Below are 144,179 nucleotides of genomic sequence, written 5' to 3'. Positions count from 1 at the left end.
TAAAAAAAAACCTGCGAAGTAAGTACATTTTACAGATGTGGAAACTGAGGTTGAATAAGTTGCCCAGCCGAGGTCACGCAAGTGGTAAGTGGTAGACATGGGATTCTAACCCAGGGCTCTTTGACTCCCGTGTCAGGCTTCTTCCCCCAGCCCACCCAACCCCCACCCCCTCCCACTCCCCACCCCCTACCCACCCACCCCCATGTCAGGCTTCTTAACTGCTACACTGACCTGCCTCATGTAGGCTACTGGATACAATAGATAATAAATCGCTGCATGAAAGTGACAGCTATATTACTGAAAATTAGCCTGCTTTAGGGTTATCCTGACTGAAAGCCTTTTCTAACCAAATTCCAGAACTGTTGTTGTACTTTATCATGGCATCATTTTGTGTTCTAGAAATGGCATGTAATTGCTCCTTTGTTTAGTAATTGACATAAATTAGTGCCAGTGAGTTTGACTTTCTGCGACTGTTTGTCTCTAAAGAGAAGGACTCTGTGTGTGTGTGTGTGTGTGTGTGTGAGAGAGAGAGAGAGAAAGAGAGAGAGAGAGAAAGGTTGGCACTTAGTGATGCTAGAGAAGAGTGTCTCTGTTCCTCAAACAGCGACTGCCTTCCTGGACTATGTTATGATTGGGGAGACCATCTATCCCAATGACTTTTAAAGGCAAGCATGGTCTTTTCTGAGAGATTGACTGAGGAAGAGATAGACTCCAAATAACAATGTGTGGGACATTTAGATAGTAAACTTATGGATGTTTCTAACTAAGAACAGACTAAACAAAAGCGGGAAATCACCATGACAACTGAGGAGAGAAGCAACTGGATTCCAGATTTTCCAGCAGCTCTCTCCAAAACTCGGTGAAAAGTCTGAGAAAGCCTTTAAATGGACAACAGGTCATGTGAATTCCAGCGAATGAACCCCTGAAAGACAGGAAATGATGCAGGTGATTGGAATATGCGCGATCTTAGCTAAGTGAGCACCTAAGTGTAATATGAGACTTCAAAGGACGCAGACGGCGTTTTTCAACGTATTTCCTCTCCTACTCCACACTTCAATACTCCTTTCAAATTTCGTGTTCCTCGGTCAGCCCAGTTTCTTTCCTTCCCACCACAGCAAATTTTATGCTAGGAAGTACAGTCCTCTCCCCAAGGGGTGTGTGGAGGCATTTGCTCTGCAGTCTAGCAAAGCAACTAATATTTGTTCTATATCCTGTCCTTTTAAATAGGAAATCTTACTTTAGTACCTATTCTTAAATAATCAGTCATTTATTAAGTAGCAGTCCTGTGCTTAAATACTGCAGGAGATTAAAGGAAAAATGTAATACTTTGCCTATGTTCAGGGGAAAACAAAACCTACCCCGAAGAAAATAATGGCAGCATCAGCAAATGCTACATTAGCTGATGCCAGGAGGAAGAGTGACTTCTTTCCTCAAAAGAGGAAGAAATCCGTAGAGAGGCCACCCTCGGGGTGGAGGAAATAGAAAGCTGAGCCTGAATGAAGCCACAGGATTTAGGCACTAGGGAGAAGGGGCAAGATCCAGCAGAGGCTCAGCTCTTACAAAGATAAGAAAGTGCTAGACCCGAGCCAGTGACAGCAATTGGCAAGGGAAAGTTTGGTTTAATGGAGTTGGCACGGCTCAGTGATTAAAGGTAAAGAGACCGAGGTCCAATTCTGCCTCTACTGAAATGCGTGATGTACGATGTCAGGCAAGTCACTTAACTGCCCTAAACCCCGGTTTCCTCAGGCTTAAATGGGAAAATCGCCCCTACTTCACAGGGCTGTTGTGAGGATTAAATGAAATAATGCAGGCAAAGCACTTAGCATGCAGTAAGCACTTCCAAAATGGTGGCTGTAGTAACTGTTCTTTACTGAAGTTGAATAGGGAGAGAATGTGATGAATCGGCCCTGGAAAGTCATTGTAATTCTTGAGCAGGCTATTGGCTTTAATTAATGTGGGTTGGGGGAAGATTAATCTGGCCAGAGTTTGGAGGATTGATGAAGGGAAGAATCTGAAGACGGGGTGATGTCAGGAGGCTGTAAGAGTGATCTTGGCTCGATTTTCTGAGGCACTGAATTAGGCAGGTGGCAGTGAAAACTGAGGAGGAAGGAGAGTGGCAGATGGAGGAAAGAATCTACAGAATTCAGTGGCTTGGTCAAGGGGTAAGAAGACAAATGGAATTAGTCAAAGATAATCCCCAAACTCTCAGTTGTAGAAACTGGGTAAGCCAGTGACAGAAGGGGTTACACAAGCCATGCTGACATGCGTCCCTCTGACAGAGGAAAGCTGAGGTATCAGGGCAAGAGCTACCAGAAGGCGAGCCCCAGGAGGGCAGGGACCTTGGCGGTGCTACTGACCTGATACCCCCAGCAACGAGGACAGTGCCTCACATCCGGCAGAGGCCCCAGAGGTATTTTTTAATGAATGGATGGGTGGATGGTGAGAACATGGTGCACCCACAAGTAAGTAAGCTGAACAGCGATGTGAAGTAGCTGGTTTTTATATTATGAACAATAGAGCAGGCTCAGCCTTCAGCGTGGGTTAAATAAAAGTCCATATTTAATCTAGAAAGAAAAATGTTGCTCAAGGAAACATGAAAAACTGTCCATCCAATAGAAAGTATAAACTCTTGCAACTTGAACATTGATACAAAGGGAATTTTCTAATTCAGAGAACATAAAATAAACATACTTAAAATAGGGAGGAAAAAAAAACTTGTTCTTGTACGTATTGTTTTATCCTTTCTATCCTGGGTATAGGATAAAAGAAACCCCTTACTTGCTTGTTAGAAGAAGAAAGCTCTCACTTGAAGTTCCTACTTGGCAGATGTCAGTTGAAAGCTCTGCTTATGGAATATGTTGCAGTGTCAAACTCTGTTGGATAATTGTAGATGAATGTGTCATGTGTGACATGGAACCATGGCATGCTGTACATTACTGATTTCCCAAGTGTTTGGAGCAGGTAGTAATGTGCTGGGAAAGTGCTCTTTATCTATCCACACAGTGTACTTGTAGAGCAATGGGGAAATGCTTTTGGTGGAAATTACTTTAGTCAGAAAAAGAATCCATTTACAATATGCGCCTTCTAACATCTTTCAGACAATGCATTGTATTAAAGAGGCATTTTTTGATTAATGTTTTATAAACATTTTTCAGCATGACAGCTTAAAGCCCCTGTAAAATTGTAAATGCGTGCATCGTGTTCACTTCCATAAAGTCAAATGCCATCTCATAAAGTCTAGTTGGATCCTGTCAACCATGGTGACACAGAATCAGTACCTGGGAGCATTAAAATTAATTTGCTTCATTTATATTACTGCAGTGATAGCAAGATGAAAAGAGTCCTATATTTAAATTTTACTTTAAAAAGAAAACTCTTTCTAGTAAGTTTGTTTGGTTTTTTTTAAATTATTGCCATTTTTTTCTCCTACTTAAAGAATGTAGTGAAAACGGAGTGATAGCACCTACTCTATGCTCAAAGATGAAGAGACCGCCGGTGGTAGTAAGTGCAGTGAACACTAGGCTGGAGCGTGTTGCAGGTTGGGTAAGCATAGAGTAGAAAGGACCTGATGGCCAGCCTGGGACTTTGAGGATGGCATCCCAGAGGAGGCGACGTAAGAGCTGAGAGCTCGAGGAGTGGGTGAAGCAAGATGTGGGGGATGGGCATTGTAGGCCAAAGGAGCTCCTGTGTAAAGGCCTAGTTGGGGGCGGGGGGGGGGGGGCGATGGGGAGCAGCACGGGCATTCCTCCAGGCTGGAGCACGGAGGCAGGAGAGGGGAGGAGCGTGACATATAGAGACATAGAGGGATGGGGGCCAGGTCAGGAGGGTCCTCGTGCACCGCACTTAGGGGTCTCCCCTGGGTCACAGACTCTTGAGGAGTTTGATAGAATCAGATTTTGTGCTCGTTCTGGCCACAGAGCGGAAAAGAGCTTAGAGAGGACACACCTAAAGTCAGAGAGACTGGTGTGGAGACAGCGTGGGAATGCCATTGAGAGCTGACCGGTCTGAAGGAAGCTTATGGGGAGGAGGTGTGAGTGGTCACAGGGACGCCCAGGAAGTCACTTCGTGCAGGGTTAGGTCACATTCCGCTCGTGGCATGCCTCGCCCTTTCACAGAGCAGTTCATCTGACTGAAGGAATGAATGATCGAGTGAGTTGTTCAACAAGTGAGTGAAGAGGATGAGGGGGGCACGTGACATAGGCTTCTGGAATAAGAGCTACCGCTGGTGTTCTGACTTGACTTGAAGATCACATTTTGCCCAATTCATGACCAAGTGGCAGAAATCACTGTGTGGTGAGTGCAGGGGCTCCTACAGGTTCCTAACCTCGCTCTATTGAATTTTGCGTCATCATCCTGATAGTGATGGCAACGTGGCAAAGATGCCCTAGAACTGACGTATTGAACTCACTGCCTCCGAGTGATGGCCACCAGAGCATGGAACGTTCGAACGTCGAAAAGTTAACTCTCACTCAGCTTCTCCCAACTTCTTTCTACACTGACCTTCGAGGACATGAAAATGCAGACTGGAAGCTCTCTCCTGGGGGGCGGGGGGGGGGAGGACTGAAAGGAAAGCAGGGAAAAAGAAAGATGGAAAGATACAGATAAATAGGAGATTGAAAAGAAACCCTAATAATTGGGAAGGAAAGTAGAAATCAAATGATTGAAAAGTAAGGTGGATTTTAAGACTGAGGGAAGATAAAGATTCCCGAAACAAATAACATATGACTTGAATCACTGGGGTCCCCCTTCCCTCACCAAGTGATTGAGCTGTGCATCCTCCCCAGGAGAAGAACAAGCAAGGATACATGACAGGGACTTGGGTCCTAATCCCTGGAAGCTAGGCTTTTTTTTCTCTCTGTTATATTATGTTCAATCATATTTTTAACATTAGTCGCTTCGAGTGCTAGTGATAGGAAATTTGATTAACAATTAACGAGGAGGTATTGCAGGCACGTAAAGCGAGAAGGAGAAATCCCTATTTAATTCGTCGAACGTCTGTAGCAGCTGCTAGTCATCACGGATCCCTTCTCTTTGTCAAGCGAGGTGAGTAACTGTAACACAAGGCAAAGGAAGGAAAGCGCCTGTAACCGCCAGGGTCAGTCAGGAAAACTGAGAGCGCTCTTTCAACGTAGGAAAGATTAAACAGTGTCAGAAAACTGAAAGGGGGAAAGGGGGACGGTGAGGGCAAAAAGGAGTAAAGACCGCAGGAAGTAGCAAGAGCTAGGGGAACAAAGGGAAGTTGGGGTTCTCAGAGCCTAGGAGCTTGGAGGAGGAAATGGGGGCTCAGGCCCCTTAGGAGGGGCACAGCGAGCTATCAGCTGGAGCCAACTATTGCTGCCTCTGCCCCCTGAAGGTGCTGTTACTCGTAGGAGCCCCAAGTACCTCCTCCTCCAGCCTTCCTCTAGTGCCCCTGCTGGCAGAAGCATCCAGGGAGTGGGCAGACAAGGAGGGGTGGTGTTCGCAGAGCCCCAGCCCCAGCCCCTTCCCCGAGCAGCATACATACAGAAGAGTGCGTTTGAAGATGAGCCCCAAGAGCCGAAGAACCAGCACAGGGCCAGAAGAGAACATCACACAAATTGGGATGAGGGTCCAAAGAAGGTAGAAGGTCACTTGTACACTGAAAGCTTCTTGAGAGTAGAGACTTGGCTTCATCTTTCTGTCTGTGTGCCCTAGACACTTCTGGGGGTGTCCTAGCAATCACTTAGCTCCTTACGCATATGAAGTCACAGGAACATCCTGGTATGGATGGCCGGGGAGTTCGATGCAGACTTCTGCTTCTGGAAGTGCTTCTGGGAAGCATCCAAGAGGAAGGAGTTCCAAAAGAACCTCTGGACAAGAAAGTTTTTTGCGTACCACAAAGCTGCATTTCTGCTTAATGAAGCTACAATCCCCGTGGCACGTTGAACTGAAGACCTCTGAGACCTTGAACCTTCCTTGGCACAGAGGGCTAGAAATGCAGGTTGTGTGGGTTGCAGTTCAGACCCCACCACCTGGGACAGTTTCCTGACCCTGAGGTCCGTTTCCTCATCAGTAACGTGGTGCGAACACAAGTTTTCACCAGCCTCCCAGGGTTATCGTGAGGCTTCATTCATTCATGGGAGAGCACTTGGGCAGCACGTGACATCTAGTAAGCCCTCATGGCATACTAACGACGATGGGCATCATTATTGCTAGCTTCATGTACCTAATTCCCCACACTAAGGTGAATCTCTGCTGTGGCTTACCTTGAGACACCTTGTCTCTCTTGCAGCCAATTTCTGGTTACTGAGCCCACTTCAGCTTGCTGAGGAATGACAGAGCCCGAGTCTTCACCAAGAAAGGGTAGTTTGAGTGATTTAGCCCAGCAGCCATGGTCCTTGAACGCTGGGTCAGAAACCCCCGCTGTCATCACTTTCAGGGACAAGTATCTCTATATTCCTACCATTTGCTTCCTTCAGCCCCGCTTTTACTCCACCCCCATCCCTGCGCTCCTGAGCATCATCCCTTTGCGCCAAATAACCTCTCCTGGAAACAGGAGAAGGACGCTTAGCTCTTCTTTTCTCATCATGATAACTTCCCAGATTCATAATATCAGATGCTGCTTTTCCACTATCAATTGATTAAGTCTATTATTTTTAAAAAGAAAGCTCTTTTGTTTTTTATATTGGTGAGAAGACAGAAAGTGCAAAAATCTAAACATGTACTTTCCAAGCTTTGAGAGAGAGATTGTTGGGGACGAGTTAAGTGTTTTCAGTTTATGGCAATGATTTGTGAGGCTATGAAAAAGAAAGCGGCTATGAAATACATTTTTGCATAAAGGTTTGAAATTTATTAGAAGGTAAAAATAATTGAAAAAGCAGAGCTTTCCTCAGTGGGTTATAATAAAAAGTTATTTATGTGCCATCAGTGTGCATGTTTAGGAGCTTGGGTCCTTCTCAGAGGCTGTTCTCAAAGAAACAAGAAGGAAGCAAAGCTATTAAAGCTATTCCATTGAAAAAGCTGACATACATACACAGTAATTCTGACAACTGGGCCGTATTAAAACAATTGGTAATAGTAGTCAAATTGCTGGTGTCTGATTTCTCTTATAAAAGCTTAATAGGTACACACTGTAGGCAGCTGTTTGCAAAATCTGCAGACCTTGCCCTTGGTATAATAGAATGGTAGACTCAGGAAGTGTAGTATTCATTTACCTGAGTTCCATTAAGACCTTCACTGTGGGGTTTAAACATTCAGCCCTAACCTTAGAATTCACCTGCCACATAATATCTCATAAAGCGCTTTGAGATCATTGGCCAAAAGAGAAGGCACAAAGCCTCTATTAATGTTCATTTAGCGGAAGTGCCCTCCCACTTATAATGGTATATATCATATATTATCTTACCATATCCTTTCAGTTCTCAAAAGTGAACTTTGGGATGTGAAATGATGCCGGGCAGGCGTCCAGCAGACTGTTTCACGACAAAGCAAGAAAAGATCCATTTTTGAATCTCTGCTTTACTCATATTCTTCAGCCTTCTGAGAAGCAACTCTTCTCTCCTCTTCTTGGTAGACAGCCTGCTAATTTGCAGTGGGAATTATTGGTGCCTTTGAACGCTGACCACCTTGTCAGTTTCATCTGTTCTGGGTAGAGCTTAGAGTTTTAGGTAGTGAAAGGAAGATGGAAAGATTTAATGAGTCTTTTGAGACATTCCCTATGAACACATTCAGGGGGAAAGATGGTAATGACCTAGTCCAGAGTTCCAGTTTTAATGGAGTGTCTTTAGTTTGATGACAGACTGAATTTGCCTCTAGATTTTCTGTCTTCTTTGTTCATCAGGAATTCCAATGCTGAAGATTGTGTTTGCAGGCCACGAGCACCTCTCTCTAATATCTGTGCCCTTGCTCATATACCACCCAGTTCAGATCCTTCTGGGAAGTGTGTTGGTGCCAACAATAAAGTCTTGGATGGTGTCAAGGCAGAAGGTGAGACTCTGGAAAGATCTCATTTGAATCCAAATCAGACTCAAATGCTATTTTTGTTTTTTTGGGTTTTTTTTAAAGATTTATTTATTTATTTGAGAGAGCGAGAATGAGAGAGAGAGAGAGTACATGAGAGGGGGGAGGGTTAGAGGGAGAAGCAGGCTCCTTGCCAAGCAGAGAGCCCGATGCGGGACTCGATCCAGGGACTCCAGGATCATGACCTGAGCTGAAGGCAGTCGCTTAACCAACTGAGCCACCCAGGCGCCCCTCAAATGCTATTTTTGAATCTTAGCTGTTTGTATACTTTAACTTTTGCTAGCATATCCTCATCCTCAAGTCCATATTTTCTTAATCAATCACAATAATAATGACACATTGATCCATATCAATTTGAAAAGGAGGACTGAGGGTTACATGTTTTATATTGTTATGAAAATACAACTATACCTAAAATGCAGTTTTAGAAAGCTTTTAAAAAAAAAAAAATCCACTCACATTGGAGGACATATTGCAATGGGGTAAAGGTGAATATACTCAAAATATCCTACCCCTCCTCTCAGGTATACACCTTCTTTCCCCCACCCCGTCTTCCCTGCGTGTCCTGATTTCACATGCCTTTCTAAATCTGGTAGCACCTGGCTTTATCTAAAATGTCTACTTTATTTTTAATTTTCCAGACACCTAGTAACTTGTTTGCACAGCGAAACTATGTGCTGGAGCATTTAAAAAGTTTAATTAACATAGGAGCCCACACAATGTCAGTTTCACCATGCTTAGCTCAGAATCTTGTAACTTATTCGATATCTATAGATTTGCTTTCCTAAATTATCAGCCAAAATAAAATCCGGGTGATTCATACAGAGTTTCGATGCTGCGTGTACCATCGGAGCGCCCGGCGGGCTGTGGGCTGGCTCCTTCCCAGTGGCTCAGACGTTACAGGACTGCCCCGAGCCTGGGCACAAGGTGGCAGCTGTTACCAGGAGAAGAGTGGGAGAAAGAGACGGCCAGTGGCGGGGGCATGCCCGGTGTGGTGTCCTTAGTGTCCTGAAAATGGAATAGCCATGCTACCACCTGTTGATCTCTGTGTGTGCTAAGCACATCCCCATCTTCCCCTGGTTCGGAGCGTGGGCCCTGAGCCAGCCTGCGAGCTCAGCCACTCCTCTCCGGGTGACCCTGGCCACCTTATTTCACTTCTCTGTGCCTCAGACTCACGATAACATCTGCTCCTCAGAGTTACAGAGGCTCCTCTGGCAGGGGTTTGATGAAAGCTAGCTGCTATAATTATCACTATTGTCGTTGTTGTTCATTACTGTCTACAACACTGTAGCTAGCTCTGCTGTTGCCTCTGGACAGCTTAGGAAGGAGGCTCGGGGAGTGGAGCAACTTGCCCGAGGTTACGTGGGGTGGGTTAGTCAGTTCTAAAGTGAGGACCAGAACCCTGGTCTGTTTGGTCCCCAAAACCTTTCCCTGATACCACAAGGACACTCGAGACAGAAATACAACATTGTTTTTAGAAGGAGTGCCCTAGGTCCCCGGGATCCTACCTGAACAGGTTAGCCTACCCAGCACCTTCATTTATTTTTCCACTTACCAGAATGGTAGCGATTACCATTCCTTACTGGGTACCACTCAGGGCTCCAGTCCACCCACTCAACAGTTGGTAGAGGAGCGGTTTAGTACCTTTTTATTTCTATTACTATTTAGCCCTTTTGAAAACTTCCATTTATATCTGTCGATGTATATATGCACTGTTGGTCAGCATTGATACACATAAATTTTGACAAAGAATGAAGAAAAGTATTTAAAAATCCTAATATTCTGTCAAAAATATGCAGTTGTAGTGAACAACAAATTAAACAGAATGAAATTTGTCTTCTGAATGTTTAAAAGCAGAGTGACAGAAGCATTTCCAAAAGGGAGGCTAAATTGGACAATGCTGTTCATTCTCCTTTTGCACAGAAACCACTCCAAACCCGGGAGGTGTTGGCTGCCTTAGAATAATCCAGAAAGCGTGGAATATTTGCCCATCCCATTTGACCACAAAAATAAATACAAACTGTCAATCATAAGGGTATCCATGAGTATCTCTTCTGCTTTACAAATAGGACTGATTGAGACCCATGGCCACCCTCCAGTGTGCAGCGGGATGGTGTGAGTAGCCAGAGGGGGCTGGAGAAATGACAAAGTCCACTAGCCAGTGAGGTGGGCAGGTGGACCCGTTTGTGTCCAGAGGTTTGGATTGTGGGTTAGGTAATGCTATCGGGGTGGGTGGGCTTCGTCTTCCTTCTAGTAGCATAAATTATCTGGTGTTAATTGATGCTTTCATTTTGTTCATAGATACTGTCCAGCTCTGAACATCATGTTGTCCTTTCTTACAGGGAGTGAAATTGACGAGGCCAACAGTATAAGAAAGGAGGCACTCTTCATGCAGCGATGTATATATGTACAGGATTGTACATACAAACAGTTCTGAGGGCTTGTACTTGGGAATGTTGCTTCGATGCATATTTTATTTTTTTACACAAAAATATGATATAACAGTTTAAGTGCCTTAAAATGTATTTGACAGGAGCGTTATTTCCAAAACCTACTTTGTTGGTTACTGCCAGGGGTGGTACCATATTTTGGAGTGGTTTAATTTTTTTTTTCCAAACACAGGAAACCATGATCGTGACAAAAAGCAAACATGCTTTCCTCGTACCACCTTTGGTGCAATACAGCCCTTCACTAGTTACTGTGCTGTTTGAAATGAGGTCACACCATCAGGAAAATCCCTTCTGATGACAGTGAAAATTTCCAAAGTCTTATTCATGAATACTTTGATTTACTGTGCGATTCTTTGTTTCTACAACTGTGACATGTCTCTTCCTTATCAACTCAGCAGGGGTCATGGATTGCATAGATGCAGAAAGGCATAAGTTATCTGCATTTCTTGACATCATTTTTTAGACATTCCTTCAGATAGTTTCCACACAGAAATTCCTCAGTCCCATTATGAGATTGTGGTGTTATATGTCTTAAATTTATTATAAGCTGCTTCAAAGAAAGAGCCTGATGTTTGAGTTAGAAGTAAGTGAAGTTTTGAGGTAAACTACAGGACTTGTATTCAGGATTTTTAAAATTATGTTTCATTTATTTTCCCTTTTTCTGCCATAATTTCTTTCTTAACTGTTTTCCAGCACACTTGCCAACTCCTAACAGCCAAATGTGAGATGTAAAAATGTTACAGTCAGTTTGAGAACAGCAACAGTTAATGATGGATTATATTCACATTCCACAACTGAGACCAAAATTTTTTCTTGTTACACAGATGTCTGAGCACAAATTGCCCCTTTTAGCCAGAAGCAGCCTGTTTCATCCTTGAATTAAGCACACTTAAAGGCATTTGAGACAAGTTATTAATGAAAATTTCCTTGGCAGATTTGACAAATGTTTGCAACAATTTCTTAAAATTAAATCATATTGTTCTTATGAATAAATAAAAATATAAAGGTCATGGGACACAAACAAATGTTACATATACACATTCTGTCTAGCCAGATGGAAAGAAAAATGGGCACAGAAAATGCAAAACCATTCATTAACCAAAAGATCAAATAAAACAAGTCCCCAGTTGGGCATCAGCTTTCAAAGGAGAATTCAATCTTTTCTTCCACTGTGGCTGGACGAACTTTCACTGGACCCAAATAGAGAAGAAAGCGATATAGAGAATTAAAGGACACTGTTCCTCTGTTTCCTGCCCAGCATTCTGTCACGTCCTCTCTGCATGTCCTCTCTTGATTTGACAGACAGTATCGGCATCCTGGGTCACACTGACGCTGACTCTGTGGTCAGCAACAGAAAAGATCCTTCCTTAGAAACTTACCAGGTTTATCAGTAGCGTAAATTCATATTATCGTCACAACCCGGTCTCATCTCGTGTTCCTTCTGACCATTTCAATATTACTGAACCTCATAAATTTCACAAGAGTTATCCTCAGTGTAAATTTTAAGGCTAGCACCAGACTCTGCAAAAATCTGTGGTGAACAGGCTGTTTGTCAAGAATTTCACTTATATCTAAAACTCCAGTAATTTCGATGCTCACAAATGGAGCACAGGAAGGTTTTCATGTTTTGTTCCTACAAGTTTCTTGGAATTTCAGAGGCAATGGGGTTGTCTGTCTGAGCTATAAAAATCTTTCTCCCTAGCATTAGAATACTGATTTTTTTCTCCCCAACTTATCTACCTCTATTGTCTAACACCTACAGTAGGTGTGATTATGGGATAAGGTTCAACTGAAAATGCTATAACATGCTTTAAAAAACATGTTTTTTTTTCAAATAATCTCTACATAGTGCATTTTGATGGCTTTAGTGATACGTTTATGCCTATTTCTTTTTTTACACAGATACTGTGGTGTATTTTTCCATAAAGAATTAAAAAATAAAATCAAAATGTATTTGTAAGTCATGCTTATTGAGATTTAATTATTCACCTCAAAATATTTTATTATTGTGTTATGCACTGTCAGGCTATCCGTTTATGCATTTTTTTTTTTTTTGTCTAAATGTATTTATGAAGGAAATACATTAGATTATGTTTACTCATTTTTCCACTTGGTTTTTTTTAAGTGGTTGTTACGAAATTTGATTTTTTTAAATGGGTGATAATGTTAATCTTTTCATGTGTTCTTTTCTAAGTTTTAAATTCTGTATTTTTTTAAAATTCCCTATTCTGTTTAAAACTAACACACCTCTGGCTAATGTTCAGTGTTTGTTTATGCTAAATACCAAATTTTTACAAAAGGATTGGTGAAATAATAAAGTGGATTATTTATGATGAATGGAAGATGGAAATAATTCTATGATTAAACAAAGAGATGTTTCAGAAATCACAAGAGAACCTGTGGCTTATTTTTAACCTGGTTTCAGATGCACTAATAATGCCTTCCAAGTCTCTCTCGATTTCTCTTTATTCATTCCGGTACTATTATATCATTTGTGCTTAAAAACACATAAGCTTCATAATCGTCCAGGTATCCATGTCATCAATACCTCCACCATGGCATCACGTTAAAATCCAAAATTCGCCCTTGCTTTTTGGTTAGAGTTGTTTTCTCTGCAACAGGGTTGAGAACCAAAAGAGAAACATACCCAACAGGAGGGGCCAAATTTAAGTGATCTGAATTTCAGGCACCCTCGTCATATTTTCAAGGGATAGAAAAGACAGAGCCTTGGAACACCTTTTCCAAGCACAGTGTTTCTTTACGAGCACCTTACCTTGTGTAGAATTCCATATTTGTGCCTTCTTCTTTGGCTGTCTTCCTGGCTTAGCAATCCTCTTCTCCCTGGCAGGCTGTTGGAAATGCCATCCCCTCAACGAGGCTTTCCTGCCCGCCCCCCCAACCCCAAGCCAGCACCAGACTTGCTCCCTGTGACATACCCTTAGAACTTGTCCTTCAAGTTCTGAAACCTTTGCCTCATCTGATCATGACGTTGCATATGTCTCCTACAGTGTGGCCCCCATTTCTGTTTCTCTGCAGTGCCTAGCACAGTGCCCGGCTCAGAGCAGTAACCAAAAAATGCATGTCAATTTTCTCAATTGTGATCTTAATAAGTAGGACATGAACCTTCGAAATTATGAGAGAGCACTTCCCTACATATAGATCACTACTAATTTACAAGGAAAACTGACTTCTTTACTGCTGTTCCTATCTGAATAAGACTGGAGCTGCATCGTGCTACTCAGAGAAATGCATTACTTCATAGTGGTGTAAATATGAACTCTCCAAGGTGACATTGCAGGTGTGAAAAGCAAACAACTTTCATCTTCTCTGCTCTGACAGCACAGTAAACCCTCAATAATTCAGGCTAAATCAGGTTGGGTCAATCGGAATTAGTGACTACTTTATATGCATAAAAAATAAAGAGTTTCCCTTGTAGAAGTTTTAACATACTACAAAGAGTAGATACAGATTATTATGATTATCATCCTATCATTGGTTTGTATATAGACATAAATGAAAGGTCTTACAAGAGTGTATTCTCTCTAGCAAGCCAACTCATCTTATTTACACTATAGGACAGTTTCTCAAATGTGAGTAAAATAGAACCTCATTCAAAGGGAAAAAAAATTTCTCGTAGACCCTGGGAAACTCATCTACAGAGCCAATTCTGAGAAACTGCATTAAACAGTATATGACCATAACTAACAATCCATCGGGGCCCATGTGCTTGTGGACACAGGCGAGGACGAGACCCATGAAATCACAGCACCGTTCTGAGTCATAGATGGTCCCCTGGATGATTTCAACAACTCAGAAATCCCAGACAGCCCAGGGTTTCTGTGAGACCAGGCCTCAGAGTCCGCTGACAGGAAAAGACAACACACTGAAGAGATCGATCCTGGCCTCAACCATACGCATGGATCATTCCCTCCACTACTCCAGATGTGAAATCCTTACAACATGGTTGATTTGTACTCACTGCTGGAAGCTCTAGAGTCTGACTCTGGGTGTTCATGGAGAGCACTGTTGTCAGTGTGGCGTCCTGGGCTGGTTTTGCCAACGTGCTAAAAGCTCATCCTGTATCTTTTCCACCAATACGTGTTCACCACGACTTCCTACCCTGGGCCCCGCTCCCCTGGCATCTTACGTGTGGTGTGTTCTGACAGTGCCCTCACCCCACAGCCATACCTGAGAAGTCCTATGCGTGTTGAAGATGGAGCAAAATACCATTTTATCGCTCACCTCTCTGCTTACGAAGCCAAAGAGTTGTGTGACATCCTAGATTTGTTACTAGGATCAAATGAGATAATCCCCACAAACAGCTTGTCACAGCACCTGCCACTTGGCAAGAACTCAATTAGCGGCAGCCATTATCATTGCCCAACAACGGATGGGACCTGGGTAAACCACGCTGGATGTGTAGAGTCAGGTGTCAGGCTCAGTTCTGCATGACTTCTAATTATGCAAAAGACCTATTACAAAGTCCATTAAATGTCACTAATCAAGTCAGGAGGTGACCAGGGCATGAGTCTTACTTCATCAGTTAATGAAGATACCTGACTCTGAATTTCAAGATGGTTGCAGCATCTATCCCTGTCTTCCAGCAGGGATGGGAAGGCCCTCCCAGCCCACCATTGCTATCTGGGTCACGCCTTTTTCTGCCTACTCCTAAGAACTCCAAGCAGAAACTTTGCCCAGTTTCCCCCAAAGCCCTGAGTCTGGCTAAGAACCATCTGAAAAAGCAGCTGACAGAGCTGCCCCCATATTGATTCCGATTGACTAATGCCTGCCTGGGATGAGTTCTGATTCGGGGGGCTGCTCCCAGAGCAGGCACTGTGGTCACATCCCTCTCAGAGGGCCCTTCCTTGAGCTCCCTGCAGCCAGGCTGAAACGTTCCCCTTCCGCTCAGTTGAGTGCCACCGTGGTCCTGGCGTGGCTGGCTGTCCATTCCCCACGCCCCCTTTCCACTCACCCCTTTAAGGTTAACGTTCCCAGGAATTCCCGATTTTTCTTCCCATCCCCCACCCCCTGCTTTTCCCAGTGCCTTTCCCACGGCCCCAGCATGAGCCACCTTCTGTAAACCAGCAAGAGCTCCCAGACCAGTAGCCCTGAGTGCACATCTGACTACATTTGGACATTTCCACGTGGGTATCCTCAAGGCACCTCCAACCCCACACCCCTGAAGAAAAGCCAGCCACCTTTTCCTTTCCTTTCCCTACACTCAGCCCTCCCCAAGCCCACCTCCTATGTTGCCACAGCAACCAGGCCTGGTGACCCATCCCCCCAGACCTTCACCTCTCCCTTTTCATCTTCACTAGTCACCAAATTCTCTTGAGCCTATTACAGATCTTCTCCTTAATCTCCACCTTCCTCACCCCACTGCCACTGTCTTAAAATACCTTAAAAATGTTATTTTTTTCCTCCAGTAATACCTTTCTCCAATCCAGGGCACATTTATCAATCGCCTGCCATGTGCCAAGTGCTCTGCTAAATTCTTTACGTGAATTAACCCCACTTAATCCTTAAGACAATTTTGACATTGGTGTGATTATTCCCATTTTACAGATTAGAAAGTGGAGGCTCCAAGAAACTAAGTTCCAGGTGCCACAGCTCATAAGTGGTGCAGCCTGGATTGCCTCCTGGGTTGCTGACACGGCCAGCACCTCTGTGCTAATGACTCCCCATTTTCAGGATCCCACCACAGCCCCCACCGCCGGGAGATACAATCATCGGTTATTACCAATTGCCTACTGCATTTCTTCACTTGCTATGATATCACTTATCAGGTTGTGCCGGACTATCTTTGTCCACATACCTCTCCCCCTCTAAATAATTCACTTCTTCAGTGGAGGACTTTGTTTTGCTTATCTCTATAACCCTGATGACTAGCAGAAAGTTTGCCTGATATTAGGGACCTCAATAAATGTTTATTGAATAATGAGTTAACCTATAAAGCCCTCCAGATTACTTTTCTGATTCTGGAGGGCAGATGTCTTCAGATTATGAAACAATATTTTTGGAGAGTAGCATGTGACTCAATTATCATTCAGTGAATGGAAAGCATCATGTGAATCAATCTACAAATGCTTCTGAAAGGACTCTTTTTTCATGAAAACAATAAAAATAATAATGACAGTTTCAAGGCCAGAGTATCTAGACCTCAGTATCCCTCCCGATGCACATTCCTTGTTTTGCCATCCGCTGTGGGAGCCATCTCTCTGGCTGCTGTATGTGCAAGGGTTCTGAGGTCAAGGTCAGACATCCAGCCTGGAGAAGCATGTAGCTTTTGGCCCCAGGCTCATCAAACAGACCCTGACTCTCTGACCTTCGTCTGCCTTCTGCTTCTCACTCCTCCGGGACACACATGCGTCCCTGCTCACCCTCCTGGGACATTAACCACTCAGCCCCAAATGCTAAGTGAGGATCCAACCAAAACTCAACTGGCGAGGAGAATGCATGGGCAGATGCAAGAGAGAGCACTGGGCCAGGCATAACAAGGCCAGGCAGGCCAGTTATTGTAAAGGGAGCCCTACATCAGGGCCTTTTACCTCTGGGTCACTGGTTCAAATCCAGCCAGGCCTCAGCTGACAGAAAATCATTACCGGCTCTGTGTCAGCTTGCTTGACAGATGGAAAATGAGTTTCTGTCTCCGTCCAGCCGGCAAGTGTCCACATCACACTTGGCACTAAGCAGCTCTCGACTCTGTGGAGACAGAGGAGAAGTCAGGCGACAGTCACCCTGGGGTCAGGCAGGTCCCTGAGGTCAGGCGAGCCTGCCTTTCAGCGTTCTCTGCGTGCGGGTCTGACAGCCTCCTTGTCTCAGCCTTTTCATGAGCGCTTTATTAATCTGCTTGTATTTTTTTTGTCTGAAGACATTGTTTAACAAGTCGTTTGAAGTAATGGAACAGCTGAGAAAATCTGATTCCGCGGCATCGAAAGATGAGCAGCCAAATTATAACAGAATAATATCTAAAAGGACATTTTTTCTCCTTGGTTGGGCTGGGCCAGGCCAGGCTGGGCCGGGAGCCCTGGGCTGCTGAATACGTGCAGCGGAAGGGGTGGGGCTGCTGGGCAGGGTGGGCTGGAACCACAGCCTTCACCCTGAAGCTCCCTAGATAAGGGGCAGCGGGAGACAGTTCCCTCTGGGGCATTTGATTCTCCTCTCTTCTTCCCTCTTAAGAGCATCAAAGCCACCGGTCTAAAGGCATTTCAAGCTTAGAAGAATCCTCCTTCCCTTCCTGTGCAGAGACTAGCTCTGCCAACCCCTCGGAAGGGTGTCTACCATCAGACACCCACACACTGGGCTTTCCTCATCACAGCCACGTAGGAGGAATTCACACCCAGCACCCTGATGGTTCTGAGAAATGCAGAGCATAGTCTGACTCGGCTGCATATTTCCCAACCTCCTCCCCTTCACAGGGGCTGAGAAACCTGTCAGCGCTGTGCCACTCTGGGGCTGTCCTTGGAGAGCTTCACCATCAGAGGTGTTCTTTTTAACTCTTCCTGGGATTGCCGCCAAGTTGCACCCATCCTGGGTCATCCAGGAAGCCCCCAGTCCTCCCAAGACTGACTGAACAGAATGAGCCCATTCAGCTGTTTAGATCCATCCCCAGCGAGTTTGCTGTCTGAGATTCCTTGGCCAGCATGGGGCACATTGCGTGGTCCCCTCTGTTGACGCTCTAGAGTGTGGGAGCAATGGGTCCCACAACTCTAGAGTTCACCTGGCTTGTGGCAACCTGGCCAAGGCATATGGAGGGACCTTCTGAGCCATCTCTGAGAGCAAAGAACCAGGGAACCCACAGCCACATTTCTGTCCCTGGAAAACCCACTTTCCCCTCCTTTCTGTGTCCCTCAAACCCTGCTTGTTAGGACAGGAGCCTGGGGTCCCCAGACCTGAGCTTGGCCTCACCTCACCTCACCTCTTATTTGGTTGATCTGGGGAGGAGAGACAGGAGCACAGAGAAGAGCACAGGGCTCAGGACCACCATGGCACGTGCCTCTCTCACTTCCCCGTCTTCTTATCCTCTCCTCGGAGATTTCTGAAGCAGAAAGAAGCCCCGAAATGCCCAATTTGCATTTTTCATTCTGTTCCCGCTCTCTGTTGGACACACCGGTATTATCAAATAGAGATGACCCCAGTTGTATGTGTTGTTGTTCACATATACCAGCAGTTTTAATATAGATTCCCTGCTGCATCTGAATTTCTGTGAGGGCTCTACCCATATGTGCAGTCACTGTTACAGCATATGGTGTTACTTTCCTTGACAAACCGGACAGAAGCTGGGTTTTAAAGCCCTGTGCATGTGTGTGCACGTGTGTGTGTGTGTGCACCCTTGGTTTTAGTTACGAAGTCATATATACTCATGGAAAAAAAAATCGGAATGGAGTAGAGCGAGAGCGGGGTCTGCAGAGCCCACTTGGGAGACCTCTGCCCCCCAGCCCCTCTGCTCTTCGCTTCGCCGACTCCCTCCACCGCTGCAGCCCCGAGCCCACAGGGCGGCCCTTCTGAGTCGCCTGCAGCCGCCTAGCTTCTCTGCAGAGCCCTCAAGGCTACTTTCAAATGCGGCCCGCGCCCCCTCCACAAAGAGGAGCGGAACATGAGGAAGTCCGCAGCACAAAACCCAGGGACAGAGAGAGGTCTTTTGAGGATTGCTTGTCTGCTCATGTGTGGGAGGGCACAGAGGGGACAGGGTCAGCAGAAGGGAATGGGACAGACACCTGCCTGCCAGACTGGGCCTGAAGCAAGCTGTGGTCTTGGGCCCTTGGACTAGCCCTGATCTTCCAGTACGTGAGACCCCCCAGGGAAGGGCCCTCCCTGCTGCCCCCACCCGAGCTGCGCGAAGCTTCCACCCCGAGACACTCGTGTACACAAAAAGAAGCAGATGCCTTTGTGCTCTCTGGCTTCCTTCTCTAGCTGTGCTTCTGGAAGGATGAGGACGATTTCCAAGTGAAGGCCGAGGGCTTGCCTTGACATTTAGAGAGGCCGTCTTTGCGGAAGGGCGAGACGCAGCATCCGACTGGTCGCCAGCGCTGAGCCAGGCACACGGCAGACGTTCTGTGAAATGTTACGTGGAAGTGAACTGCTTCCACCCCCAGTCCCACCACTGCGCTGTGTCCTTCTTCAAAACACCGCTCCCCCCGAGTCTGGTTTCCTGCTCTGAAATGGGGGTGAGGATGGCACCTCACAGAGCTGTTTCCAGGATGGAACGAGGTCACTCACATAAGGGAATGACGTTAACTCCAAAGGGTGACAGGAATGTCAGAGATGGGAGAGCGGAGTCCTGTGTATCAGATGTGTGCCCAGAATTGAGGTTTTAGGGCTAAAAGCTGCTCTGATGTACCCACTGACGTTCTTCTATTCTCTGGGTAAGAAAATTGTAAGAATAATCCTTCCCCACCCCTCCGCCACCTCCACCAATGGAACTCAACGGAGCGCAGTGGAGCTATTTCCTTTTGGGTGGAAAAAATATTTATTTTTCTAACACGGGCTGTGTGAAAAAGGGTGGGGGGGGGGAAGGCTGCTCACCACCGCCCTGGACAGCCCTGGCTACACAAAATATGCACAGCGTCCTTCCAGCACCGAGACTTGGTCTTATTTACACTTATTTACATATCGAGCGAGATCTCCATGGCTGCCTGCCCGGAAGCCCTATTTTTCATTGTTGGCCACCCAGCTGCCCCCTGACCCTTCCTGGCACTTTTCTGAGGATTTCCGGCCACTGCTAGCCTGTAGGGAAGGGCAGCAGATAGGCTCCTTGGAGGGGAGCTCAGCAAAGGCTGAACTCCCCCAGAGGCCCCGAAATTCAGCATCTCACAGCCCCTTTGGCAAGGCGATTCCCAGTCTGCTGGGGCCGGTCCCCCACGGAGCAGAAGGGGGTTTGGGCTCTGGCTGGTGGGCCAGCTTAGCAGCTTGGCCGGCTGCATCCCATGTGGACAAAAGGACAGGGGAAGGGGGAAGCAGCTGCCGGTTCGCTTCCCAGCTTCCCTCTCTGGCTGCGCTTCTAGGAGAATTAGGAAGAGTTCCAAGTGAAGGCAAAGGCCTGGGTCCAAAATTTAGACAGACTGGGTTTTTTTCCTTCTTCTTTTTAAAACACGGCATTTCCTAGACAGAGCAATAAAATATATATTGATAAATATTTTCCAAGAGTGCCCTCTAGTGGAAATCTAGAGGCAGGAGCACATCTTAGGAATAAGTGACTTGGATCCCAAACTCCCGGAAAAAAATAAAGCTCATTCAAGCGAGACCTCCTTCACACGTGATCTGAAAACATATCACGTTTCTCCCACGAGGCCATAAAATGTCACATGGCCTTAATTGGAAACGAAGGCTGCCTTAAGTCTTTAAAACGAAATCGTGCTCTACTTTTGGAAGTGGAAACCGTCATGTTCTATGGACGGTATTTTGAAACCCCCAAGTGCAGAAAAAGCGTGTGGAACGGGACGACGAAAGAGAGTCACTGGTCGCATTCCTAGGCTGGCACGTGTTGCTGGCTGAGCGCTTTTATTTGGGCTGTGGGGGAAGCCAAGGCGGCAGTAACGTCCAGCCTCAAAGGCCACACACACTGCTGGGTTTTTACCTCGGAGGATGTGGGACAATGAGTCATTTGTGCCTCTTCCTGGTTCTTCCTGGCCAAGGTCAGCTTTCCCACTGGAACCGAGCAGCTTGGCGTGGGGCCCGAGCCGTCTGGAGCCTCTGAATGGTGCAGAGCCCACGGACGGGGGGCGCCCCCACCGCGCTCCTGGGGCGGGCGGCCCAGGTCGGGCTCCCAGGCAGCCCCTGTCCAGTCGCAAAACCTCACTCACCCTGCTCAGTGTAGCAGCAAGGGCCTCCTCGTGGAGGCCAGAGGAAATCATCAGTCCCAAATAAAGGTTCCCCGGGGCCCCATTCTGTGAGAAGGTAACTCGAATGGCTTCTGACCATTCTCATCCTTGCTGGTGAGCTTGGCAAAGATGATTCACTTCTATCCGCTTGGGTGGATTCCGATTCATCTCGTAACCACTGCCACTACCAGTGGTGAGGAAAGAGCTGCCGGTCACTTATTTCTCCATCCAACAAATGTATTTTGAGCACCTCCTCTGTCTCAGCATGTTCTAGACTCTGGCCACCAAGGCAGACAAGGCCCTGATCTCGTGGGAATTACAGTCCAGGGTGGAGATGGATGACCTACAAGATACCGTGTTGAGCCTCTGAAGGGAACTAACAAGAGTTAGTTGAGTGAGTAGCAAAGGACCGAGACGGCACACTGATTATACCTCCGACTGAATGTGTTGCTTCGCTAGCTCTTTCCAGTGGCACAGTCTGGCCTGTGTCCTGAGAGAGGCCGGGGAGATGCTCCTCCAGCAAACCAGCTCAGCTCTCAGCCCACACCCCCAGCGTTCCTCCTGAGCCTCCTTCCTGCGGTGCCTCTCCTCCCGTAGCCCAAGGGACAGGTCTCCGGACTCAGAGAAAAGATTGCCCTCTACTGATGCGAAACGCATCCCTGACCAGACCTCGGGCAGGAACAGGAGGGAAGAAAAGGCCACCAGAAGTGACCACTGACAGTTCCTCGGCTGTGGCCGGGGAAAGATAATAACGCACTCAGCTACAGGCGGATGGCAGTGTGCTGATAGTTCAAGTGCAACGACGGATAAGGGCATATGCCCACCCGGATGGAGTGTGTGGGCAGGCCTCCCTGAGAAGTTTACATTTAAGCATCTATTGTGTCCCAGCTATTTACCGAGTCAGAGATCGGGGATACAAAGATAAAGAAAAGTGCTTCCTGTACCTTCAAAAGGTTCGGAGCCCCGTGGCGAAATAATAATCTCCTAGGATTAAAACAACAGGATTTCAAAATAGCCCTAAGGTCTACCGCTCACAATAAATCTGCCAAGTAATTCATGCCCCATTTTAGAGATGTGGAGATTGAGCTATGGGACATGAAGGACCTTCCAAAGTGGAGCTCATCAGTCACACTGTCAAGTTTGGGCTAAGGCCCTTCCTACCTCCCAAATATTTTATTTTTTTTCTTTCGTACAGCATGTTGCTTGGTAGAAATGGGGATGAACTGTGAGATCCCAACGTCTCTCTCAGCCCAAAGGTTTCATGGGGGCACACTGCACCGTCCCACGTGGGTTAAGAGAACACTGCCCTTTGCCCTTGTCTCCCAGCACCTGGCTGAAGGACTCTTCCTCCATCTAGAGAAATAGGTTTCTTAGAGCAGTTCTGTTCAGCCGAGTTCTCAGCCCCAAGGACTTACGGGAAGTATTTTGAGGAGGAAGGACAGAGGGACAAGCAAAGGAGAGATGATCGAGCTGGACGTCTTTCACTCCAAAGTACCTGTGCTTGGATCCGTCTATGTATGGGGCTTCCATTAAGAGCAGATTCTTTTTGAAAAAGGAATTCTGAAGATTGGGAGAAAGGGAAGGAGGTGGATTGGGGTCAGGGGCTGGGTGTAATAACCTTCATCTTGGTGTTGGGTCTAGGGCCCAGCTTGGAAATCGGACAATATCGCCACCCTGCCATTGGCCACTCCATAGAGGCAGGGACCATGCCTTTCCTCCCTCGGTATCCTGCACCTTTAATACAGATTCTGCCACGTGGCGGGTGTTCAATCAATGTTTACCTAAGTGATCTGAATTAATTAATCTGAATTAATTCAGGCTTCAATTAAGTCTCCAGCTTGGGCGCCCTCCCTTTTTACTCCCTAATGTTCAACCTCTCATCTTCCGAGTCAGTGGCGACCATTCCCAGAAAGGGCTGGAGATACGACAAAAGGCTTTCCTCCAGGATCCAGGGGAAGCCTTCAGGAAGCACGGCCCATGGACCTAGCACAACATGGACCATGCTGCCTCCCCAGGGCTATCCTACAAAAATAATTGCTGGTCCCATGGGTACTTCTGCTTTACACTCAGGAAGAACTGGGAGCATGCTGCATGTCTGCTCGCGCTGGAACAATGAGGAACAAACATGAGCCTGGGAGCATGGTTCTTGGGGGCCTGGGATGTAACTCCCTCCACAGATGCCTTGAATGGCCTCATACAGACAGACTTGTTTCTCTTGCAGAAATGCCTTGTTTCACCCATAACCTGTTCATGCACTGAATCTATATTCAAGTTCTACTATGTGCCAGGCACTGTGCTAGATGCTAGGGGATATAGCAGAAAACGAATACACAAGAATCCCTGCCTTTATGGAGTTCATACTCTTCAGAACCTAAAACAGCAGTTCTCAGCAGTGGCAGCACATTCGAATCACCTGGAAAGCTTTAATAACTATGGACGTCGGCCCCACTCCCAAGAAGTCAGATTTAATTGGCTTGGGATCCCGATGTCAGTATTCATAGCTAAAAGATTTGGGGCTAGATGAGAGGAACTCTAAAGGTCTACGGAGAAGCTTCTAGTCTTTCCAATTATGCAATGAGCCAATCTCCCTCCTTATTACTTATTGAAGTTACTTATTAATATTTACTTATTCAAGTTGGACCTTTCCCCTCGCACCAGGCTGTGGGAGGAAAAGGGGAAACGCACAACTTGCTTTTTGTTTCCTCCAGAATTTCACTACGGCTGTGTCTCTTAGCTTCCTGCATCAGGTGTCTTTTCTTCTGGAAGCCAAGACTACCAGCTCAGGTCCTGAAACCTGACTGTTGGAGATGGGCAACCTGTGTCTTGCCTCTGCCTTCTGTCACCCTGGGCCACTCATCACTGCCCCTGGTTTTTCCTCTTCTCCTGGACTTCCGTTTCTTTGTTGCTTGGTCCCAAGCTCTTTTTGTGTCCACCTCTTAGATCCGGTTGCCTTCAGTGTTCCTGTTGGTTCTGGAAGGTAGCAGTGATGCCTGAGCTGGAGATAAGAGCCTCTCCTCCTCAGTCCCTCCCTCCCTAATCTCATGTAGCGTCTCTCTCTCTCTCTCTCTCTCCAGTCCTCCTCACCATTCCCACCCCCTGAGCGATCCCTTCTCCTGCCCCAGCGCCATGCTCCGCTTAAGCTTCATCTCCACACCTCTGCCACGGGAGCGTGTGACCTGCAGCAGAGAGGGGGCGGCCTGTCATCAAGCACGTGGGGCTGGAAATTGGACCTTGTGATCCTCCTCCATCTCCACCCATGCCGGGCGGCCACCGGGTCTGGAAAGTGCCCCTTACACAAACATTAAAGAGAGAGGAAAACAGGTTTGCTTGTCTGTTTGTTTTTTAATACGCGGAGGAGTTGATTTGCAACCCCAGAGGGTCTGGCCAAGTAGGGGCTGAGCTTAATCAGAGGGCTCGGGCTTACATAATGCCCTGCAAATAATAATAATAATAACATAATAGTACTAATGCTTGTGCTACATTTGGAGCTTGAAATGATCAGTGACATTTCCCCTGATGAGGTTAAACAGCCTGGCTCTCGAGGCCGCACATTTGCATAATAAAGATCAGAAGTCACTGCCTACTACATCTCTCTCAGCACCGGAATGCCTTGTGTCCTTCATTCAGGGACACCGCATCCTAATGTACTTCCATACGCGGTCCTGTGCAGTGATTCTAATCTTTGGCTTGCATGTGAAATGTCAGCCTTTTTTTTTTTTTTTCTTTTCTTTCTTTCTTTTTTTTCTTTTTTCTTTTTTTTGTCTGAGAGAACAACAAATTAGGTTTCTAAATGAGAAGGTACTGGCTGTAATGGATAATATAATCTGAAACTGCAGCATCTGGGACCCGTGGTGCTAACCTAGCAAGCTGTAGTCTATTTTTCCAGCCTATCAGTTGATAGGAAAACTTCCCTTTAGATATAATAATCATTAGTCAAAATGGATATTCCCATTGGTTCCTTGCCTCTCACACAACCTTGCCTAGCCTGACTATAAATCAGGAAAATACATTCTTTAATATCCAATGGAATGTATCTCCAGGCAGCCTCTTTCCTCCATAAAGTAACAAAACACTTTGCAGAAACCGTCCCTCATCAGCTGATGGATGAAGATCCTCCCCACGTGCCATTTGAAGGAAGGAAAAGCAGAGACCAGAGGAAAGAGCACAGTAAGTTCAAGATGGTGGCTGTAAACCAGAGAAACATCTTCTAGTGGTGGCTCTTAGCTGTAACTGGGTAGTGGGACAATGACAGCCAGCACCTTCACCATGCGGGCCCATGGGTTCCTTTTCCCTTTGTCTGTCTTCTCCCCCTAGCCTGGGCTGGGGCCTTGTCCCAGCCCAGCAGGTCAGACCTTGGCCCAACCCACCGTAAGTGACCAGTCCCCACGTCCCATCGTCCTCCTGGTTCTAATGGCAGAGGCAGATTAATCATTCCAGGCATTTTTCTGCTTGATTCCAGGCTCTCTCTGGGTCCATTGAAATATTTACAGCACCCAGCACGCTCCAAGAAAACAAATGATCTGCCAAGTGTGTTGGAGAGAAAAGTGGGTTAGAAGTCAGGATGGAAGGAAGGAGTCCGAGGACGGCCCTAGACTAATTTGTTGTTTCACTGTGAGCTCTCAGCGGCCTTGTTCTTCTCCTCACCTATAAAAAGGAGGTGTTTTTAACGAGTTTTAGCCATGCTTATTGGTTAAATTTCTGGGGCAGTGCCTCAAGGTGAGGGGAAAACGAGAAAGGGGGAGGAAAAGAAGAAGGGAAGATACAACATTAACGAGAGTATCCAGCTTTTATTGTTCTATGTAATTAAGCAAAGTTAAAAGTTCAAAACCACTGAGTCAGATGACCTTTAAAACCATTCCTAATTTTTGAACCCTATGTTTCTCTATCTCGATACTGCCCACTCCATCGCTGAATGTGGAAATGATTTAGGAAAAGGCTGCTTCATCCTTGGGCCTGCAACTGCAACTCTTAGTTACTACACCAGCAGTCCCCAAGTGGAGGCGGTTTGGGCCTCCAGGGGACATTGGACAATGTCTGGGGACACTTCTGGTTGCCTCAACTGGGGAGGAGGGAGCTACTGTCATCTAGTGGCTAGAAGCCCGGGATGCTGCTAACCATCCCACAAAGCACACGGCAACCCCCACAACAAAGGATTATCCAGCCCAAAATGTGGAGAGTGTGGAGGCTGAGAATCCGTGTGCCAGACTATCTAAACTGAGCCAAGTGTGCCCACAGGTGAGCCTCTTAGAAAGACTCTACTCAGCTTTCCTCCTGCCCCAGCTCAGATTGGGAGGGTTAAGTCCATTCTCAGCTTCTCCCTGCCAAGAACTTCCTGAGTCTTGGATCTGAGACACAGGACATTCCCTGCCCTGGAGACCGTGGCCCACAGAGCTCTAGCTCACCTCTAGACAGCAACCTGCATCTCCTGATGCCCATGCGCCCGAGGCCTGCCCAAGGTGCTCCATATTCAACTTCAGCCCACAGTACTGTTCACAGTAACAGAGGGGTTTTATGTCTCATGACTGCAGGTCTATGGACTCCACTGCCCCTGCCAAAGAAGAGTTTCCTCGGAAAGTCTCAGCAAGGCCTGGGGAGGGTAACACGAATCTTGAACTTTTCATTCACTCATTTAGCAAACATTTATTGATTACTTACTATGTATGAAGAACAACTCTAGGTGCCGGGGGAATAGCAATGAGAAAAACAAAGTCTCTGTCCTTATAAAGCATCCTAGTCTGGTGGAGGCAGAAAATAATCACACAAATAAATACCTAAGACGCAGGAGGTGGTAAGTACCATAAGTATTCTAAAGCCGGGAGGGGCATAGAGAGTGAGAAGAGATTGCAATGGCCGGGAGAGCGTCTCTGATAAGGCGACACTGGAACAAAGCTCCGAAGGCTTGTGGATGTCTGAGGGGACGGGGTTCCACAACAAGAACAGCCAGAGCAAGGGAGCTGGGAACCGAGCGGTACCGCGTTCAGGGAGCGCGCAGGGCGGCGCCGCGGAGGCGGGGAGCCAGGAAGAAGGGGGGCGGGGCGGGGCGGGGGCGGGTCTCCCTGTCAGTCAATCAGATGTTCACACTTCACTCTGAGAGCCATGGAAAGCCACTCGACAACTCAAGAGACCCTGCGGCCTAAACGGATTTATGTTTTCAAAGCAAAAAGGCACAAAGAAAACATCCGACTCCAGACCTCAGTGGTCCTGGCAGCTCCAACCCAACTGTCAACGGAACGGGGTCTCAAAATGTTCACATTTCCTTTCTGCATGTAAAGAACAGAATCACAAACGAGACTTCAGACGTCCTTTTATCATAAAGGCCCTCCTGATATTCTAAACCAGAGGCGACTGTTCCTGGTTTTGCAACCACCTAAGGCCCTCCACCTGCAGATGGAGCAAAGTTCTTCTGAAGATGCTCTCAAGTTTAATAAAACAAGGAATGCAAATTCATTTCATTTTGAGTAAAAGAAGTTCCTTGCCACACACCACTTTTAGAAGAAGGGGATAGGTTGGGGTGGAATGAAATCAAATCACAGAGACTGTATTCCAGAAGAGCTGGGATCACTGATAAATGCCCGAAGTCCAAGAATGGGAGAGGGTATATCTGTAATTTATTCATAAATTGCCAGCCATCTCCAGACAACTTTTCAAATAAAACATGACACTTGTTTAAATATTTACTGGTTTGTTGACCCATTTTTTTTTTTTTGTCGTTGTTGTTAATTAGAATTTTTTTTTAAAGGAAACAAACATTGTCACAACAAATTAAAACCAGACAGCCTCAACAGTGGGATAGCTCAGCCAGGCTATAGTCGAGCATTAAGTTGTGAGTTAGCAAAAGTGTTGTACCCAAGGGGAGAAATCAATTAGAAAAATCAGAAAGAGCCTCTCAATGTATAAAGGTTGAGGCTCACCCCTACTCTTGATCTGTGGTTATTAACACAATTGATTTGTTTGAAATATAAAGAGTTTTGAAAATATAAAGACTTTCCAGCAATTGTTCTTCTGTTCTTTTCCCTTAAATATGTATTTAGCCCAAACCCCCTTTCAAAGAAGTGGCTGGCCAAAAAACCCATAGCTGTTCCTACAAAACAAAAAAGCTATGTTAAGATGTTGCATTTGAGTCCTTTGCCTTTTTTTTTTTTTTTTTTTAACTTGTAATGGCTTTGTGCTTTAGTAAATGCCTTCAGGTTAACACTTCCTACTGGCTCCCCTCTGGGGCTTCTCTGAAGCCAGGCTTAGAGGACCTTCAAGTTCACAGTAACAGAGGGGTTTTATGTCTCATGACTGCAGGTCTATGGACTCCACTGCCCCTGCCAAAGAAGAGTTTCCTCGGAAAGTCTCAGCAAAAACGTCTGACCCCCAGCAGGAATTGTAGCCAGTGGCCACGATGACAACTTGCGCCGGGACCACCTCCATTCGCTGGGTGGGAGAGCGGGGCCACAGGGGAGAAGGTGTCCTGAAAAGGGAATAACGTTTTCGGTGGTCACGGAGTCTAAATGGACTAGATTTAAAGATAGTGTTGCAGCTGCAAAGTGACATTAAGTAGTTTGTCATAGCTGGCTAAAGGTTGAACGTGCATTTACTCTGCCTGACAACCGAAAGAGGTAAAGAATTCTGTTTTTCTCTGATGAGGAAGCAGAGACTCAGAGGTCTGGCTGACTCTTCTGCCACACTTCACTATTTTGCCCAGGGAGCCGGAGAAGAGGGAGCACCTGACCCTGAGATTTCTCTCACCCCCTTTGATGCCTTGCAGGGAAGGTGACCCAGGGCTCCTCCTGGAGATGAACACCCCCTCCTTCTACGCTCACAGAAGCCCCTCGGCAGGCCGGCAGTCTAACCAGAGAGGTGAGGTGGTGAATTAAAGATAGCTTCAAATCCTTTGCCACTTCTCCCATCCAAAAGCAAAATTCATTGCCCTTCCCTTTGAAGACAGAGGGCTGGCCCATGACTTCCTGTAACCGCTGGAAAGTGGCAGAAGTGAAACCATGTTACTTACAAGGCTAGGCCTGAAGAGCACCCCCAGCTTCTGGTTTTGTCTGCTCGGAAAACCCCTCTGGGAACGGTGCTATAAGAAGCCATGAAGAGAAGGAACAAATTGCTGCCCACACTCATCGACAGCCCCGGGTGAGCCCCAGCCAGCAGCCGCACCAACTGCCAGCCACGTGAGCAAGTCAGCTTGGATGTTCCAGCCCATTGAGCAGCACATAGAGCAGAAGAACTGCCCAGCTGAGCCCAGGCAGCCCCAAACTGTGAAAGATGACAAACTGAGTTGGGCATAGTTTATTTCACAGACAATTGTGAAACAATTTTTTATTGCTGGCCAGAGGATGATGGCCAGAGGAGAGCTCTCCACTGGCGGGGTTCCTCGTCTACATCTCGGGGAGGATATCCTTGGGGCAGGGGGGATATGTAGAAGGGATATCTCTGGCCACCGGTGGAGTAGAGTACATTCATTTATTTCCACAGTATTCCTAGAACACTTTCAAGTGTGAACACAATTAGCTAGGTCTCCATGTTCCTAATGAGGCTCTTGACTGAAGCCCAGGGGACAGATCTGCCTAGCCCAGAATCCAGGAGGAAACAATCTTGGAATTAGTGCCCTATGAGCTAAAAGAGGCTGGAAAAAACAGCGGGATCTATCTCTTTCCCATATGCCCAGTTTTTAAAAAAATGTTTTTGTTGTTGAATTGAGATGTCATGAATGCCCCCCTCTCTTGGGCAAGTTACTGAACTTATTCTTCATTAAGTTATTGTGAGAGTTAAATGTGAAAATGTACGCAAAGTTCTTAGCACAGTACCTGTGTGATTTAGGTGCTTGATAAATAAACACCCTTTCCAAATTTATAGTGGTTTTTCGTTTCCACATTAAAATGTTTTGTGACTCTGTAACAGGTTTACCTCTGAAAAGGTGGCTAATTTCTATGTGTCATATTAGGTCAGCATATTCAAAAGCTATATTCAAACCTGTTGCCTTGGCCCTACATAACGTCTATGGGACACTTGGCTAAATCAAAGTGATCTTCATAAATCACAAGAGCAGAAAGATGGTCTTTGTCCATGATGCTGTCTTCCTTTTCTCCCTAAAAAGATGAGTAGAGGCTCTTCTTCAAACTGTGTGGTATCATCATTTTTTCCAGCCTGACCTTTGGCAAAAGGCAATATGTTTGCTGGCTGTTAGGTTACATAAGCTTCCCATCAAGTGTAAATGGATGGGAGGTCTCAGATCCATTTGCACCTGATGAAGAGGCTTGCTTACCCCACTCTGGTGTTTATGCGCCACGCACACGGTTCCCCACAGATGTGTTCAATCAAGCTCTCTAAAACTCTCCTCGCTTCAGATCAATTTCTGAGGCAGATTTGCCAGGCTTCTGAGTTTCCAAGAAGACTGAATACCCTTGCACTCACCTAATCAACTGAAGCAGAGCCAGTTTGGAAGGCTAGTTTTGAAAATGAAACTTCTTCTGGGGTGGTTTGGAGAGGTAAAGTGAGGGCTGCAGTTCTGTTTCTTGTAAGAGACACAACCCCAACATTACTTTTTTTCAAAGGATAAGGCTGACATACTGAGGAGGGACAGAATTTCTATTTCTGCAGGTTCCTTAAGGCAACAGAGGAAGCTCGGTGGCCACAGGAGTCTAGTTAATGAGCAAGTTATACAATATTCATTGTGTTGAGTTTAACTCTTCAAACAGAACGTCTAATTGTGAATAGAAAAAAAAGCAGCTAAATTACAGATGTTAAGACAACAAAGGTTGGGAAGAACTCCCTCTGTTGATAAAACTGTCCTTTCACAGCTGCCTCGACTAACTGCTCACTGACGGGGGCCACCGCGAGTCCCTGTCCTCATCAGCTATTCTCATTAGCTCTGTTCTGGCTGAGAAACTGCAGGGTCTGAGGAGGGCTACTCGGAGGCCTAGGACGACGGTCTGCTCAGAGGACTGTTTTCTCATTACCCACAGAGGAAGGGGTCCAGTTGTATTCTGCTTCAACCAAAACAAAACTGTTCTCCCCAATCTTCCTGACACGGACTGTCTTACCACCATCGCTCCTGGCAACAGCATCCCCAGCAGGCTCACTGAAGGACACTTCTGTCCGCTTGTGGCAATACTGGGTGTGTAGACAGCGAAGGCAGGCAGCCAGGGCCATGCCCAAGGTGGCGGAAAGACAAAGCAGGATTCCCAGCTGGGGAGCCCTGAGCTGGATCCCTGAAGGGGCACTGGCTCCCTGTTGCCCAACCTCAGGCCTTGGGTTGGTCTTCCTGGGGTATCCCACTCTGCCCCCTCCATGTTCCTCAAGCACTCTGGCCTCCTTGCGCTTTGACTGAGGTGAGAAGCTGGCAGAAGGCCTCGATGCTTCTGATTGCCCACCAGCAGCAGGTGACCCGGAAGTGGCAGAGGTGTGGAAGACAGGGGTTGGGGTGGCTGCCCCAGCCCCATTCCCAGTGAGTGCTTCAGATGACCAGAGGTGCCGAGGATAGGTAAGATGGGCAGTGGACAGAGGAGGCCTCATCATGGTCCTATTAGAGGACTCCATTTTGTCCTAGAAAAGCAAAGGGGGAAAAAAAAAGTCAAAGGACCTGGTCTTCTTCCAAGCTACCACTGAACTTTACACTTAACCTGTGTTTCTTAAAGAATCCCAGGCAGCAGCTGAAAACCCAGCCTTGTGCCTGCTCCTGCTCCTGCTCCTGCTCAGAGTAAAATGCCCAAGTAGATAGATATGCCCTTGTGATTGATGGGGATGAGGTGGCTAATGGAAACCCCACAAAGAGAGCATGGAGGCCAGTTACAAGAATAAACCTAAGGTCCTTTAAGAGGCTTCCAGACCAAGATGCATGATTATCATCTCCAAGGGCAGAAAGCTTTGAGTGTCTTTTTATGCTAGGACCCATACAAGAGGGCATTTAATCTCACTGTAGGTTCCAATAAATTTGAGTAAGAATATTATACCATGTTTTATTTTGTGTTCCTTTTAAGACTTCAAAGGAATTGTAAATCAGTGGGCATGTATATTTTATATTGCCCATTGATCTAACCTCTGGAACCATACATGGTGTTTTGGGGCCAATGTTATAAAGAGGGGTAGAGAGGTGGGGAGACAGGAATTATTGACTGAGGCTAAGTGGGAAAACAAATCACTAAAACTATCAATTTCTACAATTGTCAATAACTTCAGAGACACTGTGTATAACAGAAAGGCTGGTATTGATTGGTAAAAAGATGCTGCGTGTATATTATACCCTTGCCTCCTGCTCTCAAATTTTGGTTACTAGACTAATAGCTCTGCTTCCCCAGCCTGGAACTTCCCACATTGGGATCAAAATACCAACCCCATCACCCACATACAGCCAGGGTTCTTACCTGTTCATGCCTATCTGAGGATAGGCAGGTTTCCAATGAATCAAAGTTTGGATCATCCTGAGTCCTAAAGGGAAGGATAGAAGGGCGAAGAGAAGACTAAGTATACAGATCAGAAAGCAACATTTCCTACCATTGCTGTGTATACTGACAAAAGCAGAGTTCCTTGGAAAGGAGTTTGGGGTTTGGAGTTAGGAGCTGAAGGGAAAAGGGAGAGAGGGTGGGGAAGAGGCAAGTGAGGATAGCAACAAAGCCTCACTGAATGCTTTTATTTATTTTATATAAAATATGTATTTATATATTATAAACTTACACATCTCTTCTATAAAACATATTTTTTTTTTAAGATTTTTATTTATTTGACAGAGAGAGACACAGCGAGAGAGGGAACACAAGCGGGGGAGTGGGAGAGGGAGAAGCAGGCTCTCCGCTGAGCAGAGAGCCCGATGCGGGGCTTGATCTCAGGACCCTGAGATCATGACCCGAGCCGAAGGCAGATGCTTAACGACTGAGCCACCCAGGCGCCCCTCTATAAAATATATATTTATATCTGATTTTATTTATATCAACATATCAGAGATCTCACCCTATCCAAGAAAGTACAGTTTCCCCAGGTGATTTTCATACCCAGCCCTTTTGGCCAGTAGCCCTTCTACAATCAGGGTTTCTTGTGCACTTAAGAATAAATATGGTGAGATCATTTGCTGTTAGATGCCAAGAAGTTTAGATTCCCTCAGCACCCCAGGGTTTGGCTTATCCCACCACCATACTGAATGGTCTACCCCTGACCCATTACCTGAGGTGGGTTCTAGGGCTGGAAGCAACGCCCTCTGGGAAGAATCTCCTGAGAGCCATGAATCTCTCCAGCCCACGGATATCCAGGGATGGTTCTAGGATTGGGTTGCTGTCCCCTCTGGGCTGCTGGCCATTGCTGACTGCAGTAGCCATGTGTGAAGATGATTGGAACAGAGTCTCTGCATCCCCAGAAAACTCTGTCACCCAAAAACTTGCAGGAAAAGGATCTAAGCTGTTCTTCTCTGCAGCTCCAGTTGGGGCAACAGCAAAGATGTTCACACGCTGCTGGGGAAGAGCGCTGGGGGGACTGGGAGCTAAACGGAGATCCAAAGACACCACAAAAGAGAGTGAGAGCATTTTCCTTGTATTGATTAGCACAAACAACTATGGTAATGGGGTAAATATTAGAGACTTTAATGTGCCTTTAGGACAAACCATTAAGTTTGGGTTACTCAAAAGTATCAACAAAAAGTTGATCTGCCCAGTAAAATAAGCCCCTGACCAAGTGGCAAAGGACTCGATTTCTAACACCTTTGTAAATAGTAAGTCTCTGACCCTCTGGACTTGTGCATTCTTAACAGTCACCACTCAGGGGAGTTTAGAAACCCCTGTGACCACTATGTTTTTTTTCTTACCTCTGCCAAAAACTGCTTCTAGCTAGAAAAACAAAACAAAACAAAATAAAATCAGAATCCCACAAATCAAAGATTTTTGAAAGTCTTAGATCTTTCCTGCCATATTATTAACAGTAAAAGTCTCCCTGGTGATGATAATGACTTGAGCCTCTGCCATGGGCAGAGTCAAGATCACTGCCCTCCACTGCCCTCCACCATCTCATTTTCCATCCGTGACTGGCCAACATGACAGCCCAGAACTTTAGAAATAGAAATTAGAAACAGCGCAGCAAATAAGCAAGCACCAGTTTTGGAGTCAGATGATTGTTTGGGTTCAACTCTCCATTCCGCTAACTCCTGGTTTGGGGCAAGTCCTCCCAGAGCATCAGTTTCTTCTTTTCCAAAATGGGACCAATAATGGTTGCTACAGCCTAGAGCTGCTGAAGGGTGAGATAAAATCACTGATGTAGAAGCATGGAGCACAGCGGCTGGCACAGGTGAACATGCAATGAGGGTTTACCATGATAACCTTAGGATGACAATGATGGTGTTTGCAGAAAAACACATTAGTGGAGGTTTCTCTGACCAGGGCTCTAACTGGGTTGGAATGCATTTCTTTTTCTTTTAGTGCCACTCTTCTCCAAAGCCTTCATCACTCAGAAACATTGAGATTGAAGTGAAAAACAAAGAAGCCTAACGTACACACAGAATGTGGCAAAAGCTCGACAGTCTTAAACTCCCGCCCGAACTCAAAATGCATTCGGACATTCCCCGCAGACTCGTTGTATGATGGGCATTTCTGTGATTGCTGGGGATGCAGAAGGGCTGCGTAGTGGCCGTTTGTTGTTCCTGAACTCAAAATCTAGGAGGAGAGACTCTTAGATGCCCAACCTTACAGATGACAGTGTGATGAGAGCTTTAAATCCAGAACTGAGAAGGCAATTACATTTGCCTCCCAAGAAGTATGGGGGAAAGTCTCACAAAGGAGATATTGGAACCTCCCCTGGAAAGATAAATAGATCATCAGGAGGAACAGCCCACTTTGAGGAAGTGTCAGAAGGCAAAACATGGAGATCACGCCTAATGGGGTTGGGTAGACCCCAACGTGTCTATTGGGAAATAAGTTTGAGAAGTACAATATACTATCTGCCTAATGTGAAAATTCATAATTCATAATTTGCCCACTGCAGTCTTCTTACACTTAAGAAATCTATTTCACTTTGCTAGATGACATCCTCTCCTCCCCTCCCTCCCCCACCCCGCCATCACAATGCATCTGTACACACACACTCCCTTTTTGTTTGAGAAACCCTGGGGTTTGTGCAGAGGAATGGGTAGGAAAACAGGCTGGGCCAGGAGGGCAGGAATGCATACAGCAGCGTCATGAGGAGTTTACCCAGGAGCTGCTCAGACGAGAGTGTGTCACCCCGTGGGGGACAAGGTTCCCAGCAGGGTCCCAAGATAGACTGCAGGGACAACATGATGTCACTTCCTGACACCCCACTTTTAGTCATATTCATATTAAAACAAACATGCTTGGGATTAAAATGCAACATTTGCATGATTAAGAAAATAAAACATGAGACTTGAAACACCATGGGTTTGCAGGGTCTTCTCCAGGCCACACTGTCAGACCCTGAGGTCTTGACTCTGCTTTCAGGAGTAGCTTGGTGGGAAGGTTGGGGGAGTGGTGCTGGGCAGTGGGGAGAAGACAGTTCAGGGCATGGGCAGAGTAGGGAGAGTGGCCCAGGGTAAGCTCTGTGCCTGGGTCTGCTAGACTGAGCCAAGTCGGGCATTAGCATGTTGGCCAAGAGCAAAGCATAGAGTCAAGGAAAGTGGAATTGAAAGGATTAAAGATGGGAGCTTCTGTGCAGGTGGCCTCTATGAGTGCATTCGTTCAGAGCACTTAACTAGAGATCAATAATGGAAATGAGTTCCATATCCCCAGGAATTTTCAGGTGACCACTGTATTCTGTAGCTGTATTCTCACTGTGTTCTCTTATGTTTTGTTGCAGAAGTTCACGGACCAAAGGAGTCTCAGGTTATGTAGTGAACCAGGAAAAACTCCGTTGCCATCAAAACAGCCTCTCATTCCTGATTCCTTTCTCCAACCCAGGCTGCAAAGAGCCATCTACCTACCATGGAAAGTGACAATGAAAGCTGGATGAGTTTTTATATACAAAGAAGAAAAGATCATCTCTTTCTTGTGCTCCGCGTGGAGCTCCAGGGGTCTGAAGAACCCTGCTGAGGCGTTGTGATGATTGGTAAGTGTGGGAGTGGGGGGGGGGGGGTTGCTTTTGTTTGGATTTGTGACAGAATCCAACTCTCCACCACAGGGCCCCCCAGTAATTTGTGAGGTTGAAGCAGACAAACAGCAACGGCAAGCATCCCCTCCTGCCCTTGGCCGTGAGCTGCTGCAGCTGGCCAAAGCAGGTGTTTAGTGCTTGTGTTGCAGGAACTGGAACTGGCTTCTAAGGGAACTTCTAAGGGAAAATAACATTTTTCCCAGTGTAAGTATTCAGAAGGCAGTTATAAAAATGTGATTAATTTAGGGGCTCCTGGGTGGCTCAGTCGGCTAGGCGTCTGCCTTCGGCTCAGGTCATGATCCTGGGGTCCTGGGATCGAGTCCCGCATGGGGCTCCCTGCTCGCAGGAAGCCTGCTTCTCCCTCTCCCTCCCATAATGATGCCAACCAGGCTCTTGAGTCCTACAGCAAGCTATACCTGGGGTGGTTCCCTCCCGCCTCCAGCCAGAGGTTGGCATCGGTGAGCCGGGCTGCTCGCCGCCATCAGCGTGGGCTCCGCGGTGTGTCTGTTGAGACACAACAGATGATTCGATCCTCTCCCAGTAAATGAAATATGACTGGACAACTGACAAACTGTGGAAAAAGAAAGCAAAATGATGCGAGGGTTTGGTTTCCCTTAAATAACACCTGAAGAAGAACAAAAGTCTACATGAACAGAAAGCTGAAGAGATGATCGTATTGCCCTTGGGGTGACTCCACTCTCTTTAGAAACCAAAACTCAACTGTGGCAAATAATTAAAACAGGGAAGGATATGTCTAAATTCCCCTCCTAAATAAATACAGTCATTAGAAAACCTCATTTTGATTAAAAGGTATCTTCTTGAACTGTTCAGTCTCAAAAGTTTCTGTCTTCAACTTTATTATTAGCCATTGCTTGTATATTGTTAACTGAATTACTCTGTTAATTGAAAATTTCATAATTCTGTTGTACAATTGTACAGCTCTGTTGTAATTGTAGATTCCATTGAAAATTAGAGATAAATTGTTCGTACTCTAACTGGTATTTTGAGTACTTAATGGCTTTCTTTAGTAAAAATCCCTTTCACAAACATTATCTCATTTATCCTCCCCCAATTTCACTGAGGTAGGGATTATCAGCTAGAATCATTTTTCCCAGTTTAAATATTCAGAAGGCAGTTATAAAAATGTGATTAATTTAGGGGTTCCTGGGTGGCTCAGTTGGTTAAGTCATCAGCCATCTGATAGACCACAAGCCAAGGCACAGAGACCTCAGGGGCTTTCACTGGGCCCAAGAAGGTGTCTACTTTTCCGTCTGCCTCAGCCTCTGTCTTTCTCAGTTTTCCCTACTCTCCCACGGTCCTTCTTTTTCCTCTGGTCAGAATTTCCTGGAGAGGTTGGTCAAGATGCATCTGTGCCCAGAGAGGAGGGGAAATCATGTACCCCTGAACTGTGGATAATGACAAAGAGGGGAGCTGGGGGCAACTTCTTTTTTGGTTACCCTCTTCATAGACTGTCTAGTTGGGGCAGTCCTTGTGACTCTGTCTTTGTCATGAGGTGGCTGGAGGTAGGGGCTGAAGCATGCAGGAAGGGGGTGGAGAAGCTCCTTCTCTTCAGAGTATAAGGCTCCATTACCAGGAAGCAGCACTGCCCTGGCTCTTACAGGAATGTGATATTCCCCACAGGTTGAGCAGGGGCCTTCCACTCGAAGGACAGGTTTCTCTTCCGGGACTTGTCAGAGTGGGTGACTGTGTCAGCCTCTTGAAAACAAGCCACTGCTTTGGAATGAGGAGGAATGAAAACAAAAGTGCCAGCTATTTGATGATCAGACACTCTTCGAGCCTGAAGTAGAAATCCCATGAAATCTCGAATGCTCCTCACGGTCACTGCAACAGAAAACATCCATTCGAGGTGAGCCCTCTTGATGTGGTTCCATTTGGTGATTTTATATGGGTATTTTCAAAACTAAAAGCTTAGACAAGCACCCAGAAAGTAAAAAATTAATTAGGGGAAAAAAATAGTTGAAGTGCTATTTCACACCCAAAGTAAATTCCATTTAGAGCAAAGTCATGTCAAAATGAAATACAAAAAAAAAAAAAAAAAACTAGGAAAAACATGGTTTTTAAAAAATATGGTAGTTCAGAATGCCTTTCTAAGAAAAACCCAATTGCCTAAAGGAAAGGATGATTTAAAAATATTGTGAATATAGAAGAAATCCAAAGACAAATTATAAACCGAGAAAAATATTTGTAAAGATACAAAACAGACAAATACACAAAGAGTAATGGTGAATCAATAAAAAGGTGACCAACCCAAAATTATCAAAGGACACAAACAGAAAATAAAATAAGGTCAATCATGATTTATTAAGGAGGGCACTTGCGATTAGCACTGAGTGTTATATGTAAGTGATGAATCACTAAATTCTACACCTGAAAGCAATTTTACCATATGTTAACTAACTAGAGTTTAAATAAAAACTTGAAATTAAAAAATCATGATTTAAAAAACAAGTATGAGACAGTATACCTATCATATTAACAAATTTTAAAATGTGAAATTATAACCAGTATTGATAGCCCTGTGGAAAAACTAGGACACTCATTCACTACTGCTAGAACTATAAGCCATGCAACTCTTCGAGGGGGTAACCTAATAATATTTTCCATATTTAAAATGCAGTTACTTCTAATACATGCTACAACATGGAAGGACATAGAAAACATTACAGTAAGTGAAATTAGCTGAATATAAAATGACATATTGCACAATTCCACTTACATGAGATACCTAGAGCAGGTAAGTTATCATAAAGACAGAAAGATTATAGAGATTACCAGGGTCTGGGAGGAGAGAGGGATGGAGATTATTATTTAATGGGTACAGAGCTTCTGCTTGAGATAAAGAAAAAGTTCTGGAAATGGATAATGGTGATGGGGTACCACATTGTGAATGTACTTAATGTCACTGAATTGTCAATTAGAATGGCAAATTTTATGTTATATATATATATATATATTTTTTTTTTTTTTTTTAAATACACACCAAAAAAGCCCAGAAATGCAGTTTCCCTTTGATCTAGCAATTTCACTTGCAGGAATTTTTCTTACAGACATAAATAATATGGCAAACTCATTTGTAATTAAATGAGTAGCTAAAACCAGGGTCATAACTTTATAGGCTTGCTAAATGCAGCTTAGTGTCTGTGATCATTTTATTTTCCATGCATTTGAACTTTCATTAATAAACATTTGTACAAGTATTTAGTTATTATTTCAAACTGGGCATTGTGCTAGGCATTGAGCATACATCCATGAACAGGATAACATGGTCCTTACCTTCAAGGAGCTCACAAATTAGTGATATCCCAGAAAAGAAAAGAAAACTGTGTAATCCCAGCACAATAAAGTAGTAACTGACCCTCACTGAATCCAGGAAGGGCTCCCTCCAGCTCTTTATTATGTATGTTGTCTTTGTTCCAATCACAATCCAATTATGCTTCCTTCAGGTTTTTTATTAGAATTCGGGTGTCACAATATTTTGGGTCATTTTTACAGCTTTTTCTCCCAAATACAGTGCTTTGATTCTTACCATTTTCATTCCCTTAGCCACAGAACACGGGGGTGCTGACATATTGATCCTGTCGTGCCGGGGTGCCTGGGTGCCTACTGTGGTGGTTGGAGCCCCAGAGAAGTTGCCTCCAGCTTTGAGGAGCTCCTTGCATCTGCCCCAGCATGCTCTACACATATTATCATTTCCTCGCTGTATCGTGATGTGACAAAATTTGGGAAGCTCTGTTGGAATAGCCTGAATTTCAGTTTGGGGAGTATATTGCTGTGGGGGCCAATATATACCCACATAGCTTTTCCCCACACTTAACAACAGAACAGAATGATTGGGGAAAATGATACTTACAGAGTAAATTTTATTTGAACTTATCACCTCTAACTGCCATCAAAAGAATTTAGCAAAGTCCAAAGGGGGTCGAGCCAATACCGCTGATGTGGTTGAGTTCATGCATGGCTGCACAGACGCTTTTTGGTCTGTGCTCAGCTACCACCCTTCATACCTAGAGATTTCTTCTCGCTTTTTCTGCTGGGAGCTTGGTCCAAGGTAAGGTAAGCAGGCAGGACTCTAAAATGTGTGTGTGTGTGTGTGTGTGTGTGTGTGTGTGTGTGGTGGGGATGCTCCCCTCCACCCCTAAATGCCCCAGCCCCTCCATCCTCCTGAGAGATGATTCAGAGGCATGTTTCACATGGTTTCTCAGAGGGTCCCCACTGGAATTGAGCCCCAGTTGCCCACAGCAGTGACCTGCCCAATCTCACCCTTCTTATTGGTGTCTCTCTCTTCCCTGTCTCCCTTTCCTCGTCTGTACTTCCTGGAATCACCTCCCAAATAAACTACCTGCCCTCAAGTTCTCTCTCTGCTTTTCCAGGCACCCAAACTAAAATAGCAGGAAATACTCTTCACTCTGCAAATAACTTTAGTTTTAAATAATGAGAAACAAAAGCCTAGTTCATACACACACACACACACACACACACACACACTACATGAAGTTTGTTCAGGATAATTATATTTATATCTTATAAGAAGGACAAATCATTTTTTTTATAATAATGCTATTTGTGCCTTCTTGTAAAAATGAATATCAATATACAGATTAGTTATGTGGTTCTCGTGATACAAATATTTCATGCTTATCTTGGGCGAAATAACTGCTTCTTAGGATTAAGTCGAACTTTAACGGAGGAAACTCCTGCTTGGGACAAACACAGCTTGGAATTTGTCAGGAGGGCCCAGGGGGGTCTTTCAAAGCCTCTCCCATACATACCTGGAACTGTGTCACCCGGTGAGTAGGAAGACCTGCCGGTGTGAATGGTGATGTGGTGGGTCTGTGGGTCCTGAGGCTGGGCTTGAATGTGCTTGGGCCGCATATCCTCACAGGCCCCTGAGCCAGCACCATGGGAAAAGGCAGCTGAGCAGGAAGCCAGGCAGAGGGCCGCACAAGACCAGCCTCCGAGGGCGGCCGAGACCCACATCCTGCCCTTTTCAACAGCTTCAATCCAGATGCTGTTTAAGAAAACGATATGACGTCCTTTTGAATGTGACTGATCTGAATATACAATGCCTTTAAACCTGAGATACTGCTAGTGCTGCCTCCCCAGATTGCAAGGGCTCAAGGTCAAGATCAAAAAGATGTTCCAGACTGTAGGAAGTATTTCAATTTCTAAACACTTTAAAAACAAAACAAAACAAAACAAAAAACCTCTCATCTTATAATTCTCTTGTAAGACCAGACTGCTTCTTTTTAAAGAGGATTTAATTAAGTCAAAGAAATAAGACCAGAAAATATTTGTATCCTGATGTGACTCTTTACAAGCTGTCTGATATCCAAGGGCTGTGTGAGCGATAATACATTATTGGTGAAGTGAGACACCCAGTATTCCAATATGGGCAGGCAGCAAGGCATATGGTGGCTTGGCTTAATGTCTTATTGCTACGATTGCAAAGTAGAGAGTTGAATGATACAAAATTTCTGCCAACTATGAATTAATTACTTAGAAGCAATTGTTAAATTTGCAACACTTTGGTATTTTCTTGTCCTTCTTCTTACTGACTTGTTTAGTTACTTCACTACTTTTTCACAGAGAAGATGAGCAGAGAAAGTTACACCCAAGCCCATCCACTGTGCACCTTGTTAAATTTACTGGTGGGGGGGCGGGGCTCAGGAATAGAATAAAATGATTGGATAAAATAACATTTAGAGACTAAGTGTCACTTTTGTTTGCTAGCTCTAATGTCACGGACAGAAAGAATGAGAAGTTGACTGTGTAAAAGAAGTTCTCAGAGGAGAATAATGTGAGAGACAGCAAATATGACAGGTGAAAGCCCTCTGAATAAACATTTAGGACTGTTAGGCATTTTAAAAAAGGATTTGTTCCTTTTCATATTTTTATATACGTGGAATTTTCAAAAGTTCATCTAATATGTTGATCTAAGGAGCAATGCAAGGCAACCACAACCCTCCTCTCTAATAAGCTAGTTTTAAAATGTAAAAATAAAATACTTTGAATGTAGTGAAAGCAGCTATAAAAGCAGTGGCTAAGGAGATAATCCATACAACCAAATAATCCAATGTCATCTACCCCCATCCTGTCTTCACCCACCACCACCCCGCCTCTTACATTGACCAGATACAAGGAGACAGGACGGTGACCTATAACTCCAATCTTTTGGACCTAAGAGTCCTTCAGACAATAACTCTCTGCTAGGTTTGCTTTCCATGAGGCAAAAAAAAAAAAGTCAAAAACCTCTCCCCACAAGGGACCATTCCTACAGTTTCCCAGGGACATTCAGAGGTAATGAACAATGAACTGTAAAAACACATTCTAAGTTGAGGGGACCCAGGGCTTTTCCATTTTCTTCCAGAAGGACCACAAGGAAATGTCGTTGGAGCCTTTGTTGATGGCAGAAGTTGGTCTCCTCTCCCCAAATCAGATCAAACACAGACACATACAGGGGGGAGGGGTAAGAGCCACGCCCCACAAATCCCACCCTCCCCTCCTTAAATCTTGAGGTTTCTGCTTTCCCACCAGCCCTAGTCTACCAGAACCAGGAAAACATCCACTTACCTTCAGGCTTGATGGACTGGCTTCCCCCCTCAGAGTTGCAGAGACACATCCTTTAAACAAGTCTTTTGTTCTCTCTTCTGTTTCTCCTCTAATGGGCAGGATAGCAGCTGTTACTGCTAATCCTCAGCACCCACAGGAGCTGTAGCTCAAAGTCCAGATCCAGCCTTAATCGCATTGGCTTTCTCTAGGACTGCATGCACATACTCACACATGGTTTCCACACCAACACTGTTCAAGCCTGTGTGAAGAACTAGAGAGAACCGGAACTGGTTTTGCCCATGACTGGCTTTGGAATCCTTCACAAGAGCCAGATGCCTTCATCTTGGTTTCCCTCCCAAGGGGAGAATGACTGAATCAAACAAATCTCAGTGTTCTCTGCTTCTTGAGTCAATGGGAGCTGAAGAAGTCATCCCTGGCTACATGGTGTATGACTCTATTAATATAACATTCTGAAAAAGACAAAAGTATATGAATAGAAACAGGTCAGTGGTTGCCAGAGGCTGGGGTTGTGGGAAGGAGGGACTTCAAAGGGCAGCACGAGGGAATTTGGGGGTGATGCGACTCTTCTGGATCTGTACACTCTTGTTAAGACTCAGACTGCGCGTCGAAACCATACATAAATGAAAACTGTATGTAAGTAAGTAGGTAGAATAAACAAAACTGGAGGTGACAGCTATACCCAAGTAGCTATCAGGCAAGTGATCAGTGGGATATCATAAAGGAGAGTAACTCCAGGAGAGCCCCCAAACCTTCATAGAAGTGACATCTGAACTGTACCTGAAACACTGAGCAGAATTTTTATGGCAATAAAGACTGGAGAACATTCTAGAACAAGAGGAAGGTATTGAATACTTTTAACTCCGTGTCCTGACTACTGTCCCAGTAAAGTCTCCCTGTTCAAAGTGTGGTCCGTGGACCAGCAGCATCAACATCACCCAGGAGCTTGTTAGAGGTCAGTGTAGACTCTCAACCCCCCCCCCCCGCCCCCCCCACCCCCACCCCCGGAGATCCACGGAGTTCATTTCTGCTTCTTGGAAGTACTGCTCTGGAGAATCTACCCAGATCTCAGCCCTTGGAAGAGCCCCTACATGCCATATGACAACCTCCCATCTCACCTGACGAATTAGTCAGTGATGGCCACTTTACCCGAGATGAGGCGATCCATTGACTGGGCAGCAACCAGTCCGCTACCTTGAGAATCTGGACTTTTCAAGGAACACAGATCATTTGAGCCAAAGGGTTCAGAAAAGCTAGGGTTGGAATAAGGCGACAGAGCAAAAACCCAAACTGAATTTGATTCCTCAGAGTTCTCTGTGGCCCTCTCCTTCTTAGAACTCGTTTGAAGGGCTTTTTGTGCGATTTGCTTGTTTTCAGTTTTCCACCTATGAAACTTGACCTTGGAGTCCTGCACAGAGCCTGACGTGTTTGAGGTGGGCCTGGAGAGGGGGCTTCAAGGGAGGAGGAAAGCAGCCAGACTCCGAAGGGATTTGCATGTCAGAGTGAGGAGGTCGAAGCATATCCAGTGGGAAAGAAAGGGGCTCCCGGGGCTGTTTAAGCAGTGGAACAGCAAGACACGCAGCTGGGATTCCGTGAAGGCAGTTCTGGAAACAGCCGGACAGCCAGGGACAGAGACGAGGCGCTGTGGAGGGGGCTGCTGCATTGCAGGCCAGTAAGAAACGGGGGGGTGAGCAGTGATGGTGGGGGGACCAGAGGGATGGACTCAGGAGATCATCTGGAGGTAGCCTCGGTAGGGTTTGGTGACTCACTGAATGTAGGGTACCCAAGAGAGAATTCTAGCATGGACAGTGTGGGGTGAATCAGAGTGGGGGTGGGGGACTCCAGGGAGAGCAATGGTCTGACTGTTAGGTCTAGTCTCCATTCCAGAAATCTTGATGAAGTGAATGACTTAACAAGGAAAGCACTCGTTTAGAGACTACAGTCTGAGTGCTGTAATGTTTGTTTTAGGGCCAATTTGCTTGGCCTATCATGGCAAGTTTACAGGAGGAAGGGTACCCTACGGCCCCCGGAGGAGGTTGAGCTTCCCTGGCCGAGGACTCCAGGATCCTCCATGCAGAGTGGAATCAAACTGATTAAATCTGGCTCCTCTAAGCCTCAGTCCTACCAGGAACAGGAAATCTTGACCTTCTGTTAAGTAATAAGGGAATCTGGGAGGCCTAGGAAATGAGGGTGAGGGCCTTCCATTGCTATTATCCTAATTTTCTAACCTGATGTGGTCACTTGAAAGCTGTTTGTTCAGACGTTTCCAAGCAAAGAAGGGTTCAAGTCTTCAGCCACTGTGTGGCCTCTCCTCTCTGAGGTCCTGCCACCCCCTCCCCTGGGTGTGGCCACAAGTGGGGCACAGATTCCTGTCGCTATGGGGAGCATGGTTAACCTTTCTCCACTCCCCACCTAGTCTCAGGGCCAAAGTCTCCTTGCTCTCCCTCCCCCTCCCTGGTCACCTGGCATAATCTACCCACCACAGGTGGGGGGTAATGTACCAACACTTTTGCTTTGGCTCTGCAGCCCGAACTCCCCTGATCTGGGGGTTCTGAAAAGCCAACTAGCAGGTTAGAGAGGGTAGAGGGTAGAGCAAACATAAATGGGTCCATAATAATCCTGCCACTCACCATGTAATGCTTCTCCTTGGATACCAGGAGGACGGCTTATCCTAGCCATGGCCCCCATTACCCACCACACCCCCTCCCCAGCCTCCACTGAGCCAGCAGCAGGCCCTGCACCAGTCCCTCCACAGAGCTTACTGTCCCAGAGCAGGCCCCTGACCTCGAGCGAGCCTCTCCGCAGGCAGGGCTGAAGCACAGCCTCTCCTGGGACACAGAACACAGACGGTGTCTCTACACCAGCACTGGCCGATAGAAATATAATGCAAGCCACGGAGGTGGTTTAAATTCTTCTCGTTGGCAGATTTTTAAAAAGTAAAGAAACAAGTGCAACTTATTCTGATAACACATTGATCTAACTCCATATATCGCAAATATTACCATTTCACAGGCAATCACACAAAAAAGTGTTATCGAGGTATTTTGCATTCTTTTTGCACAGGAAGTCTTCGATGCCCAGCATGTATGTTACACTTCCGGCGCACCTCAGTCCAGACCAGCCGCATTTCAAGTGCTCAAGGTGCTGAGTTGCTACCATACTGGGCAGTACAGGTTTAAACCAAGGAAGGTAGTTGATCAAAGAGGTCACAAATGTGGGGTCAGGCCACGATGTATCATGTGCAAGATATATAAGAAGAGGCAGCGCGGCTGAGGGGATAAGATAGCAGATACAAATAATAACACATCTAGATGGTCATTGTGCAATACAGGCATCGGTCTCGGAAACCGGTAGGTTAGATACCTCCTTAATACTCACAACAACACTTCATGAGGTCCCTCTTACTATCATCCCATTTTAGAGATGAGAAAACTGAGTCATGGCATTTACATAACTTGCCAAAGATCACACAACTTTCAGGCTGTGACAAATAGGGTTCCTCACCACAGCTTTGCCACCTGCTACCTCTCTAACCTCATCTACAAACCACAGATAACTCTAATTCTTGTACCTGTATCCCAAAGTTCTTCTCAAGTTTCATTGAGGTCATAAATAATAAGCGGTTAGCCCTTAGCATGGGAAGGGCCCAAAACACAGTTCGTTTGGGGACAGAGAAAGCTTGGCTGAGCTGTAGAGATAACAGAGGCTGAGCAGAGAGGAGAGGCCTCTGTGCCACGTGCCCCTGACAGGTGTTAGAGTGTGACCGTGAGGGAACAGGAGGGGAAGCAAGAACCAAAGCAGGAGGGACACCTGGGTGGCTCAGTCGGTTAAGTGTCTGCCTTCAGCTCAGGTCATGATCCCAGGGTCCTGGGATTGAGTCCCGCATCGGGCTCCTTGCCCGGCAGGGAGCCTGCTTCTCCCTCTGCCTGCCTCTGTGTGTCTCTCTGACAAATGAATAAATAAAATCTTAATTAAAAAAAAAAAAAAAGCAGGAGCAAGAGAAAGAACATTCCAGGCCCCTCTGGCATCCAATCCCGTTCCAAGAAGACCAAGCTGTGTGTCCCCAGAAAGTGAGAAAACACTGTGTTTTTGCTTGAATCTACTCGAGTCATTTCACACTCGCAATTTAGCTGGACTGGAGATATTAACATGACTAAATCGTTACATTAACATCCCATGGCCCTGACTAGAATAGTTACATTAGGAAACACAGGACAAGTCTGGTGGTGGGCTTTATGGTTGTAAATCAGAAGTTTTGTGTCCTTCCGGAAATCACTTAACTTCCCTGGGTCGCCTAAGGTATAACATTAAAGGTTTGAATTAAATAATCCCTTAGATTTCTTCCAGCTTGAGAGTTATACATATTTTTAAGTTTTATTTTAGTCATAAAGGTAGAAGGACGAGCTACTCTGAAAACATCTAGAGATGACGTGGATATGGCACATAATTACGGACTGGCATATAAATATTGTGAGCACTGACACCATCCTGAATCACTACTGGCTTCGGAACCAGCTGGCAAAAAAGTTTTTGCAAATGCCCACTGAGTCCTCCGAAAGGAAGGAGCTCACCATGCCAGTCCCGCCTCTGGGACCTGAACTCTCACAGACACGTGGACATTTTCTTCCTGTTCAGTCTCTAAAAATGGCACATGTGCCTTTGGTGACTCATTGACAACTCTTCCCTTTTTCACGCCTTGGTCATGAATGTCCGTTGAAATTGACTAGTGTTGTTGCATAGACATTGGCTATTCTAGTATCCTTATTGTAGTGAGCATTTTAATATTTACCTAGGTAATTTTTTTAAAGCCTATAGATTTCTGGAGTGCTGAGACAATGTGTGTAAGAAAAGAGAAAAATTCTCAGTTGTCTTCAAACTCAACTTTAATTTCCTTAAAAATGGGAAATTGATGGGCATTTCTGTACACTTTGCAAGCTTGGAGACTTTTGCTTCATTCTCCAGGATACAGGGCAATTCTCCCATTTAAAAAAAGGATGATTTAGTGCTCTTTTTCTACCCAATTATCCTCTCCTCCATTCTCCCTGTTAAAGAACAGTACAAAGAGGATGTTAAAACTAATCACTATTTGAATGCTTATTATTTGCAAAGTAATATACCTAAGAGAGTCTGATGATGCAACAAAGTATCAGCAGGATTTCTCCTCTCTAGAAGCTGATGTTTTACTTGGGGTGAGGTAGTAAGATGTAGAAGAAAGAGATCTGAAGTTAGACAGCAAATTAGTTAGTTAGTTAGACAGTTAGTTAGTTAGACAGCAAATTAGTCCTGTGACCTTAGATAAGTTAATTAATGTGGGTGAGCTTCATTTTTCCCATCTGAAAAATGGGGAGGCTATTTATTAGATTCTTCGCAAGAATGTTGTCAAGACTAGATGTGCTAGTGTAGGGATGCACAGCAATAAATGCAAGCTATCATCAGAAAGGAGATAAAGCCAGGCTACCAGGATTTAGAGCAGAGAGGGGTATTTCAACTACAAGCAAGAAAAGATGGTTGATCTTAGGGGTGAGGTTTGGAGAGGGGCAGGGGGTAATAGAAGATTCAAAGTGTCAAGCAGAGCTTGAAGAAAGCCATGAAAGTGGAAGGGGCAGAGGGTGTTTGGGGTGATTATTCAGAAATAAAATAAGGCGCACCTGACATAAGGGTGATGGTGACAGGGCTGTTGATGGCAGTAAATGGAAGTAAAAGGAAGACTCAGTAGGATTTGGAAGGTGGCCAAAGAGAGTTAAAAAAAAAAAAAAAAAAAAAAAAAGATCGGTATTTAGAAAGCCTGAATGAATAATATAATCTACATCCAAAAGAGGGAAGTTGGTGGCGTTCAATTTTAGATATGCCGACAATGCCCTCAGCACTCATTTATGCCTTCAGCCAGCCTCTAAGTAAATGCCTGCCAAGTGCAGGCCATGTGCTCAGGCCTGGGGATATGAAGATGAGTAACACAGAGTGTCATCTCTCCAGGGTTGACAATGGAGACGAATGCATCAGCAGATAATCACAAAACAATGGGATAAATGATTAGGGGAGAGAGGATTACACGTATTATTACGGCAGTATAGAAAATGAGTATCGGGGGTTTAGAGTTTCCTTCCCCCTTTCAAAACACCCAAACATTCACATCTTGCAACTGGATGCCAAAAATTAGTCTCAAAACTCGGTGTTGAAGTAATTCCAGGGATTTCTACATCTATAATGGTCTTGTAGCATCTTTTTAGGATCCTACACCATGTGCACTCTTTATCCTCAGGGGCACTTGGACCTTGTAGTGTTCTCTTCCACATCAGCCTAGCTCTAAATCCCTGGAGGGTTGGAATCATCGTCAAATTGCTTAGCTCCCATGCATAGCACAATACCATGCTCACCATAAGTCATCTGGTAAATAATTTAGCATATCCTTTATTTTAATCATCCTTCTTCCAATTTTTCCAGGGAAGTAGGAATAGCAGCTCCCATTTGTTGAGCTCTTAATGTGTGTCAGGGACACATCTAACACTTGTACAAACTCCTCTAATCCTCACAAGGACCTTATAAGATATGTGCTAATAACCTCCCCACTTTACAGATGAGGAAACTGAGGCATAGAAAGATTTAAATAACCTGCTTGAAGTGACACTGCTAGTAAGTGGAGGAGCTGAGTGGTATACCACTGAGGGGGGTCTGGAGCCTGTGCTCCTAATCCCTGTGCTATCCACCTGCCGTCAGATGTTCAAGAAAACCCGAAGCATATGGAGAGAGTGGCTTGTGCTGGTTCTGGAGAGCAAATGAAGGATGGGGGCAAGACTTCAGTTTCCTACTTCTGGCATCAGGGTTTGGAAGGCCACTCTGGGTAAGTAAGAAACCTAGTTAGAGCTCCTCCCTGAAGACCTCGCATTTTAACCCTGCAACCATAGGAGGCAAACCATCTTCAAGGCATGCAAGAAAAAGCCACTGCAGTGGATCTGGACTTCATGGGTCCACCATATTGAACTCTGCCAGGTGTTTTGCCCTCCTTCCAACTAGAGCAGATTTTCTCCAATTAAGGAATGTTTAGAAATTCTAAGGATAGGGGCACTGGGGTGCCTCAGTCGGTTAAGTGTCCAGCTCTTGGTATTGCCTCAGGTTGGAATCTCAGGGTCCTGGGACGGAGCCCAGCATGGCGCCCCCTGCTCAGCGAGGGGACCTCTCTCTCTCCTCTCTCTCCCTCCCTCCTCCCCCACTCATGGGTATGTACGTGTGTGTGTGTCTTCTCTCTCTCTCTCTCTCTTGCTCACTCTAAAATAAATAAATAAATAAAATCTTTAAAAAAATTTTAAGGATATATTTTTCCCCTTTCCCTCTCTCTTTTTTAAAATAAATAACATTAAAAAAATAAAATAAAATCAAGAGCATAGCATTCTGTCTCAGTACCTAAACACTGTCTTCCATTTTGTCACTCCCCACAATGCCCTTTCATGTCCCATCATGGAAGTAGTCACAACGAACAGAGCTTATTCTCCTTTATAGAAGCCACCCAAACCTCCTATCATTTCTGCACCAAAAAAAAACCCCAAATCATTTGGTTAGCCCCAACTACACCCCCTCTTGTCGATGGAGATACCGAAATCTCCAAATGTGAAAGCCTTCATCAAAATTTTTATTTTTTTCCAACTTTTTAGATATTTTTCAAGGAAGCTACAAAGACCAAACTCCAAAAATGATTCTCCGGCTCACTTTTACAGACCAGGTCTGCAGGACAAATTCCTGTCTTGCTTTATGACCCTCACGTCCCGAGCTGGCTCTGCGTCCCCCCCACACCACCTGTAGTTCTGTCCCATTCTGTTACCACAGCTCTTTGTTCTCCTAAACAGACACCTGAAACTGACAGGCCTCATTCACTGGCTTCCTGGTAAGCAGCCACAGAAGTCAGCCTCTCAGCCGCTCAATACCACACCTCAACTTACTACCTGGGATCTGAGCCGGTACTTGTGAGAGCAATCTGCCCCACGTCATTACCGAGTTATTGAGGTCCTCTGCACATGCTTCCAACATGTGAGGGTGGCCCCCATCTTCATGAGTTTGAGGCATCTCAGAGAAAGGTACTCTTGCCTCCAACCATAGGGCGGTGTAGGAAAAGCAGGACAGAGGAATAGCAGACTTCCCAATTCCTAGACCAGTGCTTCATTCTTCCTTCACATAAAAATGCTGTGGTGAAGTGAGCAAAATCCACATGGCAACAACAGCACCCTTAAAAGTTTAAGGAGGTGTGCCTGGGCGGCCCAGTGGGTTAAGCATCTGACTCTTGATTTCAGCTTGGGTTGTGATCTCAAGGTTGTGAGATTGAGCCCAGCATTGGGCTCCGAGCTGGGTGTGGAACCTGCTTAAGAGTCTCTTTCTCCCTCTCCCTCTGCCCCTCCCCCACCACTGGTGCTCTATCTTTGAAAAAAAAATTTTAATAAAAAAAAATTTAAGGAAAGGTCTACTGTAGGCCAAGCCACCACTTCAACTCCACTGTGTCACTCAACTTCAGGCCGTTGTATTTGCCTACCTCATGATTTGGAGGAATAGCGGTATTTTTGTTAGCATCACTGTTATTCCTGCCACAAAAGCTTCTGTATTTCCCTCCCAAAGCCAGATTCACACGTGTATTACTGAGGGACCTATAGTTAATTAGAAAATATTAATTATTTGAACACAGTTTAAAGTTAAACAAAATTCAAATATGGCAGTCCCTTAATATGTTTTGCTTTTCTATGTCATGTGTATAGAAATAACACAATTTGAAATACACAAGATACAGAACAGTCCTGTGTAGGATTTATTCTATGTAGCCCAATTCTTTAAAATTACATATACCATATAATGTAAACACGTCATTTTAAAAAAGCTTTTCCCACAATTATTATTTTACTTCTATGGATTTTTGACTGTTTTGGACCCACTCAAAATGCATGATTGGCTCAGACTCTGAGCTTCCTAGCAACTAAGTAAAAAAGGTAAATATAATCAGTTGCCTGTTTCTTCTTTACTTTATAGACCATAGGGAGAAAAAAATGGGCTAAAATAATACCAGAACAAGAAGAAGAATTGTAAACTGGCTGAATGACTTCCCCTAAAGGACACTCATTGTCCCCTCCATCATGTCACCTGAACGGGGGTTTCCTGCGGCTCCTCTTTTCCAGGGCCATGGGAGGAAGGTGTAGCAGGTATGCGACTGTGGCCTGTGGGTGACCAGCCCCTGGGAGGAGCATGCAGATGACCGCATGACAAAATAATGATGAAAAACGATCTTGACAGGCTAGGGCAATGAGCTGCCTCTAACAAGATGAAATTAAACAAGGACAAATGTCAAGGGCTCTTCTTAGGTCAGAAAAAAACCAACGGCATAAACTCAAGATGGAGGAGATATGGCTCACCAGTAGGCATTAAAAAACAAAACAAAACAAAAACAAATGAACAAACAAAAACATTTTAGAGCTTTAAGCTGAAAACATTCACTAAAAAACAAAACCACGACAATAATTTTAGTACCATTTTGTCTCCTGAACAAGAGACATAATCGTTCCATTATATTCTGAGATTTTATTCTACATTTGGAATTAGATTCTGGGCACCTTGTTTTACTTTTATGGAAGATGAGTATATCCCAGCATTAAAAATAAGTTTTGAAACAGCAAAATAGTCATCAAGAAGCTCCTGCACCAAACACAGCTATTTTCATTACTTGCATGCCATTTTTCATGTTGCATGCTCACTTTACAATGAGTGTACAGGAGCGGCGCCTGGGTGGCTCAGGCGTTAAGCGTCTGCCTTCGGCTCAGGTCATGGTCCCAGGGTCCTGGGATCGAGCCCCGCCTCGGGCTCCCTGCTCTGCGGGAAGCCTGCTTCTTCTCCCACTCCCCCTGCTTGTGTTTCCTCTCTCGCTGTGTCTCTCTCTGTCAAATAAATAAATAAAATCTTAAAAAAAATAAAAAATAAATAAATAAATAAATAAATAAATAAATAAAATGAGTATACAGGAGAAAATGAAATAAAACAGAATAAACATACACAAACTGGAGTGCATTTGGAAGTGAGTGACCAGAGTGGTTTGTAGACTCTGGACCGTGCGTTTCCAAAGAGTGGCTCCGCAGACAGGGAGCTTCAACTCTAGGGGAGAGGTTCCTGATGACTGTCTTCAGATAGCTGAAAGGTTTCAAGAAGAGAGTAGGCTTGTCCAAGGTGAATTTAAGGGCTACAAGGAAGAATAGCATTTGTAAAATCTTCCGAGTTTTTAAAGGGCCTTCTCTTAAAAAAAATTTTTTTTACCATCATATTGGGTTTGAAAAGTATTATTGCTTTGGTATTAGTAATATTTGCATTTTTATAGATTAGGCTATTTGGGATTAAAAATGTCAAATGATTTGAGCAAGAGCATGTGGACAGTACGTGGCAGGGCTGAGACACAGCCAAGGTGTTCAAGCCACAGTGGGACACACTTAAATTCAATATTACAAGGGAAAAAATCCTCCTATGAGTAATTTCTGTACAAAATATAAATCTCCATATTTCCCCATAGATCGTGTATATTAACGAGGTAATGAGAGAAAGGTATTTAAGAATTGGCCATAGCAGTGGCTTTCAAATTTCTGACCACACTCTATAACAGGAAGTAAATTTTATATCGCCACCAAGGGCACACACAACCAAGAATAAAATGGAAACAAAAGCTAACACAGTAATGCTAATAATTACTCTAAGTGGTGCACTTTGATTTTTTTCTATTTTACTTTTTTAAAATGCTGACCTTTATCCACTAAATTGATTTCATCTCCCATACCATATCATGTGGAACTAGAAACGGGGAACTAGAGATTTAGTGGGACTTCTTAGGTGAGCCAGAAAACCAAGAATTCCTTCCAACAACGAGATTCAATAATTCTGGATCTCCCCAAATTCAAAAACAAAATCCAAAACCCTAAATTGAAGTGCTTTTTGTTTCCAGTTTATTGCCTTTACTCTTATTCCAGCCTCTTGGGTTTTCTCACTCTTGATTCTATTTCTAGTATTATCCACCCCTAACTATACTACATCATCTGAAAAATCTTTTATTCCTTTACCTGAGTAACTGGTGAAAATGTTAAGCCGTATAGAAGCAAGCACAGACTGTAATATATTTTAAATATAGTTGTTCCACACGTCTGTTTTATGTACATTTAAATCCTTTTCATTTTGAGGAATCAGTTACACATCCTCTGATCAGACGAACAACTATTTTATTTTTGTCCACAAGGCTGAGAAGTTTTGTTCAATGTGTTAAGAATAAGAGAGGCCACTACTAGGCCATGGCTTGGTGGGTTCTGAGCATCAGTGAGATGATACATGCTGAGTGCTTTCGACCACACCTGGCACGTGGAAACTGCTCAGTAGTCGTGAGCCCAGCTGACATTGCTGGTGACCATAATGATGTCACAATTACATTCCTGTAGTTGAGTAGTTTAGAAACTCTGCCGATTAAATATCATGTGGTCTTGACATGCCTTGCTCAAGTGAACCCATCCCGCCTTCTAAAGAATCATCTTTTTTTCTAAGCCTTTTTAAATTTTTTTGAGTTTTTCAAGGTTTTAACATCTTCGAGTGTCTATTGTTTCCCTAACCTTTTTTTTCTGTTTATGAAACCAGAGCTCTTGCTCATCTCTCATGTTCTTGAATCTATAGGCTCCCACTGGCACTTCCGCTGTGTCAGCTACAGGCTGTTTTGGTGGCGTGTGTTCGTTGCCACTGGAGACTTGAGTTGACTTAAGAGGAGCTGCGGTCTTCGGTGTTTGTGTGGATTCTGTTTCTCTCCCAGAAATGTTTTCAGTTTGGAGATTACTCCTTTTGAAGAATAAAGAAACGAAATAAGACAGGAGCAGCCTGGTCTCCTAGCCACCTGTTAACGCCTCGGTGTCCTCATCAGCAAGTGGACCGTGCCTTTGTTGTTCGCTTTATTCTGAAAAGCCCCCGTTCATTTGGGGGTTCGGGCTTCTTGACATATTCAGGTGGTGGCTTACAGTCTCCTGAGCCGGTTGATGGGCCTAAGTCCCACCCCTGTCACTTCCTAGCTGGGTGGTATTGAGCAAGTTCCTTTTTGTGCTTCGATTTCCTCATTTGTAGAAGAAATGAGGTCTTTCTCATGGGGTGGTTGTGAAAATTAAATGAGTTGTAAAGAACTTAGGACGGTGGCCAGCACAAAGCAAACCTTGAATACCTGTTAGCTATTCCATATCTTTATACAGAACTCTCTGAAGGCCAACCCAATTTTTTCTCTTTGGAGTTTGTATACAGGAAGAAGCTTTAAAAAGGTTCCTAAACTTCCAGTCTCTTCCCACAGGTGATGTTTTCTCTGAACTTTTTTTTTTTTTTAATTTATTTGAGAGAGAGTGCTAACACGAGCAGGGGGAAGGGACAGAGGGAGAGGGAGAGGGAGAAGCAGACTCCCCGAGCAGGGAGCCTGATGCGGGGCTCGATCCCAGGACCCCGAGATCATGACCTGAGCTGAAGGCAAACACTCAACTGACTGAGCCACCCAGCGCCCCTTCTCTGAACTTCTTGGCATCTGCTTTCATAAAGACCAGGACATATGTCTGACTACATTCAATGTTTATTTTATTGCCTCGTACACATACCAAGGTGACAAAGTCACTGCTGCCCCAGTTTCTCATCACTGCCCTGTTGGGGAGCATTTCCTCCTTATGAGTCCAGTATCAGCCCTCCTTGGTATTTCTCCTGATTTCTAAGCAATGAAACCATCAGCCAGGCAAGCCAAAAATGTGTCAGATGGTCTCCTTGTAGCAGGATGAACTTCCAGCAGATGTTAGAAAATTAAGGTCCCTGTTGCCCCGTAACTTGCCTCCTTGCCAGTGTTTTCAAACTTTCAAGTAATAATAATGGGGCTGACGCTGAGGATGAGAGTATTTCCATCTGGAAGCAAAAACGCTTGCCAAAGACAGAGGTAAATTATTTAAGGGCATCAGGATTGTGTTTCTATGGAGTTAATTGTCAGCAGCAAGACAGAACACCAATGTGCCAGACATCTTCAGGATTGGAGATAAAAAGCCAAAACACAGCCCTACCCTCAGGGAGCTTCTAGTTCACAATGGCTCTCCAATCAACCTGGGTTCCTGTTTCCAATTTAAACTGGAGTACTGTGTCTCTCATTACACAAGACAGATGGGAACTTCTTTCTTGATGTTCTGTTAAATTCCCAAATCACCTGGGTCAGGGATGTTCATCCACCAGCCCTCCAAGGAGTCACTGTCTTCCTGCTTCCTTCATCTCCACACAGGTTTGAGGAAGGGTCAGCTTGTTAGAATAATAAAGAAATTGACATGAACCCAGAATAAGGGCAACTTTGAGAGAAATAATGCCCATATAATTTGGGAGGGGTGGTGTCGGGAACTGGAACTGTGGAGTCTAAAAGCTAGTCTTTCCCACACAACAGAAGAGGAAAGATGGAGGAAGAAGAGAATGTGTTGGGTTTTGGTAAGTTTCATTCATTAAAGGAAAATGAATGACAATGATAAAAGCAAGCATATTAAAAGTCTGCAATGGTTTTTAATAAAAAGTATGGTCTTTAAATTGTCTGGTAGCTTATTTAACCTGGTTTTCCTCTTAGTTAAAAGAATACTTTCATTTCCCTGAACAGGAGAAACAGATTCATCCGGGAATGCAGTTCTAACCGGGGGGAAAGTGGCTATTCTCTTTCAATCTCTATTTTAATATTTCTTAAAATAGATATTTCTCTTTTCTTCTGAAATGTAAACACAATATGACATTTTGATCAAAGCCTACCATATCTCTTGCTATCCTGGACTTGGTCCTCACAGTTCTCAAAGTGATCAGTTTCAATAAAAAAATTATTTTTAAAGTTTCTATAATAAACTGAAAAATGATAAAAACAGCAAAAGTGAAGTCATAAGTAAACATCAAACAAAATGTATTTAACATGAAACATGGGGACGCCTGGGTGGCTCAAGTGGTTAAGCATCTGCCTTCGGCTCAGGTCATGATCCCAGGGGCCTGGGATCGAGTTCCACATCGGGCTCCCTGCTCAGCGGGGAGTCTGCTTCACCCTCTGCTTGCCGCCCCCTCCTGCTTATGCATGCTCTCTCTCTCAAATAAATAAATAAAATTTTTTAAAAAGTTTAACATGAAACACGACATGGCCTAGTTGGATGCTAAGTAAGCATCGCATGTGCCCGGGGTTAGGGTGTAGGTCATGCTTCCAGGAGCGGGGATGGTATGTGTGTGCTAAGCACACTTAGGGAGCGCAAGGGGGTTCAGGGGAGGGTGGTCGAGTGACCTAGCAAGCCTCACTCTAGACACGCCTCCAAATTATTTGCCTTTATTAGACATCTGAGCAAATGAGCCTGGGACAGAGGACCGTGGATCCTGTCAGAGCTGGGCCGGGGAGCTAAAGGCAGCTGAGATTCACATTGATCCTGTCTCCGTTTCTCTCCTGTGTATGGACAGCATCTGATGATGCAGCTTCTAACGGGAAGACACGGCAAAAGGCTGCTGGCAAACAGCCTGTCGTGGAGTCATTAGGAATGGGGACATTCCAGAGGGAAAAAGAAATTCTAAGAGACAGTCCTCTCGAGAGAAGCAAGACTCTGCGAACAGCACCTGCAGCCCCCAGCTGAGGGGCGGGTTTTACGTGGGCCCGGGTGTAAAGGGCCACTGGCTGCCGATTGATCGTCCCTGTCGGACCTGAGCAGAGCGACAACAAATCACCGTCGGCAACCCCATCTCTGAATGTAGAGGACGGCAGTCCCTGTGCACACCTTGGGACCTTCTTATTTAGATGCCTGGGAGGCCGCACACAAGAGAAGATTGATTTATTGATTGCATGCACGCCAGACGGAGCCAGCGGGCGGGAGCTTGGCACTTAAGAGCCTCATCAAACAGCCTTGGGAACTGCTCCCCTAGTCGTAGCGACTCCCCGAGTGACCCGGGGCAAGTCACTTGACTTCTTTGCTTCAGGTTCCCGCACCTGGAAAAGGGGATGGCCTTGTTCCCTGACGGCCAAGGGAGAGTGTGAGGATGAGCTCAGGTGGCTGATGACATCAAGGTGGAGCTTGGCTCCCCTGTGGGTCACCGGCTGCCCTCCCAGCATCTCAGAGATCTGGGTCTGTGCTCCCGGCAGAGGACCTCGACAGAGGGTGAGCCAACTCTACCGCGCTGGAGGACCAGGTCCTATCGACAGGTCATCTTTGACCAAGATGGGCGGCACATTCGCTCCGTCAGGAGAAAGATACATACTTGTAAAGGGTTCCAAATATGCTGAAAAGTGAGCGCCATACAAACCTCACGCCTGAGAAGCGATGAAGTTCAGCGTTAGATGTACTATGTACCCTTGTGCTTTGGAAAGTTTACAGAACATGCTCCAGCTGCATACTGAAGACTCCATGACCATCTCTCCAGTCTGTGGCCTGAGGTCACGCTTACCTGCTCTATGGAAAGGTGGTATTTTTTTTTTTAATTTAGGAATGTATTAACTGGGAATTTCGAAGTTATCCTGCAACAAAACCAAACCAAAGCAATCTTTTCAGACCCAGCTTCCGAAACCAGGGAAAGAACCAATCGCTATTTTTCTTTGGAATCTAATGAAGAGGTAATTAAAGCACGAGGAGCACAAGGTTCCTCAACCCCACTCTTAGCTGATAAAGGATTCTTTGTTCATGAGGAATAAAATCTGAGACTTTGCAGTTTTGGGTTTGGGTATACCTCTTAGTTTCTGTGATTAACCATACTGTGATGGTTAATTTTATGTGTCAAATTGGCTAGGCCATGGCCCCCCGATATCTGGTCAAACATTCTAGATGTTTCTGTGAAGGTATTTTTTAGATGAGATTAACATTTAAGTCAGCAGAGACTTTGAGTAAAGCAGATTACCTTCCATAATGGGAGTGGGCCTCATCCGAACAGTTAAAGACCTTAGTAGAAGAAGAGCAACCCTCCTGGAAGGGGAAATTCTGCCAGCAGACTCTGCCTCTGGACTTGAACTGCAACTCTTCCCTGAGTCTCTGGCCTACCAGCCGACCCTGAAAATGTGGGACTTGCCAGCCCCCACAACCGTGTGAGCCAACTCTCTAAATAAATCTCTCTCTCTACGCATACACATCCTATTAGTTCTGTTTCTCTGGAGAACCCTAATACACATACTGTGGTAAATATTGCCACTGTTCACCAATATTTCTGGTTTTCTCTCCTTCTGGATCCTGGAAACTTGGAACCATGGCCATTCACTTGCTTTGGCTAATAAAATGGAGGGCAAGTGACTGGTGTCTCCCCCGAGCAAAAGCATCTAAGAGCCTGGGCAGGACCGTTTCCGCTCCTCGCCTGCAGCGCCAAGCCTTGAGTCCCAGAGAGATGGCCGAGACACAAGATACTGGCTCCCCCAGCCAGAGCCTGGGGGTGACCACAAGGAGCAGCATCCCACCGACCAGCCCCTGCAGATGCAGAGCATGGGTGAGAGTCATTTGTTGTTTCAAACCTCTGAGATCTGGGGATTGTTTATGATTGATACACCGCTTGGGAAAAAAAGTTGTTCTGATGATTTGTACTTACTGACTGAACCCTTTTCAAGCCCCTGTCAAGAAGTGATAAATTACTGAAGTGTAGCATAAAGTGTTTTCTTTTTGCTATGCCCATAGCAAAACCCTGTGAAATGTTTCTGGCCACCTTTCCTGGGTCATTAAAAAATAATTGTTTCCAATCACTCTGGTCTTTAAAATAAAACAAGACAAAATGCCACAGATCCTTCTCCAGAACCAGCACCACGCCTCTCCTCCCTCCTTCCCCGTCCTGCCCCCACATCCCTCAACCACACCACCGGCTCCCGGAACAGGAGTACTGCTGCGCTTGGGGAGGGAGGAGGAGGGAGGCCGGCACGACGTTCACACAATTGTCTGGTGTTCATTCAATCTTTGTGCCCAGATATAGTTGTTGTTCCTAGAGCCTGCATAAACTGCTCAGAGAAGAAAGCAGGGTTGTGGAAATCTCATTAATAAACTGTGAAAACCCTCTCAGCAGGAGTCACAGAATGCAGAGGGGCCGCCTTGAGCCAGGCAACAGGAAAGCTCAGTGCTCTGCTCCTGGACAACATCTCACTCCAGCGCGGCTCAGATTCGAGAAAGGCTGCCCGAAAGCCCCTCCCTGAGTGGGTGGGGGAGGGGGGGAGGAGAAATTCTCCTCCAATCACAGTTAGGCGACTGGAACCTGAGTAAGTTTACGAAGTCCAGGCTTTGCTTTAATCTAAACGACTGCCAGACAGAGGTAAGTACAGGACTAGTTCCTCCCCTCCTGTGCTTCATAAACATTAGAGAACACTGATGCCAAGGCTCCCAAGAGAGGGCAAGAAAATCGGGCAAGTCTACCTGCGCAGGACGAGGTGCAAAGTGACCGCAGACTGACGTCGCTCTTAGCTAACCGGAATATGGCCAACCTTCAGAGTTCCCTCAACTCCATGCACATTCCCGCTCCCTCTGTGGACAATGCCCCCTTTAGGTCCCCAGCTCTATTTTCTATCCAGGTGACAGGATCAGAGGCTGAACTTCTGACCTCGCAAATCCTTTGCGGCCTCGGACTGAAACCGGATGCTTCTGTAGAACATCTTCCCTCGAGCATTTCATGTGGCAAGCCGAAGAAGATGGGCCCAAGAAGGACATCTCTAAAATGGTTTAATGATCATCATACGCATGCTTTCTTCAGACAAGTGAGTAAAGCAAATCCAATCAAATGACACGGTTTGAGACCTGAATTAAAAATCATGTAGAGAGAAATGGATTTTTTCTTTCTTTTTTTTTTTTTTTATTCTTTTGCGTTCTGCACACTGACATAGCGGGAAAAGAAAATGCCTAGAACTTAAATATGGAGGAAGCTCTTTACAACTACATCCACGATTTTGTGCACTTCTCTCACTCGCATGTCAGTGAAAAATCACCAAGTATTATGAAACAGGACAAGTCAAGTCACAAAAGAACCAAAAAAAAAATCTCATAAAAAATATATCCAAGTATGAAAAGTATTGTCCTCTTGGCGTCTTCACATCCTTCTCTTCTGTGTACTTATATACAACACTGGAAAGAAAAAAAATAAACACACTGAAAAAAAAACACCTGTGCTTAAAAAATCATAATAGCAAGTTTCAAAAGCAAATAGATTTTGGCCTAACAGCTCCGCAAACTGAAAAGGAATTTTCATACAACACAACAAATTCTAGGACTACTGAAAAACTAGATTTGATGAATCTAGACCTGGGTTTGACGTCTTACAGGACTGTGTTCTAGTGTTCACTATGTATTTGACTGTAAATTGTGACCGAGAGGATAAAAAAAAATGGCTGTGTAAACCCCTGGAATGTAAGAATGTTTTATAATTATAATAATTCTGCTTGTAGTAAAGTAAATCAGTAAATTTACCAGGCTGAACCTCAGATTAACAATAAAAAAACATATTTTCATCCACCTCTCCAACATAAACTCTAAACTTGCTGTTTACTATTTTAACTACAACAGGATAAACAAGAGCTGAGGAGTTTGGGGGGTTTTTTGGGGTTGTTTTTAAATACTAAAATCTTTATTCTGCATTCCCTTTTAAAGTATCAACCTTTGGTGTTATCCAAAGTTTTGCTCAGCTATCCTCTTGCGACCACCCAAACTGAACTCTTTAGGACATCAGAATAACACAAAACTTAGTAACTAGGTGACGCTAGTCAGCCTTTCACAGAGGTGTTCCTCCCCTCCCACCCCCAGGCCCCCTCAGACTCTGACCCATCTGTTCAAAGTGAACATGAAGAAGTATCTTGATCAAAGAACATAGCACAAATTAAATAGGATCCTTTTTAAGAGACAAAGATGTGAATTTGGGAGTCTAAGGGTAACTACCACTGATTACATCACGGAAAAAGTTTTCATGAAGGGAAGCAGCAGAAGGACGGTAGAACTGGACCAGCCCAAGAAGCAGTGAGCACGGGACAGGATCCAGCCTGTCACCACTCACAGGTGACTACCGCTCTCAGCTGTCTGGAGATGGGGAACGATCAGAACATTTCTAGTAAATGGGGGGAGTAAAATAAGACTAATAGAAAAAAAATTGAGGAAATCCTACATGTTGGAAGGAATAAAAAGCCAGCAAAATATGTATACAAAGACAGGAGGTGAAGAAATATGGTACTGTAAGAACAGGATACAGAATACCTACAACACAAGTCAGGATATTTAGTTCAGAGCCGAGATCCAACTGTTAAGGGGGATGAAGAAATTACCCAGAACTAAAGAATTCACATCAATAAAAAATCCAAACTCAAGAGCCCCCGAGCTCCATTTGGGGGGATGGGACCAAAAGGGGGGGATGGGGGAATGGGTCAAGGGCTAATTCCCTCAGTTTTGATGTTTTTCCCTTCCCCCTGAGAAATTCAAATACAACTTCTTTGATAGTTTTTTTTTAAGACGAGGTACTTAAGAGTAACCATAATAATCATAGCAACATACTAGCTGTTAAAAAGTGGAGTAACTTTAGAATCATGTTTCCTACTTTGTCATTTTTGCCAAACTAAAGGATATAAACCTCCACAAAAAGCATTTGAACGTTTAAGAGAGAAAGGACAATCAGCTACCTGATTGACACAAGCTACCTGCCAGATACTGCAAACCAAAGATACAGGGGAAATAGTGGCCACTCTTACAGCTCCAACTTCCAATGTGAGAGGCAGCGTCGGGGGAATTTAATAAACTGTATTCGGGGCTCTGGGTCAGTGTCCTAATGCCCCTCAGGTTCTCATTAGTAAAGAGAGGGAAGGTGAGAATGTCTAGTCCAAAATTCTGCGAAGCATCTTAAAAAAAAGAAACTGGTCACAATGAAGATCTGAGATTGAAGAAGTTAAAAATAAACAACGCAAAACTAAAACTAAACTCTTGAATTATGTAGAAAATCTGCTGGGGATCCTGATTATAAACGAAAAAAAAAAAAACTTTTCTTGGATGTTGCACAACCGTACGGCGAGAGAGTATTACCATTGTTTCCACGGATAAATGCATCACCATACTTATTCTTCAGCTGTCCATTTACATATTCTTCCGTCTGCTCCAGGGCTATATTCATGTAGCCGTCCAGGCAAGCCAGGACCCCTGGAGGCAGATTTCGTCAAAGAGAAGATATACAGGGCAAATAAGAGTTGAAAATTACAGGGTATACCTTAGAGCTGACAATCGCGTGATTTGTTAGCTCTTACATGCTTAATATAAAAATTCACACTGTAAGTGAAACACCATCGTTTCTTTCTACGCCGATGTGAGTGACGGCGAAGAAGCATACAGGGCGAACCCAGTCGTGGACCCACCGCCAACAGGGGAAACATTAAACTATCACGTGCTTCCTGGGCCGTGTGGTTAACAACAGCAAGTCCTAAAGCCTTCACAAAAATCACATAACGCGCATATTCCAAATAAAATAGCGTTCTCTGAAAGCTAAAATTGGGAGTGGGCAATTGTGCAGGGACAAATGACCACTGGCCAAGGCTCCTCGCTGCGAGTGGCGCTCCTGACTTTAGCCACTCAGTGAAACATGGGTCTGGCAGATTTACTGCATTCCTTCGCAACATCTACTGCAGCAGATGAATGTACTCCAGGGTTCAGAGGAAGTCTCCACAATCTGTTAAAATAATAGGAGAGGAGACAGCAGTTGCTCCTGAAGGAACATCCGAAAGCTGTGACTCGTGAAGAGCAGCTTGAGAAGACAGGGCACCATATTGCATTGTAACACATCCCTTTCTGTTTTGTTAAGACTTCGAAGAGTTTCAAATCCAGACTAATATAGAAAAATGGCCAAGAACATTCTAAGGAGCTTTTAAGGAAACTGAGTGAATCTTTTTAACTGTGTTGATAGTATAAATTGTGCAAAACTTGCCCTGATAATTTTTCTCAAAAGATGAACACATATAAGCCTCTGAGTCTCTAACTTCACATGGTATTTTCTAGAAAAAAAAGAATCGAGTAAAAACAAATACTACAAGTTTGATTCAATTAGCCAAGTCGATAGCTTCTTTTAGTCTCCACTTCGTTAATATGCTCCTCACTCCCTGCCTCTGCCCCCATTTTCCTCTAAACAAAAACGTTTCTTTTCCAAACTATGTGTGTAATGAGAACACACGACAGTAATCTAACGGAATACTCCTAGAAGCTGTACACTTTCAAAGAATCAGAAGAGATTATGAACAATAACTAACAATTATTTCCCGTCAAAAGAAAGCTTAAGCTATAACTTTCCAGTTTATTTCCTGCTGTATTATTTTACATCTAAACCACAATCCTAAGTGAGCAAGAAACTTCCGAAACATGACATGCAAATCTGTTTGAAAGTTAAGCCAAAGCATTTCAAAATGAAATATTCACTAACAGAAAAATACCTATTCTCCTAGCAAAGGTTGTTTTAAGAAAAAGATTCCAGGAGGTTGTAATGGTAACCCCCTCCCATCTCTAAGGGATAAACTACTATGAATAACAGAAAAAAAAGTTTTCTTCAAACTTAAGAGAAATTGCTACAGAAAGCTGGGGTTTTTTAATTTAATCATGATGGCTACTAGCCATGTGAAAGGCTGTTCAACCTCACTAGTAAACAAAGAAAGAGAAATAAAATGAAACTATTACTTGTTGCCAATTAGAATGGGAACGCTGAAAACAAGGCTAATACAAGGGTTGTTGAGAACACAGAGAAGAATAAGCCCATCTGCCCGGAGGGGAGGGCCATTGGGCATGCTCATTAACACAGAAATCCTAGGCCAGGGAATCTATTCTAAAGAAATACTTGGACAAGTGCTCAAGATACATGTCAAAGGAGCAGAGCTGTTTACTTAAAATAGCAAAAAACTGGTAAACACCTGCAAGCCCATTAATAGGAAAACTGGTTAAAAACAAAAACAAAAACTGTGGCATATCTACACAAGGTACTCCTATGCAGCATGAAACACTCTGTATTGTCAGAGAACTGAATGCATTCTTTTCATGTAAAAAGAAGAAAATCAGGGTGTATGTATAGCTGATCCCATTTATATAAAATTATGCTTATATGGACACAGGTCCAGACTGGTAGGCCTGATTATCTCTGGATGGAAGAATTTGGGGAGACTTTGCTTTCTTCTGTATACTTTTCTTCATTATTTGCTTTGAAATTCTTAAAAAAAAAAAAGAAAGAAAGAAAGAAAAAGAAAAACATGTATGCTACCTTTATAGATAAAAAAAATTTTCCCTAACAAGTGTAGAGAAAAAAAGTCAGGCTAGGCTCGTTGATCTCCTCAATGAAGTGGGTTCTGAGAAGACACTGAACACAATGTTTCCACCCTAACCAACTGCTGAATATGCTCAAATCTCTAGAAGTCTGTTATCTCCTTTGGGCTCATCAAAAGTTCATGGGTGTGAAGTGGTATGTAGAGACTTTATATCTCAGTATTCAGTATAAATCTATTAGTTCCACTATAAAAATTAAACTGGAGATAGGTTATTGATGTCAAGAAACTAAAGCAGTACATAAACAGCAGGGTGATTTCTTAACCAGGCTTTTAGTCAAGCTTGAGTTGGGAGTCCTAGCTCCTCCTTTACTAGTGGGGAGAAACAGATACCTCAAAGGATTTATATGAAGATAAACTGGAAATTGAAATGATTAGCACACACTGGACACATAGTAAGTTCTCAGGAAAATTAAGTTCACATGTGTGGAAAGAGGAAAAAGCTCAAGACTACCATCCTCATTCAGAAAAGAGACCAAGAAAAGGCTTTACTCTGCTAATGAATTAGTAAGCTGCACCCGTGAAATATTCCAGGTCATTAACGTATTTGAATTTTGGAAGATTAGGATTTTAGTAACTAAAAAATGGGATTTGACACCATTCCTCCCACAAAGTTAATTTCAGGAGTGTCACAGCCTCTTTTAAAAAGAGCATTCTCGAAAAGAATGGAAAGGTGTATCTGGATAGCACGTGCACTGTCAGAGTGGGAAGTTCATGTTGTAAAATGACACCGTCTAAACAGCTGCTTGCCAACCTTGAATACTTCGGCAAAACCAAATGCTGTTGTGCTAAGTGTTCTTCGGTTTCCAGTTATTCTTGCTTGAGGTGACTGAGAATCCTGGCTATTACCAGGACGTACGCATCCAGTCGCGAAGCAGAGACAAGGAGACAACAGTCACATAAATCACACCGGAAGTCAGAAGCACACAATCTGCCATGCACCTTGTCTCCAAAGGGAACCATCTCAGAGGTAGAAAAAGAAATGGGCATAAAAACTACTGGTAACCAATGCCTTTTTTTCTATTGGGTATGTTTAAGAGCTTAATAAAAACCAGTTAGGTCATATTTACTCATTTAGTTGCACCAGTGAGGAGAAAGCATGAAAATATTACCTCGATAATCCACCCCAGAATTCAATTTTACCACAACTGGTCGTCCGATGATCTGCTTTAAGAAGTCACTGGGGGTTTGCTTCCGTAGACTCATTTTATAACAATCCTGATCAAAAATCTGAAAAGGAGCAATAAAAGTAAAGACAAAAGTTAATTATTCACCCAAAAAAGCATATTTATAGGAAATCACGTACCAAAGGACCACATATGAAGACTCAACAATATTCACTTTATTCACTCCTATTACAACATGACAGCTAGCATGTTTGCAGTACTTACTATCAGCCAGATGCTAAGCTAATGCATGACCTCATTCAGTTATCCCACAGCAACCCCATGACACGGCTTCATCATGGCTCCCTGTGTTAACAGAGCCCCTGTTCTTAATCACTGGTCACTACTGTCTCCCACACGGGCAGTACCCCCATTACAACCACTGCCACCTCCATCATTTACCGCATGCTCACTCTATGCTGAGATCCTTATAAACACGGTCCCATTTAATCTTCATAGGAACCCTGAGAAGAAAGTCATAATATCCCCATCTTGCTAATGAAAATAAAAGCATAAAAAACTGAAATAATGTGCCCCTAAATGTAATGGAACCAACATTCAAGCTCAACACAGTCATATTTTAAAGTCTGTGTTATATAATGCAGACATATTTACAAACTGATGCCAAGAGAGTGTTTCTAAAAATAATTATAACCATAACTGAGAGCTAATATCTTAGTGTACTGTATGCCAGCACTCACCTAAGCACTTCTCATATAGTAATCCATTTAAACCTATGACGTGATGGGGTAGGTACTGTTTTTAATCTTCATCTTACAGATGAAGAAAGAGTCACAGAGGTCCTGCTCTGGTCACATAGCTAGTAAGTGGATGACCAGCTCGCGCTCTGAATCACAACCTTATACAGCCTCTTGAAAGTTACTAATGCAGCCAGAGCCTTTTATTTACTCTATTAGAGCAGATATACACTCTATATAATTAAGATAAAGTCTTTTCTTTTTTAAGTTTTTATCTTAATTACCCGGTGCTCATCACAGCAAGTGCTTGCCTTCATCTCCATCACCCATTTCACCCATCCCCCCTCCCACCTCCCCTCTGGTGACCATCAGTGTGTTCTCTATAGTTAAGAGTCTGTTTCTTGGTTTACCTCTCTCTTCTTTTCCCTTTGCTTGTTTGCTCTATTTCTTAAATTCTACATATGAGTAAAACCATATGGTATTTGTCTTTCTCTGACTGGCTTATTTCACTTAGCATATTATTCTCTAGCTCCACCCATGCCACTGCAAACGGCAAGATTTCATTTTTTTATGGCTGAGTAATATTCCATTTCTCTCACACACACATGCATGCACACACACACACAAACAAATATACATATATATATATACAACCTCTTCTTTATCCATTCATCAGCTGATGGACCCTTGGGCCGCTTCCATAATTTGGCTATTATAGATAATGCTCTATAAACATCAGGGTGCATGTATCCCTTTGAATTAGTATTTTTGTATTCTTTGGGTAAACACCTAGTAGTGCAATTGCTGGATCATAGGGGTACTTCTATTTTTAACTTTTGAGGAGCCTCCATACTGTTTTCCACAGTGGCTGCACCAGTTTGCATTCTCACCAACAGTGTACAAGGGTTCCTCTTCCTCCACATCCTCCCCAACACCTGTTGTTTCTTGTGTTGTTGATTTTAGCCATTCTGACAGGTGTGAGGAGGTATCTCACTGTAGTTCTGATTTGCATCTCCCTGATGATTAGTGATGGTGAGCATCTTTTCATGTGCCTGTTGGCCATCTGTAGGTCTTCTTTGGAGAAATGTCTGTTCATGTTTTCTGCCCATTTTCTAATTGCATTATTTGGCTTTTGGGTGTTGAGTTTTATAAGTTCTTTATATACTTTGGATACTAACCCTTTACCAGATATGTCATTTGCAAGTGTTTTCTCCCATTCCAGAGATTGCCTTTTAGTACGAAAAAGTCTTAAAATTCAAGAACAGGAGTCTAAAATACAGACAGAGCATTATATACCCAAATCAAACATACACAGTTGCCAATCACTCCTTTCAAAATTCATCTTGTTATATAATAGTTATCTGGGTCAAAGTATTTTGATAAACAAAAGTAACAAAACTGTAGTTACTTAAGCAAAAACTAACAGCAAAAGGACTTTGGAAATTACTATTTCTGTTTCGGTCAAATTCAGCTCACTGTTATTTTGTAGCCATATGGTACTGACACTTAAAAATCAGTATGGAGGGCGCCTGGGTGGCTCAGTCATTAAGTGTCTGCCTTCGGCTCAGGTCATGATCCCAGGGTCCTGGGATCAAGCCTCACATCGGGCTCCCTGCTCCTCGGGAAGCCTGCTTCTCCCTCTCCCACTCCCCCTGCTTGTGTTCCTGCTCTCGCTATCTCTCTCTGTCAAATAAATAAAATCTTTAAAAAAAAAAAAAAATCAGTATGGATACAATATTTTAAGGACTCTCCTCAAGAACTCAAATTGTTTTCAATCCAAATTTTTATAACACTTTCTCCCATAAACATCACTGCTTACTTCAAGTCTATCCACTCCATGATCTGAATATGGGTTCAGGAACATCGTTTAGAGATTTTCTCACAGTGAATCGGCCAGCTCAAGCAGTTTGGTTAAGCCAGAATGCTTGGTTACTGGCTTTTCGTTTCTTGAACAAATACGCATATGTCCGCACACATTTTAGGGAACTTCAAAAACACGGCATTCACACAGGTTCTGACCTTAAAGAACTTAGAATCCAGAAGAATTTAAACTCTTGCTCCAAGAGTGTGAGTAAACAAAAGTGATTATAATTTAAGGAAAATAATTTTCTTTAACCCCAAAAAATCAACATCCTCAGTTAAATAAAGAAAATGCAAATTTCACAAAGTACGCTTGAACTTGGGGCTGTTCTTTGGACCATTCCCCACTCCATCCTCCTGAGGCTTGAAAGACGTTTAAAATGCGATCAGCTAGTGATTTTACTCAGCAAATTTTAATTTAACTTTCCCACTGGATTGCCAGTTTATTTTTTTAGCTACAGTCTCAGTAGATAACTGGAATTACAACTACTATTCAGGACGACCACTATTCATTTGAGACTCAGACCACACAATTTTATTTATGCTGTTTTGAGCACAAGAAAAAAATATTACAAAGTAAATCCTGTAACAGATTCAGTACTCTTGATGAGTTTAGTAAAAACAAACAAATCTTCCCATTCGTCTACAAACTGCCTTATTTATGTCCTGAACACGTGCTGTTTTGTCACTGAACGGGTCTAGAGACTATTAACTCTGAAGGCCTGATGGAGACTCAGCTCATGAGTCAGGTGCATTTCTTATCAGATGTGAAATCCCATGACGGTGCTTTCTATGTACAAGACCGAGACAAAACTAGCCGTTTCCTTTGTGTTAAAAAAAAAAAAAAAAACCCACTAAGATGCATGGTCATGTGAAAATCTAGTTGACAGGAATATTACTAACTACCTCATCCAAAGTTAAAAGTTAATGACAGGGGCGCCTGGGTGGCTCAGTGGTTAAGCGTCTGCCTTCAGCTCAGGTCATGATCTTGGGGTCCTGGGATCGAGCCCCGCATCGGGCTCCCTGCTCCACGGGAAACCTGCTTCTCCCTCTCCCACTCACCCTTCCTTGTGCTCCCTCTCTTGCTGTTTCTCTCTCTCTGTCAAAAAAATTAAATAAAATCTTTTAAAAAATAAATAAATAAATAAAAATAAAAGTTAATGACAGCAAAAAGACCCCAAGCCTAGACAAACTGCTGGTATTGGCTATTTTTTAAAACGTTATTCGTCTTCTTTCTTCACCTTTTTAAAAAGCACAGGTAATACTCTTCTAAGCTCATCAAAGATCACACCTCTGGCATTAAAGCCACATCTTTACTCCAATTAGCATCAATCTCTTCCCGAAGGTGTTCAACACTTGAAACTTCTGTGCAGCACCTGAGTGTCGGATGCACAGGCTCGGGGGGCGGCGGGTAACACTAATAAGATACAGGTAGCCTCGGGCCCTCAGAGTTTACACTCCACAGCTGGCCCAAAAACATGTCATTGGAGAACTTTTTAGAAGTTGTATGTATGTGGATAGGATTATGTGGAGAACAGCACACAGAGAAAGCAGCTCACCCGGCACAGGCTTGGCAGAGCAGAGGATTTCTGGAGGTGACACCCCTGCTGAGTGGGAAGGAAAAGGAGCCCACCGGCAGAAAGGAGAGAAATCTTAGCAAAGACACTGGACGGTGCGTTTGCGTTTGAGGAGAAAATGCTACACAGGCCAAGAGGACAAAATGTAGGCGCAGTAGGGAGCAGGGCCACATTCCTGGCAAGCAGGGCAAGTCAGGCTAAGAGACCTTGGACTTGAGCTGCCAGCTCAGTTTCCCAAACACGAAAGCAACTGGCTCGCTTGTAGATTCTGATTCAGTAGTTCTGGGGCAGAACCCGGGAACTGGTTCGCACACGCCCGGCAGATTTCTCTGACCTGGCAAGTCTGGGGAACACCATGTCAGCGACAGGAAACACGACAGGGTCATGAGCAGAGACCTGCCTGAGCTCGGCTCCCCACGGCGGAGCATAAGTGGGCCACCTCACCTAGTTCTGACATGGCGGCGTTCCCCAAAGGTTGTCCTGGCTACAATCTGTCACTACTCTCTTTGACATTCTCTACCTTTTTTGTACTAGTTTTTCGCCCTCAAAAGATGGGAAGCCATGTGAAAGGCAAGACTACTACCAAGCTTTTCATTTTTTCTCCAGAGCATCTGCATTCTGCTAAATCTCTTGGGGAAAAAAAAATTTCAGAAGTTATTTGAAAAGGAGGTGGTTGCTTCAAACACATTTTATCCATCACTCTAGGAGACCACATCTTCTACATTCATCTTCATTAGGCTTCCTTGGTACTCCCCGTTACTTAATGACTTGCCCATAAATCCACTTTGCATGAGTAAATTGGTCTCAACATCACAATTTTTCCCATCACTTGGCTCACGTAATTTTAAGTGTTCATCTTTTAAATTGGTTAAGGCAGAAGGCACAGTGCTGACCATTTCTGAAGCGAGAGAAAAGCCTCTTGAACCATAAACACAGAAGAGGAAAAAGGCCTCCTTCCTGCAGGGTCACCTTGATAAAACTTCTCCCTTCAAAATTAAAGCCATAATCCCCTCTCTGCCTCTCTCCCTCCCCTGACTCCTACTCAGGCTTGTTTTAAATGACCTATTTTCAGAAATGGCTATTAAGTCAAAGGCAGTATATTTTCTGCCAGAAGCTACTGAGAGGTCTAGTATAAGAACATCAGCAAACTGCCCTGCAGAGATTTTTTTTTAGTAAAAGAATGGGGGAAAAAGAACCAAATTTTATTCATCCAACGATGTGTCAGGCTGCGTTAGATTCACGAGCAATTCACACAGTAACCCTGCGAGGTGGCAAGCACAACTAAGGTGGGGTCCCAAAGCCTAAGCCCTTTCAAAGCTGCCCTTTGGAATATGTCTAGATCCTCCCGTGACAGGTGGGCAACGGCCACAGACATCTATGGAGATGTAGGGGAGATCCAGCTGGAGAGCGGGAGCACTGGCGGAAAAATGCCTAAAGGGACAAAGTGCTGTCAATTAGCCTGCGAAGAAATACAATGGTCAAAGGTTAAGAAATCTATCTAACGTGATTTTGAGTTATGTCACTGAGCAGAAGACACGCAAATCCTTGCTTCTTGGCAATGGTTACCTGTAAACTTTCACCTCCTTGTAGAATATTTACAGTTTAGGGTGAAAAAAAATGTGAAAAGTAAATAATTACAATGAAGCATAACATTACAACCCACGTAAATGCAGCTCGAGACTAATACCTCAGTGTCTGAGAGGGCATCAGACACTGAGACCGGCTCTCTAAATATCTCCCTTCTCAGACAGTTGGGGTACCTAGTCCTTCTGAAGGCTTCATACCAATCCCTCCTCCCCACACGGCAGGGGGCTACCTTCCTCCCCTCCCTCACTCCAGCCCCGAATGCAGCACTCACAGCACCCCTTTCACTTATCACCCCTTTCACTTATCAGGCTGTTGCATAGTTCTCCTGCTGACCAGTCTCCCGTGGTAGGTTCTAAGCTTCTCAGAGACAGGGAAAATGGTATCCCTGGTACCTAAGCTCACTGGCCAACCCTGTGGGAGGCATCTAAGGTCAGTGCCAAGGAAAATCCCTGTCCCTTCCTCCCCCCCCCCCCCCCCCACGAACTATGGGTAGAGTGACTACCACGGTATCATCTGTGCACTTAAATGGCTACAGCATAGTAATATCTCTGTTACTGACCAGCAAATAAAAGAAAGATGAAGAAAACAGACATGTTTCCGTGTTGTACAAGAACCAGCTGCATCCGAGTCAATGGAGATGCTTGTTAAAATGCAGATTCCTGAAGTCTACTCCCCATCAGACTCCCTAGGCAAGGGGCACTATAACTTACATTTTATAAAGTTTCCCAAATGATTCCTATAAGCAAATGCGGACATTGAGAAATGTCCGGAGACATTCTGGATTGTCTTGAATGAGGAGGGAGGTGCTAGTACGTAGAGGCTAGGGGTGTTGCTTAACATTCTACAAAGCATAGATAGGACAGCCCTCCACAACAAAGGATTATCCGGCCCAAAATGTCAACTGAGGTTGAAAAACTGTTATAAACCCTAAATCAAAAAACCATTGTTCTCTGGTCTTAAAGTGACAAGGCATTTTTAAAAACCTTCAAGGTACAACAAATGAGAATGGGAACAGCTCAATTCTAATTAGATGATAGAGTACAAATTATAACTTAGTAGATGTTTTATTCTGACAGAAAGGGAATCTGAAAACAACTGTCAAAAAGTCTTGAAGGGGTTGCCGTTTTAAGTAATGGATTTCTAGTCCCGGTCATGAAAATGGTCAATTTTCCCATTTTTCAGTGTGACACTTCCCTCAAATGACTAAAATCTCTGTTATCTGGTACAATTCTAACAGGACAGAATAATCCAAGTGATGGCAACATTTTTTTAAATTCTCATACAAGTATGCCACAGTTTAGTTGAGAGACCACCCAATGCAGCATAAGGAGTACTCACTTGGGAGACGGAAAACCTGAATTCTAATCCCAGCTCTGCTACTTAATTTAGCTGTATGCCTTGGAGAACTCATCATTTCACCTCTCAAGGCCCAGGTTCCTCATCTGCAAAATAAGGGAGTTATGCTAGATGATCACTTAAGAGATCATCCTGCTCTAACAGTCAGCAGATCCAGTAACTCCAGTAATGCATCTACACACACACACACACACACCAAGATAATCCTCTAGACTCCTGCACAAAATTCAAGCAATTGGAATTGTGAAACACTACCATAAAAAAAAAAATTCCAAAGAGAGGCTGATGTATTAGACATATATTATGAGCTATCATGCATTTGGTGAGAACAGGCACAACCTTACATGAATGATGTAAACTGCCAAAACTTTTCTGGAAAACAACTGGGCAATGGGCATGAAGATCTAAAAAGACCATACTAGAACACAGCATCTATTGTAATAACTTCCTTGCCCAGAATCTAGTCCAAGTAAGTCATCTGTAATACAGTTTTTAAAATAAAGTTAATCAAAGTATTACCTGGGATGCTAAAATGAAAGAAAAATCCACAAACACCCTAAATGCCTCACAGCTGGGAAATGGTTGAATAATTTATGGGGCCTACACAATGACGGAATAGGTAGCCAATCAGAAGATGCAAAATTAGAAATGATATTTAGGAAGAATTTTTAAATGAAAGTGGACAACTATTTATACTGTTAACTGATAAGACAGGTAGTCTTAGCTCAGATAGAAAGTAGCACATACGAGAGTAAAATACAGAAATTATGGATGGGCTTCAGTGAATATTACTTCCTTCACTAAACCGTGTTTTCAATTTTTCAACAGTCCTGTGTTACTAGGGCGTGGGGAAGGGGGGCACACTAACCCACCACCAACCTTATCTGCCATCATCCTAATGCTAAACACCCTAAGCAGAAATACCCCCAAGGAGCAAGCGCACACACCTACGCAACAAACGCCCTGGCGATAGGACCTAATGCCATACAACTGTGGGCGTCCGCAACCTGAGAACTCGGTAAGGTGGGCTAGTCCAAGCTCTTAATTCCTGGGGCTCAGGGGAACCACCCCGATGTAATCAGCGCAGCCCCGGAGCCCTAGGAAGCGAGGCCGGCCCGCGCAGTCGGGGCCCGCTTTCCCGCCCAGCCCGCAGGCTCAGGTCTGGGTTCCTGCGCAGCTTGGACAATCAGGATTGGTCTCGGAAGGCATCTCGGTGGGGCCAGGTCGCTGCCGTTCGTCCCCGCGCGGTCTAGACGCCCCTCCGGAGGGGTTCTCAGAGCCGGGGACCACAGATCTCCTGGCCTTTCCAGGAGCCGAGGAGAGCGCGAGCGCATTCTGCTGGCGCCCGGGGTCCGCGCTCCGCCCCCCGCCCCGGCGCCTTTCAGGGGCTGCCTGGCCCAGATCCCCGCTGCTGCTCCCCGAACCCGCCCCGAGCGAGCCAACACCGGGGCCTCCAACCGCCCGCGCGGTTGCCTGGCTCACCTGGTGGCCGGGATCCAAACCCCCTCTCCAAGTGGCCCACAAGGCCGGCCTCCGCCGAAGATCCGGAGGAAACCGAAAGTGAAACTGCCGAGGCGGGCGGCACTTTCCTGCAGCAACCAAGGATTGCCTTTCCTGACTACGGCAGCCTGCGGGGACCGAAAAGGCCAGACTTCGGCGGCGCGCGCAAAGCCTAGAATCTCGTTTTGCCTAAAGGCAAAGTTGGTGCTTTGGAGGTCAAAGGAGAAAGCGCTGGTGCTTCCTCTTTTAACAGAAACAAACACCCCTAAAATAAAAAAACAAAACAAAACAAACAAACAAAAAAACCAAACTGGAAGTGATCTTTTAGCAGGGATTTCCTTTAGGTAGAAATGCAAGGAAGAGCTTGAAGTCATACTACACTGGAATTTACTGCTAACGTAATGACTATACTCAGACAGATCCCTGAATAAGTTAATGCAAATAAATAAATAAAACAGGCAGCCTCAAATCTTCAAATCCACCTTTGGATTTTGATTTAAGTGTGTGAAGATGAAGTCATTATTAGCAAGAGATTGTTTCCATGGCAACGTTAATTGCCACAAAAAGAATTAAAATCACTAAAGTAACTCTGTATTATAATGGCATAAATTGCGTTACATGACAATCTTTAATTCTAATTGGAAATGGTGTGCAGACATTATTTAAGTGCTGCTATGGGAACTTGGTTTGGAATTTTGCATGAATTCTCAATATTCTTGCTATTAATGGAAAGGGCAAAGAAAAAGAAGAAAACTGTTACACCAACACTTGATTCCATTTTTTCTTCACACACATACCCTCAACTTAAAACTTATACTTTAATTCTATTTGTGATTTGTAACGCTATAAACAAAGAAATAATATCTTTAAACAGATTTTTAACCCCATTAAGTGTTATGGATCTAAGATGCAGAATTTTTTCCTAAGATAAAGATGAGTTTCCCTGCTTGGAAACCTCTCTTAGCTGAAGAAATGAACCCTTGATTGATATGGCGACAGAGAGCAACTGGTGTGATTTGGTGGAAAAAAAAGATTTCTTTATATCCTTCCATAAAAACTTACTTTGGGTAAAAGCCGAGCATTACAGATTTATTGAAAAGGCTGTATTTGAAGTTCTTGCAGTATAAAATATAATGTAAAACAATTAAGTATCATTTAAATAAAATAATTAGCTGCCAAGAACAAACATAATAGGATGTAAAGAAAGCCCTGTCTCTAAAAGCCTTCTTCACAAAAAACCTCAAATTGTACCGCATTCCTCACTGGTTGTTTCAATTATTTAAAAAAAAAAAAAGAATTTTTTAATTCATAGCCCTTTTCCCATTGCCACAGAACCCTGATGGAGTAATTTAGACTGGCGTGGTAGGCAGGGGGCAATGAGGCGTTTTAAGGGCACGGTTCATCTGCAGGGGTAGTTGCAAACTTTTTCAAGGGGCATGGATCTGTAAGGGCCCAACTAGACAAATGGGGTGGGCACCATGAATTACTTCATAAGCCAACAAGTTTATCAAAATGTAGTTGTGCCCAGAATCCCCTCAGCAGCTTATAATTGGCTTTTACTGATTCACAAGGCAATTTTCCATGTTTCACAAGTTTTTCTTCAGCATTTTTTATTATACAAAGGAAACATGTGCAAGACTTTTTCTGAATGTTAGTCCACCAACACTAACTTCAAGTTCTTCAAAACCCTGAACACAAACATTAATTTATGAAGGAGCCCTAAAGTCATAAATATAATTTGACAAGATTTAGTTTAGCTTACACAGTTTAATTTAGCTGAAATGTTACAGTTGATAAACCTATACTGACACATCATTATACCTAACTACCTGTCCATAGTTTATATTAGGGTTCTCTCTTGGTGTTGCACATGCTATGGGTTTTGAGAAACTTATAATGACATGTATCTGCCATCATCGTATCATGCAAAGTATTTTCACTGCTGTAAAAGACGCCTATTCATCCGTCTCTCTCCACTAACCCCTGGCAATCACTGGTCTTTTTAATGTCTCTATGGTTTCACCTTTTCCAGAGTACCAAAAAGTTAGAATCATATAGTACATAGATTGGCTTTTCAGATTGGCTTCTTTCACTTAGAAGTGTGCATTTAAGGGGTGCCTGGGTGGCTCAGTCCTTAAGCGTCTGCCTTCAGCTCAGGTCATGATCCCAGGGTCCTGGGATAGAGCTCCACACCAGGCTCCCTGCTCTGCCGGAAGCCTGTTTCTACCTCTCCCTCTGCCTCTCCCCCTACGTGTGCTCTCTCTCTGTATCTCTGTGTCTCAAATGAATAAATAAAATCTTAAAAAAAAAAAAAAAAGAAATGTGCATTTAAGTTTTCTTCATGTCTTTTTATGGTTTGATAACTCGTTTTTTTAGTGTTGGAGAATATTCCATTTTCTAGATGTACCACAGTTCATTCTCTTACTGATGGACGTCTAGGTTGCTTGCAAGTTTTGGCAATTGAGAATAAAGCTGCTATAAACATCTGTGTGCAGGTTTTTGTGTGGACCTAAGTTTTTAGCTCACTTGGATAAATACCAAGAAGCACATTTGCTGAATCGTCTGATGAGAATATGTTTAGTTTTGTAAGAAACTGTCAAACTGTCTCCCAAAGTGACTGTTCCATTTTGCATTCCTACCAGCAATGTCTGAGTGTCCCTGTGTTCCACATCTACACCAGCATTTGGTGTTGCCAGGGTTTTGGATTTTGGCCATTCTTGGAGGTATCTAGTGGAAGTTCATTGCGGTTTTAATTTGCAATTCCTTATTGACATATGACGTGAGGCATCTTTTCATATGCTTATTTGCCATCTGTATATCTTCTTTGGTGAGGTGTCTTTTGCCCATTTTTAAATCGGATGGTTCTTTTTTATTGTTGAGTTTAAAGAGTTCTTTGTATATTTTGCAAATACAAAGAACAAATATGTTCTTTTGCAAATAGTTTCTCCCAGTCTGTGGCCTGTCTCATTCTCTTGAGGCTATTAGTCTCAAAATAGGCAAATGTTGGTATAAAACACTAAGGTGAACCCTTGCCATTTCACTCTTTGTTCCAAATGTCTATAGTCCTATGCCTTTAAAAAACTATGTTCTTCAGTGTTTCATGTTCATAAGAGAAGGTATCATGTCTAGCTTATTTTATAAAACACCCAACAGCACTGTGAATATGTGGGTAATTGTATTATGTTGATGCTGATATGATAGATATAAATATGGAATTGGATTGGCCAGCAGTTTCCAAAGCACATTTGAGTGCCTAATCAGTGTTATGCTTCTAAGAATACTGGCTGGTCTTGTTCCAGCAATGCATTACCTGGTATGAGGTGCTGGCATGCCCTTGGACCTATCCTGGACATTCGGACTGGACAATAAAAACACCTAACCTATCACATCCTAGTTTGGGGTATTTGGACCACTATTATCTACCTTTTATCATGGGATGTGAACATTATTTGTTAAAGAAGATGAGAAGAAAGACATTTTATAGTTGTTGAATTTCTTCTCTCCCCCCCTTCTTCCCCCTCCTCCTCCTCTCTCTCCTCCTCCTCCTCTTTCTTCTTTTTTACAATGTAGCCTTTCAAACGTGCCACTTTTATGCAGGGTCTCAATTCCAATTCTCTACCTCAAATGGAGCCAATGCCTTGTCTCTTGTGCTCATGGGCATAAAAACTGTCACTCAGGGGCGCCTGGGTGGCTCAGTCGTTAAGCGTCTGCCTTCGGCTCAGGTCATGGTCCCGGGGTCCTGGGATGCAGCCCCGCATCGGGCTCCCTGCTCGGCGGGAGGCCTGCTTCTCCCTCTCTCACCCCTGCTGCTTGTGTTCCTTCTCTCTGTGTCTCTCTCTGTCAAATAAATAAATAAAATCTTTAAAAAAAAACTGTCACTCACTTCCATTCTTCCTTCTAAAACAATTCAAACTTTATCATCTTCTGGGTTTTTGGGACAGCCCTAAACCTGGCCTCATCATTTGGAGCCCAGTCCCATTTTCTTCACCAGGCCAACTCCTAGGTTTGCTTAGGTCTTAGCTCATGCGTCAATTCCTTAAAGAAAGCCTTTGATAATCCCTCAGACTAGATTGGGTTCCTCCTCTTGCTCATGATCATAGTACACTATACTTCTTCTTTGTACCACTTGTAAATGCTGTAATTAAATAACTTTGTGTGTCTCAGTGTGTGTATGTTTGTTTGTTTCCTACCTCACTAAACTGTCTGTTCTATGAGGGTGGGGCCTATGTCTCTATTATTCAGCACTATACTGTTATATCTTCTCAGAAGGAATTGACTGATGGACAGATTTCTCAGGAAAGGCCATGTGCCTCTTATTTGTATCAAAAGATAAGATATATTCTACATCATTGGCACTTGGTTTCAGATGTAATGTTTGAGATGTTTAAATACATGTTCAGACTTCACTGACCATCATTTTGAATTTCATAAGAGATGGGCTTACAGTCTGAATTCCTGCGAGGGGAGTCTTCCAAATGCCCTGATGCTTTATGCTCCACTGTGAACTCTAGAAAACCTCTCTCAGCTGTAAAATTCAGTGAAATCGGTGTGACGCTGCCCTTGTATTTTAATCAAGATGAACTTGAAAGGTGAACATTATAAGTGGGAGAAATTATTTATAATTTGGTAATAAAAGTTTATGTCTAACACTCCAAATTTCATACATCTGCTATGTGCTGGCCCTGAGATATAAAACAATTGAAGTTGCCTTTACATTTGGCCTTATATGAAAGGTCATAAATTAGAATGATAGCATTCGTCCTCTTTTCTAGCTCACAAAATTTCCATATTAACATCTTCACCTCAAACATAAATGGTTACCCAGCTACAAAGAAAAGAGTTGTGTTGGCCTTTATGAATTATAGTTTGTGTTGGGGATCTGTGGTACATAAGGCTGCTATTCATCTTGCCACAGAGTGCATCTACTTTAATGAAGCTAATTCGACCCCAGTGAAACTAATTAAAACTGTATGGCCAGCTCAAATAAATAAAGTACAGTATATAAAAATTTAGGAATATTTTAGATATCAGCAAACAACTTCCAAGGCATGTGGTTCTTTTAACTCTTAAAAATGCATTTTGACATCTTTGAGGCATTTTCTTTTCTAGAATACCTGCTACCAAGCTTATTTAAAATAAATTCAATTTTCAAAATGTTCCTTTCTAATGTGGTTTTCACTGATAATGTGAAAATTTTGATTTTTTTCAACTACAAAAAACCCGCAATCCATTTCTACTATGACATATCATAACTAAATTCATTCCAAAATGTTAATGAATTGGACCAGTGCTTTATGTTTAGACTTTCAAAAAAATGTTTACAGCAAAAAAAACTCAGATGTCCTTGATTTTCCAGGGTGGGTTATCAAATCCATATGCTTTTTCGGTGTGACTGCTTCTTTCACCAGCACTGTGGTATAGTTAAAATGCAGCATATTATAAACTAGTAGGGTCAAGTTCAAGAACAACTCCGGAATCTCGGGCCTTCGTCCAGGGAGAATGCAAAAATTTAAGACCAAATGCTACTTCCCTGTAACTTTTAGCACTAAAAGATGGATGCTTTCCCCCCAAATTCTGGATTAGTAAACATAAGGTATCTGAAAATGACCAATGCGCTAGCCTAAGTTCCTTCACCTCAATTTTGTTTTTCTTAAGTAGTTGGCTTTCTCACTTTCTCTAACAGCAGAAGAGATGGATGCCTCTGCAGTCACTGAAGTCGTCGCCATAAGAGACACATCTGTTGTTACCTAAAACTCCCGAGAGCAAAGACTGCAGTTGTTTCTCTTCTGACAAAAAGTGCACCAATGCCTGGATGCATTTCTAGAAGGTCACCACACATAGAGCGTGCTCAAATGTCTCAAAAATACAACATTCTCGGGCGCCTGGGTGGCTCAGTTGGTTAAGCAACTGCCTTCGGCTCAGGTCATGATCCTGGAGTCCCTGGATCGAGTCCCGCATCGGGCTCCCTGCTCGGCAGGGAGTCTGCTTCTCCGACTCTGACCCTCCCCCCTCTCATGTGCTCTCTCTCATTCTCTCTCTCTCAAATAAATAAATAAAATCTTTAAAAAAAAAAAAATACAACATTCTCCTCTTTTCACATGAATCACAAAAAGAACTGAGGGAATTGACAGTCATCTTCATGAATTGTAACTAGAAAAAAAAAAATATCCTCTTACCTTGAGGATCTTCACTACAAACTCAGTTGAGAAGAATCCAGACTGCTTTTATTAGAAGAATAAGCAAGGCCTTCTGATTGAAGCTGAAGAACAGTGACACGCAGGTTGCAGAGGACATAAAACATGGGGAGGACAGACACAGCTTCCAAGGTAGTCAAAAGCAGGACAGATGTTACAATTTCTGTCTGATTGACTCTGATCACACTGGGTGGGTGAGGTCCTGAATAAGTAGGCATTTGCTAGATTAGGATCCATCCTAATGCCATGTCCAAATGACAACTTGTTCCTTTTTTAAGTTTTGTGCATTTTGTTCAGCACCTGGCAAAGAAAAGATGTTCCTAACCGTAAATGGATGAATAAATGCCTAAATTGGTGAATCCTCAGTTGGTCCCAGGAGAAGACCCTCTGCATACCATTACTTGAATACATATTAAATAAAACATGAAAGAAGATGAAGTTCCCTGGTTTGGACTCTACAGGAAATCAGAATCTCAGCACTTCTTGAGCCTTGTTCCCCCACCCTCAACCACACAATTAATTAATCAACATTTGTTCATCAATGATTAAATGCTGGAAACTGGTGATTGCTGTCCAGGTCTGATTTTTTGCATCCATTCCTATTCAGAGGCAGCAGAGATCTCAGAACCTTCACTGAAACTTGCTTTTCCCTTTCCTAACTAGACAAAGAACACACTAGTTCTACCTTCATCATATAAATTACTTCCTAATTACACATTAAGGAAAAGTAAAGTCTTCTAAATCCTGGCTCCTCCACCCCCAAATAACTTAAAGAAGGTTTTCTAGTATAATTTATTGTGAGTAAAATTCAGTAGTACATTCATAAAAATTCAAAAACCAAGAGAAAAAGAGATTCTGGAGGAATTCTATTCTAGAGGAAATTGATTGCTCTTTCAAAACATAAATGAAGACGACTTTTGTATTCTTGGGGTGTGTGTATGTGTTTTAAAGAATAATATTTTGTTAGTCACCACTAGCTGGGGCAGAGGAAGCCTTGGCTAAGCTCTGTGCGTGGCTTCTTTCCATCTTTGAAGTTCCTTCATTCCTAAACCACAGGCAACTTTCTGTTGGCCCAAGAGCACTCGCCTAACTTGGAGGTATTATTTGACAAAGCGTGAGGCCATGAATTTCCCACAAACCTGCACAAAGTGCTATATTAGAAAGAGTGAAACTTTTCGCCTGAGAGCAGCTGCTGAACAAAACTGGGACAGGGATGATTTTCCTCCTCAGATCATTTGTAGGACCAACGCCAGTACTAAAGCTGAATGTATGCATCCAACAGGGATTTGCAAGGATCGGTAAGGCCGGCAATCCTTAAGTAGGCCACCAGAGCTCACTCAGCCCTCAGTCTGAGAAGGACGTGGCAAGGGACAACAACACAGAATAAGAACGGCCACTGGAAGACACACTAGAAGCAAAGTTGTTGTCGAGAAAGGGGATAAGGAGGGAGTAAGCCTTGCCTCCTGTTAGGGGAAAGTAGGCTCTAGGACAGTGGCATCAGCCTCCCATGGGGTTAGAGAGTGCTGGCCGATAGAGGTGAGCCATCTGAAGAAAGCCATTGTCTTCAATGCCTTACCAAAGATTCCTTGCCATGGCGTATCTCCTTCCCTGATGTCCCAAGCCATCCCCTGACATCACTGAATTCTCACTAGGGCGTTCCTCTCAAGGGTCCCCATCGAACTGGCTCTGGGCTCTGCGCTTCTGTCCTCTACACGTTCCCCAAGATAATTCATGTGCTCTTGGTCTCTTCCCCAGGTTTTCAGTCCAATGTCATCATGGCAAAGACCTTATAAATTTATTTCTGATAAGTTGATAATAGCAGATCCAATAGGCGATTTTGCCCCCGTGCATTTTAATAAGAGAGATTCCTCAATAGCCTAAAGTAATAAATCTCTTACTAGGAAGTGAGAGCATCAGCGCCGGGCGTGGGGAGGTAGTGCAGGTATTTCGAGGTGTGACGGCCTTGCCCTGCCAAGCCAGAGACAGGCCCACTTGCCCACGGGTGCTGAGCAGACTCTGACCAGCCTCGCTGTTGGATGGGGTAAGAGTGAACTACATTAGACTCTGTCCATCTCATTGAAGTCAAGGAATAAAACAGCAACTGTTTGCCAGAAAAGGCAGGGTGAGGGGGAGGGAGAAGGACATGAGGATGGTGTGGGATATATTTTATTTAACTTGAATGATCTAATATTTAAAAGCCAAAAGATTGAGGCTTCCTACTGCCATCCCCCCAAAATGCAAGTCCTCTATCCTCCCAAACAATCCGAACAGTGCCAGCTGTCATGAAGGTGAGGGCATCAAAGACATTCCAGATGAACATGCCCGATTATTTCCAGAAAAATCGATCCAATTAAACCACAGGGATGAAGTATTATTTTCTACCAATACTGTTAGCATTTTAGATCACACTTCAGAATGTAGTTATGCTCCCTCCGTGGACTTGGGTGTGGAAGGGCAGAAGGTCTTCCAGAAAGGGCGTGTGTCTTCGGAGCTCACGTCCTGTCCTGGCTAACTAACTTTCAGTTCACCTACCAATTCAGCACATCTAAGTCTGAACCAGAAGGCTTTTCCAAGTCTGGAAAAACTGATAGTTTATTAAATATGTGTTTTTATTGAAGATGGACCAAGAAGTGAGGGCAAATATGAACATTTAATGAGACAGGTTTATTACTCTTAAGGAAAAAGGGGAGCCCTGAGTGAGATGTCATTCTTTAAAAAAAAAAAAAAAGTATTTATTTTTATCACACACATACGACATGTTTTCTGCAGATCAACTACAGGTTAAAAAAAAAAATACACCTCAAAGTTTGCCTGTTATTTCACAGCTCAAAGCAAAATAGCACGTGAATACAGAGCTTCCCAGGACTCCGAGCTCTGTCTCTCGCTCTCTCTTGCTCAGTATGATACTCATTGCTATATAGTCTTTTCTTCTCATTTAATTTATACCTAGTGAAGATCTTTACATGTCAATGAATAAAAAATCATTTTAATAGCAGCATAATACTCAGCCACAATTTAATCTCCTCATTATTAAACAACTATGTATTTTAACTGTTTGCCACAATAAGAACATAGATTTAAATATGTGTGTATGCATTTTTTTGGAATGCTTATCTGAGTATTTCCTTAGATAAGTCCCCCTACATAGAGTCACTATTTCCAATGATTTGCACATTTTAAAGGGTATTTTGCTATGAGTATTGCCATATTTCTCTCCAGGAACACCAATTTATACTCCTTTCACAATAAATGAGAGCCAAAAGACAAGTGTTTTCAAAAATAATCTAACTAGTTTGTAAATATCCGTTTATTTTTCTGCCTTTATTTATGGAACATAAGCTCCTGGGAGACAAGGAGAATGCCTAGTTCCTATTACGTCCCTAGTACCTAGCACATGCTTAACCCTGAGTATTCCTAGTATTTGTAATTTTATATATTTATGTTTAAGAGGCACCAAATTGGATATGCTTCAGGCCCTACATAACCTGGAATTCTCCTGCTAACACTTCCTGTTTGGCCAGGTACTGTACTATGCATTTTACGAATACGATTTCATTTAATCCTCAGACAATCCTATGAAGTTACTGTAATTGGTATCCCCGAGCTGTAAATGAGTTGATCAAGGCTCAGGAAAGTAATTTGCCCAAGGTCACATGGTTGTGGGTCTGGAATGTGAACCAAGGCAGCTGACCTCCACAGTCCATGCTCTTTTCACAACTCCCATTTCTTTTAAATTGTACAGATTACCAATCCATGTGTTGCAGTAGTCATGGGCCAAATAGCTAACTTCTTTCCAGTTGTCTATTGTTTCATAGCCATCACCCCCAAAATTAGTTCCTTAAATAAAGATCATTCTGCTCTCTCTTACGGTGTCTGTGGATGAGAGTTTGGGATGGACCTGGGAGTTTCTGACTCTAGGTCTCTCCCAAGGTTGCTGTCAAACAGTGGCTAGAGCTACAACCACAGTGGGGTAATGCCGCTGGAGGTTAGCTCAGCATCTCTCTCTCTCTCTCTATCTGTACTCACTGGGCCACTCCCCATGGTCTCTCTGCATGGGCTAGTTGTGCTTCCTCACAGCATGGCAACCTCAGGAACTGGACAATTTACAGGGTGATTGAAGACATTTTGAGTGAGTGTTCCAGCAAACCAGGTGGAAGACTTTGACCCAGCCTCAGCAGTGACGAAGGACCACTTCTGCTATATTCCATTGGTCAGAACACTCACAAAGCACTTGTACTTTTAAGGGAGCCATCAGCCCCGCTTCTCAAGGGGAGGGGTGTAAATCGCATTGTAAGAACATGTGGGATGGGAGATCTTGTTGCTGCCCTTTTTGAAAAATACAATCTGCCACGTCCCTAAAATTTTCTTCATCCTGTGAACCATGCTTTGACACTCACGCTTCATCTATAGCGGCTAATGTGTGTGCTGACTCATTCTTGTTTGCCAGCAACCCACCATTCTGACTGATCAAACATACTTATCAAATGGTACATTAGAAGGGATACTGGATGGAGGTACAGTCTACGGATCCGGGACATCATGAACTGACCGACCTTTGTATACATCGAGCCTGGGACCCTGGCTTCAATGTCCAGGATTTTATTTTATTCCATTTATTTTTTTTAATGTCCAGGATTTTAAAGCTGTCTGTAGAATTTCAACTAAATAGGAAGATACCCTTTTTCTGTTTCTAAAAAAATTAGCCTTCTTGCAAAACTGCTTTTTATTACATACATGAATTAGATTCAATGTTGCTGACTGTTACCAGTGCTGTGGTTTCTGTATGGGGTCACAGATATCCAGTCAAGTTTTTGCCTCTGGCAGCAGGCCAGCAATAAAGGGCAGGGAGCTTAAGGGCAAAGGCAACCTGACCTCCTCCCCAAGCAGTGATGCCCTCCCCAGTGCAGTGGCCTGTCCCCTTTCAGCTGCAATTTCATTTAGTACACAAGGCCGATTTAGGAAGATGTTTGGAGGGCCAAGTAATGACTAGTGGGGGTTTCAATCCTATTTACTTCTTGGCTATAGGTAAAAAAAATAAAGGTCCCCAGAAAGGAAACCAGTTTGGAGTGATTAAGTCACTCCTTCATGGCCTTGGGGATGTATGGTTTCTTACTGCTTGTTTGTTTTATCAAGCTTGTCATTGATTTTAAACTAGTAGAGTCCAAGGACACTGCATTTCTGGATAGTTTAGCGACTTTGATTGATAAGTCACCCCTGCTTCTCTATGCTAAATAGTCCCATGGGACCTGAAGGAGTCTGAAACAGCTCCAGTGCCCGACCTACTGGGTTCAGCAGTGCAGAGTGGCTCAGGCACTGGGCCATTTTATGTGAGTGCGATCATGACTTCGAAGGGAACTGGCAACAGATGTCTCCCCCAGTCAGTACAGAGTGCCCACAGCACAGCTAGAGAGAAAAGCATTTTAGCCCAGAGCCGAACTGTGAAATCCAGAAGGATCGTTAAGTCAGGGATTCCCTTACACGCTCATTGGATTTGATGCTTAGAATGAAGATTTGGTTGTGTTTTGAATTGCAGTTCTCCTGGCCAGACTCCCCTTGGGTAATTTTCGGGGGCAGGGGGTGGAGTCTGAAGGGATATTTTGTTCTCAGGGCACCCACCCTCAGCTTCCACACACTGCCATTAGCTTTAAGTTGTTAACTTTTGGGGCATGGTCTAAATGTGCTATGGCAGAGGAGAAAGGGTCTGCTTTCCCCTTGAGAATTTTCTGTCCATAACTCAAACCATCGCATCCCCTCACTAGATAGCTGAGTGCCCCAAATTCCTTGTCTTACAACGTTGCCAGAAGGGATTCTGTACCACAAGGACCTACAGAGCCTGTTCCCTGGCTTCGTTTCATCTCTTGGTATTTGCCACCAGTGTTGACTTAATCTCCCCTAGACTTCCTCCTCCCCTGAGACAGCCCCCCGAGCAGGCCCCGGCGAGCAAGGCCAGAGTTGTGACTTGTCGCACACAGTACATAATGCAGAGGCACTGCCGGATGTCTGGGCCCCAGCCTTCTCCCTGGAGGTGTGTCTTTTTGGCCCCTGGTAACTGGATAGTTGGTCCCATCTCCAAGCCTATGGGGGAGGGGGGGCTTGTGGAGTGTGGCTATTCTCATTTGAATTAATCCATAGCAAGCCACAAGTCATATGGCCTCGACATACTGAATTACAGATAAACACCATCCATAAAAATCATAACATGATCTCACCGCTTACCTTGGAGACTTAGAACGCACAGGCAGTCGACAGCACGGTGTCAAAAGCAAGAGAGGAAGCGCTGGGTCATTCCTAGTCATTTGTCAGTGGGACGGATAGAGAGATTTTATAGGTTAGCCTTTTATGAATGACAGAGGAGTTAAGTCCGTCCTATAAAAAGTTCTTAATTTGTCAGCGTGAGAAGCTGAGTTCTCAGGGTCTTTGTGAATCCACGGGATAAGGTGACGGCCACAGCTGCGATACTTTTTTTCATGTAATGGGATACCCTGAATAACCTCATATTGGTCTCGGTGGTCACTTCTGCAGGAAGAGAGAATAGTATCTAAACCACCAAGTAAGAATAAACTTCTGAGATGAACCTTAAAACTGAGCGGAGAATCACTAGTCTGCTTCACGCACAGCTGATCACTCAGGCTTCCTGGATCCAGTGATGTTTGAGGTTGTTTAATTCAGTCTTGGATCATAGGGCATTCCAGAAAATCTAAATGTTTCTGTGCCTGGAAAGGGTTCATTTGGAAGCCTGAAGACTCACAGAGGCATTTGGTTACGGGGAGAGTTATAGACCCCTCAATAATATCTCTCTATTTTTGTGTGTGTAGGTAGAAATGAACCCCTAACTTACATGAGTAAGAAACCTTAAACTGACCTTACTTACACATGTGTACGAGACAGGCGGCCAGACAGTTTCTACCAGCAAGTGATGATTTGGTGATAGTCTTCAAAAATGTTAAGAAAAAGTTTAAATCTGACACAAAGACTACTTCATTTGTGAATTAAAGGTGAATTGGGGGTTAAGTATTCTTTTGCCACTTCTTAGACTGGACAAGTAAAAATGAAGTGCTAAAATCATTGAAAATGTCTAATGATTTACTATAAGAGCAAGTGTGAAATGCATGCATTAATAAATCTTAACTCCAGCCGTATTTCCTATCTGAGCTATGCCAGCCTGCTTTTGAAACCTATGTTTTAAAAACTTTCTTTTTTTTTTTTAGAAAGAGCTATCTTTTCAAAATGTGCTTATATAATGCTCGGTTAATAAAATGTTTTTTATTTTTTAAAGTAATGTCATTACCAGGAGCCTACTTCTTTCCCTTTGACAGTAAAACAGAGTGCTTATCTTCATATTTTCATAATGAAAACTCCCCAAGCTCAGGCTACTCTGGCAGATTTACAACCTTTGAGCAGGAGAGCTGACAGGCATTTTAATATGAAAGGAGATATGATGTCTTTAATGTACAGTGATGTCACTTCTAACAAGGGAGAAGCAGCTCTCTGCAGTGCAGTCACCAGAACGAGGCTGACCAGGCTGCTGCAGAAAAGACCCTCTAACCTAGAGAAAGGTCACAAACGAGACAGAAAAGAAGGGATGCTCCCGACTCTGGTGGGAGGGCTCAGTGCGAGGTGGTGGTCCCGAGCCTATTGAGGGTGTGCATTAGCCCCAGCAAGTTGAAGCCACGCACCATCTAGGCAGGGCTGACCTTGAGAAGGGAAAAGGTAAGGAAGGCTCCTGAAAGGGTAATGAAAATCCTCCGGGAGTGTTAAAATGAAAGCGGGATCGCCTGTTGACCATCTTCTTTCTCTTCTTTCTCCCGCCCTGAATGGGTCTTGGAACTTGAAAGTGGTAGTGACAGCCACATTGTCATTCGCAGAGTGCACGATTACTGTGCCTGGACAAATGGCAGGAAGCAGATGCTAGAAACTTGTGCTCTTGTATTAAAGGTTTAGCATTTGGTGTAGAAAATGCTGGTTCTGGTTTTGAGAGGAGCTTTAAATTCTCAGAGGCTGACATTCAAATGTCCTTGGCCTAAGCCCCCTAATTAGAACCGCCACCCACTCCCCAACTGAACGCAGAGGGTTTTTATCAAATAACTGAAGAACTGCTGCATTGCTACATCCCGTGGACCGGGGAAAGGTGGGAAAAGGCCTCCTGACTTGCCCACGGAAGTCCAAAAGCATCGTCCCCTGCATCAGAGTATGAGCCTGGTGCGCTCTTCTCCACGAAAACCCTAAATACTCAAAAGCTGGGTGGGCTCTCACTGTTCAAACAAACTTGGAATCGTTAAGCAAAATTTCTGGAAGTGTGAGGGTTAACTTAAGAACTTAGAAGATTTTGCCAGCTCAGAGGATAGCCAAGCATTTAAAATTTGCCAGCGCAATTAAATGTACTTCTCTTTAATTAAATGTAGGCACATTCAGCCATCTACACACTCAAAATTAAGTATCAAAGATTTATGGTGTAAAGGAGCCAAACAGCAAAGGCAAGGGTCAGAATTGACCAATATCACAAAGGACTGTAATTTTTAAAAATATGTTATTATCTAATTAATTTTACTGCAGTGAAACAGTGGTTGGGAGCTTGAGCCGACAGCCCTGGACTGTGTTCTATCTCTGCCATTTACAAGTTACAGGATTTGGAAAAGTTTCCTGCTTTCTTCAGGCCTCAGTCTCACCATATGTGAAACGGGAATAATCATTTTACTTACCTCACATGATTTCTGTAAAAATTAATTGAGCCAATCAGTGAAAACCACTTACCACCATGTCAAAAGCTTGATTAAGCACTCAATAAGTGTTAGCTCCTATCGCTATTACTATTATTATTAAAAACACGGGGCACCTGGGTGGCTCAGTCATTAAGTATCTGCCTTCGGCTCAGGTCATGATCCCAGGGTCCTGATATCAAGTCCTGCATCGGGCTCCCTGCTCAGCGGGAAGCCTGCTTCTCCCTCTCCCACTCCCCCTGCTTGTTTTCCCTCTCACACTGTGTCTCTCTCTGTCAAATAAATAAATAAAATCTAAAAAAAAAACAGATAAAAATCCATATTAGCCATGTGTCTTGTATTAAAAATCTCATTCGTAATACTTCAGAATATATAAAATTACCTTATGTATACAATTTGTGATGGAAATCACTTTTCTTCATGGTTGCTGAAAGGATCATACTCTAAGCTCTAAAAGATGACATGTGACCATAGGACCATGGGCCGGTCATCCTTGCCTAATGAATTTGACATAAAAATAGGCATAAAGCTGTATTCAAATTTGAATGGTCACTACTACCCCTCATTCTTGCCCTCCCACACCCATGCTGTCCTAACTCAGTGGCTCTCAAATTGTGATGTGCACAAGAAAATCAGGGGAGTGGATTATTAATGCAAAACTTTGGGGTTGGTAAGTTTGGCCAGGAGCCCAGGCATGTGTGATTTTAATGGGTAGCACACTGATTCTGATGCAGGTGGGACATAGAGACCCTGATAGCCCACTGGAGAATGATGCCCTACTTCCTGTTTGTCAAGGATTAGAGGATGGGCCTTTGGAAGAATATGCAATTTCCCTGCTCTTTTTTGGTAAGACTCGGGTTGCCTCTTGCTCAGGGGTTACCTTTAGATCTAAGAGAGGGGAGTGGGCCAGGTGAAAGCTAAGAGAAAGCAGACAAGGCAGAGTTCTTAAGTCATCTCTTTCCTCTGTTCTCAGAGAAAGAGGTGAAGCGTTTCTTGATATTTTATTGGAGTAGGAGAGGAAATAAAGATATGGTCGGAATCTTGGCACAATATTTAAGACTGTGCATATGGCTGGAGCATCTTTTGTTGTTGTCTCTTAGGTTCTAAGTGTGACAATAGGTGGGCGAGATTTCAGATTCAGTGGAGATGTGGGAACCAAACAATAGCCCTGGAACATAGGCAGCAAGGTCATAGCACACTGCAGGAGCTCTTCAGCTTGACCATGACTAACCCCAGCAGAGCACAAGACCCCATGGCCCACATACCACACCAGCCCTTACCTTTCATGCCTTATTAGCTCCATTTTCTGTTTTTTTTTTTTTTCTGCGTATGGTTATACACATGCAGCAAGAATGTTGCAACATTACAAGGCATGGTAGGCAGCCTTATTAGTAAAATATTGAGTAAAAACTTTTATTAAGTAATATTACAGTACTAATTTTGTCCATAAATGACAAGCAAAAGAAAGTCTTGACCTCTGGTTTCTGATCTAGCGTGTAAGGAGCTTTGAAGTCATCACACCTATCCACAAAACAAGAGAAAAGCTGAATGAGCTAAAGATCAATCAACAACCGTTCTCAGATCCATCAGAGAATTGAGGTCACGGGGGATACCTCTGTCTCCAAAGTTGGAGAGACATACAGGTGGATACAGAGAATCACAGCTTACCAGAGCAGAAAACTCTGTGGGAACAAGTGCTGGGGTCAGAAAGCCTAAACTATAATTAATTAATTGCCGGAGGCTCCGTGTGGACAAGCTTGAGAGTTACAAATGCCAGGGTAGAGAGCTGTCTTAGGAGGCCTCCACACTTTTGTGAGTTTTACCTCCAAGGAGATCTACCAGGTTCTTATGGTGAAGACTGGAGAAAAATCCCTTTGTACTTCAAACAGGGGGATGGCAAATGTAGCCATTTTGCAACAGTCCAGAGCTCTCTGTTCTCCTTAATAAGGCCTATCCTCAAGGAGAATATTTGACAAGAACCTAACAACATGGGATTTACCAAAGCCTGATTGGGGGAAGAGAAATACCCAGTTCCAGCCCTTTCTTGCCTTCCTATCTCACCTAAGGGGGAGGAAAAAAACCTGAGAAGCATTTGTGAAGGTCACAGCCCAGGGATGTGAGCTCACTAAAATACGGGGACCTAATCATAGGACTATAGAATATTCTTCCTTCTCCCACACCTTACCAAAACATCAATAGCTCTTCTGTGTAATAACAGAGGATTACAAATGAAATAACTGCCTATCTCAGGCTTTATTTAAGAAGAAGTTTTTAGGGCAACCCAACAACAACAAGGGGGACAAAAACAAGACCACCAGAGGAAATATTAGCCTCTGACACCTACAGCTACAGCAAGCAGTAAACATATCCTAAGTTCTAGCCAGATAAAAATAAAATTTTGTACTAAAGTCCTATTTACTTCATTCTCTTTATCCAGTACATCATATCCTCCTGCCAACAAAAAATTACGGCATACTAAAAGACATACCAAGGCATACTAAAAGACAAAAGTCACACCTTGAAGAGCTAAAGCAAGCATAAGGCTAACACCCAGATATGGCAGAGACTTTGGAATTATCAGACCAGGAATTTAGAACAAGAATGATTAATATGCTAAGGGCTCTAATGGAAAAAGTGGGGAACAGATGGGTAATGTAAGGAGAGAGATGGAGATTCTAAGAAGAATGGAAAGGAAATGTTACAAGTAAAAAACACTATAGCAGATATGAAGAATGCTTAGTGATAGACTGGACACAGCCAAGGAAAGAATCAGTGAACTTGAAGATATGTAAACAAAGTCTTCTAAAACTGAAGCCCAAAGGGCCAGGGCATTGTTGCAGTTCATAGTTTTGTGGAACGTTCACTGTTCTCTCTGAACCAGGACCCCACTTTCCTGGAACCAGGACCTCTAATCCAGTGGAGGCTAAGTTTGCAGAGTGGTGGGGCCACTCCTGTTTCAATCACCTCCTCTCACCCTGTTGAAGAGGAAGAAATTCTCATTCTCGGGCTATGGGATGGCTGAACACATGACACCCAGGGCTGGACAGACGAGACCGACAGCAGTTTATTAGTCACATGTACTGGCAGCCTGCAGAGGAGGACACCACACTCCATGCGGGGCCACATGAGGGCTGCATTCGGAAACAGAGGGAAGGACCATGCGCTGCAGGAAGCCAAACTCTGTGAATCAGGCCCAAGACCCTTTTTCCTCCAGCAGTTGGTTATAACTCACATCCCCAGAAGAGTTAAGGGACAGCCATTGGTACAACAGAGATAGGTGACATAAGATCTAAGCTACCTATTATAATTTTAGGGGGCCTTCTACATCAACCAGAGCCTGGTCCTGAATATACCATTTTCATCAGATAATGAACCTCCTGACTCATGCGTCTGATAATACTGAGCTCATCATGGAGACATAACTTCAAGAGGAATAGCTGCCTCCAAAATCCAAAGATGGCCAAAGTGCACAGTACCTCCTAGTGGTAGGAGGTACAGATGACAGCAATTTTTCCTTTCCTTTAGAGGGGCTGGTGCTGGTACGCTTTAGGCAACTTGACCCCCAAAACCTTCATCAATGTGGAGACCCGGAATTTCTGTGGAATTAACCTTCCACCTTCCAGCATGCATGTGACTTACGAGGTACCTAGGGCTTATGCAATCTCCTACTGATTATGTTTCATTAGCATGATCTTACTGATATTGTGGACCAGCGTGATGTCCTATGCAACATAAAGGTCGTCGTTGTCCCTGTGATGTATGTTTTGACAGAGAGGAAGAGAGCTGACATAGCTCTGGGGCAAGACTATACAGGTGTCCTTGCCACTGTTGGGAGACGAAACCCACCATGGTCCCCAAATACCCCTGCACGTTGTTTCTGGGTGTGCCAAGAACACAAAGCCCATGACCGGTCTATACCCAGGCTATTTCTCAGGGCTATGATTACAGTGAGAAACCTTGAGGGATGAGGCAATATCCTCTGCTGGGCAGAGGAGGCCTGCAATAAAAGCAGCAGATTCCCCAAGCTCAGTGTTGCTTTCCTGTAAGGCAATCAACTGAGTGAACAGGCATCCATTACTGTCCCTTTGTGTCATCTCCTTCCCTCCCTACACTGGGGGATTTAGGGGGCATGGGGAGCCAATGTAAGAGAATATAAAATTCTGGCTACTGCTTTTTCAATGAGTGGTAAAGTCCTTTGTGTCTGATCCAGGTGTCTCATGTCTTCTGCTAACATCCATAAAACTGTGGCCAGCCAAATTGTTAGGTTGCGAATAATATAAAACCTCAGACCCTACATAGTTCTTAACAGCCATATAAAGGCCAGCTGCTTCCTTTATTCCCTGCTAATAGCTATGGAGAAGAAAATCTTTGCCAAATCAATAGTCATATCTCAAGTGTTAGAGGCTCGGTGGCTATAGTAAAGACCTCTAGCTGTGCCTAAGTCTTTCATTTGGTTAAGCCAGTAGTGGTTCACCGTCACACTCCATGATCCTTCTAATTTTTACAGAAGCCAGGGAGTTGAATCAAAGAGGACATTATGGGAACCCCTCCATCTTTGATTTTGGTGATGATGTTAATCTCTGTAATTCTTCAAGGATTGTGGTATTACTCCTGCTATTGGTTAGAGACATGGGAATTTCAGGAGCTTCCACATGGCCAGTGGTTCTCAATCAGTAGTCATTTTGCCCTCCTTGAGGACATTTGGCAATGTCTGAAAACATTTTTGGTCATCGGAACAAGAAGATGTTACTGGCATTCAGTGGGGTTGGTGGCGGCAGGGATGCTATTAAACATCCTACAATGCCCAGAAAAGCCCCCACAGTGAAGAACTGGCTCAAAATGTCAATAGTGTTGAGGTGCTGAAACCTTGCACTTAGCTCATCCTACCACAGTGACCCTTACTTTACAGGACAGGTAGTCAATTTCAGGGTACTGCCAGAATCCAAGCAGATCTGTCTTGATCATGCATTTGAGAACCAGGGAAATCATCACAAAATGGGTAGCCAAATCCACTGAACTCACCATTACATGGACCTGGTCTCCATAAGCCTTTGTTCTAACCAGAGAACTATGCTGGTGTTTCAGACCTCCTGATATCAGTATTGTCTCGTGCACTGTAATGAATTGTCTCTGAAAAGTCTAGGTTTGACTCTTTTCCTAGTGTACAGTTACCCCAGCAAATTGCTTCAGTTTCCTCTGGGGAAGGATTAGAGGAATAATCACTGCATATATTTTCAGTGGCATTATAGGGTTCTTCCTCAAGGGGACCCAGCATCTCCTTTAATCAGTGGGTTCTGGGTTTGTTAATGAACTTAGATCTGGAAACTCAATGATGGAGTGTAATTTTCCATGGTGGAAGACAATGATAGCTTTCTGCTCAACAGTATCTGATCTTTTAAATTAATCAAATCAGTCATCACCCTAGTCAGTTTCTCATTGCCATAATCCCGGAAAGTAGGCACCCTCATTCATACTGGCACCTTGCAGCTTTTAATGTGAGTGAGGTCTTGAGGTCTTTCTTTCCTTTGGTGGTTAAGGGCTACCACCTGGTCTTTGACAATCCAGATTCCATTGACCGCCATGGATAAGAGGGGGCCCAGTTCCATGGTAGCATCTCCCACTGTGAACCTGGCCTAGCAAGGACAGCCCTCACTGAGCTTCCCAAAGATACCAGGGCCCCATCACAACCACCACCACCATTGCTCCGCAGCAGGCCTTACTGCATCATGAGAGGAGTCCTTCTGGGAAACAGAGTCAGAGTGAATCCATTCTCACACACCCCCCTCATTGAGACTTCTGACCCCTAGCTCAAAACTACATCAAGGAAGTGCCAATGTCTCCACTCATTCACCTTAGGCCTTCATGAAGACTAGGCTTGAGGGAACCATTGCAGCGGCATATAAGGACCAGCTCCAGGTGCCCTTGCCAGAACCCTGAATCCTGAGACACAGGTAAGTGCCCATGTCAATCCCCCTCCCCCAACCAGCTTCCGTCTGCCTCCTCCAAGCTAATAACCTCAAGATCCACACCCACAGTGTTTCCACGTCACTGCCTGCACATTTCATCAGGTTCAACATATCCTTTGGCAAGTAGGCTACCTCTTCCTCAGCATGGCTTTTACTCCTTTATATTTGCCTGGGGGCAGTGAAGGGAGGGCAGACTGGATCTTGAGGAAAATTCGAGAGCAAGCCTTATTTTGGGAGGCACCTACTTCAGGTGAGATCATTGACGCTCTTGAGGCAAGGGGTGATTCTTCGCCCATGACAAGGAGAGAGGCTGCCATCCAGGAAGATTCAAGCTTGTCTGTACAAATATCCCCATCCCAGGTCTCAGTTTCCCCCTCTTTCCCTATCAAGGCCCTGACCTTGACCTAGGAGACCTATTGAGGCTGCACATCAAGTTTCCTTTACAGCTCTTCCACCCTAAACGAAGTGTAAGTGCAATTGTAAGTGCAATGCTTTTCAGTCGCGGGAAATGAGAGCCTCATTGAACGCGGCTGCTGGGTCCTCTGGCTTTCAGAGCATGACTTAAGTTGATATCTAGATGCCCTAAGTCTATTCTTTTCTTTTAGCAAAGCCTCAAATGCCTCAAAAACAGCCACACCTACACCACACTTGTTGCCCCTTGGATCAAATGTGGCAGCTCCATAATATTCCAAAATCTTGCCCTCTACTTATACGTCACTGGGATGTACACAGGTGAAACTACATGTAAAAAGAGTGAGCAACTATGAATCCACTTCTCAGGGCTACTGCCATCTCACTTACCTGATGGCTTTCAGATAATCAAATCCAAAATCAAATCCAAAATCCTATTCTGACGGTCTCCTTTCTAGAACACTTCTACTAACTTTTTTGGTAAACAAAACTTGAGGCAAAGCGGGTGTGCTAATGTTTTATTATTTGATAGTGTAACCCCCAGGGCAGCCAGAGTCAAGAAAAAGGGAAATAAGGCAGGGAAGGAGGGACAGCAAATACAAGGTGGTCCGTTACTGAGCTGGCCACAGCTTCATAGGAAAACACAGCCAGTTGTTTGATCATATGAGAAGTAGCCACACAAAACTGTTAGGAAACATCTTCTGAAAACAGCCCATTGAGGGGAGTGTTCTAGTTTTCTACTGCTATGTAACAAACCACCTGAGAACATAGTGGCTTAAAATTACCATTTTATTTTGCCCTCAATTCTGTGAGTCAGAAATCCAGGAAGGACTCAGCTGAGTGGTTCATCTCTGACCCATGTGGCATCAGTTGTGATGGCTGGGATTGAAGATCTACTATCAAGGTGGCCTCTTCACTCATATGTAGCACCCAGTCTGGAACCACTAGTAATTGATATTGGCTCTTGGCTGGGAGCTTGGCTGGGGCTATTGCCTCATGGACTCTCCATGGGGCTTGGGCTTCTCTCAGCCTCATGGTTCAGTATCCAGAGAGTGCATCCCAAGAAAAATCATCCCAGGAGAACTAAACGGAAGTTGCGAGACTTCTTATGACCTTGCCTCAGAAATCCAAGACTTCCATTACACCCTATTGCTCAAGCAAGTACCTAAGGCCAGTGAGATTCAAGGGAAGGAAAAACTAGACTCTACTTCTCGGTGGAAAAAGTAGCAAAGAATTTGCTGCCATATTTAATCTACAGCAGGCCGCAGGCAGGGGGAAAGGGACAGCTAATATAAGATGGTGATTACTGAGATGAACAGAGTTTCACAAGAAAACACAGCCAGTTATTTGAACATTTCAGTCTTAAAATAGGATGTTTGGGCAAACCACCTCAGAATAGTCTACTGAGGAGAGGAAAGAAAAATTTAGTTGCTAGCTCCTCACCCCCATACGGTTTCTTATCTTTCATTGGTCAAAGTTTGCCACATCAGGTGGTAACCCCTTTACTTGTGGGTTGTGTCACTTAGTCGTCCTTCCTCCTAGGCAGCTGCTGGGGAAGCCATATTCCACGATCCATTGCATGGCCCTTCTTCTGAGTCCCGAAGTAAGTGGGAGGACCCAGAGTCTCCAGGCCTGGTTGGTAAAGCTGCTGTAGCTTTTGGCAGTGGTAGGCATGTTGAGTCATTCTAGAAGCAGCCCTTAGCCTGAGGGAGGTCATGATAGCTAGTGGTGCTAGAAACTGGTGCCGGTTACCCTAGGTGACAGGGGCAGTGGTAGGGCTCTCCACTGAGCACAGGTAGGGCCACAAGAATCTGGAGAGATGCTTAAATTAAGTCCAATGCCCACATCTAAACTTTGTCATTCAATCCAGCTTTCATGAGTAATAAAGCAGATGTTTTTATATTCATCTAAGGTCTCTTGTGGTTGATTTAGAACCATCTGTGCCTCTCTGAATTGGTTCCAACTTGGGAGAGGTAGTTGGATATTTTCTGTTGCCTCTCCAGATCTCCTATTCATGTTTATCTGCCTGTCTGAGCTCTGGAAGGCTGTCTTTACAGACTGTATCTGTAGGTTTCCCTGTTTTGTAGTTTTCAGTTGATTGAGCCAACAGGATGCACAGGAGATCAGAGGATAAGATAAAAGTAAGTTTGCCAGGGGGCACGTGGGTGGCTCAGTCGGTTAAGTGTCCACTCTTGATTTCAGCTCAAGTCATGATCTCAGTCTTGTGAGATCAAGCCCCACATTGGGTTCTGTGCTGGGTGTGGAGCCTTCTTAAGATTCTCTCTCTTCCTCTGCCCCTCTCTCCAACCGCCACCCCCTCCCCTTTTTCTCTCTCTCTCCCCCTCTCAAAAAAAAAAAAAAGTAAGTTTGCCAGGGTTGGCTGTGATCCTTTAACAAAGACGACAGCTTCTATCAAGCAATCTTCTCCTACAGCAGTTCTTAAATGGTTCCAGAAACTGTCTTCTCCCCTTGCCCTGTCAAGTCTAGGAGTAGTGGGACAGCTCACCTCTGTTGCTAACTCTGGGATACGGCACTGCCCCTTGTGGATTTCCTTTAACATGGCCCATAACTTTGTAAAGTGTCCTTTTTAAAACTCCTTAATTATAAGTTTGAGCCTGCCTTCTGTTTCCTGTTGGGACCCTAACTAATACAGGTGGGGACAGGAATATAATTAATCATCACCCCTAGATCGTCAAAAATGAGCCCTAATAATTATTAGTAGATTTCAAGTAAATACTCTTTAGTCATATATAAAAAGTTTTATTATTGGTTCATTGTTCTCCGATAAGTAGAAAATAAAAGACTTCATTTTTTAATCAGTCTGAGGCTCATCAGGAGAGCCCTAGGGCTCCACAAGACAATTGCAGGGATGGAGCGAAATGCCAACATATTCTCAGGGGAAATAGATGGAGCTCTCATTTCCTCCCATCTGCCAGGGATGAATTGGAAGTAAAGAGGTAATGAAAACAGCCAATTTACTCTTTTTGGGAAATTAGGCAAGTCTCAACATTGATTTTATTAGGGCAAAAGGAATATTACTAAGTGGCAAATATCCATGAACACTTTTATCTGAACATAATTCAACCAACTAACTCTAAAGTGGCACAGTCCAATATGGTCACAGCTAGTCACGTGTGGCTACTGAAATTTCAATTCATTAAAATCAAATCAAACTTAAAATTCAGCTCCTGGGGCACACTAGCCACATTGTAAGTGCTCAGTAGTCACATGTGGCTGGCGGCTGCAGTGTTGAACAGCACGGACTGAACTTTTCCGTCACTGAAGAACATTCTATTGGATAGCACTGCTCCTAAGAACGAATCCTGCATTTCCCTATGCTGTATTTTTTTTTTTTTTTTACTTACCATGTTTATTGAAGTTTTGGGGCAATAAAATATCAGATGCTGGAGAGCTATATTAAGTGTGAGTATGTTATGTGGAGAAGTAATTGAGATCCTTTAGAGAAGAAAAGACTTTATGATTTATTTCAGATTTTTTAAACCATGCATGATAAAACTTATTAAATTTATTAAACAAAATAATGAAATAAGATATTCAACTGAATGAAATAATTCAATTATTGAATTAAATATGTATGCTTTTTTTTTCTCAGATATGAGAATCAGCATTATAGCAACTTAATTTTGAAATTAATTCTTGGGGTGAAGATAAAATCTTGAAAGTCAGGTATAATATATTCAGAATTACTCTTGTTTTAGCACATTGAAAGAGGAAGTACTTTTTAAATAAAAGCATGAAAATACATAAGTAAAAATATACAACCCGCCCATTCCAAGGTAAAGAAAAGCTAACACTTTAGGTACTTAAACCTGAAATCTATTGGAAAACAATTGGGAAGTTAATCATTAAGCATTCCAGCCATAATAAGACCACTTATGAAGAAAAAAGGGGGAAAAAATCCATGCAGAATTGGTAAAATATCTAGGATATTAAAATGGGTTGGTACATGAATAAATCCAAATATATAGTAAGCTTAGCTTAAGTGAGAGGTCTTTAAACTACTTTTAGGCTCTCAGTATACATCCTTTATATATTTTCAGATTAAACCAGGTTGCAATTTTTACTTTTAAACTCTAACAGAGGAGCAAGGTTTTCTTAGAAGGGCTGTCGCCATGGTTGTGTTGTGCCACCTTCTCCTGGAAAATATGTTAAATGCCAGACCGCATGGGTGGCCACTGAAAGTGCACTATTGACTATTTTAAGTTGACATGCTCTTTTTCTGGAAGGAAAACAAAACCTAGGGACACAACAAAGAGGTAAATTGAGGTCATCTTGGACATAAGTAGACTAAGATCGGTCAGTATAGTAAGCTGCCAAGATTTCTTAAGGACTTTTTAAAAACTATACTTCTTTCCCTTATTACAAAAATAATTCATATTCATTGTAGACATGTTAGAAAACACAAGCAGATAAAAGAATATGAAAATGACCAATTTATCCTCCCTAGAGATAAACTCTATTAATAGTTTGGGAGTATTCTTCCAGAATTTTTGTTTCCTTGGCTAGGAAAATGTATTCATTTCAACACTTGAGGATGTAAAAGTGAAACTTTTAAGTTGAAACCTGCTTTCTTCATATTGCAACATCTTGTATCATTAGAAATTTTTAAAACATCATTTTCTCAAAGAGCAGCCAAAACTTTTCTGATCTGTGAGGCAGTTCAACATACTTATGATGTTAAGTATTTCATTTTCCCAAGTCAATTAAGAGCCTGATTCAGATTATTTCTCTCAACAGTCAGCACTCAATTTTCTGTGGTCAGAAACAAATGGAAAGGGCGCCTGGGTGGCTCAGTTGGTTAAGCGACTGCCTTCGGCTCAGGTCATGATCCTGGAGTCCCTGGATCGAGTCCCGCATCGGGCTCCCTGCTCGGCAGGGAGCCTGCTTCACCCTCTGACCCTCCCCCCTCTCATGTGCTCTCTCTCTCTCATTCTCTCTGTCTTAAATAAATAAATAAAATCTTTAAAAAAAAAAAAAAGAAACAAATGGAAAAAAAAAAAAAAAGCCCTCTACTGGGATCCAGAAGAACAGACGACAGACGTCCAGCTATGGAATGAATAAGTCCTGGGAATAAAAGGCACAGCATAGGGAATATAGTCAGTGGTACTGTAACAGCACTGTATGGTGACAGATGGGAGCTACACATAGAGTGAGCATAGCATGACTCAGAAGCACCATCCTGAAAGTGAAGAAAGGGGGCTTTGCTCAGAAGATAGATTTAAGGCAGTGTTTCCCTATTACTGCAAGACTTCATAGGGCCTTTAGTTTGGTAATGTGTACTGCAAATCTCCAGGAATGAGAGGTATATAGCTGGCATTTCTCAAACTTCTTTGCATATGGAACCTAGTGTTCCTTGGAAAATCATTCTGGAGACATTGGTGTGTTAGCGTCTTTGACGGCCAGGCATGGATGAAATCCCCAGAGAAATAACGTTGAGTGGGAAGGGCAGAGTGCTGAAGATGACAGTTTGGAGAATCCAGATATGTCATGTCCAAAGAGTTTAAGGAGCACAAACGCTGCTTATCTTGATTCTTCCTTATTTTAATCTATCCCAATGAAAACTTTGTTATGGTTATACTGCCTTAGAACAAATAAAATCATGTCTTCAATTTCAAAATTTACTCAGCTGTCTTATATGTTTTGACAATTCCATCTCCATTCATACATTATAAAATTTCTCTTAACCTTTAGAAACTGTACCCCAAACTTAGACATACGCTGGAGAGTACCAACATTTCAGAGGTGTCCAACAGAAGAAGAGTCTGGAAAAAGACTTGTGAGGAAGAATCCCAGTGGCCAGGAAGGAGGCCCTGCTTAGAAGCTGTGATGGTTAATTTTATGTATCAATGTGGCGGGGCTCCGGTGCCCAGATGTCTGGTCAAACACTAGTCTAGATGTTGCTCTGAAGGTATTTGATAGACGTAATGAATATTTACAATCAGTTGACTCTAAGTAAAGGAGAAGTATCGAGAAGTAAAAGATACCTAGAAGTATCAAGAAACAAAAGAAAGACTGTCAAATTGAATGGATATTTAAACTCTCCCTACAGTACTACTGTCTTCTTGAGAAGTATTTCAATCTTTGAGATGCATTCCAAATCAATATCATCACCTCTACACTTTGATCGTTGTCACTCCTTATTCTTAGTATTGTAAATTGAAATATTGCACTCAGGTATGAGTCCCTGACAGAATTTATTCTTCTTTGTGTTGTTGATAGTTGCTCGTATGGAACCCAGAGTGGTCAAGGCATGTTAAACTGTTTTATCTTTGACTCGATCTTCTCTTTCATCGCCCGTAACTATGAGACATAGGGCATTAGTGTTTCCTCCTTCTTGTTCAGATGTGTCTTTTTTTTTTCTTTTCGCTTCTCCTTGACATCACTGCAGCCCACCTTCACTTCACCTCTAGTCTCAGGAAGTTTGAGGCTAAGCAAGATTGGTGGCAGTGTGCATGAACGCGAGGGACTGGGGAGCCTTCTGGAGAAGAACTCATCCTAAGAGAGGTGATAGGCACTTAGTGTGGTCAGTGATAGCCCCTTGGGCTCAGAAGGAGGGAGTTCTTGGTACAGTTTGATGTTCTTCTCTCCCTACATCCCACTCCAAATTCATATGTGTGCCTGAGTCCTCAGGAGAGACAAAGACTGAAAAGGCCTTTTCCACAACCCTTTTGAGACTGCAAATGAAAAGCAGAGCTCAACTTTGGGGAAACACAGCAGAATAACATAAAAGGGGACGTGAAAGATCTGCCCGCTTTATTACAGAATGTGAAAGCTTGGTGTTTGTAAATTTCAGGCATTGGTGTCCTGATAAATTTTTTTCCTCTGGAAAAAAAATCTATAAAAGTCCAAATTTGTAGAACTCTTTGATTTTCACGGTGCAAACATCCTTACTATGGCCAACTTCAAGCTATCAATGTGATGTCATTAAGCACAGAGCTTAGAATAAATAGATACAGCACATGATTAAGTAATGTTTTCACCATACAGGTCGCTAGGTACAAGTAAAACTGAAGAACATAGATCATAGCAGAACAGGGGCGCCTGATCATAGCCAGATCATAGCAGAACAGGGATGCAGTCGGTTAAGCGTCTGACTCTTGGTGTCAGCTCAGGTCATGATCTTAAGGTCCTGGGATCGAGCCCCGCGTCAAGCTCTATGCTCAGCGTGGAGTCTGCTTGAGATTCTCTCTCTCTCCCTCTCCTTCTGCTGCTCTTGGTGTCTCTCTCTCTCTTTCTAAAATACATAAATAAAATCTTTAAAGAAAAGAACATAGATTGTTGCAGAATAATTAGGAATTGATGCATTTAGAGTATTTATTGCTTTTGTTGTCAATAATTCATTTAATTGCAAGTTTATGTGATTTAGTTATTCATAATGCCTGTGTGTAACAACCGCAGGCAAAATCCCTGACTGTCACAACCAACTTGTGTCAGCAGTCTGCACGGCAACAGCACACCACTGACTTAGGGCCCCCGAGAACGGTGTACTCGGGGACCACGGGCCTGGAGTATCAGCAGCACCCCCGGTTGTGCACAAGTCAGTGCAAACTGACTAATATTTATTGAATTTAACTCAAAACACTCCCAAGCAAGGTCAGCTGCCAGAGGTCCACAGTTCTTCATCTGTGTGACTGCGGGCTTCCTTAGCTCTACTCAATGACAGAGCAGAGTGTAACGGCAGAGCGGGCTCTAGGAAGTCTTCTTGGCAGTTCATCCGCAATTCCAACTTCTTGCCAATCTAAATTCTATTCGAATGCTTTTACTTGCCCAGGATGCCTAGCGAACTTTGTTCTTGTCTCCCAAATTCCTCTGGCTGTTGTTTGCTTTGTTTTTATACCTTGCCATCTTATTTTTCCAGAATGAAGTTTTTAATTGTGTATTTTTTCCATATTAGAGAAAGCATTTGTGCATTTATTTTGGGAAAATATAGTTTAAAAGCATATATATAAAACAAACCTACCTGTTAAAGGAGAAACACTGCTGACATTATCACCCTTGTTTTTCTGTGCCCAGAGATGGCTCTAGGGCACTGGATTTGCCTCACTATTGAAGGCCATCTTGAGGACAGTTCTTGAATGGGTCGGCTTTTTTATGTCTTGGGGGGGGAGGGGTCAGAGTAGAGCTTTGCAGCTCCTTTTTATTTCAGTATCATTTAGACTAATGAGAGGTTATCCTCCTCATCCCACTCTGATAGGCTACCTGTTCCTTCTATTCTTTCAATCTCTTCATTCATTTGAGGTCTTTATCCATGAGTTGGAGGGGGGACCACTTGGGAAAGGGCAATTCTGTAGCATTTTTCTATAGTGTTTCTCTCTTCTCTACAACCATCAGAGCTGCCTTCTCTAGGTCCTAACCCCAGCTCACAAAGAGGGCTTTGTTGTCTGTCTGTGATCACACTTACCTGACCGGCAGGGCAGTTCTCAGTTTGGGGGAGAAAGGATGGCCCCCACACTCCTTATTATACTTCCTTCCATGCTTCCTAACACCCACACTTGTGTCTTCTGCTTACACAAGAGAATTTTTCCTTTTAAAAGAAGAATCCTGAATTCAAAGGATCCTGTAATACTACTTTCTTTTCCAACAAGAGAGAGCACAGAGTGAACACACGCACAGTGATTAAAGATTGCCACAGCCACAGTTCCCTGGAGTGAAACACGAGGTCCTACCTTGGCAGCACTGTCCACCAGGAAGGATCTTCGTGGACATGCCGTGTCACTTGCTTCAGTTCCTGTCTGAGCCAGGATTGGACTGGCACGTTGCCTTGTTGAAATTGGCTCCACACCTTGTTTAAGTGGGCATCCCGCCATACTAATTGATGGGTATGAGCGCAGACATGCTGGAGAACCAGTATGCACATCAGATCTGGGGAGGAGAAGGATTTCAGCCCAGAAATATCAGAACAGTCCGTTGTGCTGAGTTCCTGTGCCAGGGAGAGAAAGAAGATGGTACCAGTGTCACTGCTGCAGCTCGGAGTTGCATTTATTTTTAAATGCCCCAAAATAGCTGCAACAACAAGGAAGGCGTGGGTCTGAGGAGAAGCAGGAAGGGGCAAGGTGATTGACTTTCAAAAGAAATAGCTACTAACTGCCAACTAGGGTACAAGAAGTTTTTTCATCCAAGCAGTTCCTTGGTTAAAGTAACTTGTTAAGCTGAGTACTTTGGGCACACATAGCAATCAGAGTCATGATGTGGTAGGGTCCCCAGGTTAATCACAGCGGGGGCTGCTGAGGGTCGATGCAGATCACCCCCCCACCCCACCTGGGGAATGACTCCTTCTGCTTGTCCTTCATGCTCCAGCCGCCCCACGGGATCAATCTGCTTTGCAGCAAGTAGGTCTGGCAGGCCAGTCATCAAGAGCAGAGTCACCACCCAGCATCCTCTTGTCCATTGCATATGTGCTGCAGAAGAATCCCTCCATTAAAAGGACAGTGTGGTAACAACCCAATTTTAGTGCAGAAGAGAGAATCGTGACAGTATGAGCGTGAGAAAGATTTTGGAGATTTTGGAGAGAGATTTTGGCTCTGAATGTATGTTAGCATAAGACTCCAGGTTCCCTTGTGTAGCTGGCAGGGACCTGCGTCAAACAGCCTGGTGACAAACAGCACAGGAGAAAATTACGGTGAGGGACTCCAACATTTAATAACAGAGGGAATGGATCATGAAGATGTAGGACCTGCTAAGGGACAATCTCACAGGGGATGAAATTTGTACCTCAAGGTAGCCCTATGTCCCAGAATAATATACAGAACCAAAATATAAAGAAGCTTTGGTTGAACTTCAAGAAGTACCTGTTTGAAGATTTTAAAAGCTCATTCTTTGAGTTCTTGCATCATTATATGAATTAATTAACAACCTACTAGAATATGGATCTATCAGTTCGGTCTCCCTCAACTTTTGAACTGACTCTGTTTTATTAACAATTGCATTTCTGCGCTGAATAGGGAAGAGGAGAAGCCATTGCTCCAAGTCCAAATTTATGTCCTCTCTCCTTTCCTGATTGTAAAAGTGCTTCATGTTTTTCTAATATTTAAGTCTAAAGACAAGATAAAAAAAATTATAGTGGCAAAGTAAATGTGATCATCTTTAGCTCACTTTCAGTTTTTCCCTACTTTTTTTTTTTTTTTTTGGTGTATCTTTTTTAAAAAGTCAGCCTAAAAGGAACAAAACCAGGATAGAGTGGTGGGAACCAAAGCAAAAGCTTCTTAGTCTCAGCTAAATTAAAGTTATTGGATATAAGGTTATTTTGATTTTACCAAAAGGCCCTGAGTTTTCACTTCAAACCAATGGAAGGCATTGAATTCAGAAACAAAAGCCAAAAGAAAACTCTTTGTATTACTCTTGGAAACGTACTGAAAGAACAGGGAGAAGTTGATTAGGCGGCTTTTATTGAAAGGAAAGCAAAATCATTCGGGGTGAATTGTTCCAGTTCTAATGTCTTCTAATGTTAGATTTGTTCTAAGCTTTTCGCATAGAAACATGTGTCCATAATTCCCAGTAGTACTCATTGGAATAACTTATCCATGTGGCTATTTCCTTATCTTTGATTCAAATCACATAAATTTTGATCAGTCCGGTCAACTTTCTAAACTGTCTGTCAGTGAATATCTCTCCACACAAATAGCACTATTCACAAGGGGCTTTGAAAGGTTCTAGCTTGGTGGGAGTGAATTTTTCAAGCATTTTCTCTTTGTAGCTAATTAAAGGTCAGAGGAAGAAAGCAGGTCATTTTCCTCCTCAGTTTTCCCCATGTAATTTGTTAATTTATCCTGCCTAATAACCTTTAAAATCCTAATTCCTCAATTACTTCTGACATTACAAACGCTGCTCAGACATAGTGTTCCTGCCCAGCTTTTCCTTTTATGACTTCTGCTTCTGAAACAGGGGCGGTGCGTGATTGATTGATTGATTGCTCTCATTCAGTTCTGAGTGTTTTCCTCCACAATTACCACTTCGAAGACATTAAACAACCAATTCTGTGCAGAGTGAGAAATGACTTCTTTTGCCCCAAAGGCATTGTGCTGCAGGGTGCTCAACTCAGTTGCGGTCAGGCTCCCCATTGGAGCCCTCACCTGGTCCCATCCATGCATTTCCCAACCTGTCCTGACCCAGTGGCAGCCCAGGCCACCAGCTGGTGGGGGCTGTGATTAGCCTTGCTGTAGCCTTCTAGAATACGTGGAGTGAGTCTCCGGTACCTGAGACCCACTGAGCCACCCCCTTCCTGTCTTAGTTTTCTCGGGCTGCCGTAACAAAGTACCACAAACTGGGTGCCTTAAAACAACAGATATTTATTGTCTCACAGTTCTGGAGGCTAGAAGACCAAAATCAAGGTATCAACAGGGCCATGCTCCCTACCTTTCCTTGTCTCTTCCCACTTTGGTAGCCCCCAGACATTCTTTGGCTTGTGGCAGAATCACTCTAATCTTCATACGGGACTCTCCTTATTTCTCTTCCCATACTCCTCTGTGCATGTCTGTGTTTATGTCCAAATTTCCCCTTTTTATAAGGACACCAGTCATATTGTATTAGGGCTCACCTGCAATGACCTCACTTTAGCTTTACTACACCTGCAAGGACCCTATTACCAAATAAGGTCATATTCTGAGGTACTGGGCATTAGGACTTCAATGTATCTTTTGTGGGGGGGGGCACAATTCAACCCATAACACTTCTTCTTGAGCCTTCACCACGCTGGCCCAGTTCATCTGTTTTCACTCGACAAATATGTTTATTTGAGTACCTACTATGTGCCACACACTAGTGAGGCATGAGAGACAGAGCGGTGCAGAAGAACAAGGAGTGCATGGAGGAGAGAGGGGAGAGAAAGGGAAGTTTAGTGTGGCTGGGTACCACCTGGTCTCCCCTTCCAGCCTGCTAGCCCTCTGCTGGGACTGGCCCGTGCAAAGCTTCCACCTGCCCACCTGCTATTCTGACACCCGCTGCTCACTCACCTGGCTACACCCTGGATGCCCTGGCCACCGGCCAGAAATCCAGAAATTGTACCGTAAGGATCCTTATTGTCTGTGTCTCAGCTGGCGCCACCTGCTAGTGTGAAGTGTAGACTTCTGCCCGGACCCTGAACCCACGTCCTGCCACTGAGATCAGAACTAGTTTTTATATCTAGGCTTAATTCCCCCTCAGCCCTCACTACATTTAGCCTCAGCTCTTTCTGCTTTCCTGCCCCCTCCTTTTTTGAAGATTTATTTATTTATTTGAGAGAGAGAGAGAGCATGCACACGTGTGTGGGAGGGCAGAGGGGGAGAGAGAGAATCTCAAGCAGACTCCTTGCTGAGTGTGGAGCCCGTGGTGCTGGGCTTGATCTCATGACCCTGAGATCATGACCTGAGCTAAAACCAAGAGTCGGACACTCAACCAACTGAGCCACCCAGGCGCCTCTGGCCCCCCTTTTGGTTGAAGCCTCCAACCAACTGTGTTTTTGATCCCCAAACCTAATGAATTTTTTCATCGAAGCACCCCAGTCTACAGCTCTATTCACTGCAACAGAAAATGAGCTGATACGGCCTGACTTCAATGTGATTCATGGGATGCTCAGCAGTATCAGATGCCACTCCTTTTTAGGAAGACACTAAGGACTTGTATGTTGGACCTACGCAGGGCTGAGAATGAGCTTCAAAGTCCCTGTCTGGAGGTACCGAGTAGGTCTTCACTCCTCGGGCTAGCTGACTCTCAGAATCAGACCTGCCCTACCTGAATAGGGTGACAGACTGAGAAGGGTGGAGGGCTTTTGAGCAAGACATCTCTGGCATAACTTAGATCCCAGCAAGTGAGGGAGGGGTTTCATCCTCCAGGAGGCTCGGAGCTCATTTGAGAGGGTCCAGTTTTCAACGTTCAGAGAAGCCAAAAGGTTTGTTTCTTAAAGGATCATCTCTCAGCTAAATGATAGCCATGCAGCATTAAAGCCAACGTTATAGTTAAAGTATTTCCCACTTCATGACTAGGTTTGGGAAAAGCAGTCTTTTTGCTGACGTAGACTCCTTATTTAAATGAAACAATAATTATGAAGAGCAGAGATTTCTCAGCGAAGCCCGCCATCGGTTGAACACCTGCTCCAAGGGAGAAGCTTTACAGATATGATTTGTGGTCCTCATTTCATCCTGCAAGTGGACTGCTTGTCTCCCACATTTTTTCCTCCTCTTGTAAAATGCTTCTCCTCCAACCATAATGATATAGTTCTATTGAGCCACAAGGAGGTCAAAAATCCTCTGAGATTCTAGAATTTGGAACAGAGAGCATGAGGCAGGTATTTTCTGGGGATAGCAACATGGGAGTAAGAGACAAGTCATGGAGGAAGCTGGACTGTAAGAAGAGTGAATGGCGCCATGGGGGAGCCAGCCCTGCCTTTCGCCCTGGTTTGGTCTTTATTGCTTCCTATGAGATACTACAGAAGTTTTCCTTTGTTTGTCACCTCATTTGAATCACCTTAAAAGGTGATCTAGAGTACTAATAGGAGTCTATTGTCCCATTTTACAGATGAGGAAACTGAGTCTGGAGAAGTTAAAAAATTTGCATAAGGTTATATGGCCAGTAAATGGTAGGGGCAAAATTTTGATCTGGGTCTGGGAGACTGGAGTGTGGGAGACTCCAGGAAGTTCCACACTCTATTGACTTTTTATAGCTGTTAGATCCAGCTGTGTGCTATTTCTATGAAACATACTTAAAGGAAGCTGTCACTGGCTGAACATAAAAGTAGGCAAAGATATACCAGCCAAATGTAAATCAAATGGCATGTAAAAAAATATAGATCATAATGCAGAAATCATTAGTGTAATTTGAGATATTTTATATTGATTTAAAAATACAATATGGGGCGCCTGGGTGGCTCAGTCATTAAATGTTTGCCTTTGGCTCAGGTCATGATCCCAGGGTCCTGGGATCGAGTCCCGCATTGGGCTCCCTGCCTGGCGGGAAACCTGCTTCTCCATCTCCCACTCCCCTTGCTTGTGTTCCTGCTCTGGTTATCTCTGTCTCTGTCAAATAAATAAATAAAATCTTTAAAAATACAATAAAAATACAATATAAAAAAGATAAAATCACCAAGAACTATTTATACCAAACAATAGTGATCAAAATACATATATAACCCCCCAAAATTTAGGAATAGAAGGAGAATCGTCAAACCCACAGTCATAATGGGAGACTCATACTTCTCAAAACTTGGCAGGTCAAGCAGTCAAGACCTATAATATTATAGAGAATTTGAATCACAAACAATTAATAAGCTAGCCAAGATACAAAAACTACACATTCTTTCCAAATCCCCATGGAACATTTAAAATTTTTATTACATAGCAGGCCATGAAGAAAATCTCAATAAAGTTTAAATATTATATACAGCCACATTCTCTGATCATTATGCAAGAAAACTAGATATTAAGAACAAAATGTATCCAAAATAAATCTAAATATTTGGGGGGAAAGACAATTTTAGTCATTCTTTAAAAAAAAAAACTATTTAGAATGAGGTACATCTACATGTGTGGCATAAATACATCTCCAAATTAAATTAAATTAAAATAACAAAGGTTATAAAACAGTTTATAAAACAATTTAATTTTTTATATATTTAGAAGGATATTCACATATATGATATTAAATACATAAATAACTTTCATGGAAGAATGCACAAGAAACTGTTGACATTGGCTATCTTAAGAGAGAGGGCGTAGGGATCAGGGGCAGGGAGGGGAACATTATAGAGAATTTAAATCACACACAATTACCCAGCTATCCAAAATACAAAATTACACATTCTTTCTAAGTCTATAGTGAATATATTTTAAAGTTTATTATGCAGCAAGCTATGAAGAAAACTTTAATAAATTCCAAATACTATATACAGACTACATTCTTTACATGAAGTGAGCATAACTTAGGTGAAAGCTAACAAAGATTGTACATAAAGGAAAACTATAGACCAAATTTTCTTATCAATATCAATTAAAATTTACTAAATAAAATATTAATAACAGAATCCAGCAGCATACTGAAATAATAATACCCCATGACTAATTAGAGAGGGAGTATATGTTTTAAGAATATAAGGAAATTCCAATATTTCAAAATCTTTAATTTCTCATATTACTACATGTAAAGAGAAAGACCATATGATTATTTCTGCAGATGCTCAAAAGCATTTGATACAAATACATTTTATGTATTATTATATTATTATTATAGTATATATTAATATATTCAAATATATTATAGACCAAATTCTTGACAAAATAAGCTAGATGGATAATTTTTCAACGTGATTATTCACCCGTGTATCTGTAGATACTGATATAAGTATAGATGCCTTTTCTCCAAAAACAAGGACTAGACTCAATTATTTGAACTGAACTGGGAATGCTAAGGTTTACCAGTTGGCTAGGAGGCCACATTAGAGGAACAATCAACCTGTGTCCCTTCCATCTGATGTAGGTCCCTCCTGGGGTCCCTGAAAATTGTAAACAAAAATTTCTTTCCAGGGCACCATGTTCACCCCAAGATTGTACTTTTTGTGTGGAATCCAGGCCTCAACTTGCCTCTCTCCTTAAAATATGGTGACTTGTACTTTTTTTGAATGGGGTGTCACAGAAAACATTTACATGTGTAAGGAAACACCACATTTAGATCATGTAGCCTTCAGATGACTGTGGAGACCTCTCCAAGATGAGGCTATTCTTGGTTACTTAGGGTTGCTTTCCAAATAGGTATCTTGTTATTTATGCACACTTATCAAGCAATTATGACTATGATAGGAAATGGGGATCATTCATTTAAAAAAGATAGTATAAAATTTGTATTTTACTTTAGCTAACATGATCAATGATACAACTGGAGCCCTGGAAGTCACTTAGGTCAGCCTCAACTCACTGACCAATCTTGTTACAAATGATAGAATTGTCCTCAACTTCCTCCTCGTGGGCCATGGAGGAATCTGTGCAATCAATACTATATCCTGCTGTACCTGGAGTGATGCCATGGCCAAATGGAAAGATCAAAGCAGAAGCTTAAGGGAAAAGCCACCTGGTTTTCTAAGGTAGACCTGAAGGTTTATGAGATTTGTTAGGCTGCTTGGTCCAGAACTCAGGGTGGTGGGGGGGCCATGGTTGTCAGTACTGTAGGTTTGCCCTCATCCTGCTGCTTCTAATCTTGCTAATAACAGCCCTAATTGTGGTAACCTCATGATAGCTTCGTAAGAGCTACATGAGACAGATTCAATGGAATCGGTCCCAGCCTTCATCATTCAGATTACTCAGAGTAGCCAGGTAGTGACATGCTAATGGGAAAATTCTCCAGAAGCCAAGACAGTATAAAACAAGGGGTGGATATTGTTGAGAGGCCATTGTCCACTGATCTGCTGTATTCCTGCCTGCCTTGAAAACAGGTACTAACTGCCCTTAATTCCAGACTATCTTTTCAAAGATGTTTATGTAGTACAAACATAAAGGCATATCTCCTTCCAGAGCAAAGGGTAGGTTTGTTTACAGCTTTGAACAGTAAAGATAACATCTCCCCCTGGAGCAAAGATCAGGTATGTTTACTGCTTAATATAAAAGATTCAAATGAGCAACTATATGCCAGCAAATTAGACAATCTGGGAGAAATGGATGCATTCCTAGAGATGTATTAAACTACCAAAACTGAACCAGGAAGAAATAGAAAACATGAACAGACCCATAACCAGTAAGGAAATTGAAGCAATAATCAAAAATCTCCCAAAAAACAAGAGCCCAGGACCAGATGGCCTTCCAGGGGAATTATACCAAACATCTCAAGAAGAATTAATACCTATTCTTCTGAAACTGTTCCAAAAAATAGAAATGGAAGGAAAACTTCCAAACTCATTTTATGAGGTCAGCATTACTTTGATCCTAAAACCAAAGACCCCATCAAAAAGGAGAATTACAGACCAATATCCCTGATGAACATGGATGCAAAAATTCTCACCAAAATACTAGCTAATAGGATCCAACAGTACATTAAAAGGATTATTCACCACGACCAAATGGGATTTATTCCTGGGCTGCAAGATTGGTTCAACATCTGCAAATCAATCTATGTGATACAATACATTAATAAAAGAAAGAACAAGAACCATATGATACTCTCAATAGATGCAGAAAAAGCATTTGACAAAGTATAGCGTCCTTTCTTGATTAAAACTCTTCACAGTGTATGGATAGAGGGTATATATCTCAATATCATAAAAACCATCTATGAAAAACCCACAGCAAATATCATTCTCAATGGGGAAAAACTGCAAGCTTTCCCCCTAAGGTCAGGGACATGGCAGGGATGTCCACTATCACCACTGCTATTCAACATAGTACTAGAAGTCCTAGCCTCAGCAATCAGACAACAAAAAGAAATAAAAGGCATCTGAATTGGCAAAGAAGAAGTCAAACTCTCACTCTTTGCAGAAGATATGATACTTCATGTGGAAAACCCAAAAGACTCTACCCCAAAACTGCTAGAACTCATACAGGAATTCAGTAGAGTGGCAGGATATAAAATCAATGCACAGAAATCAGTTGCATTTCTATACACCAACAACAAGACAGAAGAAAGAGAAATTAAGGAGTCGATCCCAATTACAATGGCACCCAAAACCATAAGATACCTAGGAATAAATCTAACCAAAGAGGCAAAGAATCTGTACTCAGAAAACTATAAAATGCCCATGAAAGAAATTGAGGAAGACACAAAGAAATGAAAAAACATTCCATGCTTATGGATTGGAAGAACAAATATTGTGAAAATGTCTATGCTACCTAGAGCAATCTACACATTTAAAGCAATCGCTATCAAAATACCATCCACTTTTTTCAAAGAAATGGAACAAATAATCCTAAAATTTATATGGAACCAGAAAAGACCCCGAATAGCCAGAAGAATGTTGAAAAAGAAAAACAAAGCTGGTGGCATCACAGTTCCAGACTTCAAGCTCTATTACAAAGCTGTATTCATCAAGACAATATGGTACTGGCACAAAAACAGACACATAGATCAATGGAACAGAATGGAGAGCCCAGAAATGGACCCTCAACTCTACGGTCAACTAATCTTTGACAAAGCAGGAAAGAATGTCCAATGGAAAAAGACAGTCTCTTCAACAAATGGTGTTGGGAAAATTGGACAGCAGAAGAAGGAAACTGGACCATTTCCTTACACCACACACAAAAATAGACTCAAAATGGATGAAAGACCTCAGTGTGAGAAAGGAATCCATCAAAATCCTAGAGGAGAACACAGGCAGCAACCTCTTCGACCTCAGCTGCAGCAATTTCTTCTGAGGAACATAGCCAAAGGCAAGGGAAGCAAGGGCAAAAATGAACTACTGGACTTCATCAAGATAAAAAGCTTTTGCACAGCAAAGGAAACAGTCAACAAAACCAGAAGACAACCAACAGAATGGGAGAAGATATTTGCAAATGACATATCAGATTAAGGGCTAGTATCCAAAATATATAAAGAACTTATCAAACTCAACACCCAGAGAACAAATAATCCAATCAAGAAATGGGCAGGAGACACGAACAGACATTTCTGCAAAGAAGACATCCAAATGGCCAACAGGCACATGAAAAAGTGCTCAACATCACTCGGCATCAGGGAAATCCAAATCAAAACCTCAATGAGATACCACCTCACACCAGTCAGAATGGCTAAAATTAACAAGTCAGGAAACGACAGATGTTGGCGAGGATGTGGAGAAAGGGAAACCCTCTTGCACTGTTGGTGGGAATGCAAGCTGGTACAGCCACTCTGAAAAACAGTATGGAGGTTCCTCAAAAAGTTGAAAATAGAGTTACCCTATGATCCAGCAATTACACTACTGGGTATTTACCCCAAAGATACAAATGTAGTGATCCAAAGGGGCACCTGCACCCCAATGTTTATAGCAGCAATGTCTACAATAGCCAAACTATGGAAAGAGCTCAGATGTCCATCAACAGATGAATGGATAAAGAAGATGTGGTATATATATACAGTGGAATATTATGCAGCCATCAAAAAATGAAATCTTGCCATTCACAACAACATGGATGGAACTAGAGGGTATTATGCTAAGCGAAATAAGTCAATCAAAGAAAGACAAGTATCATAGGATCTCACTGATACGAGGAATTTGAGAAACAAGACAGAAGATCATAGGGGAAGGGAGGGAAAAATGAAACAAGATGAAACCAGAGAGGGAGACAAACAATACGAGACTCTTAATCTCAGGAAACAAATTGAGGGTTGCTGGAGTGGAGGGGGTGGGAGGGATAGGGTGGCTGGGTGATGGACATTGGGGAGGGTATGTGCTATGGTGAGTGCTGTGAATTGTGTAAGACTGATGAATCACAGACCTGTACCCCTGAAACAAATAATACATTATATGTTAATAAAAAAAATAAAATATAAAAGATTCAAGTTCCCTAAGCTCAGGGTTCCTATCCTGTAATGCAACCACTGCATGTGCAGGTATCTATCTGCATCACTCTCATAAGACTTGGGAGCAAGGACAATTGGCAAAATATGCTGATGTTCATGCTTATTGCTGTGCTGGGAGTAATAAAGTTCTTTGTCTCTGATCTAGGAGTCTCATGTCTTCTGCCAGCATTCAAGAAACTGTGGCAGATCAAGTTGTTAGCTTGCAAGTAGGGTAAGACCTCATACTCATACTTCTTGACAATAATAGAAAATAAAGACTGACTTATCTAGGTCAGCTTACAGAGAAAACTATTTTTTAAATGAAAATACTGTGGCTTCTTGTCAAATAAGACTTGAAGTTGTCTTTATATCCCTTGGACCTAGAGGCATTGTGAAAACCTTCCCGAAGTACCCTCCAAATATGACCTCTGGGCCCACCATTCCAATCTAGTTCTTCCATTCTAAAATTTCATTCTAAAATTTCTAAGACTTTGTTAAGTTCTACCTTTGAACCTACTTGAAGAAACTCTTTCTTTATCTAATACACAGAACTTCTCTCTAGGGATATCAGACCATCTTACAAAAATGTGATACTGGTTTCTTCATTTTTCTTCTGGAGATTTCAATAGCTCTGAGTCCCTACAAATAATATTCTCACATAATTCACTTATTTACTCATTTATTCATTTATGAAATATTTCTAACACCATGTATACCCAACACATAGCAAGTGCTCAATCACTACTTATTGAATGGAAAATTCTCAATCTAGTAAGGAAATAGCCCTCATCAAATCAATACTTGAATGACATATAATTACAAGCTGTGAAAAGTGCTGTGAAGGAAAAGTACTGGGGAAAAGGACAGCATTACCAGTAACATAGGAAGCGACACTGAAACTGAGAACTGAAGGAGGAGGAGGAGGAATTAACTGGACAAAAGGATAGTGAAAGTAGTACATTTCAGATGGACAGAAGAGCATTGACTCACTTTTCTTGGTTCTCTTCCTTTTTCCAAGTAATATTTGATGGCCAGCTAGAATGGTTGGCTTTTCCTTTCAAGAGACCCCATCCCCCCCACCTTGTCCTCAGGTGGAATTGGAGTCCAAACTTACTATTATCCAAATGGGCTAAATGGCAGGTACCATTTTGTCTGCTTCATCAGTCCCTTCACTGACCCCAAACAGGTTTCCCATCTCAGCAGTCTTCAACCAAGCACCTGCTCACTAAGGGGGCACATCCCACTCTCTGCTGATTTGCACACCCTGAGCCCAAATACTCATGCAACTTTTACTGCTTACCACCTCTGTATACATGCCCAGTTCTCATTGGTATCTCATCCCTCAAGTGACTTTAAGAAACAAGAGTTGCAATAAGCTTTATGATATAATATATCTTAGAGATGACAGAAATAACAGAACCAGAAAAATAGAATGCCAACTCCTTCTGGGGTCATTTGTGAGCACAGCAAATTCTTATACTAATTGACCTGGCATTTTCCTGAACAAAGTAAATGGAAAGTTAGCCAGCCACAAAGAAATGCCTAGTGGCCAATGGTAGGCTTCATTTTTTATAGTGAATACTGCTCCCTTTAATCATTTTAAGGTAGTTGCTGTCTCCCCAGACAAGTGTTGGCATTGCAAAACAGTGCTTCCTGACCACTCTATAACAAAGCATAGACATGTCTGTGTTTTAAACATCCTCCTTAATCATTTGGTTCAGAAGAGGGATATGCCTTTGAGTGGAGGAAATATGTGACTGACATTGAGTGTGGTATAAGCCTATCTCACGTTCAAGCTTTGCTATGGGGCTGGGGAAAGCACCAGCTCTGGTCAATGCCAGCCAAATTTGCTGTCAATAATAAGATGAATCCACGACAGGGTAAGAATTGCTGTCTACTACAGAAAACTGCGTCTTGTTAGTGACATTACTTTGCTGTTCTATGACCTGCTTCTTGGGGTGATGAATAATATGACAGGCTTTCTGTGTGCTTGTCCAATAAAATTTATAGTTCCTTGCAGTGAAATGAAACTGGGTATTGAAGCTGTGTAAATGTAAAGCTGATATTTTCTTAGATACTAACTTGAGTTAAGCCTGTTATGATGCTATTTTGATTTGGAAAAAAAAAGTAAAATATTTGATGGCTTTTTGGAGATATGACTTCTGAGTCTCTGAAGTATTTTCACTTCACCCAGGTTTTCTGTCTCCAAATTATAAGTTCAACACTAAAGACAAGAAGTCATGATTATATGAGAAGCTCTTGTCTGGGGAGTTTATATTTTAAATTCCATCAATCTTTAGTTTCTAAATTGCAAACAAAATAAGTGCTAATGTGAGTGGTGATTGAAAGAAGATTTCATTCCACATTCTCTTAACGTTAATGCGAAAAAAGAGTACAACAGATAAGGAGTGTCTGTGGGTATAATGGGAAATAACAGTGAAACTCATTTGTTATTGAAAAGACAATCAATAAAGCCTTATTGAGAAGACAATCAATAAAGCCTTCTCCAAAAAACTAAATCAGAGGAACAAAGTTTCTTCTTTTCACATTGAATGAATAAGGAGAGAATCTTAGAGAATTTAAGAGGGAGGGATCCAAAGATTGATAGCAGCCGGCTGTAGTAGGCACTCGGAGAGAAAATCCAGACACAAGCTCTCCTCACTCACACCCTGCAGAGCTCTTTGGTCTGTCTGTGGGGAGACTGAGGAGGTTCAGAACTCAAACCAACTGTACCAAGCACTTCTATGAGGAGGTTTCCATGAGTGAAAACATAATCTCCAAGTTCAGATTAATTTTTTTTTAGTAGAGAGAGAGAGAAGTAAGTAGTTCATCATACACAGGAGCCAGCTCAGTTAGGTTACAAAGTATCCCACTGAACTGTAATTCCATAGCATTCTCACAGTATGGCCTCACCACCAGCAAATTTATTGGTGGGGTTAGGAGCCACTGTGTTCTTTTGCTCCCTAACCCTACTCTTACCATAAACCAAGAGTACCCACTGTGAAGAAAACCTTCCATAGATAAGCAGATTATAGGGAACAGAAAGTATACTAATACTGGCGGTCTTCCAAAGCACCTTCCTCTCCATCAAAACTTTCTAGTTTATCTGCCAACTTGAGGTAACTAGAAGTTTTCCCCTTAGTTCTTCAAAGTGTTAAAGGCTGGGGTCTTCCTGAATCAAAATGACAAAGTAAATTGGTGCTTACTGGCTACCACATCCCCATTCTGAGAAGCTTTAGCGTGCCTGCCTCAACCACAGCCTCTTCTGAGAGACTCCTGAGCGTAGGTCAGTGGGGTTGTATCCTGTGAGGTCACAGCGATGGCCACAGCTGATTGGACTAGAGATCGGTGTTTTGTTAACCAAAGATAACTTGGCTAGAGGCCTATGAGGGAGTCTGGTACAAGAGTTCAGTCATAAAAGGAGGTTGGATAAGAGTTGAGTCTAACCAGAAACTCTTTGAGACATTGATGCAAAGCATTATGAGAGAGTCAGCAGGCTGGAGAGGCCAAGACACACACACACACGCGCACACACACACACACACACACGGAAGTAAGCAAAACTGCCTGGTAGTAGAAGCTCTGAGTAAACAAAAATCAGGAGATTAAAAAATAGTTATTCAAGGGGTACATGGGTGGTGCAGTCGGTTAAGCCTGGGACTCTTGGTTTCAGCTCTGGTCTGATCTCAGGTCAGTGAGATAGGGCCCAGGCACCCCCTCCCAGGGCTCTGTGCTGAGCATGAGTCTGCTTGAGTTTCTCTCTCCCTCTTCCTCTGCCTTTCCCCACCGTGTGCTCTCTCTGTCTCTCTCTGTCTCTCTTTCTCTCAGTCTCTCTTTCTCTCTCAAATAAATAAATAAATCTTTAAAAAATAGTTATTCAATTGTAGTAGTAATAAGAGCAGAAACAGAAGGCAGGAAAGAGTAGAGAATTAGTTCTAGAAGAATCAAAATATAAGTGGAGATAAGCAGAGTAGAAGACCTGAATCATGAACATGGCCAGCTGCTACAGGTAACTGTCAAGTCATTAGATAGACCTACTATGAGAGCTTTCATTGAAACCTGAAGAGAATCATGTTTTATGTTTAGTTCTCTGGGGCTTAGCTTGCGTTATTTTTACTTTTTCCTATTTTCTTTTGTAATCTTACAATAAACCCTGTTAACTGAGATAATAGGCTGTTCTGTATTCTTTACATCTTGTAAGAACCTAGCAATTCTTTAGGTCACCTTGTAAATGGCTCAGAACAACACACTCAAATGCAATAATATTCAAAGATCCCCAGATTGTACCTGTTTTAATAAGCAGGGACTACAATATGTTCCAAACTGCCATTCTCTTTGAAGAAGATATTCCAATATGCCCAGGACTCTAAGACTCCTGGAAACTTCTTTGAAGGGGTGGGCCCTTTCCTCTATTTTTATGGGACATATTTCCTTCTCTCTTGCATACATGTATCTTACCAAGCAAGGCATCTAGGATTCCTCTTCATTTCAGCTCTTCAACTTCTGTCATCATGATATCATGGCTGTAGGGGACCACTATGATATCGCATGGGATAATGAGATGCTTGAGGTCCTGTGTATTGTACTGTGGCATGGAACCTAAAAATTGACATAACAGGCAAAATAGTAAAGGTGCTCTACTAGTCCCAGCAGGTGAAAGCAAACTGGACTGTTTTCTCTGCTTAATGGCATAGATCAGGGGTCAACAAAGTAGAGTCTGAAGGTAAAATCTGGTTCGTTGTCTTTTTTTATTAACAGATTTTATTTTTTAGAATAATTTTAGATTTACAGAAAAATTGATCAGATAGCACAGAGAGCTTCCATATAACTCTCCCCCAACAGTTTCTTCTATTATTAACATCCTGTATTAGTATAATATACTTGTTACAGTTAATGAACCAATATTGGTATACTATTACTAAATAAAGCCCATAATTTTCCCAGACTTCCTGAATTTTTACCTAATGTTCTTTTTCCTGTTCCGGGATCCCATCCAGGATACCTCATTACACTTAGTTGTCCTGTGTTCTTAAGTTGCTCGTGGCTGTTGACAGTTTCTCAAACTTTCCTTGTTTTTGATGATCTTGACAGTTTAAAGGAGTAGTGGTCAGGAATATTATAGAATGTCCTTCTATTGGAATTTGATAATTTTCTCGTGATTAGACTGGGGTTATGGATTTGGGAGTAGAATATTGCAGATTTAAAGTGCCATTTTCATCACATTATCAAGGTACATATTATCAATCTATTTACGACTGTTGATGTTACTTCAATCACCTGGCTGAAGCAGTGTTTGTCAGGTTTCTCTGTTGTGAAATTACTTTTTCCTGTCTTTCCATACTGTACTCTTTGGAAAGAAGTCACTATGCTCAGCCCACACTCAAAGAATGGGGAGTTGTGCTCCTCCTCCCTTAGGGTAGGGAATCTACATGCTTGGAATTTTTCTGCCTGAGACATTTGTCTCTTCTTCCCATCGACTAATTTATTCAATCTTTTATTTGCTATCAGTATGGGCTGATGGATATTTATCTTATTCTTTGGGTTATAATCCAATAGTACCTTATTTTGTTGCTCAAATTTTTCAGCTTTGGCCTTTGGGAGCTCTTTTGACATACCCCTACCAATGTGATTTTTTTTTGAACACCTTACTTTTTGGTTCATTTTGTATACTTCTTGCTCCGGTGTTAGAATCAGACATTTCTCCAGGAAGATGTTGTTCTTTTTATTGGTGAATTATGTTAGAAACCAAGATCTGGGCACTAGATGTGCTTGTTGCTACCAGAGTACTTACTGCCTATTTTTGTAAATAAAATTTTATGGGAACACAGCCATGTCCGTTTGTTTATGCTTGGTCTGTGGCTGCTTTCATGCTCCAGCGAGAGAACTGAAGAGCTGCAACAGAGGCCATATGATCTGTAAAGCTTATGTTATTATTATATATTATATTATGTATGATAAATTATATAATATTATATTTCTAATGTAGTAGTATATTATGTATGATGTACTATATTAATTATATCATACATAATATTATATATTACCTGGCCCTGTACAGAAAAAGTCTGCCAATCCCCGGAATAGAGAAAAAAGAATAAACTTAACCAGTAACTGCACACGTAGTCTCTAGTAATTTCCCCATGAAGGGAAGGAGACCACATCTGGAGCAAAAGTTGCAATTAGAGTCATCATCTCATTGAGTTTACAGTAATCCAGTGGACTCTCTGAGACCCATTCATGTTCTACTCCAGTCAAACCAGAAAGTTACGTGGAGATGCTAAACCACTATCTGCTTCCAACATCTAATTATGTCATTAGTCTTAGCAGTCTCCTCAGAAATGTTAAATTGGTTTGATTAACTCTTTCTGGGTAGGACCTAGAGGAAACCCTAGAATACCACCCTCCATGAAGATAAGGACAAATTCTCCCTAATTTAAATATATGTTCTCCCCGTCATTGACTTAGTACTCCAGAATCCATTCCCCAATAATATGCCAAAAATACTTTTGATACTATAAAATAAGGGGAGAAATCGACTCTTTTGTTCTATAAAGCCTCTTGCTTTGTTATTTGACTTTGTAATTGCTCACTCCTCCCCCCACAAGGCATGTTGGCATTTTAATTATAGGTCTGTAGACAGTGAAGGATGTTGGGAGCTTGGAAATAAAGACTTGACATTTCCTTGTAGAGTAGTCCTCAGAGAGGTTATTACAGGATTTTCAACTAAGGCAAGAACAACTTCTTCAGATAGTTGATGCTCATCAGGACATAGGCTGAGGCTTTTTGCTCTTTCTGTAGCTAAAATTCAGGAGAAGTTTCAAAAGCTGGTTTCCTTATAATGCTTCATGGACTGTTACGTATGGGCACGTGTTCTTTTGTGCTCCCCTGCCCAGAAATTCAGTGGCAATTGGGGGATTGAAATAGCATGATGCCTCTGAATCCTTTCATACATCCCCATTTCTCTTCTCAGGGTTCCACATTTCTTATGTTCAGTGTTTACCTGTAGGCCAAGAACTCAACAGATCACGGCAAACTTCATAATTAACCATTGCATTTGGCTTGCAGCAATTTGGACCTTGCTGCAATGGATTATTTCAACATAGTTATATACAATCCCCTTTTTTCTAATCATGTCTTGAGCTGAGAATTTAGTGACTTGAGGTCATTATTTTCTTTGTAAGCTATCCTTGATTGCTATTAGTAACCACCCCGCCCCACAGTCCTTGTATGCTTCTTTCCATCTGTTCTATTCAATGGCAGTAGCTGCTTGGATTCCCCAAACTTGGTTGTTTCACCCCTGCATGCTCATTCTTGGGCACTATTACTAGAACTTTCTGCTCTTATCCCAACTTTCCAGACAATTAATCCCAGAATCCTTCCCTCTCCTCTTTCCTGGGATGTGGAATCACTCCAGTTTCTATTTCTGAACTAGTCAGGGTTATTAGACAGAAACAGACTGTTTTCATCAGGTTATATGAAACCTACAACAGACCTGCTGGCTTTCAAAAGAGACCTCAAAATACAGTGGTTCAAACAACATGACAGTCCAGGAGAATACAGGCAATCCAAGGTAAATAGTTGGCTCGGCTCTATGATGTCGCCCAGGGAGCCTGGTTCTTTCTCTGAATTGTCCTATCATCTTCTCAAATGTTGTTCCTATTCACTAAGTCAAAGCCAGTGTCCCAGTACCATACGCACATTCGGTCCATAAGAGGGAAAACAAGGAAGAGAAATGCAAGCGAGTTCCTTTTGAAGAAGTGATATGGGAGTTATATACATGACTTCTGCTCATGACCCCTGATGACAATTTAGTCACATGGCCATGCCTGGCTGTGAAGTAGACTGGAAATTTAAGGTTCCAGCCCTGTGGCCATTCGACCCATCCACCCCCGGCCGGAAGCTCAGGGGAGGAGGTCCTGTTACTAAAAGGAAAAGGGGGAAATTAGTACTGGGAAACAGTGACCCACCACACTGACTCTGGTCGATTTAAGTAGAAAAGAAATTTATTAAAAGGTGACCAAGGAGCTCACAGAAATACCAGGAAGTTTTGAGAAGGAGGCTCAGAAAACAACAAGAAGAAAAGCAGTCCAGAACCAAAGAGAAAATCGTAATTTCAGGATTCTAAGTAGAGGGCACTGCTTCTGGTACCACTGACCAGTGGACCCCAGAGGTTGTACTCTTGCCACCAGCACAGGAAACCAGGTAGACCATGTGGTATGTGTGGAATGATACTGCTCAGATCTTCAAGAGAAGCTCCTATAGGAGCAGAGCTGACCGCAAGCCTCCAGCTGCTGGCCTGCCATCACTGAAGCCATGCTTCCCAGGGCTGCTCTCCGGGATACTGGTGCTGGCCCATTCCAACCCAATGCAGGATTCCTCGAAAGGGCAACTGTGGTCAGCTGAAAAATGGCCTCACAAAGAGGTCTACATCCTAACCCCCAGAACCTATGGGTGTCACTTTATGTGGCAAAGGGGGCTTGGCTGACATAATTTTGAGATGTGAGCTTATCCTGTATGATCTAGATGGGCCTGAGGTCAGCCACAAGGGTCCTCATAAAAAGAAAGCAGGAGATCAGAGTGGGGATTGGAGGGCTGTAGCCACAGGCCAAGGAATGTTGGCAATCTCTAGAAGTGGGAAGAGGCAAGGAACAGCTTCTCCCCTGGAGTCCTCAAGAGGAACCAGCCCTGTTGACATGTTGATTTAAGCCCTGTAAGACTCATTGCAGACTTCTGACCTCCAGAACTGTAAGACAATAAATTTGTGTGGCTTTAAGGCCCTGAGCTTCTGGTCCTTCGTTACAGCCATAAGAAATGAATATAGCGACTTTTGCCTGCCTATTCTCTATTGGCCAGGCCAAGATCTTCTGAGTTGCGCTGCTGTCTGAGGCTCTTTTCCTCCTTCCTCCTTTCACAGCTCTCAGTCTTGCCTTTCTGTCTAATGGTTCTCCACCAACTCCCACTCCCTCTTTATCTTCCAGCGCTGTTTTCCCTAATAAATCTCTTGCAGCTCTATCTCATCTAGACATCTGCTTCTTGGAGAACCTGCATCAACGAATGCTACCAGCCCCAGGAAACTGGAGCTTTAACTGGCCTCCACCGCACCTATCCCCATTCCCCAGAATGGATTATCTACTATGCCCCTTTTTTGACTCACTAGCTTCCAATTCATGGTACAGGGTAGGTGCCTGATTGATGAACCCCAGTCCCATTATCCCACTTCCAGTGTGGGGGGTTGGGAAAGCAAGTCTCTGATCTGCTTGACTGCCATAGGGGAGCAGGGCTTTAACTCTCAAGACTCTGAGCCTTCCCTGTTGGGGAAGCAGGTCCATGTCCTGCACAGTGCCCCAAATGGCAAATATCTATGACAGTATCTCCCCTCCAGTAATCTAAACCCCATTCTGTGTGACGAGGAGATATCCAGGGTTCTTTCCCAAGAATTTCTGAGGATTTATGGGAGAAGCTCATGGCTTTTGCTTAGTTACTGCTATCAATCAACTCTTGTCATAGCTTAACCTCATCTCCCTGAGACCTGTCTGTCCTGTGTGGACACCAGCTCCTCACTTTATTCCAATAACACAGCTGACACCAGCCATAGGGTGTGACAAGAGTTTACTGCACATCTGGGCACAACCTGAGAAGTCATACCACTGAAAATGGAGATACAAAACCTGATATCATTGTTCCTATAGCCCATTGACCATAGCCTTGTCAAAGGGATCCTTACAGCTACACTCCGCTCTGAACTGCCCACCATTATTATGCTAAAGTCCACTTCTCCTTCCTTGGAACTGCCTTCATCCCCACTTTGCCCATCTCCAACCTGCCCTGGCCTGCTCTTCCCCTGAGGAAGCTTATTAGAGAAAAAATCTATTCACAAAAACGTCTCTGGAGAGCAGCTTAGCTTTTCTCTGTCTTTATCTTTCTCTTTCAGAATGGAAGCAGGGCCCTATCTTTGTTTAACCAAAAAAAGCTTATTACAGTGTTTTTCCAATCAAAAGGATGGTCTCGCTGAAGATGAATTCTGCCTCCACTCCTTGAGCAATAGGGGCAAATTCTAGGTAGGTTTAAAAATAGGGGCAAATTCTAGGTAGGGCAAATTCTAGGTAGTGTCCCTAAACTTACCTTACACTACCCCACCCCACCCCCAAACACACACACGCATGTGCAGAGGTAGGTAGGCAGATGATACATGATGATAGATAGATATAGTAGATAGAAGATAGGTAAAAAAGAAGATAGATGGTAGATAGGATAGATTATAAATAGAAAGATAATAGAGAGATAGACAGGTAGATATAAATTGTGAGCTTCACTTCCTGAGGAGAACCATCTATTACCATATTGGCATGCCAGAACTCTCCAGCATTCCCACAACTGCCTCCAAATCAGCATTCCCCCGTGGCCTCTGCTCCTAGGTCAGTGGCCCCACTACATGGCGGCACCCCTAGCAGAGGCTCACAGAGGCTCACACTTTCAGAGATGCAGTGCCTGCTGCCTGCCCAAGCTGCCCCGTATCAGTCACAGGGATGTGGTGTTTTAGGAGCCTTCACACTGTTCCTCCAGCTGACCCTCCCTGGCTCCAGTCATCTCACCAGACAGCAGTGGTTGGGTATTTGACCATATAATGAATTGAGCTCCACCAAAACCCCTAATAGGGCATAAAAACCACTGAAGGAACATGCAGGTAGCTTTTAGGGACAAACTACTCCCAGTGGGTTAGGGGGAAGATAACTGCACCAGGAGACTTTGACCCTCTCCCTTGATTCTTCCCCCTTTGTTTAGAATACTTTACTTTCTGTCCTTATCACCCCTGGTCCGTCTCCCCTACCACAGACATAGACAAAGCACCATCCACAAAGCAGAAGAAAAGACCAATTAAAATTCCTCAGAGGTGACTAAAGAACTTGACCTGAATAGGGCTGTTCTTTTCTTTCACAAAACAAACTAACTAAATAAATAGAAACTTAAATCCCTTTCCCTTTCTTCCTTGGCCCAGGGAACACTGGATTCTTCCAATGGACTTTGGTAAAAACAAAAGAAAACAGTAAAGGATATAATTTAAAAAATATCTAAAGGCCAGGGCACCTGGGTGGCTCAGTCAGTTGAGTGTCTGACTCTTGGTTTTGGCTCAGGTCGTGATCTCATGGGTCAAGGGATCAAGCCCCTCGTTGGGCTCTGCACTCAGCAGAGAGTTTGCTTGAGATTCTCTCCCTCTGCCCCCATCTCTGCTCATGTTCTCCCTCTCTAAAATAAATCTAAAAATCTTTAAAAAAAATCTCTAAAGGTCTAATTTACAATGTAAATATTTCTGACAACTACATTCTGATAACAAATTGGTTGATCCAGGCTAGGATTTTCTTCCTTCTAGTTCTGCTTTTGTATTGTTGTTTTGTTTTTATGTTGGCATATGGACTTGGGCTTTTCTTCATTCCATCCCACTCTATTCCACCAACAGATCAGCACCAATACAATAATGTTGCCTGTTAATACAAATAGCTGCCATTTATTTGATCATCTGCCACACCCGGGCACTTTATTTAAAAATTCTAATGAAAATAATAATATACAAAAAATAATAGATATTTGAGGAACATTTCCTACACACCAGGTTTTATTCTCCTTGAACCCTCACAACTATCCTAAGAGGCAGGCATTATTGTCACCATTTTAGAGATAAGAAAAGTGAAGTCAATACCATTAATTTCACTTAGCAGGTGAGTAAAAGAGGCTTAGAGAGGTTAAATCACACAGTTATTAACTGACAGAGACAGGATTTGAGCCAAAGTATTGATTTTTAAAATCCACTTTTAAAAAAGGTATTCTGCTCCGCCCAAAAAGTGAATACACCTCCTCACAACCAGAGAACTCCTCTTTTCCCAAAGAGGCTGCATCTTGGATCGTTCATAAGGCAGAGATGTGGTAAGACTAAGAACACTGCTGGGTTAAGACAGCCCCATTCAGGACCATGCTCTCCCCCCTCCCTTTTTTTTTTTTTTTTTTGAGAAATGAATACACCTTAGGTTTACTTCCTTTTTTTCCCCTTAGTCCTCATCATCTACCAAACCCATCCCCCCACTCCCTCCCCTCTGGCAACCATCAGTCTGTCTCTATAGTTAAGAGTCTGTTTCCTGGTTTGCCTCCCTCTCTTTTTCTCCCCCTTTGCTCATTTGCTTTGTTTCTTAAATTCCACATATGAATGAAATCATATGGTATTTGTCTTTCTCTGACTGACATTTCACTGAGCATAATACTCCCTAGCTCCATCCTTGTCATTGCAAATGGCAATATTTCATTCTTTTTGATGGCTGAGTAATATTCCATTTATATATACACGTATATATATATCACATCTTCTTTTTTGTTGTTGTTTTTTAAAGTTTTATTTATTTATTTGACAGAGAGAGCTCAAGTAGACAGAGCAGTAGATAGAGGGAGAGGGAGAAGCAGGCTCCCCACTGAGCAGGGAGCCTGATGTGGGGCTCGATCCCAGGACCCCGGGATCATGGCCTGAGCCGAAGGCAGAGGCTTAACCAACTGAGCCACCCAGGCGCCCCTATATCACATCTTCTTTACCTATTTATCACTCGTGGTCACTATTTCCATAATTCAGCTACTGTAAATAATGCTGCTATAAACGTAGGGGTGCATCTCTTTGAATTAGTATTTTTGTATCCTTTGGATAAATACCCAGTAGTGCAATTGCTGGATCATAGGGTAGTTCTATTTTTAACTTTCTGAAGAACCTCCATACTGTTTTCCACAGTGGCTGCACCAGTTTGCATTCCCACCAGCCGTGCAAGAGGGTCCCCCCTTCTTCACGTCTTCATCAACAGCTGTTGTTTCTTCAGTTGTTGATGTTAGCCATTCTGACAGGTGTGAGGTGACATCTTATTGTAGTTTTGATATGCATGTCCCTCATAATGAGTGATGTTGAGCATCTTTTCATGTGCAGGACCATGATCTTAACTAACTCCACTCATCTCCTGAAGAATTCTAATTAGTCTTTCCTCTCCCATTTTGGGTAATCCTTTCTCTTCTCTGGGAAAATTCCTGACTTACAAGCATAGGACGTGATATTTAGTACAACATTGTTAGCAATATCACAGAGGCACAAGCAGGAAGCACAGCCTTCCTAGACTCCTCAGCACGGGCGTGGGTGCTCCCTGAGCACCCATGGCACCTCTTCCCTGATCGCAGAGTGAAAGGTGTACTAGCCCCGTGTTGAAGACAGCAGTGCTGCCATCAGACAGATCTGCCTTCTGCTGGTTTCCCACATGGAAGAAATGTGACCTTTGTCAAGTAACCGATTGTGTCTTGAGTTCTTCATTTGTACATGAGTGCAGACCTTCTTATAATTTGCGATGTGCACTAGAATCACCATCTGGAGGGTACCCACGTCGCAGCAGACCTGTAATTAATGGTAGCTGTTATTATAAACTGATTTCCAGGGGCTTGGAAGTTTGGCTACATCTTTATGTTAAGGTGAAATTACAGATGGTGCTAATGAAACAGATCAATATTTTGCATTTAACTTTTGTGGATGGTTGAGAAGATGGATTCCTATGATTATTCTAAATTTTTTCTTTGGGCTGGATCTTTGCAGTACAACAGGAGGATAATAGACGAGGTGGGTTGCCAAAGCCTTCCCCGTACCTCCGTAGGCATATCATTAGATGGAATGGGGCTGACTTCAACCAGCTCTTCTCTATCCAGACTCTGAATTAGTGGCTAGGGCTAGAATTGACACGTAAGCCTTAACATTGAGCTGATTGTGCTGCTTTTGCTTTCTTCGACATTATTTCCGACTCTAAATTTAATAAGTCATTACTTCCTCTTGTTACATTGTAGTGTGAGTAATTTAATGCCATCAATATTCAAAATAAGCTGTACACACTCCTGGTGGCAGGCACAGAGATATGAGCTTCTTACACATTGTTTCCTTAATTCCTAAAACAACCCAACAAGCTGAAGACTTTGTCTCAGAGATAACTCAAGTTCAGAGAGTTTAAGTGACTTGCCTAAAGTCACTAAACTAGGAAGTAGCAGAACCAAGTTTGTCAAATTTCAGAATTGATGGAGGGAATTAAAACACTTCATAAGTCTAATTTTCTTGGGGTTTTACTTTGTTTTGCTGAGTTTGGTCTGATTTAGGTTCTTCATCAGCCTAATAAGTTTTCACCTCCTGAGAGTCTTCCTGTCCCTCTGAGCTCCCACAGTGTCCTTCACGAAGCTGATTATAGCACTTAACACAGTGAGTAAAACCTATGGGTGTTTGCCTTCCGGCTTCTCCTTCTAGACAGAGCACCATGGGCAACATTGTCTTAGCTTCCACAGCACCTCACACAGTGTTTGGGACCAGAGCAGAGGCTCAGGGCAAATTCATGGGTGTGAGCTGACACACTGAAGCTATAGGTCAATATTAGAACTGAATACTTACGCTAAAGTGGAAGCCTTAAGGTACAGTAGACCAGTAATTCCCAAATTGTGTGTGTATGTATATGAGAGAGAGAGTGTGTGTGAGAGTGTGTGTGAGAGTGTGTGTGTGAGCACGTGTGTATGTGTGGGTGATGACAGCATGTACCTCGAGTGCTCTCTCCACCCGTCATACTTTCAATCTCATATCACTAGGCCCATGGAATTTTCATTTCTCTCCTTGAACATCAGATATTTCTCTGTCCCCTTAAAATAAAACCCCTCATTTGACCTGTCACTCTCTCTTCCTTATTTCCTTTACTTCACACAAGACATGAGCCCTAACCTCACTTGAATTAAACTCTGAATACACTGCCATTTGTTTCATGTTGGAAACAATAAGGAGGACCAGACAATATTGTTCATTCAAAATGAAGAGTCTAGCCCCATTGTTCTCCGAAAATAATAGCGTAACTAAGGTTATATAATGTTTACCATGTGCCAGGGACTGTTCTAAGCCCTTTACTTCCTTCACTAATTTATTCCTCACAACAATCCTGTGAGGTAGGTACTATTACCCTGATTCTAAGGCAAGGAAACTCTGGAGGATGAGGAAACTGAGGTATAGGCAGGGGGAGTAATTTGCCCTGGGGTCACAGAGCTTGTCAGTGGTGGAGTTAAATGGCAAAACCAGGCAGGCTGGCTCCAGAGTCCATGGCAGCCCACTACTGCTTACCACCACCCGGGCCTTTTATATCATTATCAAATGAAGTCCATGAGAGTGTTGACCTTATTTCAGTTGTCTAAGTTGGAAATTACAGAATCTTCAAATTAGAAGGGACCTTGTAGTCCAACCTAACTCAATTTCCTACCCACTGCAAAATCCCTTCTGGAACTTTCCAGATGGATGAGTATTCATTCAACTCTGCTTAAGTACTCCCAGTGACAGGGAAGAAATACTGTAATACGAATGTGAAATATAAACTGTCCATGGATAAATTATTGCATAATAAAAACATGCCTAATGGCTACACTCCCCTAATATGTTCATTTGATAGGTTCTTTTTTTTTTAATATGCAAACTTGTCTTGATAAAATTGTTTCTTAAAAAAAAACTTTTAGTATAATTTATCTTGAGATACCTAAGCTTTCCTTTTCTACCTCCTTATTAATGGGCTTATTTTCAAAAAGGAAAGTACAACAAAGATAATAGACAAAAAAAAATAGTCACATTTGCTCAAATTGTTGTTGTTTGGGGGTTAAAAATAAATGCTAACAGTGAGTGAGTGATCTTTTTAATATTTGCAGTTAATTTCCCACATATACTTTTAAAAACTACTATGGTATTGTTTTCTCCCACTATTTAAAAAATGTATTTGAAATGAACTACTGGAAAAGTTAAGACATTATAAATCATGCTAAATAGAACAATTTCTTTGATATTTAATCCCTAATTTTTTTTTTAAGATTTTATTTATTTATTTGACAGAGAGAGAGAAAGCGAGAGCAGGAACACAAGCAGGGGGAGTGGGAGAGGAAGAAGCAGGCTTCCTGCCAAACAGGGAGCCCGATGTGGGACTCGATCCCAGGACCCTGGGATCATGACCTGAGCTGAAGACAGACACTTAACGACTGAGCCACCCAGGCGCCCTTAATCCCTAATTAAGATGAAAATATCCATTGCAGCTGTTCATTAGGTATGTTCTTAGTTTGTGTTTATGCCACAGCAGGGGAAGAAAACCCAGAATCCCAGAATATTGAAGAAATTTCTAAATGCTAGTGTTACACAAAACTTGCAAGTATGGTCCGTGGGAGACAATGGTGCCATCACATCCATGAGTGTGGGTTCTGGAGTTAGACTGCCTGCAGTCTCCATCCCCTTAGGATGCTGGGAATGTTCAATGTTCACAGAATAATGCCTAGCATTTTAGGTGCCCAATAAATGTTAATGATACTATTTTCCTATTCCAATGAGATCTTTTTAGAAATGTAGGCATAGCTTGTGGGGTCAGGTTCAAAATCCTGGAGTCCAAAATTTTCTAACCATTTTCTCCAATTTATCAAAAAAACTGAAGCCCATTGATAGCCCATGATTGACATATCAAAGCACCAACAAGACAGACCAGAGCATAAGGAAGTACATGAGTGTTGTAGGGTAAGATGTGACCAGGACCCATGTCAGGTAAGATGTCAGCAGCTGGGGATACCCGGAAACCAGAGATCCACTCCTGGAGTCGTCGTGGGGGGGGGGGGGATAGACACACAAATAGTTCCCATGCCTAAGGTAGCTTGAAACTGAGCAATCTCTGCGTGTACTTCCTTGTCACAGAGGAACGACCCAGACCAGGCTTCCAATAACCTGGATTTTCGTCCTGGATCTGCCCTCTGTCAAATTCAGGCAGGTCACTTAAATTTTCTGAGGCTCAGTTTTCTCATAATAGTATTTGTTTTCTGTCTACCTTAGGGTTATTGAGATACAGTGTAGGAAAGTGTACTGAAACAAAGTCTCAGAGTACTATCTATACAAATGTCACATTTTATCACTATTACGCCTGTCTTCTAACACAATTACTTACTTCCCCTGGCTTAGCAAGCGGGGCTGGGAGGCAGGTTGAAGCAAACAAACTGGCCACATGTGATAAAAATGGGCAAAAACTTTCTTTTTTTCTTTTTTTTCTTTCTCTCTTATTTATTTATTTATTTATTTATTTATTTATTTATTTATTTATTTTTACCTCACAAGCCTAACTTGGGGCTGGACACAGCAAATACTAACAAAGCCTCACGCATTGATTTGAAAGGGTTCACTGTGCCTTGCATTCTTCAGAGAGAACTTAGCAGTTTGTCAGTGGGTGACATCAAATGCTCAGTTTAAAACATCATTCCAAGTAAAAAGAAATCAGTCCTAGAAACAACTCGAGTGGCAGAGTAAAAATAGGGCCGTTTCTACACATGCTTTAGTGCAAGGAAGCAATAGTACTGTTTACTATGTGGGTTCAATGGTGTGATCAAAGTGAATAGGCAATAAATACTATGTAATAATAGACTATTTGCCTTTCCTTGTTAGGCAACTCTCTAAAGTCCCTCTATATTAAAGATTTAAATATAAAATTTTCCCTAAATAGAAAAATTTGCCCTATTATGTCATTTTTAGTGATTAAATGTGGCATTTCCTCCATCTTAATGAAATAATTATTGTCGTCCAACTGAGTGACTTTATCCATTAAAAGGAATAATGGGAGTGTGGTGGCATGGTCACAGAGTCCCTCAGAAAGTCATAGAATTTTAGAGCCAGAAAGGGCTTCACTAAAACCCTGTCTGGTACTCTCGGTGTACATAGAAGTTTCCATCTAGAGAGTCAAAAAGCTGGTTTCTGGTGCCCTCTGAGGCATTAAATAACTGTGTGACCCTGGATAAGTCATTCATATTTTTTTTGTCTATTAATTGGTTGGTATGAACAAGGGACTTCCAATTTTATGATATTTTGAATTAAGTTTACTATCCTGGCATCTGTGTATCTATCTATCTATCTATCTATCTATCTATCTATAATATATATATCTATATTAAGCTAATAATATCTGTGTGTATATATATAATATATATGTATATATATTAAGCTAATAATAATGTGTTCCAACAAAGTAAGGTTTCTTTCTATTTTTGACTGCAAATAGGGGAACTGGCTGTCTTTTCGTTTTCTCTGTTATTGGGAAAAATGGTTTTTCTTAATAGGCTGTAAATGCCCTGAAGGTGGGGTCTGGGGTTGATTACTGTGTGTCTCCCATGGTGCCTCAGACCAACTAAGTACCACAGACAAGTGAAGAGCTGTAGAATTTCATTGTCGCTGTTTTACTATGTTTTCGATAAAAGTGTCCCGCTATGAAACACCATTGGGAAAAAAAATCCTAATGTAATGTGTGCTTCTAATAAAATGACTTTTAATTGTGTTGCCCAATGCCAATTTATTAATGCTTACCAGCACATGGCACACACACACACACACACACACACACAGAGTTCATATATATTTTTTGAAAAATGTATCTGAGGTTTTCCACCACCCCATGCTATTGGGTTGGTGCATTCCATCGTTGATTTTTACTCACAGCAATAGTTCCCAAAGCAACTTCTTCAGCAACATGAATGTGGACATGCCAGTTAAAAGGGATGATGTAAAGAGCCATTCAAAATGTTCTGGACATCCTAGTTTATGAAGTGTAGCCCACAAAATGCCCAAGACATGACATGACAGACATTACAATTTCTCAAGGGAGTCCTAGCTAAACAAGTTTACAAACGGCGGACTGAAGATTCTCTGAATCTCAGCTACAAGACCAATTGTGTCATATTCTTGAGTTCTGTGCTCCCTGGAGCCTCTTCTAAAGATCCAACTGAGGGTCCCACTCCCAATTTTCTGATTGCTGTCATGCAGGTTCACCCATTCTTCCATGAGTGTGTGGCAACATAAGGAGACCACGATGCTCAAGCTTCACAACACATGTGATTCATTTTCCTCCTGGAATGACTCAAGAAGAGATTTTTTAGAATTCAATCTGAGTCTCAGTAATTCAATTTGCAGAAAGAAACGGGTGAAGCTTTAATTCTATCATAATTAGTTTCATGTGTGAATGTATTAAATAATTGTTTCTCTGGGAACTATATTAGGTAAATAGAGTAAGGGGACATGGTGGATAAGGACAACAAAAGAATCTCCCTGCAGCTCAGTGGCTGTTCCCCAGTGTAGAACCAGGAGTAGCTTCATGAAGGCAGATAGTTTGGGGCAAACCCGATCACTGGTCTCCATACTTGCACTTGAAAGTACGTCTATAGCCAGGATTTCTGTCTGTTCTTAAGCAAGCAAGAACTGGTTTTGCATGCCCTACCCACATACATCTTTATGAAAATGTAACCTTTCCACTCACTTTCTGGGCTCCTCCACACGGAAGAAGTCAACTTTCTCCTGTTAGTCATTCAACCAGCTGTTGTAATACTTAGATTGAGTTGCAGTTGCTTTTCATGTGAGCCGCTAGGCCCTCCTCTCTTTGCTTCAAAAATTTGGCTGGTGCTTCAGCAACCACTGGGAAGCTGGGAAAATATCGACACTACTTCTTCAAATTCTGACCCTTGAACAGGGAAGTAGAAGATTTTCTGTGGCCATGGCAAGGTTGTCTGGGTTATGTAATCTCGTCTTTGTCAACACAATGTATCCAGGGACAGCTAGAGCTTCTCTAGTTTATGAATAGCATTGACCATTATTTCCTAAAGAAAAATCCCCCAAGCCTTTCCCGAAACGTTAGTCTTGTGCTAACTAAGAGATTGGCTAAGAAAAGAGTGTGTGCGTGTGGTGGTGGGTGGGGGGCGGGGGCCGGCCGTTAGATTTCTGGTGAGCCTGCTTTTGACTGTTTTTCATACTGGCTTTATTCTTTCCTTTGGGCGTTTTCCCAGCCACTTTTGGCCTTTGTTTATTTTAAAGGAGGCAAGGAAAGATCTATAAGAGCAAAAGAGAAATATAGTTGCCCACAAATGGAATGAATGTGCTTTCTTTCTCTCTGTTTTACACCAGGGCTGCTGGGTTTTGTTGGTGTTCGTTAGCAGGCATGAGAGCCCCTGCATTACCCAAAACAGAAACAAACAAAAAGCCTGGCACATTTTAAAGACAAAGAACAAACACTGATGGGAAAACATCTAGACCCGTAGGCTGCCCCAAGCAAGTCTGACCTGACCCGTTATAATCGGTTATCAGGAAGAAAGTAATTATGAAGGTGGGGAAGGGGACAGCCACCTGCACTCCAGATCCTGATGGCAGCGTGCAGCCCAGGCCGTCCTAAAGGCAGGTTATTTGATTTTCAGGAACCCCTGGGTAAAGCACATTGCAGGAAGTGTCCTTTGTCTTTGAGCAACACATATGCTACAGACACGTTGCAGGCCTAGGCCAAGGGCCCTGCCGTTGTTGGTGAGAAGTCTTGCAGTGAAGGGCTGGGTGGACCAACCCCAGCAGGAGGCAGCCCCTGGCTTGAGGCGTGAGAGAAAGATGGTCCTACCCCACTGCGGGCCTCCCTTGTCCTTGTAGGTGCTATAAATATGAGTCAAGCCCTGTACTGAATTTTTCACATAGATTATTTTTAATAATCCTTAGACATAAAGTACTATTATTATTCTCATGAGAAAATGGAGGCTCAGAGAGCTAAAGTCACTTACTCACGTTACATGATGAGAAAGCAGAGTAAAATTCAATCCCATGGTTTTCTGACCAGAACACCCTGCTCTAACTCACAGCATTTGACTCTTGCTTACACCACTCGCAATTGGTGTCTGAGCCTCTTATTTACCTCTAGTTTCCTTATTTCTCTATCCCTCTATTTCTCTGTTGCCTATTTCTTAAAATTTCTACCCTGAGGGATGAGGGGTGGAGGAAGGAAAGGACCTGGTTCCCTCCTCCCCATTTGAATACCTATCTGGCTTTCCCACATTCAAGTTCATTTAGGTCTTAATCACCCCCAAGCAAGAATATTTCAATGTCATGATCTGCCACCGAATAAGGACTTTGTCCACAGCACTAAATTCTGAAGTGATTACCCACATTAATCAAGATGTCCGAAGCCTTGACTGTGTAGAAAACTTGGGGAGAAAATGCTCCATTTGCCCTCTGCCCCCACCTCTCTTGGTACATGATGGGTCTTCATAAGGTGTCCTACTCAATTCTTCCCTTGATATCCAAAGGGATGCTTTGGTCCAGATGGAAAATACAAGGAAGTGAGAGGTTTCCAGACAATTCTTTAATATAGACACAGCAATATATAAAGTGGAAGGATCTCTCTAGCAATTTGATGATACGTTTCAAGAATCTGAACAATATTTATGTTTCATCACTTACACACTATCAGTGACAAGCAGTTCTGCATCTAGAAATTTATCCTAAATCAATAATCATAGACATGTGTAAATATTTGAATGCACAGAAATGTTCCTCAGAGAACTGGATTATAATAGTGAAAACTTGGAATTAATCTAGGGCTCAGTGATAGAGGTTTGGTTAAGCAAATGATGACACATCCATACATTATACTATTATGCAGTCATAACAAGGGGTTCTATAAAGAATATTTAATGATTTGAAGTAATGATCATGAAATATTAAGCAAATAAAAGTATTTCAAGAAAGTTTTGTTCAATGTAATATCTGCTAGTCACACATGGCCATTTAAATTTTAATTAGTTATAATTAAATAAAATTCAAAATCTAGTTCTTCAGTTGCATGAGGCATATTTCAAGTATTTAATAGCTATCATTTTGGACAGTGCAGATATAGAACATTTCCATCATTTGCAGAAAGTTCTGCTCAAATTGGAGGGCACTCATATAGAATATTATTTTATTTTCTTTCCAGTGTATGTGTGTACATAAAAAAAATGGAAGAAAATAGACCAAATAATAATTATGATGCTCTTTAGTTGGTGGGATGAGATAAGAGGTAGGCAAACTTGTTCTGTAAAGGGTCAGACAGTAAATATTTGGACTTTGTGGGCCATATAGTCTGTGTTACTGGCACTCAGCTCTGCTGTTATACCCAGAAAGCAACCATTAACAGCACATAAGTGAATGGACATGACTCTGTTCCAATAAAACATATACAAAAACAGGTCGTAGACTGCATTTGACCCACAGGCCATAATTGGCTGACTGCTGGACCAGATGATTGGCAAGTTGGTTTTTTTTCTTTTTTTTTTAATTTTTTAAAAAAAATTTATTTATTTATTTTTGAGAGAGAGAGAGAGAGTGTGCACGCAAGGTAGGGTGGAGGGGCAGAGGGAGAGGATCCCAAGCAGATTCCTGCTGAATCCGGAGCCTGCCTCTGGCCCAATCCCACCCCACCACCTCAAGATCATGACCTGAGCTGAAATCAAGAGTCCATCATCTAACTGACTGAGCCACCCAGGCACCCTGTGAGGTGTTTTGTTTTTTTTTTCTATGCACATATTCATATTTGAATTTAAAAAATAATTTGTATATCTTCTATTGTAAAATAAAACTCGTTGGAAAAATTGTATATATGTATGTATTATGTATATACATATATTGTGTATACATTTGTGTATACATGTATATATACATTGTGTATACATATACATATATATACATTGTGTATATATACATATAAATGTGTATACATTTATGTACCAGACCTGAAAGTCTGGGTATATATACATGGAATTCTTTGCAAAGTAATGATGATTAAGTTATTCAAACTCTCCTACACCCACGATTCCACGTAACTCCTTCCCACTCTTGCCACCAAGTCTGTCGTAGCGCTCCCACTTTCCATTTCCTACTACACAAAGAACACCTGCACTAACGATCCCCAAGATGTTACTCCTCTTGATTTGTTAATTTAACTTCTCCAGAGGACAGCACCTGGGTGTTTGCCTCTGAACTTACCAAGAAGGAAACAGTCCCTTGGAGAAGGCAACGGTCCCTTGGAGAAGACAACAGTGGCCCCATTCACCTTAACTGTTGCCAGCAAAGTGTATACACAAGAGTATTTTCAGGGCACATTTCATGATGGTAAGGGTGGTGATGACCTTGCCGACCACAATAATGTCTAACAAAGATGCCAGTGAATCTCTAAATAAACGAGAGCTCCAATGGGCCCTTTCAGTCAGCACATTTGATGAGCACTCTGCACGGGCTGCTGATACTCTCGAAGGGGAACTGGACTGAGAGGCCCCTGATGGGTCCAGTCCCTGGTCTGAAGTCTCACCTGCAGAAGGAGAGGTTTCCACTCATTTCCTGGTTTTCAAACTGTGCTTCTTGGGTCCTGGGAGAAGAGTGAGCTGTGAATTTTAGGGTTCAGACCCTCACTCTGTTTCTACTTCCCCAGATACATCTGCTCCACAAAGGGGTTTCTGAGTTTAATTTTAACCTAGCAAAGGTTTCTGCCATGGCTGCTTTGCAGCGGGGATATGGAAGGGGTAAAAAAACCATTGGCTAAAGAGTTATCACAAACTGGTAGGTCATGAACTCTAGCCATGTTTTGTTGGTTCCAAATGGTGTTGTAAAATTTTGAAATTAAAATCAATGTTTAAAAATCATAAAAATTCACATTAAAAAATGTGTCTCAAGCTCCTCTTAAAAAAATCAGAGAATCTGGCAACATTCACCTCCCAGTCCATCCTGGCAACAATGAGCTGGGACAGAATATGTCCTCTCCATCACCCTGTCCCCACCACACTCTCTCACATGACTCCCAGCCCTCTCTGTTCTTCACTTTACCTGCCTTGATCTTGCAACCATTTGAGTTCAAGACCCTGAGGCTAGAGAATGGTTGAGACCCTTGCCTGTTCCCACAGGCTATTGGATTTCCATTACATTTACATCAATTAGTACTAAAATTAAAGCTAAAATCCTTCCCTTAAAGTCACCCTGGGTTTATGAACATCCTAGACACAACCATTCTGCCCATGATAAGTGCTGGGGTCAAGAGCTATTTTTCTTATGAACAAAGAAGGTGTGTGAACCCGCCCAGCCAAGCAAACAAGTTTTTCTTCTAACAAGAGCCATGTCCAGCCACATGGGAATCACCAGAGTGGTTCTCCAAATCTTTTTTGTTCCTTCTTCACTTCTGAGAAGAGGGTAAGATTGTACTTTCTGATCTCCTAGAAGTAGTCCTAGCCAGGAAGTTGTGAGCACAAGTGACATATGTCACGTCTGGACCTTAGCATTGCATATGATCGGAAACCCTGGGTTTTTAACTTCCTCTAGAACAGAAATCAGCAAAGTTCAAGATAGTATAGTGTTAGTACCATTGGCGACCTCGGACCTCATTCCCTAAGTAACTGGTGAACGGAGATCTTTACCAGCTTGCAGTAGACATCTACCATGAGCAAGAAAGAAAGCGGTGTTGTTTTAGCCCTTGAGACGAGGGGTTCTCTGTTAACTGCCACATAACCTGCTCTGTCCCAACTGCTGAGGTGTTCTGACTACAGATACCTTTCTCAAGCCCCCAGGATCTACCCTCCCAACTCCATTCCTCTCTCTCCAGCCATAACTCCTCTTTCTGTGAAGTCCCTTCTCCCTGAATCTAAGCGTCAAGTTGGAATATTATTAAGCAGCACCTGCTGTCATTCCCTCATTTCTCGGCGCTACTCTACGCTTGATCTTTACTACCCTCTCCCCCCTGTTATATAATAGATTGGAGGTCACATGTGTTTCCTACTTTGAATAATTCATCCCTGAAGAATCTCAGTATTTCAGGGAGAACATTTATTTCCTTCATTTTAATATTTTATCATTTTTGTCCTAAATGTATGACCTTAACTGGTTGCCATGCATTTCATTTCTTCTTGCCTTAAATATTTTAAAAGTTTCAAAGTACAAACATTACTCATAGAAGGCGTAACAAAAAATGCTCAGTTTTAGTTCTGTATTATTTAATTATAACTGGATGTCATTAAAATGATTATTTTTCCCCTTCTGATATCTTTCCGTTCTGTTCATCCGTCTTGGAATATTTCAGTGCTTGGCATGAGCACTCTGCACAGGATGCTGATACTCTCGAAGGGGAACTGGACTGAGAGGCCCCTGATGGGTCCAATCCCTGGTCTGAAGTCTCACCTGCAGAAGGAGAGGTTTCCACTCATTTCCTAGTTTTCAAACTGCTTCTTGGGTTTTCAAACTGTGCTTCTTAATGCCACACAGTCCACCTTCCAGCTGTAGGGACTAGTCTCTACTTTGCTATAAGTCTCTAGTCTCTACTTTGCTATATCCAGGGACTAGTCCCTACAGCTGGAAGGTGGACTGTGTGGCATTAAGACTTCTGGGTGTTTTCCCATGTTAGAATACCAAGGTTTTCCCAGATTTCGTACTTTTGCTGGGGGCTCAGTATTCGTGGTAGTAAAGCACAGGCTGAAGAAAGTTTAAACAAGGGGGATAAGGTTTTCTTCATCTGTTTTCACTGCAGAGGGTATTAGACTAGGTCTTTTTTTTTATGTAACAGCTTTATTGAAATGTAAGTCATACACAAAGAACTGCACATATTTAATGCATACAATCTGATGGTTTGGACATATGCCAACCCCTGTGATACCATCACTATATCAAAGTGACAGACATATCTGATACCTCCCAGAGTTTCAGTGTATCCCTTTTTTGAGGGGTGGAGGGTAAGAATACTTCATGTGAGATCTACCCTCTTAAGAAATTTTGAAGTGCACTGGGGGCGCCTGGGTGGCTCAGTCGTTTAAGTGTCTGCCTTCGGCTCAGGTCATGATCCCAGGGTCCTGGGATGGAGCCCCGCGTCGGGCTCCCTGCTCAGTGGGGAGTCTGCTTCTCCCTCTGCCTGCCGCTCCCCCCTGCTTGTGCTCTCTCTCTCTCTCTCTCTCAAATAAATAAAATCTTTTAAAAAAAAAGAAATTTTGAAGCGCGCAATACCATATTATTTACTATAGACACTATGTTGTACAACAGATCTCTAGAACCTATTCATCTAACATAACTGAAAACTTAGACCCTTTGAATAACAACTCCTCAATGCCTTTTTTAATGATAATAAGAACTAACATATATTTCACAGTCAACCATATGTCAGGCAAGAGTCTAAGGGCTTTATGTTAACTATCATCACATCTCGGGGGTTGGGAGGGGAGGCCCTCTTTAGTCACCAATTCACAGATAAGGAAACTGAGGGGGTAATTTATCAGTGATTCAGTTTACCCAACCCGTCAAGCTGCAGGGAGGTCCTGGCTGACATACAGGATGCACAGAGTTAAAGAGGAGTGAGCTATGGTAGAGGGAATGCCTCACCAAACTCCATGTTCTTAATTTCTTTTTATTTATTTTGTTTTATTGTGATAAGAACACTCAACATGAGATCTATCCCCTTAACAATTTTTGAGTATACGATACAGTATTGCTGACTATAGGTACAATATTGTACAACAGATCTCCTGAACTTCTTCATTTTCCCTAACTGAAACTGTATGCCCATTGATCAGTAACTCCCCACATCCCTCCTCCCCAGCGCCTGACAACCACCACCCCCTTCTTTGAGTCTATGAACTTTATATTCTTTTACATACCTCATACAAGAGGAATCATGCAGTATTTGTCTTTCTGTGATTGACTTATTTAAGTTAGCATAATGTCCTCAAGGGTCATCCATGTTGTTTGCAGATCGACCTTGAATAGATATGACCACTCCCATGTTCACTGCAGCTTGATTCACTGTAGTGAAAATGTGGAAACAACCTAAATATCCATGACAGATGAATGGATAAAGAAAATGTGGTATGTACATACAATGGAATACTATTTGGTCTCATAAAGCAAGGAACTTCCAAGTTCATTAATTTTATTGTGTAACCATTGACTTTTATACCTTGTTAAGGTAAGTGTGGCGTGATGGGTCTGCCTCTCTATAGCCCAGTGTCAAATCTAAATGACTGCAGTAAATAAATACAATTCTCAACATCATACTTTCTCATGGGTCCTACTTCTCTCTTTACCCCAAAATTCAAACATGCCAGCCAGACACAAGGCCTAACCCCTTCATGGTTTTCCCTAAGAACTCTGGATCCATTTGCACCAAGCATATGGCATGTTGAGTAACAATGTCGATTCGGTGGGCCACAGGAGAAGGCACAGTGAGCACTGCGTCACTTCCTGTCACCACACCAGCACCTCCTTCTTTCCCTTCATGCCTTCCCCACCTCACCTCACCTCACCTCACCCCACCTTACCTCCCACCACAGGGAGCCCCCAGAGCAAGTGGTCCAGTCCCTGCTTGGTGAAACCCCCTCAGATACTGGATTCTCATACCAGGTGCCACAGAAATAACAGCCCTCTGTATCATCATACTCAGTAACTGACTTTTTTCTTTTTTTTTTAACTGAGTTATCATTGAATCTCGCCTGCTGAGGCAAGACCTAAGAATTCCATGTCTGCCCTTGGTGAATTTAAAGAAGATCTCTAAAACAGGGATTTTACTCAAACTTAACATCTAAAAATCTGAAGATAATGAGGTACCAATACTCAGTTGTGGTGAGCTTTTGTAGAGACCGAAAAGATTACAATACTAAAACCAGGGAGGTTCTAAGGCCTAAACTACTGAAACGTTGTATCAACTAGCATCCTGAGTAGGACACAACCAAACAGATGCTCCTCCCAACACACCACAGACAGACATCTCTGCTTAGGGCTCTAACTTCAGAGGAAAGAATCAGCAGTTAATTTCCTGAAGCCAGGGGAGCATGTCCCTTTAAGTTCCTTTATATTTCCTCTTCATTTCTTGACTGTGTAAATCTCTTATCTCCATTTCTTCTTTATTCCAAGGCTGTTAGATCGTTTCCTTTTCCCGCCATTTCTAATGTTTGAGCCAGAGCCGCTGACTTCCCTGCTCTCCGTCTGACTTCCCACCAGAAGCCATTAATCTATAGGTTAAGTGCAATCGGCTTCTTTCCGGTGTTATGGCGTAGTTGGAATCTGGCTACAGCTCTGTGTAGTACAATAAATGGATCGCAGCACAGCCATCCAGTCATTCTTGCTCTCCGCTGGCTGGTTTAAAAATTGGCAAGGCTGTACTGATTGAGGAGATTGAAGGCAATGAGCTGAATCGACAAGTTTTACTGCACTGTAGTGTGAGTCAAATGCCTAAACATGGCCTGCACCTTCTTTCCTTTCTTTATAGCCTTCCTTAACATCTGTATATAAAACCAACTCCTCTGTTGCTTGACTTCATGCCTCACTATTTCACTTACTACCTCCTTTAAAATGCTCTGCTATATCCGAAACACAATTTTTTTCTATCATTGCTTACATCCCTTAAAACATGCCCTTTACAGAGCAGACATATGAATCCAAAGTAACACTAGAAAAAAACTGTAATTTCAATTTAGCATTGTTTGTGTGAGCTGGGTAGTAAAACATCAGGCATAGTGTGGGGACCTCCCTTATAAATAATAATATCAAATCATACTCTTCTAATGCTCTATTTTTCAAGTGTCTACTTGGCTCACAGTTTCATTTTGGTGACATCCACCCTAGCTTTGGCGATTTGACCTTGAACCACGGTTGCTCTGTCGTCATTTAGTGATCCCAGCTAATGACTTGGTCTGACCTTGGTT

General features: G+C 43.0%; 3 protein-coding genes across 14 annotated transcripts in view; 1 reads left to right on the top strand and 2 right to left on the bottom strand.

The window, feature by feature from the left end:
- Positions 1-12,808, top strand: part of SLC10A7 (solute carrier family 10 member 7) — a 256,508-nt gene extending 243,700 nt beyond the window's left edge. For 3 of the 8 annotated variants that reach the window (XM_036077808.2, XM_036077810.2, XM_036077806.2), the window contains 2 exons: positions 7,799-7,944; positions 10,320-12,808. In XM_036077808.2, coding sequence (XP_035933701.1) covers positions 7,799-7,944; positions 10,320-10,349 — 176 coding nt within the window. In that variant the 3' untranslated portion in view covers positions 10,350-12,808. Of the gene's footprint in view, positions 1-7,798; positions 7,945-10,278 lie in introns of all 8 variants that reach the window. The other 5 variants (XM_036077807.2, XM_036077809.2, XM_036077805.2 and 2 more) reach the window with 3 other exon arrangements.
- A 15,023-nt stretch (positions 12,809-27,831) lies between these two features.
- REELD1 (reeler domain containing 1) lies at positions 27,832-60,584 on the bottom strand. 3 transcript variants are annotated; one of them, XM_078069289.1, is made up of 8 exons: positions 60,452-60,584; positions 42,905-43,353; positions 41,104-41,342; positions 37,933-38,155; positions 36,730-36,884; positions 33,395-33,707; positions 32,602-32,665; positions 27,832-31,783 (listed from the first exon to the last, which is right to left on the bottom strand). In XM_078069289.1, the coding sequence occupies exons 3-8, from the start codon at positions 41,309-41,311 to the stop codon at positions 31,175-31,177; spliced, it is 1,572 nt and encodes a 523-aa protein (XP_077925415.1). In that variant the 5' UTR covers positions 41,312-41,342; positions 42,905-43,353; positions 60,452-60,584; the 3' UTR covers positions 27,832-31,174. The 3 variants fall into 3 exon arrangements, with proteins under 3 accessions (XP_077925415.1, XP_035933697.2, XP_077925416.1); XM_036077804.2 differs by lacking the exon at positions 60,452-60,584 and adding an exon at positions 60,268-60,384; XM_078069290.1 differs by lacking the exons at positions 37,933-38,155; positions 60,452-60,584 and adding exons at positions 34,029-34,050; positions 60,268-60,384.
- On the bottom strand, positions 60,554-75,052 carry LSM6 (LSM6 homolog, U6 small nuclear RNA and mRNA degradation associated). 3 transcript variants are annotated; one of them, XM_036077814.2, is made up of 5 exons: positions 74,898-75,042; positions 73,398-73,501; positions 66,284-66,401; positions 62,905-63,018; positions 60,554-60,969 (listed from the first exon to the last, which is right to left on the bottom strand). In XM_036077814.2, exons 3-5 carry the CDS (start codon positions 66,375-66,377, stop codon positions 60,935-60,937), a joined length of 243 nt encoding a protein of 80 aa, XP_035933707.1. In that variant the 5' UTR covers positions 66,378-66,401; positions 73,398-73,501; positions 74,898-75,042; the 3' UTR covers positions 60,554-60,934. The 3 variants fall into 3 exon arrangements, with proteins under 3 accessions (XP_035933707.1, XP_077925417.1, XP_035933706.1); XM_078069291.1 differs by lacking the exon at positions 74,898-75,042 and adding an exon at positions 74,363-74,710; XM_036077813.2 differs by lacking the exon at positions 73,398-73,501 and having other exon boundaries at positions 74,898-75,052.
- Positions 75,053-144,179: the final 69,127 nt, after the last annotated feature.

The sequence above is a fragment of the Halichoerus grypus genome, chromosome 3, assembly GCF_964656455.1.
Source record: "Halichoerus grypus chromosome 3, mHalGry1.hap1.1, whole genome shotgun sequence".
NCBI classification, from domain to species: Eukaryota; Metazoa; Chordata; class Mammalia; order Carnivora; family Phocidae; genus Halichoerus; species Halichoerus grypus.
The sequence above is the reverse complement of the archived record's forward strand: the minus strand, read 5'-3'. Positions and strand labels throughout refer to the sequence as shown.

Coding starts and splice junctions, on each gene's coding strand:
- REELD1 (XM_078069289.1), bottom strand. CDS start 41,311: ATGTGGGTCTCGGCCGCCCTCGGAGGCTGGTCTTGTGCGGCCCTCTGC. Junction 32,666..33,394: donor AGCCCTAGAACCCACCTCAG/GTAATGGGTCAG, acceptor CCTTCCCTTTAG/GACTCAGGATGATCCAAACT. Junction 31,784..32,601: donor CCTCAGATAGGCATGAACAG/GTAAGAACCCTG, acceptor TTGCTTTTCTAG/GACAAAATGGAGTCCTCTAA.
- LSM6 (XM_036077813.2), bottom strand. CDS start 66,377: ATGAGTCTACGGAAGCAAACCCCCAGTGACTTCTTAAAGCAGATCATC. Junction 63,019..66,283: donor TTCTGGGGTGGATTATCGAG/GTAATATTTTCA, acceptor ATCTGCCTCCAG/GGGTCCTGGCTTGCCTGGAC. Junction 60,970..62,904: donor ATTTATCCGTGGAAACAATG/GTAATACTCTCT, acceptor TTTTCTTTCCAG/TGTTGTATATAAGTACACAG.